Source organism: Cetorhinus maximus, chromosome 11, assembly GCF_964194155.1.
Source record: "Cetorhinus maximus chromosome 11, sCetMax3.hap1.1, whole genome shotgun sequence".
NCBI classification, from domain to species: domain Eukaryota; kingdom Metazoa; phylum Chordata; class Chondrichthyes; order Lamniformes; family Cetorhinidae; genus Cetorhinus; species Cetorhinus maximus.
This window is the reverse complement of record NC_135889.1, coordinates 117,851,689-117,995,867: the sequence shown is the minus strand read 5'-3', so window position 1 is coordinate 117,995,867 and position 144,179 is coordinate 117,851,689. Positions and strand designations below refer to the sequence as shown.

Sequence of the window (144,179 nt, the reverse complement as noted above, 5' to 3'; positions counted from 1 at the left end):
AGGAGAATGGGGACAATATTTAAAACAGTGCGAGAGGAGAGTGGGGACAACATTTAAGACAGTGCGAGAGGAGAGTGGGGTCACTATTTAAGACAGTGCGAGAGGAGAGTGGGGACACCATTTAAAGCACTGCGAGAGGAAGATGGGGACACCATTTAAAACAGTGCGAGAGGAGAGTGGGGACAACATTTAAAACAGTGCGAGAGGAGAGTGGGGACAACATTTCAAACAGTGCGAGAGGAGAGTGGGACAACATTTAAAACAGTGCGAGAGGTGAGTGGGGAATCCATTTAAAACGGTGCGACAGGAGAGTGGGGAATCCATTTAAAACTGCGAGAGGAGAGCGGTGAATCCATTTAAAACGGTGCGAGAGGAGAGTGGGGAATCCATTTAAAACAGTGCGAGAGGAGAGCGGTGAATCCATTTAAAACAGTGCGAGAGGAGAGTGGGGATCACATTTGAACAGTGCGAGAGGAGAGAGGGACAACACTTAAAACAGTGCGAGAGGAGAGTGGGGGCAACGTTTAAAACAGTGCGAGAGGAGAGTGGGGACAACATTAAAAACAGTTCGAGAGCAGATTGGGGAATACATATAAAACAGTGGGAGAGGAGAGTGGGGACAATATTTAAAACATTGCGAGAGGAGAGTGGGGAATCCACATAAAACAGTGCGAGAGGAGAGTGGGGACAACATTTAAAACACTGCGAGAGGAGAGTGGGGACAGCATTTAAAACAGAGCAAGAGGAGAGTGGGGTCACGATTTAAAACAGACCGAGAGGAGAGTGGGGAATCCATTTAAAACAGTGCGAGAGGACAGTGGGGAAACCATTTAAAACAGTGCGAGAGGAGAGTGGGGACAATATTTAAAACAGTGCGAGAGGAGAGTGGAGACAATATTTAAAACAGTGCGAGAGGAGAGTGGGGACAACATTTAAAACAGTGCGAAAGGAGAGAGGGATAACATTTAAAACAGTGCGAGAGGAGAGTGGGGACAACATTTAAGACAGTGCGAGAGGAGAGTGGGGTCACTATTTAAGACAGTGCGAGAGGAGAGTGGGGACACCATTTAAAACATTGTGAGGGGAGAGTGGGACACCATTTAAAACAGTGCGAGAGGAGAGTGGGACACCATTTAAAACAGTGCGAGAGGAGAGTGGAGACATCATTTAAAACAGTGCGAGAGGAGAGTGGGACAACATTTAAAACAGTGCGAGAGGAGAGTGGGGACAAAATTTCAAACAGTGCGAGAGGAGAGTGGGACAACATTTAAAACAGTGCGAGAGGAGAGTGGGGACAACATTTAAAACAGTGCGAGAGGAGAGTGGGGACAACATTTCAAACAGTGCGAGTGGAGAGTGGGACAACATTTAAAACAGTGCGAGAGGAGAGTGGGGACAACATTTAAAACAGTGCGAGAGGTGAGTGGGGAATCCATTTAAAACGGTGCGAGAGGAGAGTGGCGAATCCATTTAAAACAGTGCGAGAGGAGAGCGGTGAATCCATTTAAAACAGTGCGAGAGGAGAGTGGGACAACATTTAAAACAGTGCGAGAGGAGAGTGGGGACCACATTTAAACAGTGCGAGGGGAGAGAGGGACAACATTTAAAACAGTTCGAGAGGAGAGAGGAACAACATTTAAAACAGTGCGAGAGGAAAGTGGGGACCACATTTAAACAGTACGAGGGGAGATAGGGACAACATTTAAAACAGTGCGAGAGGAGAGTGGGGACAATATTTAAAACAGTGCGAGAGGAGAGTGGGGACACCATTTAAAACAGTGCGAGAGGAGAGAGGGGACAATATTTAAAACATGGCGAGAGGAGAGTGGGGAAACCATTTAAAACAGAGCGAGAGGAGAGCGGAGAAACCATTTAAAACAGTGCGAGAGGAGAGTGGGGACAACATTTAAAACATAGCGAGAGGAGAGTGGGGAAACCATTTAAAACAGTGCGAGAGGAGAGCGGTGACACGATTTAAAACATTGCGAGAGGAGATTGGGACAACGTTGAAAACAGTGCGAGAGGAGAGTGGGGACACCATTTAAAACAGTGTGAGAGGAGAGTGCGGACACCATTTAAAACAGTGCGAGAGGAGAGTGGAGACACCATTTAAAACAGTGCGAGAGGTGAGTGGGGACAATATTTAAAACAGTGCGAGAGGAGAGTGGGGACAATATTTAAAACAGTGCGAGAGGTGAGTGGGGACAATATTTAAAACAGTGCGAGAGGAGAGAGGAACAACATTTAAAACAGTGCGAGAGGAAAGTGGGGACCACATTTAAACAGTGCGAGGGGAGATAGGGACAACATTTGAAACAGTGCGAGAGGAGAGTGGGGACAATATTTAAAACAGTGCGAGAGGAGAGAGGGGACAATATTTAAAACATGGCGAGAGGAGAGTGGGGACAAAATTTAAAACAGTGCGAGAGGAGAGTGGGGACAACATTTTAAACAGTGCGAGAGGAGAGTGAGGACAACATTTAAAACAGACCTAGAGGAGAGTAGGGAATCCATTTAAAACAGAGCGAGAGGAGTGCGGGGAAACGATTTAAAACAGTGCGAGAGGAGAGCGGTGACACCATTTAAAACATTGCGAGAGGAGATTGGGACAACGTTGAAAAGAGTGCGAGAGGAGAGTGGGGACACCATTTAAAACAGTGTGAGAGGAGAGTGGGGACACCATTTAAAACAGTGCGAGAGGAGAGTGGAGACACCATTTAAAACAGTGCGAGAGGTGAGTGGGGACAATATTTAAAACAGTGCGAGAGGAGAGTGGGGACAACATTTAAAAGAGTGCGAGAGGTGAGTGGGGAATCCATTTAAAACAGTGCGAGAGGGGAGTGCGACAACATTTAAAACAGTGCGAGAGGAGAGTGGGGACAACATTTAAAAGAGTGCGAGAGGTGAGTGGGGAATCCATTTAACACGGTGCGAGAGGAGAGTGGGGACAACATTTGAAACAGTGCGAGAGGAGAGTGGGGACAACATTTCAAATAGTGCGAGAGGAGGGTGCGACAACATTTAAAACAGTGCGAGAGGAGAGTGGGGACACCATTTGAAACAGTTCGAGAGTAGAGTGGGGAATCCATTTAAAACAGTGCGAGAGAAGAGCGGTGAATCCATATAAACCAGTGCGAGAGGGGAGTGGGGTCACGATTTAAAACAGACCGAGAGGAGAGTGGGGAGAACATTTAAAACAGTGCGAGAGGAGAGTGGGGACAACATTTAAAACAGTGCGAGAGGAGAGTGGGGACAACATTTCAAATAGTGCGAGAGGTGAGTGGGGAATCCATTTAAAAGGGTGCGAGAGGAGAGTGGGGACAACATATAAAACAGTGCGAGAGGAGAGAGGGACAACATTTAAAACAGTGCGAGTGGAGAGTGGGGACAATATTTAAAACAGTGCGAAAGGAGTGGGGACACCATTTTAAACAGTGCGAGAGGAGAGTGGGGAATCAATTTAAAACAGTGCGAGAGGAGAGTGGGGACAACATTTAAAACAGTGCGAGAGGAGAGAGGGGACAACATTTAAACAGTGCGAGAGGAGAGGGGAAAACATTTAAAACAGTGCGAGAGGAGAGTGGGGGCACCATTTAAAACAGATCGAGAGGAGAGTGAGGACAACATTTAAAACAGACCGAGAGGAAAGTGGGGATAACACTTAAAACAGACCGAGAGGAGAGTGGGGACAACATTTAAAACAGTGCAAGAGGAGAGTGAGGACACCATTTAAAAGAGTGCGAGAGGAGAGTGGGACAACATTTAAAACAGTGCGAGAGGAGAGTGGGGACACCATTTAAAACAGTGCAAGAGGAGAGTGGGGACAACATTTAAAACAGTGCGAGAGGAGAGTGGGGACACCATTTAAAACAGTGCGAGAGGAGAGTGGGGACACCATTTAAAACAGTGCGAGAGGAGAGTGGGGACAACATTTAAAAAGTGCGAGAGGAGAGAGGGACAACATTTAAAACAGTGCTAGAGGAGAGTGGGGACAAAATTTAAAAAGTGCGAGAGGAGAGAGGGACAACATTTAAAACAGTGCTAGAGGAGAGTGGGGACAAAATTTAAAACAGTGCGAGAGGAGAGTGGGGACAACATTTAAAACAGTGCGAGAGGAGCGTGGGGACCACATTTAAAACAGTGCGAGAGGAGAGTGGGAACAACATTTAAAACAGTGGAAGAGGAGAGTGGGGACAACATTTAAAACAGTGCGAGAGGAGAGTGGGGACAACATTTAAAATAGTGCGAGAGGAGTGTGGGGATTCCATTTAAATCAGTGCGAGAGGAGAGTGGGGACAACATTTAAAACAGTGGAACAGGAGAGTGGGAACAACATTTAAAACAGTGCGAGGGGAGATAGGGACAACATTTAAAACAGTGCGAGAGGAGAGTGGGGACAATATTTAAAACAGTGCGAGAGGAGAGTGGGGACAATATTTAAAACAGTGCGAGAGGAGAGAGGGGACAATGTTTAAAACATGGCGAGAGGAGAGTGGGGAAACCATTTAAAACAGAACGAGAGGAGAGCGGGGAAACCATTTAAAACAGTGAGAGAGGAGAGTGGGGACAACATTTAAAACATAGCGAGAGGAGAGTGGGGAAACCATTTAAAACAGTGCGAGAGGAGAGCGGTGACACCATTTAAAACATTGCGAGAGGAGTTTGGGACAACGTTGAAAACAGTGCGAGAGGAGAGTGGGGACACCATTTAAAACAGTGTGAGAGGAGAGTGGGGACACCATTTAAAACAGTGCGAGAGGAGAGTGGAGACACCATTTAAAACAGTGCGAGAGGTGAGTGGGGACAACATTTAAAACAGTGCAAAAGGAGAGTGGGGAATCCATTTAAAACGGTGCGAGAGGAGAGTGGGGACAATATTTAAAACAGTGCGAGAGGAGAGTGGGGACAACATTTAAAAGAGTGCGAGAGGTGAGTGGGGAATCCATTTAAAACGGTGCGAGAGGAGAGTGGGGACAACATTTGAAACAGTGCGAGAGGAGAGTGGGGACAACATTTAAAAGAGTGCGAGAGGTGAGTGGGGAATCCATTTAAAACGGTGCGAGAGGAGAGTGGGGACAACATTTGAAACAGTGCGAGAGGAGAGTGGGGACAACATTTCAAACAGTGCTAGAGGAGAGTGCGACAACATTTAAAACAGTGCGAGAGGAGAGTGGGGACATCATTTAAAACTGTTCGAGAGGAGAGTGGGGACAACATTTAAAACAGTGCGAGAGGAGAGAGGGGACAACATTTAAACAGTGCGAGAGGAGAGGGGAAAACATTTAAAACAGTGCGAGAGGAGAGTGGGGGCACCATTTAAAACAGATCGAGAGGAGAGTGAGGACAACATTTAAAACAGACCGAGAGGAAAGTGGGGATAACACTTAAAACAGACCGAGAGGAGAGTGGGGACAACATTTAAAACAGTGCAAGAGGAGAGTGAGGACACCATTTAAAAGAGTGCGAGAGGAGAGTGGGACAACATTTAAAACAGTGCGAGAGGAGAGTGGGGACACCATTTAAAACAGTGCAAGAGGAGAGTGGGGACAACATTTAAAACAGTGCGAGAGGAGAGTGGGGACACCATTTAAAACAGTGCGAGAGGAGAGTGGGGACACCATTTAAAACAGTGCGAGAGGAGAGTGGGGACAACATTTAAAAAGTGCGAGAGGAGAGAGGGACAACATTTAAAACAGTGCTAGAGGAGAGTGGGGACAAAATTTAAAAAGTGCGAGAGGAGAGAGGGACAACATTTAAAACAGTGCTAGAGGAGAGTGGGGACAAAATTTAAAACAGTGCGAGAGGAGAGTGGGGACAACATTTAAAACAGTGCGAGAGGAGCGTGGGGACCACATTTAAAACAGTGCGAGAGGAGAGTGGGAACAACATTTAAAACAGTGGAAGAGGAGAGTGGGGACAACATTTAAAACAGTGCGAGAGGAGAGTGGGGACAACATTTAAAATAGTGCGAGAGGAGTGTGGGGATTCCATTTAAATCAGTGCGAGAGGAGAGTGGGGACAACATTTAAAACAGTGGAACAGGAGAGTGGGAACAACATTTAAAACAGTGCGAGGGGAGATAGGGACAACATTTAAAACAGTGCGAGAGGAGAGTGGGGACAATATTTAAAACAGTGCGAGAGGAGAGTGGGGACAATATTTAAAACAGTGCGAGAGGAGAGAGGGGACAATGTTTAAAACATGGCGAGAGGAGAGTGGGGAAACCATTTAAAACAGAACGAGAGGAGAGCGGGGAAACCATTTAAAACAGTGAGAGAGGAGAGTGGGGACAACATTTAAAACATAGCGAGAGGAGAGTGGGGAAACCATTTAAAACAGTGCGAGAGGAGAGCGGTGACACCATTTAAAACATTGCGAGAGGAGTTTGGGACAACGTTGAAAACAGTGCGAGAGGAGAGTGGGGACACCATTTAAAACAGTGTGAGAGGAGAGTGGGGACACCATTTAAAACAGTGCGAGAGGAGAGTGGAGACACCATTTAAAACAGTGCGAGAGGTGAGTGGGGACAACATTTAAAACAGTGCAAAAGGAGAGTGGGGAATCCATTTAAAACGGTGCGAGAGGAGAGTGGGGACAATATTTAAAACAGTGCGAGAGGAGAGTGGGGACAACATTTAAAAGAGTGCGAGAGGTGAGTGGGGAATCCATTTAAAACGGTGCGAGAGGAGAGTGGGGACAACATTTGAAACAGTGCGAGAGGAGAGTGGGGACAACATTTAAAAGAGTGCGAGAGGTGAGTGGGGAATCCATTTAAAACGGTGCGAGAGGAGAGTGGGGACAACATTTGAAACAGTGCGAGAGGAGAGTGGGGACAACATTTCAAACAGTGCTAGAGGAGAGTGCGACAACATTTAAAACAGTGCGAGAGGAGAGTGGGGACACCATTTGAAACAGTTCGAGAGTAGAGTGGGGAATCCATTTAAAACAGTGCGAGAGGAGAGCGGTGAATCCATATAAACCAGTGCGAGAGGGGAGTGGGGTCACGATTTAAAACAGACCGAGAGGAGAGTGGGGACAACATTTAAAACAGTGCGAGAGGAGAGTGGGGACAACATTTAAAACAGTGCGAGAGGAGAGTGGAGAATCCATTTAAAACGGTGCGAGAGGAGAGAGGGACAACATTTAAAACAGTGCGAGAGGAGAGTGGGGACAACATATAAAACAGTGCGAGAGGAGAGAGGGACAACATTTAAAACAGTGCGAGAGGAGAGTGGGGACAATATTTAAAACAGTGCGAAATGAGAGTGGGGACACCATTTAAAACAGTGCGAGAGGAGCGTGGGGAATCCATTTAAAACAGTGCGAGAGGAGAGTGGGAACGACATTTAAAACATTGCGAGCGGAGAGTGGGGACACCATTTAAAACAGTGCGAGAGGAGAGTGGGGACAACATTTAAAACAGTGCGAGAGGAGAGTGGGAACAACATTTAAAACAGTGCGAGAGGAGAGTGGGAACAACATTTAAAACAGTGCGAGAGGAGTGTGGGGACAACATTTAAAACAGTGCGAGAGGAGTGTGGGAACAACATTTAAAAGAGTGCGAGAGGAGAGTGGGAACAACATTTAAAACAGTGCGAGAGGAGAGTGGGGACAACATTTAAAACAGGGCGAGAGGAATGTGGGGACAACATTTAAAACAGTGCGAGAGGAGAGTGGGGAATCCATTTAAAACAGTGCGAGAGGAGAGTGGGACAACATTTGAAACATTGCGAGAGGAGAGTGGGACAACATTTAAAACATTGCGAGAGAAGAGTGGGGACAAAATTTAAAACAGTGCGAGAGGAGAGTGAGGACAACATTTAAAACAGACCTAGAGGAGAGTGGGGAATCCATTTAAAACAGTGCGAGAGGAAACTGGGGAATCCATTTAAAACAGTGCGAGAGGAGAGTGGGGAATCCATTTAAATCAGTGCGAGAGGAGAGACGGACAACATTTAAAACATTGCGAGAGGAAAGTGGTGACCACATTTAAAACACTGCGAGAGGAGTGTGGGGACAACATTTAAAACAGTGCGAGAGGAGAGTGGGGACACCATTTGAAACAGTGCGAGAGGAGAGTGGGGACAACATTTAAAACAGTGCAAGAGGAGAGTGGGGAATCCACATAAAACAGTGCGAGAGGAGAGAGGGACAACATTTAAAACAGTGCGAGAGGAGAGTGGGGGCAACATTTAAAACAGTGCGAGAGGAGAGAGGGACAACATTTAAAACAGTGCGAGAGGAGAGTGGGGACCACATTTAAACAGTGCGAGAGGAGAAAGGGACAACATTTAAAACAGTGCGAGAGGAAAGTGGGGACCACATTTAAACAGTGCGAGGGGAGAGAGGGACAACATTTAAAACAGTGCGAGAGGAGAGAGGTACAACATTTAAAACAGTGCGAGAGGAAAGTGGGGACCACATTTAAACAGTGCGAGGGGAGATAGGGACAACATTTAAAACAGTGCGAGAGGAGAGTGGGGACAATATTTAAAACAGTGCGAGAGGAGAGTGGGGACAATATTTAAAACAGTGCGAGAGGAGAGAGGGGACAATATTTAAAACATGGCGAGAGGAGAGTGGGGAAACCATTTAAAACAGAGCGAGAGGAGAGCGGGGAAACCATTTAAAACAGTGCGAGAGGAGAGTGGGGACAACATTTAAAACATAGCGAGACGAGAGTGGGGAAACCATTTAAAACAGTGCGAGAGGAGAGCGGTGACACCATTTAAAACGTTGCGAGAGGAGATTGGGACAACGTTGAAAACAGTGCGAGAGGAGAGTGGGGACACCATTTAAAACAGTGTGAGAGGAGAGTGGGGACACCATTTAAAACAGTGCGAGAGGAGAGTGGAGACACCATTTAAAACAGTGCGAGAGGTGAGTGGGGACAACATTTAAAACAGTGCAAAAGGAGAGTGGGGAATCCATTTAAAACGGTGCGAGAGGAGAGTGGGGACAATATTTAAAACAGTGCGAGAGGTGAGTGGGGACAACATTTAAAAGAGTGCGAGAGGTGAGTGGGGAATCCATTTAAAACGGTGCGAGAGGAGAGTGGGGACAACATTTGAAACAGTGCGAGAGGAGAGTGGGGACAACATTTAAAAGAGTGCGAGAGGTGAGTGGGGAATCCATTTAAAACGGTGCGAGAGGAGAGTGGGGACAACATTTGAAACAGTGCGAGAGGAGAGTGGGGACAACATTTCAAACAGTGCGAGAGGAGAGTGCGACAACATTTAAAACAGTGCGAGAGGAGATTGGGGACACCATTTGAAACAGTTCGAGAGTAGAGTGGGGAATCCATTTAAAACAGTGCGAGAGGAGAGCGGTGAATCCATATAAACCAGTGCGAGAGGGGAGTGGGGTCACGATTTAAAACAGACCGAGAGGAGAGTGGGGACAACATATAAAACAGTGCGAGAGGAGAGAGGGACAACATTTAAAACAGTGCGAGAGGAGAGTGGGAACAACATTTAAAACAGTGCGAGAGGAGAGTGGGGACAACATTTAAAAGAGTGCGAGAGGAGAGTGGGAACAACATTTAAAACAGTGCGAGAGGAGAGTGGGGACAACATTTAAAACAGGGCGAGAGGAATGTGGGGACAACATTTAAAACAGTGCGAGAGGAGAGTGGGGAATCCATTTAAAACAGTGCGAGAGGAGAGTGGGACAACATTTGAAACATTGCGAGAGGAGAGTGGGACAACATTTAAAACATTGCGAGAGAAGAGTGGGGACAAAATTTAAAACAGTGCGAGAGGAGAGTGAGGACAACATTTAAAACAGACCTAGAGGAGAGTGGGGAATCCATTTAAAACAGTGCGAGAGGAAACTGGGGAATCCATTTAAAACAGTGCGAGAGGAGAGTGGGGAATCCATTTAAATCAGTGCGAGAGGAGAGACGGACAACATTTAAAACATTGCGAGAGGAAAGTGGTGACCACATTTAAAACACTGCGAGAGGAGTGTGGGGACAACATTTAAAACAGTGCGAGAGGAGAGTGGGGACACCATTTGAAACAGTGCGAGAGGAGAGTGGGGACAACATTTAAAACAGTGCAAGAGGAGAGTGGGGAATCCACATAAAACAGTGCGAGAGGAGAGTGGGGACAACATTTAAAACAGTGCGAGAGGAGAGTGGTCACACCATTTGAAACAGTGCGAGTGGAGAGTGGGGAATCCATATAAAACAGTGCGAGAGGAGAGTGGGGACAACATTTAAAACATTGCGAGAGGAGAGTGGGGAATCCACATAAAACAGTGCGAGAGGAGAGTGGGGACAACATTTAAAACAGTGCGAGAGGAGATTGAGGTATCATATAAAACACTGCGAGAGGATAGTGGGGACACTATTTGAAACAGTGCGAGAGGAGAGTGGGGACAGCATTTAAAACAGTGCGAGAGGAGAGTGGGATCACGATTTAAAACAGAACGAGAGGAGAGTGAGGACAACATTTAAAACAGACCGAGAGGAAAGTGGGGACAACTTTTAAAAGAGACCGAGAGGAGAGTGGGAACAACATTTAAAACAGTGCGAGTGGAGAGAGGGGACAACATTTAAAACAGTGCGAGAGGAGAGTGGGGAATCAATTTAAAACAGTGCGAAAGGAGAGTGGGGACAACATTTAAAACACTGCAAGAGGAGACTGGGGAATCCATTTAAAACAGTGCGAGAGGAGAGAGGGACACCATTTAAAACAGTGCGAGAGGAGAGTGGGGACACCATTTAAAACAGTGTGAGAGGAGAGAGGGACAACATTTAAAACAGTGCGAGAGGAGAGTGGGGACACCATTTAAAACAGTGCGAGAGGAGAATGGGGACAACATTTAAAACAGTGCGAGAGGAGAGTGGGGAATCCATTTAAAACAGTGCGAGAGGAGAGTGTGGAATCCATTTAAAACAGTGCGAGAGGAGAGTGGGGACAACATTTAAAACAGTGCGAGAGGAGAGAGGGACAACATTTAAAACAGTGCGAGAGGAGAGTGGGGAATCAATTTAAAACAGTGCGAGAGGAGAGTGGGGAATCCATTTAATACAGTGCTAGACGAGAGTGGGGAATCCATTTAAAACAGTGCGAGAGGATAGTGGGGAATCCATTTAAAACAGTGCGAGAGGATAGTGGGGAATCCATTTAAAACAGTGGGTTTTAGTAAAATAAAGCAGGATCTGGCTAAGTTAGACTGGGAACAGCTACTTGTGGGGAAATCTACAGAGGAGCAGTGAGGTGGCATATAAAATGGAAATGGGGAGGGTACAGACTCAACATGTTCCCTCTCGGGTGATAAGAAGGAGTAACAAGCCCAGAGAACCATGGATGACCAGAGATATTCAAGATACGATGAGAAGGAAAAGAGAGGCTTTTAGCAGGTACAAGGGGAGCAAATCAGCGGAGGCATTCGTAGAGTACAGAAAGTGCAGGGCGGAGCTTAAGAAAGCAATTAGGAGAGCAAAGAGGGGATATGTGAAAGCTCTGGCTGGTAAAAGTTGAGAAAAACCCAAGGTATTGTCTAAGTATTTCAATGGGAAGAGGATAACTAGGGAAAGATTAGGGCCCATTAGGGACCAAGGGAGCAATCTCTGGGTGGAGCCATGTTTCTCTTGACAGATGCTGCCTGACCTGCTGAACATTTCCAGCATTTTATGTTTTTATTTAAGATTTTCAACAACTGCAGTGATTTGTTCCTTGAAAAACATTCCACCCTTTTCTTCACCAATTCCCTAGCTGATATCTAGCCCCTGTTCTACAGCCTTCTAGGGCTGCACTTGTAATAGCACACTATCTCAAACTTCAAAGCGTTTCATACAATTGATTTTCTTTGAAGTGCAATAACTGGTTGTGTGGGCCAAAAATTTTATCTACTTTAGTTCAAGATCTGCTGATGCCCATTCCTTGTCTCAAACCCTGCAACTGCTGCGTGAAAGGGACAGGAGGGTTCTGTTTGTTTCCACAGCTTCATCTATTCGAGACAAGAGAAGTGTTGTGTGAGATAGTAGAGGCGTTGGTTATAATCTTCCAAAAATCCTTAGATTCTGGAAGGGTCCCAGCAAATTGGAAAATAAAAAATGTAATACTTAAGTTCAAGAATGGAGGGAGACAGAAAGCAGGGAGTTAGTCCATCAACTGTCACCAGAAAATTGCTAGAATCAATTATTAAGGAGGTTATAGCGGGGTACTTAGAAAATCAGAATGGGATCTGGCAGATTCAACATAGTTTTGTGAAAGGGAAATCGTGTTTAACAAATTTATTCAGGTTCTTGAGGAAGTAGGGAGCAATGTGGATAAGGAGAAACCTGTAGATGTGGTGCACTTGGATTTCCAAAAAGCATTTGATAAGGTGCCACATCAAAAATTACTACACAAGATAAGAGCACACGTGCAGGGGGCAACATATTAGCATGGATAAAGGATTGATTAGCTAACAGGAAGCAGAGAATAGGGATAAATGGGTCTTTTTCAGGTTGGCAAGGTGTAACTAGTATAGTGACACAGGGATCAGTGCTGAGGCCTCAACTATTTACAATTTATATCAATGACTTGGATGAACAGACCAAATGTATGGTAGTTAAATTTGCCAGTGACCAAGATAGGTAAAGAGCCTGCAAAGGGATTAGAGATAGGTTAAGTGAGTGGGCTAAACAATTGACAGATGGAGTATAATGTGAGAAACTGTGAACTTGTCCAGTTTGGCAGGAAGAATCAATTCCAGTTGTGAGAAGGCTTTATGGATTGAGCTTAGAAATAGAAAAGGGGCAGTCACACTACTGGGAGTGTACTACAGACCTCCAAATAGTGAAAGGGAGATAGAAGAACAAATAAAAACAGAATTACCTGGAAAAACTCAGCAGGTCTGGCAGCATCGGTGGAGAAGAAAAGAGCTGACGTTTCGGGTCCACATGACCCTTCAACAGAACTGAAGTATAGTTAGGAGAGAGGTGAAATATAAGCTGGTTTAAGGTGGGGGGCGGGGGGGAGAGAGAAGTTGAGGGTGGGGTGGTTGTGGGGACAAGCAAGCAGTGATAGGAGCAGATAATCAAAAGATGTCACAGACAAAAGGATCAAAGAGGTGTTGAAGGTGGTGATATTATCTAAGAAAAGTGCTAATTAAGAATGGATGGCAGGATACTCAAGGTACAGCTCTAGTGGGGGTGGGGTGGAAAGACTAACAAGGTATTAGTTGTAGATTTAAAAATAATGGAAATAGGTGGGAAAAGAAGAATCTATATAAATTATTGAAAAAAAAAGGGAGGGGGAAGAAACGGGGTGGGGATGGGGGGAGGGGGGGTTTAAGATCTAAAGTTGTTGAATTCAATATTCAGTCCGGAAGGCTGTAAAGTGCCTAGTTGGAAGATGAGGTGCTGTTCCTCCAGTTTGCGTTGGGCTTCACTGGAACAATGCAGCAAGCCAAGGACAGACATATGGGCAAGAGAGCAGAGTGGAGTGTTAAAATGGCAAGCGACAGGGAAGTTTGGGTCTTTCTTGCGGACAGACTGCAGGTGTTCTGCAAAGCGGTCGCCCAGTTTGCGTTTGGTCTCTCCAATGTAGAGGAGACCGCATTGGGAGCAACGAATGCAGTAGACTAAGTTAGGGGAAATGCAAGTGAAATGCTGCTTCACTTGAAAGGAGTGTTTGGGCCCTTGGACGGTGAGGAGAGAGGAAGTGAAGGGGCAGGTGTTGCATCTTCTGCGTGGGCATGGGGAGGTGCCATAGGTGGGGGTTGAGGAGTAGGGGGTGATGGAGAAGTGGACCAGGGTGTCCTGGAGGGAACGATCCCTACGGAATGCCACCAGGGGGGGTGAAGGGAAGATGTGTTTGGTGGTGGCATCATGCTGGAGTTGGCGGAAATGGCAGAGGATGATCCTTTGAATGCGGAGGCTGGTGGGGTAATAAGTGAGGACAAGGGGGACCCTATCATGTTTCTGGGAGGGAGGAGAAGGCGTGAGGGCGGATGCGCGGGATATGGGCCGGACACGGTTGAGGGCCCTGTCAACGACCGTGGGTGGAAAACCTCGGTTAAGGAAGAAGGAGGACATGTCAGAGGAGCTGTTTTTGAAGGTAGCGTCATCAGAACAGATGCGACGGAGGCGAAGGAACTGAGAGAATGGGATAGAGTCCTTACAGGAAGCGGGGTGTGAGGAGCTGTAGTCGAGGTAGCTGTGGGAGTTGGTAGGCTTGTAATGGATATTGGTGGACAGTCTATCATCAGAAATTGAGACAGAGAGGTCAAGGAAGGGAGGAGAAGTGTCAGAGATGGACCATGTGAAAATGATGGAGGGGTGGAGATTGGAAGCAAAATTAATACATTTTTCCAGGTCCCGACGAGAGCATGAAGCAGCACCGAAGTAATCATCGATGTACTGGAGAAAGAGTTGTGGGAGGGGGCCGGAGTAGGACTGGAACAAGGAATGTTCCACATACCCCATAAAGAGACAGGCATAGCTGGGGCCCATGCGGGTACCCATAGCCACACCTTTTATTTGGAGGAAGTGAGAGGAGTTAAAGGAGAAATTGTTCAGTGTGAGAACAAGTTCAGCCAGACGGAGGAGAGTAGTGGTGGATGGGGATTGTTCGGGCCTCTGTACCTTGAGTATCCTGCCATCCATTCTTAATTAGCACTTTTCTTAGATAATATCACCACCTTCAACACCTCTTTGATCCTTTTGTCTGTGACATCTTTTGATTATCTGCTCCTATCACTGCTTGCTTGTCCCTACAACCACCCCACCCTCAACTTCTCTCTCCCCCCGCCCCCCACCTTAAACTAGCTTATATTTCACCTCTCTCCTAACTATACTTCAGTTCTGTTGAAGGGTCATGTGGACCCAAAACGTCAGCTCTTTTCTTCTCCACCGATGCTGCCAGACCTGCTGAGTTTTTCCAGGTAATTCTGTTTTTGTTTTGGATTTCCAGCATCCGCAGTAGCTTTTTGTTTTTATAGAAGAACAAATATGTAGGCAAATTTCTGCTTGTAAGAACAAGAGGGCAATAATAGTAGGAGACTTCAACTATCCTAATATCAACTGGGATTCAAACAATATAAGGGGCACTGAGGGAGAAAAATTCATGCAGTGTGCCCAGGGAAATTTTTTAAACCAATTAGTGACAAACCCAATGAGAGGAGATTCAATTCTAGACCTAGTCATGGGGAACGAAGAAGGGCAAGTGGGTGAAGCGACAGTTGGCGACCATATCGGGGACAGTGATCACAATTCAGTTAGATTTAACATTACCATGGAAAAGGACAGAGATAAGGCAGGAGTAAAAGTCTTGAACTGGGGGAAGGCAAATTTTACAGAAATGAGAAGGGACTTGGCTGAGGTGGACTGGACAGTACTGCTGGAGGATAAAACAGTGGAAAACCAGTGGGAAGCACTAAAAAGCGAGATCCTAATTGTACAAAGTAGACGTCCCCTACAAAAATAAGAGTGGTACTGCCAAATCTAGGCCCCCCTGGTTGTCCAGAGGAATACAGGGAAGATCAAACAGAAAAAGAAAGCGTATGATAGGCACAAAGAACTAAGCACTGCAGATAGCCTAGATGAATATAGGAAGTGCAGGGACGAAGTAAAAAGGAAATAAGGAAATCAAAGAGAGGGCATAACAAAAGATTAGCAAGTAAAGTTGAAGATAACTGAAAGATGTTTTACCAATACATTAATGCTAAAAGGTTAGTTAAGGAAAAAGTGGGACCTATCAGAGATGAAGATGGAAACTTGTGTGTAGATGCAGAGGCTGTGGGAAGGGTTTTAAATGAATATTTTGTCTCCGTGTTTACAAAGGAAAGGGAGGATGTAGATATAGTAGGCCAGGAGGAACACTGTGAGATATTGGACAGGATAGTCATAAAGAGAGAGGAAGTACTCGAAAGGTTGAAATTCTTGAAAGTTGATAAGTCACCAGGGCCAGATGGATTGTTTCTGAGGCTGCTGAAGGAAGTCAGGGAGGAGATAGCAGGTGCTCTGAGGATGATTTTCCAATCTTCACTAGATACAGGGGAGGTACCGGAGGACTGGAGAAATGCAAAAGTAATTCCATTGTTTAAAAAGGGATCAAAGGAAATGCCAAACAATTATAGGCCAGTTAGGCTTACATCTGCGGTGAGCAAATTAGTAGAATCAATCCTGAGACATAGGATTAACTGTCATGTGGAAAGGCATGGACTAGTCAGGGATGGTCAGCATGGATTTGTTAAAGGAAGGTCTTGCCTCACAAATTTGATTGAATTCTTTGACGAAGTGACAAGAAGGGTTGATGAAGGTAGTGCAGTGGATGTTGTGTACATGGATTTTAGCAAGGCATTTGACAAGGTCCCACATGGCAGATTGGTCAGGAAAGTAAAAGCCCATGGCAGGGTAATGTGGCAAACTGGATAAAAGGTTGGCTTTGTAACAGGAAACAAAGGGTAATGGTCGATGGATGCCCTTGCGAATGGAAAGTTGTCTCAAGTGGTGTTCCACAGGGCTCGGTGTTGGGACCCTTGCTGTTTGTGTTATATATTAACGATTTGGACGTGAACGTGGAGGGCACAGTTGGAAAGTTTGCAAATGACACAAAGATAGGCTGAGTAGTGGATAGTGTAGAGGATAGCCATAATCTCCAAAACAATATAGATGGGTTGGTGGAGTGGGCGATAAAGTGGCAGATGGATTTTAACATAGAGAAGTGTGAGGGCATACACTTACAGAGGTCAAACAGTTACAGGGATTATACAATAAATGGGAATATACTAAGAGGGGTAGGTGAAGTGAGAGATCTTGGCGTACAAGTACACAAGTCCCTGAAGGCAGCAGTTCAAGTAGACAAGGTTGTAAAGAAGGCATATGGAATGCTCTCCTTCATTGGCAGAGGTATAGAATATAAAAATAAGGATATAATGTTGGAATTGTATAAAACATTGGTGAGGCCACAGCTGGAGTATTGTGTGCAGTTCTGGTCACCACATTACAGGAAGGACGTAATAGCTCTGGAGAGAGTGCAGAGGAGGTTTACAAGAATGTTGCCAGGGTTAGAAAAGTGTAGCTATGAGGAGAGATTGGATAGGTTGGGGTTATTTTCTTTAGAACAAAGAAGGCTGAGAGGTGACTTGATTGAGGTGTACAAAATTATGAGGGGAATAGATAGAGTGGACAGGATAAAATTGTTTCCCTTGGTGAAGAATTCTAGAACCAGGGGACATAGATTCAAGATAAGTGGCAGAAGGTGTAGGGGGGACATGAGGAAGAACTTTTTTACGCAGAGGGTAGTGGGTGTCTGGAATTCGCTGCCCAAGTTGGTGGTAGAGGCAGAAACTCTAAACACTTTTAAAAAGTATCTGCATCTGCACCTTAAGTGCTGTAAGCTGCAGGGCTATGGGCCGGGTGCAGGAAGGTGGGATTAGAAAGGGCACCTGGGTGTCCTCAGGCTGGCATGGACAAGATGGGCCAAATGGCCTCCTTCTGTGCTGTAACTTTTCTATGGTTCTAAGAATAGGAAATTAGTATGTTGTTTAAATGGAGATATTTGCAGAATGCTGTTGTACAGAGGGATCTGGGTGTCATGGTACACAAATCTCAAAAAGTTAGGATGCAGATACAGCAAGTGATTAGGACGGCAAATGGAATGTGGGTGTTTATTGCAAAGGGAATGGAGTATAAAAGCAGAGAAGTTTTATCGCGGCTGTACAGGGCCTTTGTGAGACCACATCTGGAGTACTGTGTACAGTTTTCATCTCCTGTTTTGAAAATGGATATAATTGCATTGGAGGCAGTTCAGAGAAGGTTCACTCGACTTATTCCTGTAATGAAGGGCTTATCTTATGAAGAAAGGTTGAACAGGTTGGGCCTTTAACCAATGAAGTTTAGAAGAATGAAAGGCGATCTTATTGAAACATATAAGCCAGGATTTTACGACCCCGCTATGGCATGTCTACCCCACAGTGGATGTGGCAAGCCATTTAAATCCCCATTCAGTTCCGAGGGACTGTAATATCCCCCCGGGCAGGAGGAGACATAAAATCCTGGCCGTAAGACCCTGAGGGGACTTGATTGGGTACATATCGGGAGGATGTTTCCTCTTGTCGGGACGACTAGAACCAGGGGACACGGTTTAAGAATGAGAGGTCTCCTTTTTAAGACAGAGATGAGGAGAGACTTTTTTTTTCTCTCAGAGGGTCATGAGTCTTTGAAATTTTCTTCTGCAGAAAGCAGTGAAGGCTGGGTTGTTTCAATTTATTCAAGACTTAGGTCGATTTTTGATAGACAGGGGAGTCAGGAGTTATGGGGGCAGACAGGAAAGTGGAGCTGAGTCCACAACCACATCTGCCATTATCTTATCAAATGGCGGATCAGGTTCAAAGGGCCAAATGGCCTCTTTCTATACAATATGATTCATCAACTGTACAATAAAATTCAGTCAGGAACATGCAAACCTTTGATGGACTCGATGTTTGACTCCACTCAACCAGACTAATACCTGGAACGGGCAAGTTGTCTCTTGAGGAAAGGTTGAACAGGCTAGGCTTGTATCCAGTGCAATTTAGAAGAGCAGGAGGTGACTTGATCAAAACGTATAAGATCCTGAAGGGTCTTGACAGGGTGGATACGGGAAGGATGTTTCCTCTTTGCGGTAAAGCGAGGTACCCTGTCCCTTTAAGGGAATGCAAGTATACTGATCATGTGACAGCACTGACAAATCACTGTGGGCAACTGGGAACTGTAAGTTTAGTTCTGCAGGTTTCTGAGTGAGCACGTATGATCTGGTGCTCTGCCCTATGTCTCAATAAACCTTCACTGTTTATTCTTTCATCGGTCTCTCCCCGTTATTTACTAGAAGCCTCAACTGACGAGAATATAGGACGGCGTGCAGTTCGAGTTCGACTGGCCAATGACATTAAAATGGCGATAAGGAAAAAGAACAAATGAAAATAAATTTCAAGACAGGTGAGCAAAGCATTGGAAAGAGCATCTGCACCTATCTTCTAAAATAGGCGACAGCTGGCAGTCGGAGCAGAAAGCAGCGCTGCAAGTCAAAATTTTTTTTTTAAAAACCCCTTAGAATCGCGATCGTGTGGATCCCGCCAAAACTCAAAAAGAGCACGAAGCCTGGCAGAGAAAAGCCAACAGCTGCAGAGACAGAGTTAAAAAAAAAGGTGACTGCTCTTAAAGCAGCAATGCATTTAAAAGGGTAAATACATGAAAAAATGGCTATCGACAGAAAATTATCAGACACCCCAGAGAGAGCTCATCTCTGCGGAAGGCAAAACACAAATCGATCAACGGCAGTCAAGAAAGCCCCGGTAAGTCAGACACCTGAATTTGTCATTAACTGAGAAGGCATCGGAAGCGCAGTTCCCTTGCAGTCGTTCACGATGCTACAGTTCGGGCTCGTCAATCCATTCAATCCCATTTGAGGTGATTGGTCTCAGTATGTTGAACGCCTAGCGTTCTTTTTTACCGCTAATGGCATCATGGGGGAGGAAAAGAAGTGGGCGATTCTTTTGTCCTCATACGGGAGCAAAACATATGGGCTGTTCCGCAGCCTCTTGTCACCTGACACACCCAACTTGAAGACTTTTGATGAGTTGATAAAATTGTACAAAACCACCTGAGACCCCAGACCTCAGTCACTATGCAGCGCCTCAAGTTCAATTCAAGGAACAGGCTTCCAGGGGAGACAATAGCTGACAATGTTGCCGTTTTAAAGGCATTAACTGAGCATTGCGAATTCGGAATGTCCATTAGTGATATGCTGAGAAACTGGCTGACATGCAGGATTGGAGATGATACTATCCAAAGGCGTTTGCTAGCTGAACCTAGTCTAGGCTTCAATAAGGCATTAGAATTAGCTACCGAAATGGAGGGTGCTGTTAGACATTCCAAAGTTAAAAATGATACGCAAAATGGTGCCATCCATCTGGTCGAGTGGGACAATCCGGCAACAAAAGGCGTGAAAACTTCGGACTCCATGGAAAGGCGAGAAACTCTCTAGCTCCAGGCCATTGAAAAATAACGGCACTGCAGTGAAACCTCACAAAATGATTGAGAAATACATCCAGGCCTCCAGTGAGCGAACGACAACTCAAACAAGTTGTTTGCTTTTTCTGCCACCGCTATGGCCACATAAGGCGGCACTTCAGAGAAAGGCTAAAACAACTTTTTAAAGGCAGAAGGAAGCACCGTGAAATATGCCTCATGGAAGAGCCAGAACAAGTAGAATCAGGCATCCATTCGTTGTATAACCTCAGAGTGGGTGGAACCGAGCCAATCCAGTAGCCATAACGATCAACGGACAACCCATTAAGACGGAAGTTGATACGGGAGCATCAATGTCCATCATTGGAGAGCATACATTTAGATATCTGAGTAAAGGAACCCATCCTTTGAAGTTAGAAGTTTCGGACACAAAGCTGAGGACACACACGTGTGAGAAAGTAAGACTGAAGGGTCATGTCAAGTCTCGGCAACGAATGGAAATCAATCTGAAAGGTTTCCCTTGTTAGTGGTAGCTGGAAAGGGCCCCAGCTTAATAGGCCACAACTGGCTCGAAAAGATTAAACTGAAGTGGACCGAAATTTTTCAAATTACAACGAAAGGCTTACAGGAATTGTTCCATTTTCAACGACGAGTTAGGAAGGATACGAGGGCTACAAGACAGGATCCATGTAGACCCAAACGCAACCCACAGATTTATAAGAGCTAGACCAATCCCTTATGCTCTACAGGACAAAGTTGAGACTGGACTGGACAGACCGGAAAAATTCGGCATCCTATAACCAGTGCAATTTACTGAGTGGGCGGCACCCGTCGTACCTGTACTGAAGCCGGATCAAAGGGTGCGTTTATGCGGTGACTATAAGCTAACTGTCGATAAGGTAGCCAAACTTGATAGACACCTGATACCAAAAATTGAGGAATTGTATTCGAAGCTGGCAAGGGGCAGCACATATTTGAAATTAGACATGAGCCATGCCTACCAGCAGGTTGAGTTGGAAAAGGACTCTAGGGAATTTGTCACCATTAATACGTACCGAGGATTGTATCAATACACACATCTACCCTTTGGGGTCTCTTCTGTATGTGCTATTTTCCAAAAAATGATGGAAAACTTGCTCCAAGGATTGCCCCATGTTATCGTTTATTTGAATGACATATTGGTCATGGGACTGACCAACGATGAACACTTAGCAAATCTAGAAGAGGTGCTCAAACGCTTCGCACAAGATGGAGTACATTTAAAATGAGAGATGTGTCTGTTCCAAGCTAAGGAAGTAGTTTACTTGGGCCACAAAGTTGATGCGCAGGGCCTGTGGAAGAAAAAGCCCAAGCCATTCGCAAGAGACTTGCCCCAAAAGATACCACAGAGCTTAAGGCCTTCTTAGGCATGGTAAACTACCACGGCCGATTCCTCCCAAACCTCTCAACTGTGCTGGCCCCATTGTGTGTCCTGCTTAAGAAGAACCAGAAATGGAGTTGGTAAGCCCTGCACCAGGATGCCTTCCTGAAAGTGAAGCGATTGTTAAAATCATCGGCCTTGTTGGTTCACTTTAACTCCAAAAAGGAATTAATTTTAACATGTGATGCGTCCCTTATGGAATAGGGGCTGTCCTTTCACATCAGATGGTGGATGGCTCTGAATGACCCATTGGTTATACATCTCACACACTCAGTGTCACAGAGCAACAATATTCCCAAATTGAAAAAGGGGGCTTCTTTATTGTGTTCGGCATCTGGAAATTTCATCAATATCTCCATGGTCGCCATTTCCGTATTATAACCAACCACAAGCCCCTACTGGGATTATTTGCAGAAGATAAAGCGATACCACCTATCGCATCGGCTCGCATCCAGAGATGGGCACTAACATTAGCCACCTACCAATACACCTTTCTTCATTGTTCGGGAACTCATATCACATATGCTCCATGTGGGAAGCCGGGAACATTTCCAGTGCCCGGGACCAGCATGTGTGCAGGAAGTGTGTACAGGCTGCAGCTCCTGGAAGCTCAAGGGTTTCAGAGCTGGAACGGCGGCTGGGGATACTGTGGAGCATCCGTGAGTCTGAGAGCATCGTGGATAGCACATTTAGAGAGGTGGTCACACCGCAGCAGAAGGGACTTGAAGGAAGGGAATGGGTGACCACCAGGCAGTCCAAGAGAAACAGGCAGGTAGTTCAGGAGTCCCCTGGGGTCCCGTTCGCAAATTGGTATTCCATTTTAGAGGCTAATGAGGGTGCTGGTTCCTCCAGGGAGTGCAGACAGAGCCAAGCTTCTGGCACCACAAGCAGCCTATCTGTACAGGAGGGGAGGAAGAGAGGAAGAGCAATAGTAATAGGGGATTCCATAGTCAGGGGAACAGATAGGCGCTATTCTGGCCATCAACGTGACTCCAGGATAGTGTGTTGCCTCCCTGGTGCCAGGGTCCGGGATGTCACTGAATGGTTCCAGGGCATCCTGAAGGGGGAGGGTGATAAGGCAGAGGTCATGGTACATGTTGGTACCAATGACATAGGTAGAAAGAGGGATGAGGTCTTGCCTCAAGAATTTAGGGAGTTAGGTAGTAGACTAAAAAGCAGGACCTCTCGGGTTGTAATCTCTGGATTACTCCCAGTGCCACGTGCTAGCGAGCACAGAAATAGGAGAATAGCGCAGATGAATACGTGGTTTAAGAGTTGGTGCAGGACGGAGGGTTTTAGATTCCTGGATCACTGAGTCCGTTTCTGGGGAAGGTGGGACCTGTACAAGCGGGACAGTCTACATCTGAACCAGAGCGGCACTAACATCCTTGCGGGTGGGTTTGCTAATGCTGTTGGGAGGAGTTTAAACTAATTCGGCAGGGGGAGGGGACACAGAATGTTAGTAGAATAGGGACACATCATAATACAGTAAAACAATCAAGTCAGAGGGAGTACAGCTGCATTAAGTTTCAAGGGAGTAAGGCAAGGCTGGATGGCCTCTACTTTAATGCCAGGAGTATTACAGGTAAAACGGACGAATTAAGGATGAGGATTGACACGTGGAATTGTGATATTTTAGCCATCTCACAAACGTGGTTGAGGGAGGGGGAGGATTGGCAGCTCAACATTCCGGGATACAGAATCTTCAGGCGAGACGGGGGAGGGGGTAAAAGAGGAGGAGGCATTGCATTATTAGTTAAGGAGTCAGTTACTGCAGTAAGGAGAGGTGATATCTTGGAGGGGACATCGAATGAAGCTTTGTGGGTAGAGCTTAGGAATAAAAAAGGGGCAGCCACATTGCTTATGGTGTTTATTATAGACCCCCCAGATAGTCAGTGGGAAATTGAGGAGCAAATATGTGCACAATTTGCGGAGGTGTGTAAAAACAATAATAGGGTAATTATGTTAGGTGATTTCAACTTTCCCAACATTAATTGGGATAGACATAGTGTTAAGGGCTTGGATGGAGTGGATTTCTTGAAATGTGTACAGGAGAACTTTTTAGGTCAATATGTAGAGGGTCCAAAAAGGGATGGCTCAGTGTTGGACCTAATTCTGGGGAATGAAGCTGGACAGGTGGCTGAGGTGGTGGCGGGGGAGCATTTTAGTGATAGCGATCACAACATGGTACAATTTAAGCTTGTTATGGACAAAGAAATCGACAAGTTGCAAAAAAATGTTTTGGATTGGGGGAGAGCGGATTTTAGTAAAATAAGGCAGGACCTGGCCGTGGTAGACTGGGGACATTGTGGGGAAATATACAGAAGAAGAGCGGGGGGTGTTCAAAAAGGAAATGGGAAAGTACAGGCTCAACATGTTCCCTCTTGGGTGATAGGAAGGAGTAACAAGCCCTGAGAACCATGGATGACCAGAGATATTCAGGATACGATGAGAAGAAAAAGAGAGGCTTTTAGCAGGTACAAGGAGAGCAAATCAGCGGAGGCACTAATGGAGCACAGAAAGTGCAGGGTGGAGCTTAAGAAAGCAATTAGGAGAGCAAAGAGGGGATATGAGAAAGCTCTGGCTGGTAAAAGTAGGGAAAATCCCAAGATATTCTATAAGTATTTCAATGGGAAGAGGATAACCAGGGAAAGAGTAGGGCCCATAAGGGACCAAGGGGGCAATCTATGGGTGGAGCCAGAGGACATCGGTAGAGTGTTGAATGAATACTTCACATCCGTCTTCACCCAAGAGAATGAGGATGAAGGTATCGAACTCGGGGAGAGAGACTGCGAGGATCTTAAGCAAATTGATATAGGGAGTGACAAGATATTGGAGGTGTTGGCAGGCTTAAAAGTGTACAAATCTCCAGGTCCGGATGATTTGTGTCCCAGGCTGCTGAGGGAGGCAAGGGAGGAGATCGCAAGGGCTCTGACCCAAATTTTTAATTCCTCTCTGGCCACGGGGGAGGTGCCAGAGGACTGGAGAACAGCTAATGTGGTTCCGCTATTTAAGAAGGGTTGTAGAGATAAGCCAGGGAACTACAGACCAGTGAGTCTCATGTCAGTGGTAGGGAAACTATTGGTGAAAATTCTGAAGGAGAGAATCTATCTCCACTTGGAGAGGCAAGGTTTGATCAGGGATAGTCAGCATGGCTTTGTCAGAGGGAGGTCATGCCAAACAAATTTGATTGAATTTTTTAAGGAGGTGACCAGGTGTGTAGATGAGGGTAGTGCAGTTGATGTAGTTTATATGGATTTCAGCAAAGCCTTTGACAAGGTCCCACATGAGAGACTTATAAAGAAGGCAAATGCACATGGGATACAGGGTAATTTGATAAGGTGAATTCAAAATTGGCTTAATTGTAGGAGACAGAGGGTGATGACAGAAGGCTGCTTTAGTGACTGGAAGCCAGTGTCTAGTGGCGTACCACAGGGATCTGCGCTGGGTACCCTATTATTCATCATTTATATAGACGACATAGATGACTATGTGGGGGATAGGATTAGTAAGTTTGTAGATGGCACAAAGATTGGCAGGGTGGTTAACAGTGAGGTTGAGTGTCTTGGGCTACAGGAAGATATAGATGGGATGGTCAAATGGGCAGATAAGTGGCAGATGGAATTTAACCCTGAAAAGTGTGAGGTGACACACTTTGGAAGGAGTAATTTGACAAGGAAGTATTTAATGAATGGCATGACACTAGGAAGTTCTGAGGAACAAAGGGACCTTGGCGTGTGTGTCCATAGATCTCTGAAAGCAGAGGGGCATGTTAGTGGGGTGGTGAAAAAGGCACATGGGACACTTGCCTTTATCAATCGAGGCATAGATTACAAAAGTAGGGAGGTCATGTTGGAGCTGAATCGAACCTTGGCGAGGCCACAGCTGGAGTACTGTGTGCAGTTCTGGTCGCCACATTATAGGAAGGATGGGATTGTACTGGAGGGGGTGCAGAAGAGATTCACCAGGATGTTGCCTGGGATGAAACATTTAAGTTATGAAGAGAGGTTGGATAGGCTTGGGTTGTTTTCATTGGAGCAGAGAAGACTGAGGGGCGACCTGATTCAGGTGTATAAGATTATGAGGGGCATGGACAGGGTGGATAGGGAGCAGCTGTTCCCCTTAGTTGAAGAGTCAAGTAACGAGGGGACATAATTTCAAGATGAGGGGCAGGAGGTTTAGGGGGGATGTAAGGAAAAACCTTTTTACCCAGAGGGTGGTAACGGTCTGGAATGCGCTACCTGGGAGGGTGGTGGAGGCAGGTTGCCTCACTTCCTTTAAAAAGTACCTTGATGATGTTAGGGGAAGAAAGTAAATGAGAATTTATGGTAAGGGAGATTTCATTATAAGGGAATGAATTACTTAAATTAGAATCTCGAGACAGGCCAAAGGAAATCAGTAAATCAACAATTAAACAGTTAAACCAGATGAACCTTATACACTCTCAAACTTTGTACACCCTCAGGGTTTGCAATCACCAGCAAGGTCCTGGGAGTTAGACTGGAGTCAGAGGATGGCAATAACATAGATTAAGTGTGCTCTTCAACAGATAGGGGAAGGACAGATGGTCTCAGCTTAGATAGGAAGGCAGATCTCTGCCTGGGTGAAAATAGTGACATACGATGCATGTACCTGTTACCAGAGATGTCTGTTTAATGTAAACCTATATGTTGACGAGATCGGAATCTGGGAACTGTTCTTGTACGTGACTAATAATGTATAAATATGTTGAACACTTGTAATTTAGCAGAGTGCTGTCTCAAGCTGTATTGAGAAGGTGCTCTCTTTGCAATTGCTCGAATAAACGATCGTAACTTGTACCTGAGTCTCCTGTGGTCTGTTCATCAAAGATACCACATCAATGAGCACTTGGTACATCATAACATTCAAGGCTATGGGCCAAGTGCTGGTAAATGGGATTAGGTAGGTAGTTCAGGTGTTTCTCACGTGTCGGTGCAGACTCAATGGGCCGAAGGGCCTCTTCTGCACTGTGTGATTCTGTGATTCTATGCCAATGCACTAAGCTGCTTTCCCTTGCCAGCTAATAATAGGGAGGCTCCGATTCCCCAGGAACTGGTCTTAGTGCTAAATTTTCTGGATTCCCCCCCTGTTCAGACGAGACAAATCCGTGAATGGATAAGTCGGGAACCACTATTGTCTAACGTCTGGGAGCAGGTCTTGAATGGTTGGTCAGGTGGATCTATATCCAAGGAGATGAAGCCCTATTCTGATCACAAATATGAATTCTCCTGCCAGGATGGCATATTACTCTGGGGAGCAAGGGCTATCATGCCCCCGAGGAGGGAAAAGGCTGTTATTAGCCAAGCTACATAGCACTCACCCGGGCCTTAGCCGAATGAAGATGCTTGCACACAGCTATTTGTGGTGGTCAGGCATAGACTTGGATCTAGAAACCCTGGTCAAAAGCTGTCCTCAATGCCAGCAGGTGCAAAAGCTCCCCCCGCCCCCTTGGCTCCATGTACCATGATCAGTTCACTTGCATTCTCTTAAAGGGACAGGTTGTTGAACTGAGACACTCAACATGTCCGAGAATTGTCCCGGTTCTTGTTTGCATAGCAGACCATGCCACACATGACGACCCCTGCAGAACTACTAATGAAGAGACGTCTCCACACCCCCCTGACCCTTATCTGGCCAAATTTAGAGGGGAGGGTGGAGAAAAGCCAAGAGGCGCAGAAGACCAGGCACGATGGCCGTGGTCACAAAAGAGCTTTCAAGGTAGGAGATGCGGTCCTTGTGAAGAACTTTGGAGATGTGTCCAATTGGCTGTTAGGCGAGGTGAGTGCAGTAACTGGATCCCTCTCCTATAATGTATCGGTAAATGGCCGAATAATTAGATGACACGTGGATCATCTCCACAAAAGAACGCCAGTCCCACAAGAAGAAATGCAGTCTTCATCCCTGCCTGAGTTTATGCCACACATAAAGAACAGGTCACACGATTTGGAAGCACTGGTGGGGCCCATGAAAGGGAAGAGAGAAAAGCAAAGGCTCCTATACCGCTCTGCCAAATGCCAGAGATTTTATTTCTGATGAAGCTGATGACAAATACGTTCTTGAAATTCAAGTATCTCACGCAACAACATTCAGAATTTCTCCACTGAAATTGTAGAACAACATATTTGAAATCTCACGGCCTGATCACAGCAAATGTAATTGCGATAAATACAAGTTCCTTCCTATCTAGAACAAAAACAACAATACCTGGAAGAACTCAGCCGGTCTGACAGCATCTGCAGAGAGGGAAACAGTTGACGTTTCGAGTCCGTATGACTCTTCAACAGAACTAAGGCATATAGAAATGAGATTAAATATAAGCTGGTAGAAGGGGGTGGACAGGAGAGCTCCATAGGGGGTCAGTGGAGGCCAAGAAGAGACTGCCAAAGATGTCATAGACAAAAGGACAAAGGGGTGTTGATGGTGGTGATGTTATCTAAAGGATGTGCTAATGGGGACATTAAGGGAAGCAAGCTAGTGGCAGATGGCCCTAGTGCGGGTTGGGTGGGGGGAAGGGATCGAAATGGGCTAAAAGGTGGAGTTAAAACAATAGATCGAAATAAATTTAAAAATAGGAGGGAAAAGAAAAAGATATAGTTGTAAAAAAATTATAAATTATTGGAAAAAGGGGGATCAGAAAGGGGGTGGGGATGGTGGAGAGAGTTCATGATCTAAAATTGTTGAACTCAATATTAAGTCCGGAAGACTGTAAAGTGCCTAGTCGGAAGATGAGGTGCTGTTCCTCCAGTTTGCGTTGAGCTTCACTGGAACATTGCAGCAGGCCAAGGACGGACATGTGGGCATGAGAGCAGGGTGGTGTGTTGAAATGGCAACCGACAGGGAGGTCTGGGTCATGCTTGCAGACAGACCGAAGGTGTTCTGCAAAGCGGTCACCCAGTCTGCGTTTGGTCTCTCCAATGTAGGAGAGACCGCAATGGGAGCAGCGAATGCAATAGACTAAATTGAGGGAAGTGCAAGTGAAGCGCTGCTTCACTTGAAAGGAGTGCTTGGGCCCTTAGACGGTGAGGAGGGAGGATGTAAAGGGGCAGGTGTTGCACCTTCTGTGGTTGCATGGGAAGGTGCCGTGGGAGGGGGTTGAGGTGTAGGGGGTGATGGAGGAGTGGACCAGGGTGTCCCGGAGGGGGAACGATCCCTGCGGAAAGCCGCCGGGGGGGGTGAAGGGAAGATGTGTTTGGTGGTGGCATCATGCTGGAGTTGGCAGCAATAGCGAGGATGAACCTTTGTACGCAGAGATTGGTGGGGTGATAATTGAGGACAAGGGGGACCCTATCATGGTTCTGGGAGAGAGAGGAAGTTGTGAGGGCGGATGCTTTTATTTTCCTTCCTATCTAGATTGATCAGATACTGATCCTCAGCTGTAAGAGCACTCTTTGTTGATTTAGTTAAGACATCAAGTATTGCTCAAGACATCATTAAGGCAGAGAACAGTTAAATTCATTTCAACTTACAAGACTCACTCACCATCATTTATGCTAATTACTTCAAAATTCTTGCAGTAGCCATTTTCTTGCTACAAAAGGTTTATTAAAGCATATGTATCAGAATGTACAAACACAGACAGGCTGACAGACACACACACATGCAGACCCACACACACACACATGCGCGCAGACACACACACACACACACACACGCATTACACACGCACAGACACACAGACGGACATACGCGCGCGCGCACACACACACACACAATGGTCATTTTCTTCCTGTTCCTTCCTCTTGGCATAATTTCCATTAAAAAAAGGTTTATAGTATAGTCAAGCTCTGTCTCTACAGTCACATATCGAAGGCTTTTTTTTAATGGGGAACAAAGAAATGGCTGACCAACTAAATACGTACTTTGGTTCAGTATTCACAAAGGAGGATACAAATAACATACCAGAAATGTTGGGGAACACACAGGGTTTAGTGAGAGGGAGGAACTGAATGAAATCAGTATTAGTAGGGAAATGGTGTTGGGGAAATTGATGGGATTGAAGGCCGATAAATCCCCAGGGCCTGATAATCTACATCCCTGAGTGCTTAAGGAAGTGGCCCTAGAAATAATGGATGCATTTTTGGTCATCTTCCGAGATTCTATAGACTCTGGAACAGTTCCTACAGATTGGAGGGCAGCTAATGTAACCCCACTATTTAAAAAGGGAGGTAGAGAGAAAACAGAATTAAAGACCAGTCAGCCTGATATCGGTAGTGGGGAAAATTCTTGAGTCCATTATAAGAGATTTAATAGCTGAGCACTTGGAAAACAGTGGCAGAATCGGACAGAGTCAGCATGGACTTATGAATGGGAAATCATGCTTGACAAATCTACTGGAAGTTTCGAGGATGTAATTAGTAGAGTTGATGAGGCGGAGCCAGTGGATGTGGTTTATTTGGACTTTCAGAAGGCTTTCGACAAAGTCCCACATAAGAGATTAGCATGCATAATTAAAGCGCATGGGATTGGGGGTAGTGTAGTGAGATGGATAGAAAACTGGTTGGCAGACAGGAAACAAAGAGTAGGGATAAACGGGTCTTTTTCCAAATGGCAGGCAGTGACTAGTGGGGTACCGCAGGGATCGGTTCTGGAACCCCAGCTATTCACAATATACATTAATGATTTAGATGAGGGAACTAAGTGTAATCTCTCCAAATTTGCAGATGACACAAAGCTGGGTGGGAGGGTGAGCTGTGAGGAGGATGCAGAGATGCTTCAGTGTGATTTGGACAAGCTCAGTGAGTGGGCAAGTGCATGGCAGATGCAGTATAATGTGGATAAATATGAGGTTATCCACTTTGGTAGCAAAAATTTGAGGTTTCCCATTTTGGTAGCAAAAACAGGAAGGCAAATTATTATCTGAATGGCTATAAATTGAGTGAGAGGAATGTGCAACGAGACCTGGATGTCCTCGTACACCAGTCGCTGAAGGTAAGCATGCAGGTGCAGCAGGCGGTAAAGAGGGCAAATGGTATGTTGGCCTTCATAGCGAGAGGATTCGAGTACAGGAGCAGGGATGTCTTGCTGCAATTATACAGGACCTTGGTGAGACCACACCTGGAATATTGTGTGCATTTTTGGTCTCCTTATCTGAGGAAAGATCTTCTTGCTATAGAGGGAGTGCAGCAAAGGTTTACCAGACTGATTCCTGGGATGGTGGGACTGACATATGAGGAGAGATTGAGTCGGTTAGGATTATATTCGCTGGAGTTCAGAAGAATGAGGGGGGATCTCATAGAATCCTATAAAATTCTAACAGGACTAGACAGGGTAGATGCAGGAAGGGTGTTCCTGATGGTGGGGGAGTCCAGAACCAGGGGTCACAGTCTGAGGATATGGGGTTGAGGTGAGGAGAAATTTCTTCACCCAGAGAGTGGTGAGCATGTGGAATTCGTTACCGCAAAAAGTAGTTGAGGCCAAAACATTGTATGTTTTCAAGAAGGAGTTAGATATAGCTCTTGGGGCGAAAGGGACCAAAGGATATGGGGAAAAAGCGGGAGCAGGTTATTGAGTTGGATGATCAGCCATGATCATGATGAATGGCGGAGCAGGCTCGAAGGGCCGATGGTCTACTCCTGCTCCTATTTTCTATGTTTCTATGCTTCTTTACTCATTGTTGTCACTTCCAGAGTCACTTAGCTGCAAATCGCTCCCTAAAAATTTAATTAATGAAAGCATTTTATCCACATAGTGTAAGAAATTTGTGGTAAAGTGGAGTGCTATGTACCTTTATGAAAATGTAATTGGTTGACCATGTGACTGCATTGACCAATCGCTACACAGCACGGGCCTCTTGGGTAACTCTAAGTCTAGAGCTGGAGGTGATTGAAGAAGCACACATGGTGTTAGTGCTCTATTCTTAGTTCCAATAAACTACCAGTGTTTGCGCAGTTAGTCAGTCTCTCTGCCTGTAATGTGTTAATATCAAGGGTGCCGCTAGTGTTCGCCAGACAAAGCGAACCTGATAACCAAAAACATAAAACTGGCAACGCGGATAAACCAGATCAATGGACGGCAATCAAGAAAGCCGCGGTAAGCCAGCTACGTTATTTTGCCACTACCTTGAAAGCTGTTTTAAAGCGGAGTCTCCTTAGTCAGCGAGCGTGCCGCAGTTTGGGCATCTTGAACCATTTGATCCCGTTTCCAATAACTGGTCTCATTACGTCGAATGCCTAGCGTTCTTCTTTACTGCTAACGACATCGCAGAGGAGGACAAGAAGAGGGCGATTCTTTTATCCACATGCGGGCCCAAAACATATGGGCTTGTCCACAGCCTCACGTCACCTAACACCCCCGATACAGAGGCTTTCAACAAGTTAGTAAACATTGTGAAAAGCCACTTGAAGCCAAAGCCCTCAGTCACTGTGCAACGTTTTAAATTCAATTTGAGGAATAGGCTTCCAGGAGAGACAATCACCTGCCATGTAGCTGCTTTAAAGGAATTAATGGAATATTGAGAGTTTGGAACTTCAATTAATGACATGTTGAGAGGCCAATTGATGTGTGGAATCAGGGACGATGCTATTCAAAAGCGATTGCTATCTGAAACTAATCCAGACTTCAGTAAGGAAATAGAATTGGCAACAGCCATGAAGAGTGATGTTAGAGACTTGGAGGCAATAAAAGACACACAACATGGCGCCGTCCATCTTGTAGGGCGAGAGGGGCCAATAACAAAAAGCGCGAAAACGTTGGACTCTGCAGAAAGACGGGGAACGGCCACTATGTACAGACCATTGAAAAACAACAGCACTACAGTGAAAACCCACGACATTAATGAGAGAAATGCATCCAGGCAGCCTGCAGGCGATCGACAGAACAGAAATATCGAATGCTTTTTCTGGCACCACATGATTACATGATGCGGCACTGTCAAGATGGGCTGAGACAGCATTTTAAAACGTAGAAATTGCAAAATCTGTCTTGTTGAAGAACCAAAGGAAGCAGAATCTGACATCTAAGAAAGTGGGTAGAACTGAGCCAATCCAGGTAATCATTAGAGTCAATGAACAACCCATCAAGATGGAGGTCGATGCTGGGGCATCAATGTCTGTCGTAGGAGTACATATGTTCAGACATTTGAACAAAGGAGTCCATCCTTTAAGTTTGGAACAATCGAAAACTAAATTAAAAACATATACGGGCAAAGAGGGCGCTGGTGAGAAGTGACTGAAGCATTCTGGGAGAAGTCATCGCAAACAATGCGACTCAGGAGGGAATCGAGGAGAAGGACTCTTGCACTCAACAGGAGGAAGAGCATCCAACAGAGGGCGCTGGTGAGAAGTGACTGAAGCATTCTGGGAGAAGTCACCGCTGGTGAGAAAGGCCCTCTCCGTCAGATCCTTCCAACACGCCCGGAGTCTCACCCCGTCTGCATGTTGCCCTCGAGGTGGCTGTGGTGGGGACGAGGCCATTGTTCACCTCCTTGTGGATTGTGCCTTTGCAAAGAAGGTCTGGAGAGAGATGTAGTGGTTTCTGTCGAGGTTCACCCCGAGCAGTTCTGTGACACAGAACTCTGTGTTCTACGGGCTGTTCCCAGGGACACCCACCGAGACAAACATCAACTGCAGCTGGAGGATCATCAACTCGGTGAAAGACGCTCTTTGGTCTGCCCAAAACTTGTTGGTCTTCCAGCGCAAAGAGTTGTCCCCGACCGAGTGTTGCAGACTGGAACATTCCAAAGTCCAGGACTACGTGCTGAGGGTCGCACTAAAGCTTGGGGCAGCCAAGCTTTAGTGCGTCCAATTATCCAATTAGCTGGGAATTGGGAAGGCGGTGGTGTAGTGGTGTTGTCACTGGACTGGTATTCCAGAGATCCAGGGCAATACTCTGGGAACCTGGGTTCAAATCCCACCATGGCAGATGGTGGAATTTGAATTGAATACAAGTCTGGAATGAAAAGTCTAATGATGACCATGAAATCATTGTTGATTGACATAAAAGCCCATCAGGTTTACTAATGCCCTTTAGGGAAGGAAATTTGCCAGCCTTACTTGGTCTTACGTGTAATTCCAGATCCACAGCAATGTGGTTGACTCTTAAATGCACCCTGAACACAGGCAATTAGAGATGGGCAATCAATGCTGGCCTAGCCAGCAATGCCCACACCCCATGAATGAATACAAAACAAAATTTTAGCCAGCCGCAGTTTTCTACTGTGGGCAGGTTATTTTAATTTTGGGGTTATTTTTATTTTACTTTATTTTTTGTGTTATTTTAATTGATCGTAGAAGTATCTGCATCAGAGACATTAGTGGGTTCAATGAAACATAAAAATCTTGGTTCAGCCAAACACCGTGTCTGTGTAATTTTGTTCTTTATAAATCCTAAAGTCCAAGAACCGTTTAAAGGGGGCAACGGGAACCCCAACAACCTATTCTTATCACCTCAACACTAAGGGTGAATAATAAGGAGCAAAATTGGATAGTTAGCCATGGGAGATTTGCTTGTATTGCCTTTTGTAGGGGATTAACTGGATGAGGAAGAGTTCCTCGTGGGATTAAATGGATGGTGTTGAGTTAGTGATAAGAGTTAATTATACACGGCTTTTGGAGGGGACTGCTTTGATGAGCCAAATTGCTTTTTCTTATTTCACAATTCATATGCTCACTCTACCATGGTCTGGGATATAAATCACCAACAATGTCACACATGTAACTGCAGAAAGAATGTATCCTCCAGTGGGACAGTATTGTCCTGCTACGTCTCCTCTCTTGTACCCTCTAACCTCCCTATTCCACCTTCAATTAAATTAGATGGGTTTGGATATTATTCAGTGTGGGCCACGACTTCTGGCTGCTTGCCCTCCCCCAACCGCCCAGCTGCTCTGTGACATCCTTGACCCTGGCACCAGGGAGGCAACATACCATCCTGAAGTCACGTCTACGGCTGCAGAAACACCTGTCTGCTCCTCTACCTATGGAATTCCCTACCACTATAGCACTTCCACTCTTCCTCTTCTCCTCCTGTGCAGCTAAGCCACAGTGGTGTCACGAACTTGGCTCTTGCTACAGTCCTCTGAGGAACCACCTTGTTCACCAGTATCCGAAATGGAAAAGTGTTTAGAGAGCAAGATAGCCTCGGGGGGATTCCTGCACTGTCTGCCTGTTTCTCTTAGATACTCTGGTGGTCACCCATTCCCTCTCTGCCTGTGTACTTTTAGCTGTGGTGTGATCACCTCTCTAAACGTGCTATCCACGTAATCCTCAGCTTTGCAGATACACCACAATGACTCCAGCCGCCGCTCAAGTTCCGCAGCCCGGAGCTCAAGTATCGGCAGCTGGTGACACTTCCTGCAGATGTAGTCACCGAGGGCACTTTGTGCCTGCACGACTTCCCACATCCTGCAGGGTGATTCTGAGGATGAGACACACAAACATGCTGTACCACCTTCAGTGCCTTCCTCCCATCCAGTTTCAATGTCATTAATACTGCCTTCACTACCTCAGCATCACACATCAACAGCGGATGCTGTTAGCCACAGGCCCATGGGATAAAAGAGGAGACTTGCATGTGGAGGCAGGAGAAGTAGTGGAGGTATTAAAAGAATACTTTACATCTGTCTTTACAAAGGAAGAGGATGCTACCCAGGCCAAGGTGAAAGAGAAGGTAACTGGTACACTCCAGGAATTTACAATTGAGAAGCAGGAGGTATTAGAAAGGCCACTTTTACTTAAAATAGATAAGGTACCAGGACATGATGAGATGCATCCAAAGATACTGAGGGAGGTGAGAGTGGAAATTTCAGAGGCACTAGTGATAATCTTCCAGTCTTCCTCAGACACAGGGGTGGTGCCAAAGGACTGGAGAACTGCGAACATTACACCCTTGTTCAAAAAGGGGTGCAATGAGAATACCAGTCAGACCAGTGAGCTTTACTTCAGTGGTAGGGAAACTACTGGAAACTATAGTTTGGGACAAAATCAATAGTCACTTAGGCAGGTGCGGGATAATTAAGGAAAGCCAGCATGGATTCATCAAGGGAAAATCATGTTTAACTAATTTGCTGGAGTTTTTTTTGAAGAGGTAACAGAGAAGGTTGATAAGGGCAATGCTGTTGATGTGGTGTATATGGATTTTCAAAAGGCATTTGATACAGTGCCACACAATAGACTTGTGAGCAAAATTCTAGCTCATGGAATAAAAGGGAAAGTGGACACTTAGATAAGAAATTGGCTTGAGCGACAGGAAACAGAAAGTAGTGATAAATGGTGTTTTTCAGGTCGGAGGAAGGTCTGTAGTGGAGTTCCTCAGGGGTCAGTGTTGGGACCGTTGCTCTCCTTGATACTTATTAATGACCTAGACTGTGGTGTGCAGGGCATGGTTTCAAAATTTGCAGATGATACAAAGGTTGGAAGCATTGTCAACTGTAATGAGGATAGTCTTGAACTTCAAAATGACATAGATATGTTGGCACATTGAGAAGACAAATGGCAGGTGGAGTTCAATGCAGAAAAGTGTGAGGTGTTTCATTTTGGTGGGAAGAATGTGGAGAGACAGTATAATCTAAAGGGACAAACTCTAAAGGAGGTGCAAGAAAAATGGGATCTCAGTGTATATGTACATAAGTCATTGAAGGTGGCAGGGCATGTTGAGAGAGCAGTTAATAAAGCATATGGTAATAAGGGCATTGAGTACAAGAGTAAGGAGGTCATGTTAAACTTGTATAAGACACTAGTTAGGCCTCATCTGGAGTACTGCATCCAGTTCTGGGCACCATACTTGAGGACAGGTGTGAATGCACTGGAGAGAGTACAGAGGAGATTCACAAGAATGATTCAAGGGATAAACAACTGTATCTATGAAGATAGATTGGAGAGGTTGGGTCTGTTTTCCTTGGAGAAAATAAGACTGAAAGGAGACTTGATAGAGGTATTCAAGATCCTGGGGGGTATGGAAAGGGTAAATAGTGAGAAACTGTTCTCACTCAAGAACATCAAGAACCAGAGGGTACAGATTCAAAATAATGGGCAAAAGGAGTAGAAGTGATGTGAGGAAAACTTTTTTCACCCAGAGAGTGGTTAGAATCTGGAACGAACTTTCTGCGAGGGTGCTGGAGGCAGGAGATCGAAGTATTCAAAAGGGAATTGGATTGATATCTGAAAAGAAAGAATGTGCAAGCTTACGGGAATAAGGCGGGAGAGTGGGATTAGCTAGAATGCTCATTCAGTGAGCCAGTGCTTCCTTCTGCACTGTAAAGATTCTGTGATTCTCAGAGTCACTGGGGCAATCGCTGTTTCAGGTAGAGAGTAAAGTGACCTTGGAGTCAGACAAACTGTCCGATGTACTCATCTGGTCCATGGTGCCAACCTCTGCCATCAGCTCTATAAAACAAGTACAAAGTATTTGAATGCTGGTAAGGCCAGCATTTTTTTTTGCCCATCCCTAATTATCCTTGAGATGATGGTGGTGAGCTGCCTTGTTGAACCGGTGCAGTCCATGTGATGTAGGTAAACCTTCAGTGCTGTTAGGAATGGTATATGGATGCAATGAGGATGCAAATGTCTTTTTGGATGAGTTGCTAAGCTGACTGTTCAGATGGACGTAAAAAAGAAACCCCATGGTGCTTTCAGAAAGAGCAAAGACTTCTCATAGCATCCTGGTCTAAATTCCTCCTTAAATGCAACTGCCAAGAACACATTTAGTCACAGGTCTCACTGGCAATTGCTGTGTGCAAATTGACTTCTGCATATACATATAATTTAGCTCAGCCATGATGCCTCCATGGTGGATGAGCATTATGTTCAACTGTGATGCTGCCCCTGGTTCAGCAGCTGACACTGGCTCAGTGTCCAGGCTTCAACAGGAATGGACATTCTAGCAAAACACTATAGAGCTGCAGGTGCCCACTGAAACACACAGACTAGCAAGAGTCAACATAGCACCTACAATAGAGGGTGAGAGAAAATAGAGGGAAGAGAATGAGAATTAATGTTGATTAAGGAAAAGTCCAAAAGAGACTTCAAATATTATATGCAAAGGACAGACTCCAATGCTTTAGCATAGAATGGTTACATCATAGGAGGTCGTCATTTGGTCCATTGTGTCTCTGCTGGCTCCCTACAAATGCAACTCACCTGGTCCCATTCCCCGGCCTTTCCCCGTAGCCCTGTAATTCCTTTTCTTCAGATAATTATCCAATTCCCTTTCAAAAGTCACAATTGAATCGGCCTCCCCCACACTCTCAGGCAGTGCCCTTCAGACGCTAACCACTTGTTGCATAAAGTTTTTCTTCATGTCTCCGTTACTGCTTTTGTCAATCACCTTAAATCAGTGTCCTCTTTTTCTCAATCCTTCCGTCAATGGTAACAGTTTCTCCCTATCTACTCTGTCCAGATACCTCATTGTTTTGAATACCTCTATCAAATCTCTTCTTAATCTTCCCTTCTCCAAAAGAAGCCTCAGCTTCTCCAATCCACATAACTGAAGTTTCTTGTGAAACCTTTTTGCGCCCTCTCTAATGTCTTCATGTCCATCCTAAATTGTGGCGTTCAGAACGGGACAGAATATTCCATAGGAACACAGGGGCAGGAGTAGGCCATTCAGGCCCTCGAGCCTGCTGCACCATTCAACTAGATTATGGCTGGTCTTCGACCTCAACGCCATTTTCCTGCACTATCCCCATATCCCTTAATGCCTTTATCTAGAAATCCATTGATCTCTGTCTTGAACATATTCAATGACTGAGCCTCTGGGGTAGAGAATTCCAAAGATTTAGCACCCTCCTAGTGAAAAAAATTCCTTCTCATCTCAGTCCTAAATGGCCTACTCCTTATTCTGAAACTGTGTCCCCCAGTTCTAGAACCTTCCCCGCACCCCCAGCCAGGGGAAACATTCTTACCGCATCTACCTTGTCAAGCCCTGTAACAATTTTGTACATTTCAATGAGATCATCTCTCATTCTTCTAAACTCTAGAGAATACTGGCCCAGTCTCCTCAATCTTTCCTCAGAGGACAATCCCGTCATCCCAGGAATCAGTCTGGTGAACCTTTGTTGCGCCCCCTCTAAGGCAAGTATATCCTTCCTTGGGTAAGGAGACCAAAACTATACACAATACTCCAGCTGCAGTCTCACCAAGGCTCCATACAATTGCAGCAAAACATCTTCACTCCTGTACTCAATCCCCTTGCAATAAAGGCTAACATACCATTTGCCATCATAATTGCTTGCTGCACCTGCGTGCTAGCTTTCAGTGACTCATGAACACAAACACCCAGGTACCTTTGAACATCAACATTTCCCAATCTCTCAACATTTAAAAAATAGTCTGCATTTCTTTATTTCCTACCAAAGTGGATAACTTCACATTTTCTCACATTATGTTCCATTTGCCATGTTCTTGCCCACTCACTTAGCCTGTCTAAATCCCCTTGAAGCCTTTTTGCATCCTCCTCACAACTCACGTTCCTACTTAGCTTTGTGGCATCAACACACTTGGAAATATTACATTTTTCACCACATCCAAATCATCTGGTTAAGGCAGAACCAGTGTTTTATACAAGTTTATCAATTTTAATCATTCCTTGCCTTTTGGAGGTCACAAGAGTTCAATTTTGTTCGAGGGTTAAAGTTTCATATTGCAGGGGCGCTGGAATTCACAGTAGATCTTCATTGCAATACATACTTTTACAGCATTTCCCAACTACATTTCTCCATCAGATGTGCTCTTTCTGAACTTTTCACTTACATTAGGAAAAGGTATTGCAGAGAACTACAAAAATGTTGATTGTCAGTAAACTGTCATCAGGTTAAGGCACTTGCAATCATTCGCAATCTGTTCTTTATAACAATGCAGAACTGAGAGACAATGACAGGTCTCAAACAATGTAAAAGTGAGGAAAGATGAAGAGAGGAACTGGAGGTGAATCTTCCTTGATCAGAACAATTTTACAGTCAAGTGGAAAAGTATTCTTTAAAACTCCCAATTTGTAACAATATTTAGGAGTAGGTATTCAGTTCATTGAACTTCAATTACATCTGCACCTCAACTCCATTATTCCACCTTTGCCCCAAATCCCTTAATATTTCTACTTAATAAACTCTATCAGACACAACTTAGAAAGTTTCAATTGACTCCCAGCATCCAGAGCCTTCTGGGGGAACATAGTTCCAAATTTCTAATGCTCGTTGTATAAAAGAGTACTTTCTGATTTCCTCCAAAGGTCTAGCTCTAAATTTAAGATCCTTGTTCGTCATCTTTCAATATTATTCAATATTCTTATAAGTCTCAGTTCTGCTTTTCAACAGTTCAAGGTTAGGTTAGTTGACAGGATAGGTTAACAAAGCAATTAATAAAGCACATAGAATCGGCTTTATAAATAGAGGCAACTAGTACAAAAGCCAGGAAATTACCATTACTATCAAGTTCGGGGATCAAACTTGGTTCAATGAGAGTGTAGGATGTCAGGACGAATGCCAACATGCCTGAAAATAGAGATGCCGATCTGGTGAAGCCACAACGCAGGAGTACAAAGTATGCTTAACAGCAGATGCAGCATGTGATACATAGAGATAAAAACAAAAAGCTAAAAGCTACTGCGGATGCTAGAAATCCAAAACAAAAACAGAATTACCTGGAAATACTCAGCAGGTCTGGCAGCATCGGTGGAGAAGAAAACAGTTGACGTTTCGAGTCCTCATGACCCTTCGGCAGAACTGAAGTATAGTTAGGAGAGAGGTGAAATATAAGCTGGTCTAAGGTGGGGGAATTTCAGTTGAAATCCACGTGGGGTGAGTCGGAGACGGAGACAGTCACTGAGAAAGGAAATATGGCTGTGAAAGAGGGTTTTAGTAAACACCTTGTCAAACACCAGGAGAGAAATGGAAAGTAATGAAGGTGAACAGGGCAGAAGAGACAGGCGGAAATCCTGTCGGAGAACAGAGCAGTACTTCTTCAGGAAGGGCATTTCTTGAAGAGAGGTGGCAGTCAATTAAACACAGAGATAAAAACAAAAAGCTAAAAGCTACTACTGAAATTCCATCCCTCTTGTTTCGAACCCACCCAGGACTAGGCACTTTACAGCCTTCCGGGCTGAATATTGAATTCAACAACTTTAGATCTTAAACTCCCCCTCCCCCCATCCCCACTCCGTTTCTCCCCCTCCCCCTTTTTTTTTCAATAATTTATATAGATTCTTCTTTTCCCACCTATTTCCATTATTTTTAAATCTACAACTAATACTTTGTTAGTCTTTCCACCCCACCCCCACTAGAGCTGTACCTTGAGCATCCTGCCATCCATTCTTAATTAGCACTTTTCTTAGATAATATCACCACCTTCAACACCTCTTTGATCCTTTTGTCTGTGACATCTTTTGATTAACTGCTCCTATCACTGCTTGCTTATCCCTACAACCACCCCACCCTCAACTTCTCTCTCCCCCCGCCCCCCACCTTAGACCAGCTTATATTTCACCTCTCTCCTAACTATACTTCAGTTCTGCCGAAGGGTCATGAGGACTCGAAACGTCAACTGTTTTCTTCTCCACCGATGCTGCCAGACCTGCTGAGTTTTTCCAGGTAATTCTGTTTTTGTTATGTGATACATAGAGCTAAGTAATCCCCCAAACAACAGATCAGATCAAGTCTCTGGGGTCTTCCACATCCAGTCATGAATGGTGGTGTACAATTAAACTAATTGCCAATGTTTTATTAATTACATTGTCAAGGTTTAATGGCAATTATATTGTTAAGGTTTAATGGCAATTACATTGTTAAACAGGTGAAGGGTATTTCTACACCTATAAATGGGGATAGCTGGAACACTGGTAGGTGGGAGTAGTGTTGAATGTGAACTAAGTCAATAAATTCTCTCCAGCTAAGAAAGCAGCTTTGTCTTAGTTTTACCTTCACCAACCCCCAACCGGCATGGATCCAATTAACACTAACCAGAGAGGGAAGTTCCACGAACTTCAGCATGTCAGTGTAGATGACAAGGTTCAAACATCTGCAACCATCTTCAGCCAGAAACGCCGAGGGGATGATCCATCTCTGCCTCCTCCTGTGGTCCCTAGCATCAAAGATGCTAATCTTCTGTCAATTTGATTCACTTCATTTGATATCAACAAACAGCAAAAGGCACTGGATACAGGAAAGGCTATAGATCCAGGAAAGGCTATAGATCCTGACAACATCTCAGCAGTAATACTGAAGACTTGTGCTCTGGAACTGGCTTCCCCTCCTAGCCAAGCTCTTCCAGTCCAGCAACAACACTGGCATCCACCCGACAATACGGAAAATTGCCCAGTTATGGCCGCTCCACAAAAAGCAGGATAAACCCAATCCAGCCAATTACCACCCATCAGTCTACTCTCAATCACCAGCAAAGTGATGGAAGGTACAACAGTGCTATCAAGTGACACTTACTCAGCAACAACCTGCTCACTGACACTCAGTATGGATTCCGCCAGGGCCATTCTGCCAAACGCAGACAAAAGAGTTGAGCTCCAGAGGGAATTCCATCAAGGCAACATTTGACTAAGTGTGGCATCAAGGGACCCCAACAAAATTGAAGTCAATGGGAATCTGGAGGAAAACTGTCCTCTGGATGGAGTCATACAAGCACAAAGGACCTGGACAATATTCAGACTTGGACTGATAAGTGGAAAGTAATATTCACATCACACAAGTGCCAGGAAATGACCATCTCCAACAACAGAGAATCTAACCATCACCTCTTGACATTCATGGCAATATCATCACTGAATCTCCCTTCATCAACACCCTGCGATTGCCATTGACCAGAAACTGAACTGGACCAACCACGTAAATACTGTGGCTACAACGGTGATATATATCCCAAGTCAGGCTGGTGAATGACTCGGAGGAGAACTTCCAGGTGGTGGTGTTCCCATGTGTCTGCTGACTTTGTCCTTCTAGATGGTAGTGGTCATGGGTTTGGAAGGTGTTGCCTAAGGAGCCTTGGTGAATTCCTGCAGTGCATCTTGTAGATGGTACACACTGCTGCTACTGTGCGTCAGTGGTGGAGGGAGTGAATATTTGTGGATGTGGTGCCAATCAAGCGGGCTGTTTTGTCCTGGTCAGTGTCAAGCTTCTTGAGTGTTGTGGGAGTTGCACTCATCCAGACAAGTGAGAAGTATTCCATCACACTCCTGACTTGTGCCTTGTAGATGGTGAACAGGCTTTGGGGAGTCAAGAGGTGAGTTACTCGTCACATTATTCCTAGCCTCTGACCTGGTTTGTAGCAACAGCATTTATATGGCTAGTCCAGCTCAGTTTCTGGTCAATGGTCATCCCCAGGATGTTGATAGTGAGGGATTCAGTGATGGTAATGCCATTGAATGTCAAAGGGTGATGGTTAGATTCTCTCTTCTTGGAGATGGTCATTACCTGACACTTGTGTGGCACAAATGTTACTTGCCACTTGTCAGCCCAAGTCTGGATATTGTCCAGGTCTTGCTGCATTTGGACATGGATTGCTTCAGTATCTGAGGAGTAGCGAATGGTGCTGAACATTGTGCAATCATCAGCAAACATCCCCACTTCTGGCCTTCTGATAGAAGGAAGGTCATTGATGAAGCAGCTGAAGATTTATGGGTTGAGGTCACTACCCTGAGGAACTCCTACAGTCATGTCCTGAGATGACTGACCTCCAATAACAACAACCATCTTTCTTTGTGCTAGGTAGGACTCCAACCAGTGGAGAGTTTTCCCCCTGATTCCCATTGACTCCAGTTTTGCTAGGGCTCCTTGATGCCACCTCGTTCAAATGCAGCCTTGATGTCAAGGGCAGTCACTCTTACCTTACCTCTGGAGTTCAGCTCTTTTGTCTATGTTTGAACCAAGGCTATAATGAAATCAGGAGCTGAGTGGCCCTGCTACAACCCAAACTGGGTGTCAGTGAGCAGGTCATTGCTAAGCAGGTGCCGCTTCACAGCACTGTTGATGATCCCTTCCATTACTCGACTGATGACGGAGAGTAGACTGATGGGGCGGTAATTGGCCAGATTGGATTTGTCCTGCTTTTTGTGCACAGGACATACCTAGGCAATTTTCCACATAGCTGGGTAGATGCCAGCGTTGTAGCTGTAATGGAACAGGTTGGCTAGGGGTGTGGCAAGTTCTGGAGAACAAGTCTAGGTTGCAGATGTAAAAGGACAAGTGGGCTAATAATTTCTGACCATGTGGTAAAACATCATTGATGTGCACAGAAACAAAGTAATTCACTTCAAGAAAAAATCCTTCAAACTCGAGTCTCCACCTGACCATCGAGGGACAGGCAATAGAGAAGGTTAAAGAGAGATTTCATGGATTAGCTCAGCTCTGGGGTAATTGGAAGAAGTGGAGTGTTATGTGATAGAAAAATATCACTGAAACCGAAAGGCAGAATCTCCAGGACAGTCGTGAGACCGGCCTTGTTATATAGTGCAGAAACTTGGGCAACATTAAGGAACAACGACTGGATACTAATGAGATGTGGATGCTGAGATGGATGTATGGAGCGAAGAGAAAGGACAAAATCAGGAACCAGCACACCAGGGGGGTCAGTGAAGATTGTGGGAGCATCGAAGGAAGTAGCCGAGAAGAGATTGAAATGATATGGTCAGCTGTTGCGGAGAAGGGGAGGAAGTGTGGTGAGGCAAGTGATGGAGATGGGACTGCCAAGGAGGAGGAGTGGAGGAAGGCCCAAGACCAGATGGAACGATGCGATAATGAGAAACTTAAATGCAGCGGGATTGGGAGAGGAATCTGTGACTGGCACAGGGTGATAGAGAAGGGTTATCAACCAGCATTTGGCCCCAAATAAAATGGGACAGACCTCAAGAGGAAATTAAAGGGAGACTTATTAGAGTAAATAGGGAGAAACTGGTTCAGGATTGGTAACCAGAGAACGTAGATTCAAGGTGATTGATAAAAGAACCAGAGGGAAAGTGTGAATTTTTTTTACCTAGCAAGTTTTTATGATCTGGAACGCAATGGTGAAAAGAGATTCAATCTTTACGCTCAAAAAGAGTTTGCATAAAGAGTGGTGGTGGGGCGAGGGGGGGGTATCGCGGCTGCGGGACTATTTGGATAACTCTTTCAAAGATAGGTCAAATGACATGAGCACATTGGAGAGAAGAGAAGAGAAACAACAAATCACCACCACACACCTCGCTCAATGTCATCCATTTGAGAAGCTGGTGACATTTTTTCCTTTGGAAAAGGAGGCTCTGGCGTTGAGGCGCATTTGTTGCCCCAGGCGATTGGTCTGCTGATCGAGGCGAGATTGGATTTTGCTACTTCCTTCCGCCCTGAATAGAATCATGGAATTTTTACAACATAGAAAAAGCTGACTGGCTTCGTTAAGTATACACCTTGCCCTGTGTTTCCCTCCCACATCAGCCACGCAGTTTAATCCAACCTACTAATCATAAACACTTAACACGCCTATTCACAATCCACCTGTGTCCTCTGAGTGAGATTGTCAAATAATGATGAATTAGGGACAGATCTACACTATAGGTCCAAGCCCCCATTAGAGTGATACAGCATAGAAGGCGGCCATTAGGCCCATCATGTCTGTGCTGGCTCTTTGAAAGGGCTACGCAATTAGTCCAGCTTGTTTGCTCTTTCCCCGTGGCCACATAACTCTTTTCCTTTAAGCTGATATCCGATTTCCTTTTGAAAGTTATTATTGAATCTGTTCCACCACCCCTTCAGGTAATGAATTCCAGGTCATAAGAACCCACTACATAAAAATTTCTTCCCAACTCCCCCTGCTTCTTTTGCCAATTATCTTAAATCTCGTTTGACAGCATCAATGGATAGAGAAATAAAGTTAATGTTTTGAGTCGAATGTGACTCTTCTTCACTGAAGTCGAGTCATATTCGACACAAAACATTGGGCAGAAGTTTCCGCTGCCTCCAGTGGCAGGAATCGTGGCAGGCAGGAACGCAAAATTGGGCATCAGGCCAATAGTTGGATATCCACCTACAGGAAAATAAATTGGAATTTTCCCCTCAGAACTTTCATGACAGCTGACTGGCGGGTCAACTTTCCCACTGATCCATGTCGGGAACCCAATTTGCATACATTAGCATGTCATGAATACTCCTTAAGATTACAACTCGCTGGAATCACATTCTCCATCTTAATTTAGTGTTATGCCAGCGAGTAATTAGACTGGTCTGATTTACAACTGGATATCGAGTGGCGTGAACCTGCCCACCTTCACTTCACTCGTGACTTCAAGGTGCATACAACACTGTAAGCCTACCTGCAACGACACTGTTGCCATCTCTTGCCGCTGTTCCAACTTCTGAGTGCTGGCAAAGTTGCTCCCTCAGGCGAGGCCAAGGTGGGGGTGGGCTGGCATTGGGAACCCTAACTCATGGTGTGCTTTGACGTGATAACACACTTGGGCTTGGGGTCGCATTTGAGATGGTCTCATTGAGCTTTATGCCGTCAGAGGAATGTGAGGAGGGAAGATGGATCACACTGTGAAAGGAGTACAGCGGCAGGACATGTGCCATGTGCAAGATGCTCCATGAGACCCTGCACATTTTTGCATTGTGGAATTGACATGGCTTACAGGGCACAAGGCTTCCAAACAATCAAAATGTGCAAAGCAGGGGTGCATTAAAATCCAAATGAGGCAGCCTGACAGTGCCTTGAATGAGTCTGAAATCACATGGCTGTGCTCGACCCTCTCCAACCCCATTTGTAATTGTGCTGTCAAGTTGCTGGGGGGACTATTCGGCATCAATGATCCTTTAGTTGATGTCTGAGCTGCAAGACTGGAACTGGGAATGGCACATGTCTAATGAGCGCAGCCCAAGGGCTTCACACTGGATTTCTGCCTTAGAGTGGGAGGTTGATCATTGCAGGCTAAGCTGCATTCATGTGTTTGCTCTATCTGTCCCCAGGAAGAAGGAGGAATGCAGACAATGCTGCCTTCATGATGGCTGTGTTCAGAATAAGGAGAAGAAGAAGGGTCCATCACTGTCTGACAGGGCTTAGTGAAGAGCCTCGGCTTGAGGGGCATGGTCTTGGGGGGTGGGGGGGGGGGCAGTCCCAGGAAGGCCCAGAAAGGCCCAGAGGCTGAGGAGGTGAGACCCATCCCAAGGAGGCGACTGGCACGACCAAGAGTCTACCTAAGGCACCTCTCATATTTGGAGATGAACGAGAGACAGTGCCACAGATGCCTTTGTTTGTCAAGCGATCTGGTGGCTCATATCTGGCACATTCTTATGGAGGATCTGACACTGCATGGACTGTAAGACCATCCCTTGCCAGTGGTGACACTGCACTCAATGTTTTTGCAAGCAGCTGGTTCCAGGGATCCACTGAGGACCCATGCAGCATCTCTCATCCTCTGCATAAATGTTTGAGGGAAGTTACGGACGACCTTTCCAGTAAGGCACATCATTACATACAGTTCACAATGGATGAAACCAGCCAGGCCGCTAGGTTTTCTGGGAATTGCAGCGATCTCCAGCTTCCCAGGAGTGCAGGCTGCCATAGATTGCATACATGTCACTTAAAGAGCTCTATGTCAGTAGCCACTGATCTTCATCACAGGAAAGGGTTCCATTCTCTCAATGTGCAGCAGGTCTGCAACAATCAGAAGATCATGCTTGTCTGTGCCATGTTCCCTGGGAGTTCTCATGACTCCTACATCCTGAGTCATTCCCAGGTGCCACAGATTTTCAAGGGCCCATGGGGCTTACAGGGTTGGCTGCTGGGTGATAAGGGGTACCCACTGAAGACTTGGGTGATGACACCCGTGAATCATCCTCAAAGTGCCTCGGAGGAGAGATACAATGCAGCGCACTCCGTGGCAAGGTCCATCATAGTGCAAATTTTAGCCATTGAGGGTTTGATAACATCACTGTACCAGTCTGTGAGATCAGCTAATTTTTTTCTGCATGATCCAGGCATCGAACTTTGGTATACCTCTTGGTCAGCGTAGCTTCATTTCACACCAGGTAGTCAGTGCCTCATTTATTGGACAAAGGGGTTTGCAGTCTGCCAGGATCCTTCATCATTGTGAAATTATGCCTCCTTATTCATTCCAGATGATTTCAAACCAGCATCCGTCGACACAGCATGTGAAGGAGATCTCGAAGTTGGGAAAGGGGATAAATCACAATCACCTTTCCAAACATAGAGGTATGCATGTAAACTGATCCTGATGTTGGCCTCTTGCATGTTCGTAAGCCAGTAAGGTGAAAAGGCTACGGGCCCTGACAATATTCCGTCAATAGTACTGAATGTGGGATTAATGTAGGACTGGAAAACAGTACCATCTGTGATATGATGAACGCAATTTTACAGCCCTTCCTACCAGCGGGATTTTCCTGTCCCCCTGAAGTGAATGGATTTTTGAACGGCTCGCCGCATCTTCCAGCCCTGCCCCCACCATGATGGGGCTCTAAAGCTCCACCCGATGTAGAAAGTCACACAACAGTAGACGGTGTAGTCGAGTCTGGAGGAAGCCAGCATGGAGGCAAACCCATGCAAGGCTGGGATATGTACATAGTCATGGGTTAACAATGAATGGTTTATGTTTAAACATACAAGTCTCCAAACCTCTTAGCGAGATACCAAACAAACCTTTAGAACACACACTGAACTGATCAGCATTTTACTTTTTCAGATAAATTGCGCACAAAATTGACAGGCAAGGAAAGGACCAACCAGTCCATCGAGCCTGCCTGACACCACGACGCCAGAATACTGTGATTAAACACTTCCTCCTCCCCAACTCACTCACACAGCCATGTGACCTATGGGGAGAGGCAAAACACGGAAAAAAAAACCGGGCCAATAAGGGAAAATAACACTCTGGAAAATTCCTCTCCAATCTCCTCAGGGAATCAAAACCAGTCCAGAAGATCACATGAGCCTATAAAACGTTTGTCTTCTATATGACATGACCTCTGCCAGGAACCAGTCCAGCTCTCTCTTGAAGGAATAGACAGTCAGCACCCACTGCATCTGCTGGCTTCACATTCCAGGTGATTAGGCTGGATTTCACTGACCTGACAAATTCCCATCATCAAAACAACCATTTTCCAGCAAACAAAATAGAAAGAAAGAAATTGAGGACTCCCTTTGCTAATTTTACTCTCCTTCCAAAGGTACCATATCCTTGCTGGAATACGATTCTGTAGGCACCACTCTCAATCCGGTATCACCAAATGAATGGAAACATGAGATAAAGGGGCTGTTTCCACTGCAGCATTGAAGGTGATCCAATTGAGGTCACCCCCAACTAGTATGACCCAAGAACCAGAACACTAGAACCCTCTGCTTTGTGTACTGCATACCAGGCAGGCAAAACTGGCACATCAAATTAATCCACGATTCCCCTTAGGTTCCTCAAGAGTTCAAGGAGAGAACAAACGAGCTCATGCTCAGGGGATGGTGGGTCAGTACCTCATGGAGGAGAAACTTGGAGCAGAAGTCGGAGCAGCGGCAGGAGGCAATGCTCGCCCAGATCAAACAGGACATTGAGCTGCTGTTGAGTAAGTCAGCTGATGAGCTACCTGTTAACCCTTTAAGCGTGAGTGTCCTTTCACACATTGGACACATTTACCTCCTGAGCACCACCTCACTATTGGACTCGGGAGAGGCTGAGGGTCATTTCAGGGGAGGCAGTGGCATAGTGGAATTGTCACTGGACTAGTACTCCAGGTACCCAGGGTAATGCTCTGGGGGCCTGGGTTCAAATTCTATCACGGCTGATGGTAGAATTTAAATTCAATTAAAAATCTGGAATTAAGAGTCTAACGATTACCATGAATCAATTGTCGTATAAACCCATCTGGTTCACTAACGTCCTTTAGGGAAGAAAATCTCTGATCTTACCTGGTCTGACCTACATGTGATTCCAGGCCCACAGCAATGTGGTTGACTCTTAAATGGCCTCTGAAATAGCCTAGCAAGCACTCAGTTCTCAAGGGCAATTAGGAATGGGCAATAAATGCTGGCCTAGCCAGCAACGCCCACATTCCATGAATGAATTTAAAAAACAAGTTCTTCTGAGTGTTCTCTCAAACCAGACAACATTCAGTCGCTTGGTAGTACAGACCTTGAGCATTGCTGGAATAAAGAGACCTCCTGTTGGAGCTTTTCATCTTGCACTCATTTGGACAGATGCAAAAATGCCAAATTTCAAAGGGAGCAGCGATTTATACTGCATGAGAAAACGTTGATTGGTTAGCAAGCTGAATCTGATTGGTTGAGGTGTTGCCATGGAAAATGCACAAAGGAACTTTGTCCCCCATGCTTTTTTCGACTTGCCAACCAATCAGCACTATTTTCTCATTGAGTATAAATTGTTACTCCCTTTGAAATTTACCATTCTTGTATCTGACCTGATGCTTGCAAGATGAAAAACTTTGACAGCATGTCTCTTTTTTCAGCTTTACATGAGCATTGGAACCTTGCATTGTGTGTCAGTTTTCCAATAAATTCAATTTCTCGCAAGACTATCTTGTTTCGTAGAATTTTTGTGTTTCATGAAAAGTGCTTATGGGGTCATTAGTCTGCTTACCTGCACAGGATGCTGTTATGACACGGCAGATGATGTGTGCCAGGTGGATCAAATCCACAAGGGAAACTTTCGAGATGCATGCCCTGAACTCAGTAGTAATAAGTCCACCAAGGCTTCGGGATTTTTTACAAAACAAAAATTAAACATTTACTAACAAAAGAAAAGATTTCAAGCACATACATAGGTCTACAAATTACTACTATAATAATTCCTAAATCTCCTAATTAATCTGGTTTCCAGTTACAGCTCCGTTATGGCAACAGTAAAACAAATAGATTTAAACAGACCCAGGCAAAGCCATACAATACCTGGGGCAGTCGAATTCAAAGTGCGTTTTCTCAGCTTCGGTTCCTGTAGACAGCAATTTGATGCACAGAGACTGGAGGCTTTTCACACTTGTGTTAGATCTTAGAATACCTTCCCCTCTGATACATAGCCTCATCTCCTTTATACATGTTTCTCCCTTTTTAATGTAAATTCCATTGTTCCCATACATTTTTGCAATTTTACTTTTCTCATGATATAAATCTTTCACCGTACTAATTTTATCAGTAACCTTTTGGGAAAAATAAACACACTGCTTGGCTTAGCTTCTTCTAGATAGGTGTAACATCTTACCATCCCTTTGAAATTCAATCTACTCTGGTTTATCTAAAAATGTAAATTTTCCTTACACCTCACATTCTAAAACTACAGCCAAGTTTACGTATTTAGCATTTCAAACCTAGCTTCTTGTTGATAACTCAAAACCTCCAGACTAGCTGTCTCCAATTCAATTAAATCCCCCCCACACACACACACACACAGAGAAACTAATCCAAACCCTACCATTAACCCATTTTTACAATAAATCACAATACTATTATGAGAATTGTTATATTTTCATGATAATTCTGTACACGCGGTGTGAAGCAAGCGACTGGAGAGCAGGCAGTGGTCATCGGAAAAACATTGGAAAAGGTTGGAGTTCTGCCCAACGTCAGAAAAGTCTCACTCCTGTCTGTATAAAATTCCATAACTTTTCAAAGACTTGTGGCCTTTTTTTTAAGAAATCTCCAGGCCTGGAAAAGTCATTTACAAATTCCATGACTTTTTCACATTTTCCATGATCAGGGGAACCATGTTCTAGTGTGAACTGAAGGATGTACGGGTATTAATATCCACTGCTTATTTTTCTGGGGATTTACATTCAATGAAGCAGGTGATCAACTGATAGTATGGGAAGGAGCCATGTACAAAACAATCAGACTTTTGGGAGACCAGGTCACAGCTCTGGTGAAGTATACTCACTGGATGAAGTTTGACACACGCATCTACTGTTTGGCTTTGAAATGCAATCATTACTAAGTTTACCACCTGACTTGTCACAGTCATGTGACCTCTGCTACATGGGAATGTCCGGGGGCAGCCATGATACAAAAAGTTCAATCAAGCCTATCACAGAGACAGACACTGAAGGGGCACTGCAGTCCTTAAACACAAAACATCTTCTTTACCACACAGTTCTAGTCTCTAGTTTGAGGCCCTTTGGTCCCTGCCAGAGCATGAGGCATGATCTCAGGTTTCAATGCTTATTCAAGAACTTCAAGAGCTGCAACCAGAAAAACATTTCATGAAACTCTTCTGAAATTCTAGCTCTCCACTAATAGGTGTTAGGGACTAGACATAGATTTAAGTAATTTATATTTGCATTTGTCAATCTAAAGAATAAGGTATAGCTTTAAGTTCACTTTATTTTATTTTATTTTGTGTGTTAAAAAGATGAAACCCGGGTCCAGTTTCATTTAGAGTTTTTCTCTGTGAGATGGAACTGGAAAATCTGAGATCCTGTTTGTATACCTGCATTTTTAATGAGGTTTTACAACTCTTGAAGTAAAGAGCTGGGTTACCAAGCAGGTTTAGTAGCTTAAGGAAGTTAAAACAAACACAAGGTAGAAAGAAACGGTGCTGTTTCCTAGCAACAGGGGTCCAAAGAGAGAGACCTACAGAGAGAAAGGGAGAGACAGAAAACAGTTTTAGTTCAGTTGGTATGTGGATGCCACAGGGTGAAGACATAAAGATCTCAGAAGAAAGGTCCCAAAACCAGGGAGTGGGACAGAAACAGGGTCCCAAGAACAACTTCTGGTCAAAGGAAAAGAACAGGAATCTGAAAAAGGTCCTGTTAAGTAAAATTAAGAGTGAGGAGCAGAGGAAAATGTTCCAAGTTAAAAGACAGAGCTGCAGGGAGCAGACTTTGAATAAAGTGGCATGAAGTGGCAAGAAGCCAGAAAATCTGAAGAGACAGCCAAAGGTTGGTGACTCCTTACTACAGGCCTTTGGAGCAGTGGTGTTCTGTTGGCATGCCTGAGTATCTGAGAGAGTGCGTGGAAGGCCAAACTTGAATGCACATGGCGATCCAGGGTAGAGGAACATCGGAAGGAGAGATCACAACTTGGGAGGTGGATCTTTGTTGAAGACGTGCGAGCAAAAGTGTAGTTTGGGAGAAGATTCCAAGGCAAGTTCTTCGAGGGTGGAAATTGGATACCCCCACGTGAAAGACAGAGTTTCCGTGAGACCAGTTGACTCACAGTATGATGAGCGACTGGGGTAGTTGATGAGGGATCCAAAACATCTGCTTTGGGTGGCATTTGTCACTTGATCTTGGAGTATGGTGTGTCTGGCCACAGGTCGCATATTGGTTTATATGGACTGTATATTTACTGTGAACATTAGAGTATAAGATAGATTTGGTAACTTGTGTTATCCTTACAAACCTGTATTTATCTGTAAAGGTATATAGTTGTGGGTGAAGGAGTATTGTGATTTGGTTCATCTTTTCTTGTTTAACAAATGTTTTATTCTTTTGTTAAAAGTTCATCAGCAGTGACTCTGTTCAGTAGCCGCTCTCCATGTTTCTAAACAAAAAATAAAAGTTAGGATCTATCAAGCCAGGTTCCACCCTGGGCTCTGACTTGTCCAGTGGTAACATCAGCTGGATTCATAACATAAGATTAATACCCCTTTTCTCTCTCAATAACAATTTAAGATAAATGTTAAATTCCCAGACATGAAATGTGTTTCCAATTGAACAGAATTCCTCAATCAAGTACAACATTCCTTTACGGTCACAAGATACGATTCCCAACCCAAGTTGAGCAACATTTATGAAACATCCCTCCAATTTGTTTTTAGGATACAAAATCTGAACCACCCAGTAGCCTTTTCTCAACGTAAACATATTATACATTCAATCAATCTGCTCATCTAAATAGTCATTTCATCATTTTAAAGTAAATAATTTTTCAGGGTGTACACTTGCCAATGTTTTAAACATTTCAGATTAAGATGGCATCTTTGTTACCCCCATTCCTTGATCTCTCCAGATTTCTCCAGTGCAGATCCTGGAGGCAAAATGGTGCATAGCAAGTCACCCTAAAATGCTGATCCAACATTACAATTCTGTATTTTTTCTCCTCCCCACCAAAGTTTTACATTTCAACACATCAGGAAAGCACTCACAGCTCTCTGGATAGTAACATCTGCCCTGAATTCCTTAAGGGCCTGCTTTTGTTTGTTGAAGGCCTTTCTCTGCCTGTGTCCGAACCAGACCTTCTGGATCAGTAGTGCTGACTGCGCTCTCTCTTCCTGTAGGTATTTGTCCATCTCGCCTGCAGAGGATGACAAGTATTACACTGTGCACCAGAGGAATAAACAGAATTGGGGGCGGCAAAAGGACACTGGTACAAGGCATTCTGAATAGTTTTATGATGCACCTTCAAACATCACATAGAAGATCAAAGCAATGGTCAGATCAAAACGCTACTGAACAATAAACTGGCAGGGAACACAATGTATGACATTGGCCTGCAAAATGACGTGAAATAATTCTGATGTCACTGCAGGTTTGGGTTAAACTGTTTATTAACTAAAATACACTAAATATGTTAAATGAATACCATACAGTGCACACGCAGCTTTGTGGTGGTGAGTGAGCTTTACTAAGTATCCAGGTTCATTAATGACCAAGGGAACTAGAGCTTGCTGTTGCATTGGTCCCTGGTGCGTTATGGTTTTGTCACTGGGGTCTGACAGTAAGGCAGCTTGTTTTTTTTTCTCCCCCACAATAGCTGGGCGTGGAACATGCTCTAGGTGGTTGATATGTGACCATGAATTGGAACTGCAGTTGATTTGTCTGCCAGTTGCTGGCAATGGGTCAGGAACAGTTAGTGGAATGTTGAAGAATTTGCCACAGTTTAAATCAAGTGGCACCATGCTGTTCTCAAATCTCACCTGATACACATTTTCTAAATATAAAGAATGTGCCAGGAATTTGATTTCCACTATAGAAATGCTAAAAACGTCAAAGAATCCCTAAAGTACACAGCATTCATATATACTCTGTTCTGAGACTTGTGAAAAAGTTGCAATAACATTACGATGAAAGTAAAATACTGTGAATGCTGGAAATCTGAAATAAAAACAAAAAATGCTAGAAAAGCTCAGCAGATCTGGCAGCATTTGTGGAGAGAGAAAAACAGAGCTCTGAAGAAGAGTCAAACGGACTCGAAACGTTAACTCTGTTTTTCTCTCTCCACACATGCTGCCGGGCCTGCTGAGTTTTTCCAACATGTTAAATTTCATTGCAATATTATATAGGCCTCTCTGCTGGGGAATAACCCAACTTCATCAATGCTCAATGTTTAGTAGTAATGAAGAGCCCTGGATAGAGTAAGATCCCCAATGTAGGTATTTGAAATGCCCTACGCTGTTTCATAACCCTAGGAAGTTGTAAATTTTTCTGAATTCAGAGTTAGTTGAACCTATTTTTATGGCTCAGTTCAACTGCCTGGCTTTGCAGCTTGTCACGCAAATATATGACCTATTAACCCAAAAAATTCTGCCTGATGTACTTTGGAAATCTGTGTGTTACTTCTTGTTCTCCCAGCTGAAGGGAGTTCTAAAGAGTCATACTCCTCATTGAACCTCCCAAAGGGCAACAATTTGCCATTACATAATGCTGCTCATGCAGAACAATAGCTCAGAGTACACTACAATAATAACAACTTGCATTTATTTATACAGAGCCTCCAGTAAAATGTCCCAAGGTGCTTCTCAGGAGATTTATCAGACAAAGTCTGACAGAAAGCCAAAAAGAAGATATTAGGACGGGTGGTCAAAAGTTTGGTCAAAGGGGTGGGCGTAGTAATAGGGTCTGATACATACAGAGTTAATGTGGGACTGAGTACAGTACTGCCCACACAGTGTTGTAAGAAGACACATGAGTCAGGGTCAGTCTAGAAATGGACAGAGATGTGTAAAGACCTAGGATGGAGTCAGCTCCATACCTGTATATCTGTATATCATAATGAGTTGTTAATAAAGACTTGCTGTTGATATACTCAAAACTACGAAATCTGCTTCATGGTGTCCGAAGCAGGATTCTTCAAGGTGGCAGCATCCAGATCGAAACCTTTATCCTCACAAGAATGCAGAGAAACTAAGAAAAAGGGCATCTTCAACAAATTCTGAACTGAAACAAGCTCCCAATTGAAGCTACAGACGTGGAGAAAATTCATCAGAAAGGAAAAGCTCCAAAGGGAAAAGGGCCTGGAATTTAAAAGGCAGAAGTTTTACCCCAACATAAGACTCCAGTGAACTTCCCTTGGAAGTCCAGCTTCAGCAAGCAGAGCTCACAGCCAGCAAGGTTGAGATAACATTATTTAAATTCTAGGCCAGCCAGTCCTGAGAAACCACTTTTCATTCATCCAGTCAGAACTGCCTTTTGAAAGAAACCGGTTGCTAATCCCGACTCCCCCCAAAACTCTGAGTCTCAATACCGTGGCTCTCGAGTTTGGCAAAGAAAAATGAGTAATTAATTTTGTCCGCTTCAGGCACCTTGCGAGCGTCTGATTTCCTAAACAGAACGACTGTGGTTCTTTCCTACATGTCCTGACCCCCACGCTACACAGCCAATTAATTTAAGTCAGCTGTCAGCTGACCCACGCAGCCTTTGCAGACCCTTCTTCAGGCAGAAGCACACTGTTGCCAGTTTGGAAGCCCACCAAAAACCAGCAAATGTGGGAAGATTCATTGTTTGGTGATGCCATCTTGGAAACATATAATCTCTTAAAGCTGTACCTACACTCTTAAAAATCTTCAAAATGGATCAAAGTTCCACACTTCCAATTCCACTGGGATTCACCCATGTCCCAGACCAGTCACAGAATAAAGACAGAATTTTCCCCTCGCCGGGTGGGGGGGATGTTTAGAAGCGGGCGCGTGGAGGTGCGCCTCTGAGCGCGTGGGCAGGCCAATTAAGGCTCATCCAGAGTGACATCCGCAAGGAAGTGCTATACGCTCCCTGTGCAGGCAGGGGGGGGATTCCCTGAGCCGAGAGTGCGCTTTTTCGCGCATGCGCGTGAAAGAGCGCACTCATCTCCCTGAGGCTAAGTGCTGCCTCAGGGAGATTGGCTCCTGTCTGAAAAAAATTTTAAAAACAAAAGAAATAAATTTCTCTGACATGTCCCCTCATGTGACACTGTAACATGAGTTGGGACATGTCCATCACTTTCATTGACAATTTTATTAAAAATTTAAAAACCTACATGAAACCTCATCCCGCCCACGGATGAGGTTTCATGCTTTTTCTTAAGCCCACCAGGGCTCCCGGCCTGCCCATCAACCTTCAGGCTGGACAGGCAGGTCCATTAATTACTTTAACTACTTTGTCAATGGCCTCAATTAGTCATTGACAGGTCGGCGGGCGCACAGTTGATTCTGCTGAGCCCCCGCCGACCTGAAAATTGAAATGAAGCGGGGTGACGTCGGGAGTTCCGCCCGACGTCATCCCGCGTCATTTTACACGTCAGCGAGCGGGCCCCACCCCCCGATCGCTGACGGGGAAATCCTGGCCTAAGAGTCTTTGTAGGAAAAGATTTTGAAGATACAGCATTGCTGTAGGCCGAAATAAAAATTCAGAAGCAGAACAAGTCAATACACTTGTTTACTCAATTGGGCCAATTGCAGACAACATCATTGCACGACAAGCTATCAATAAGTCATCTGCCAAATTTGATGTTATTTTAAAATCCTTCAACGTTTATTTCAACCTGAGATCCAATAAAATATCGGAGAGAGCCAAATTTAATAAGAGAGTCCAACTGCCTGGGGAACCTGTCAATTCCTTCATAAACAATGTCTACAGGCTGGCAGAGGGATGTGAATATGGCAATTTAAAGTCTGAGCTCATCCGAGACAAAATCGTGGTAGGTGTTGCAGACGATTCACGCTCTGGCCTCCTACAAGCTAAAGATGATCTTACTCTTTCCAGCATTGCGATGCTAAGCACCCTCACAGGAAAGATCAGTGTACTGTGAGTACCTCCCAATGCTTCCAATGCAACTAACAGGGACACTTTGGTAAACTGTGCAAGTCAAAGCCCCAGCACCACACAGAGAGCCCAAAGGTAACCCACGAGGTCGAGACCAAAAACCCTGAAGACACACGGCCGTTCTTCTTGGGAGATATCAGAGAATGCGGTTCTTCATTTTGGAATGCTGACATCCTGGTAAATGGTCATCTAATAAATTTTAAATTAAATTCAGGTGCCAGTGTGACATGGCAAATCATGGCTCCAAGGCCTTTGGATTTGACTAATGGACACTTCACATAATGGGAGCCCGACTCCCGGTCATCGGCATAATCTTAGAACCACTGAGGTATGACAACAAACAGATCTTTGAGCTAATGTATGTTGTCCGGAATCAGCCTGCGTCTCTTCTGAGCAGAGATGCCTGCGTAGCCCTCGATCTCCTCTAGATGGCAGAAAATGTCAAGTCTACTACTGTTGTTGAAGAAAAGAGTTGACGTTTCGAGTCCTCATGACCCTTCAACAGAACTGTTCTGTTGAAGGGTCATGAGGACTCGAAACGTCAACTCTTATCTTCTCCGCCGATGCTGCCAGACCTGCTGAGTTTTTCCAGGTAATTCTGTTTTTGTTTTGGATTTCCAGCATCCGCAGTAGTTTTTTGTTTTTACTACTACTGTTGTCAGCCAGCCAGAATAGCATGGTCCTGAGTCCTCAAACACTAAAGAGCATTCAGACTCTGAATTCACCTGAAATCTCTCTTCTCTTTTTGCAGAGCAGGTTTGTCCATCATCATTCCAGGTCCGGAAAAGTGCCCATTGGTCAGACCAACCTACCGCTCGCAAGGTTACCATAGCACCTCCGGTGGAAGTGGTACCAGGGAAGAAGCAACAGTCTGAGGAGCCACTACTTCCAACTACGATGTTGGTAAAGTTGGTACCACTGTGCACACATGGCAACTTCCAGCCAGCATGCCAGAAGCACAAGGGATGCTGAAACCTCATAGTAATCTCGCACCATCAACAAGAAAAAAGAGACATGAGCATGCTACTCAATCTTCGTCTTGTCACAGGAATGCCCTTCCTCAGCCTCAGAGAGCTTCCTGGCAGCCCAAACAGGAAAAGGAGAAGAAAAGGCACCACCAAGCAGATGAATACCATTTTCATCCACCCCACATGAAACAATGAAAAGTAACAACAACCATGTACCATCAAACCAGCCAGATTGACCAGACATGGTTTAACAGCAAGCAGTGGTAGAAACAGAGGCAACCATACCCCAATGCCAGTTCAACCTCCAAGCCAACAACAGGAACCAGAACCACCAGAGTCTACCACTCTCTCGACAGAACGGTGAACAAGATGTGGAAGGGTTATAAGACCTCCAGACCACTTGAATCTCTCGCTTCAAGGACTTGAAGGGGAGAGATGGAGTAACAAGAATGTTGTTAATGTTAATACTGTAATAACAACAATGTTAGAATAGCATAAAGGTTGTAACAATGAAGTAAATGCACAAGACTTATAACAATGTAAGACTTGAAGTAAACTAAAGTAACTCTATATCCATAGGATAAAGACTTGGGGAGAGGTGCAGTATAAGGGTCTGGTACATACAGGGTTAATGTGGCACTGAGTACAGTACACCCCACACAGTGATGTAAGAAGGCACATGACCCAGAACCAGAGTCAGTCTAAAAATGTACAGAGGTGGAGTCAGCTCCATACCTATACATATGTATATAGTAATGAGTTGTTAATAAAGACTTGTTATTAATATACTCAAGACCACGAGGCCTACTTCATGGTGTCCAAAGCAGGATTCTTCAGTAGGATTTAAGAGCATCTTAAAGGAGAAGAGAGAGCTAGAGAAACAAAAAGGCCTAGACACCTGAAGGCATGGCTACCGAAGGTGGAATGATGGAAATTGGGGATGTGCGAGAGGCCAGAGTTGGAGAAGTATAGAGATATGAGAGGGTTGTGAAGCTGGAGGAGATTCCAGAGATAGGGAGAGCCGAGGCCATGGAGGAATTTGAAAGGAAGGATGAAAATTTTAACACTGAGGTGATGCTGGACCGGGAGACCATGCTGGTCAGCAAGCAGAGGGAAGGTGACGAGCAGGTGACCGAAAAGTTTCAAGGAAAGAAACAGCTTTTGTTAAAGAGGGTTTTGAAGGAAGAAGTTGCAAACTTAAGCAGTTTGGTCCCCAGTAGAATGAGGACAAGTGCACCAAATTTTTGAAAACTCACTTACTTGCAGGGACTATTTCCAGTAAGCTCAGTTGCCGCTGTCGGAACTCTCGTAGAGCTCGATGTCGCCGTAGCTGTAGCTGGCATTTAAGCTCCTCCTCCTCTCTCATCTTCTCCAGCCGTTGCATTTCCTTTTCACGTTTTGCCCTAAATGGCATTGCATGTGATCACCATCAATTCTCATCAAACGTAGCCACACTGTTTCCATACAGTCCCATACAGTTACTAAACATGTTACAGAATACAGATTCAAGAGAGATAGGAACAGGAGAAGGTTATCAATTCCTCAAGCTGTTCTGCCAGTCTATTAGATCATATTATCTCAATTTCATTTGCCTGCCATTTTTTTCATATCTCTCGATACCCTTACCTAACAGAAATTTACTGATCTCAGTCTTAAAAAGTTCCACTGGCCCAGCATCAACAGCCTGTAGGGAATAGAGTACCAGGTGTTGACTAGCCCTTTTGTGAAAAACGCTTCCCAATTTCCTTCCTCACTTTATTAAAATTTGTTTTGTCATGAAAATATAATAACTTTCATAATATTTTTCTGGTTTATTGTAAAGTAGATTTATGGGGGTAAGTAGTTGGGTCTGTCTGTGTGTGATTTAATTACATTTGGGGTCAAGTAGACTGCAAGCTTTGACTTGTCAAAAGGAGCTAGGTGCTTGACATGCTAATGAGTAAACATGGATGCTGGTTTAGCATGTAAGGTGTGAAGGCAATTTGCAGTTTTAGATAGATGAAGGGAGATTTAGATTTCAAAGGGATCTCAGTCTGTTTACAAATAGCCAGCTAAGCAAGGCTAAGGAATGTGTTTATTTTTCCCAAAGGTCACTGACAATAAATTGTAGCAACATGAAAGTTTTATACTGTGAGAAAGAAAAGGTTTCAAAGACATATGAAACAATAGAATTTACATTTTAAGAAGAGAGAAACATATATAAAGGAGAATGAGGCTATGTACTGAGGGAGGCATTGCGAGATCTAACCGAAGGATGTGAAATAGCCTTAATGAAACCTCCAGTATTTGTGCATATAAGTCTGCTGCCTACCGAAACTGAAGCTGGAGAAAAGTCATTTGGAAATACGCTGTCCAGGGTATTGGGTTAATTTACTGGCGCTGTTTAAAATCTAAAATCTATTTTTGGACCATTGCCTTACAAGGGGTGTAACTGAAAGTCAGGTTAATTAGGAATTTTAGGAGTTATTATAATAGTGAGTAGATGGTAATCTTATGTATGTGTTTGAACTCTTATTTTGGTTAATAAATTTTCTACTTTAATTTTTTTTAAATCTCTAGAAGTCTGGGGGGACTTATTACTTCCAAATTCAGTGCATGCATCTGGTAATAAATACAAGGAGCAAAACCGCTGTGACAGCATGATCAAGTTTCCCTCGTGGGTTTGGTCCGCTTGCCACACATCGTCTGCCGCGACATAACAGCTTTTTAAAAAATTACTTTAGCACCTATGTGAATATTGGCTTTTATTTCAAATATAAAATATAGGGCAGGATTTTCCGCTTAGCGTGTGGGTGCACGCCCCAGCATGAAATAGTGTGAAATGACATCGGGCGAGCGTCGTGTGATATTTCAGTCGGTAGGCGCACGAGAGAGTCGGCTGCGCGCCCGCCGACAAGTAAGAGGCCTATTAAGGCCATTAATCAATTAATTAATCTGTATTTTTCGGTGCCCGTCAACGTTATCGGCCAGGCGGCCTTCGGATTTTTGAGGAAACCTCATCCACGGGCGGGGTAAGGTTTCTGTAGTTAAGTAAAGAAAAATTAAAAATTTGGGGCAGGATTTTTCAAATGTACACATTAAGGTGAGTGAGTCTGCTGTGTGAACATTTTTTCTGGAATTTAAAAGACTTTATTCATTGGTTTAAATTACTTCAGCTCCCTGAGGCAGCTCTCCGTCTTCAGGGAGCTTTCAGTGCGCGCTCCCTCGCGCCTGCGTAGACTTTGGCGCCGCCCTCCTCCCGCCCCCCACCCCAGCAGCGCTGAGCTGCTCAGCATGTACTGGGGGACACTGGCTGGTCATTAATTGGCCCAGCCAGCGTGAAATCGCGGTCGGGGGTCTGATCGCAGGCGGCGGACCGTTTCCCAGGCACGCCCACTGCCCCCACCCAACCACCCGAAAATCCCACCCGTAGAATATCCTACATTACAACAGCAACGCTTCAAAAGTATTTCTTTGGCATTGGGAAATCCTGAGGCCATGGAAGGTGCTAAAGAAATGCAAGTCTCTCTTTTTAGAATTTCCTGTTCTTACTACTCCACCAGCAGAATTAATATTCAGCAAAGGAATGTAAGCTTGATGCTCAGTGCTTATTTGCTGCAGTGACTACTTACTCCCTCTGCTTTATCTTCCATGTCTCTCTTCCCTCCTTCCCTTTTATCTGTCTGTTTCTCTAATGGTCCCTTGTCTCAGCCATCTCTTGGTCGTATCTCTGTCCCCAAAGACAGTCCTCAATCATGTATTTTTTTCTCTTCTGCTTTTTGCTGCTTTTACCCAGCCACCAAAATCCTTTACGAGCTAACTTGATACACAACAGTGTGCGTGTCCAAAATCTCAGTGACCTCTTTATTCTGTTTCTTTCCACAGGAAGTAATAAACATACGAAACAATTCCAGGGATAGACCTTCTGGGTTCATCTGGCCTATCCCACATCAGGGAAATTCCTCTCTGACTCATTTAGGCGGTCAAAACTAGTCAAGGGGGTCACTTTGGTCCTGATGTTTTTATGTTGTACTTACCTCAGCGTCTATTGCCTATATTGTCTATTGCCCGCTGCAGTGTTTTACTATACCTATACAAATTTTACTGGCAAAAATACATTGAAAAGTTGATCTGCACCTGATTTATATGCATCAGCCTACAGGTGGGGATGTCACTGGGATACTAGTAAGTGAGCGATAACTCCTCAGAGGAAATTCTGTGGTGCACAGCACAAGGTTAAAGGGTAAAGCACACACTGCTGCGCTGCTACTTTGCTCATTATCAGCTTCCTCACAAAACAATTCAAATATTAGTGGATTTCAGGTGGCGTTTCTCACAGCAATTAAGACACTATGCTTTTTTTTTAAGGTGAAATGCGCAGTATTATATTATATTGCTGCTAATGATGGAACTGTTTTTATAAATGCCACAAAATCTGATTGTTGTTAAGTGGATAGATTCAGGTCAAATGTAATTTAATTGCTGCTTGATGAGAATAAATTAGAAAATGCTTGTAAATTTCAGACTTTGGGTCAAGGATTGGCTTTTTGTTTTTTACAAAGTTAATTTTACATCTGTAATGACCTGGGGATCTGGTGTCTGTTAGTGGAAGAAATTTAGAGTGAATAATTGGGCATGGTGTGGCAATCCGATGCTGATTGCCACTTCGAGGAAGTTATGGCCCATTATTTTTCAGACATTGCCTGATAACTACTTTCACAAAAATTAATTTTAAAAGTGACAAACAGAATGCTGGGAATTACAACTTATCTGTTATATGACCTATATAAACCCAAGGTCTTTCTTTTCCTTCACTGCATTGAAATAATAATGTTCCATAATGCACAGTTTTATCATTAACTCAAGGTCATGTTGGTCCTGAATATGACAGTACAAGACCCTGTGGAACATGATTAAATCCAAATTTAAGACAACAAACAGCAATAGGACCTTAGGGAAAAATTCAAGATCAATTATTTTATCAAATTTGAATTTTCAGATTTCATCACTAGCAAGGCTAGAATGTATTGCTCATCACTAATTGCCACTTGAGAAGGTGGTGATGGTGAATTGCTTTCTTGCACTGCAACAGTCCTTGTGTTCCCACAGTGCTGTTAGATAGGGAGTTCCTAGTCACAATCCAAGCGAACAACCCAAGTCACTTTGAAACAAAGATGTTCATGACACAGGCAAATAGTTACAGTCAGCAGTGTTTATGGAAGTAACTCCACAGACCGACATACAAAGTATACTGATGGGCAAATGTACTTGGGCCATTGTTGTCTAATCTCCAATTGTTGTTGATTGACTTTTTGGATGGATGCCTTATATCTATCCCCTTCCTGTCAGCAACACCCACCACCCCCTTCTTTGGTGGAAGATTAGTAGTTCAGGCCCTGTTATTTGGAAACCAATTCCTAAAACCCTCTACTTGCTGCTCTTCCTTTAAAAATCTTTGCAAAACTCATCCTTTACCTAAGATCCTGATCTAAGCTTGTAAGTTCTCTCCTTTGGCTTGATGCTCCATTCCTCATTAGTACCCTGTAAAGTACCTTTGGGGGTATTTTGCATGTTAAATGCAAGGTGTGGGTGGTAGGCATGTGCACATTAGCACTGGTGCTGCAGCTCAGATTCTGGCAAATTACGAGAAGAATGCTTGTAATCCTAGCTCACTGAAACCTGGAAAGGTGGACATGAGACAAGCTCATTCCTACCAATAGATAGTATACTCTGAAGAGTCATAGGGATTTGAAACATTAACTCTGTTTCTCTCTCCACAGATGCTGTCAGACCTGCTGAGTTTTTCCAGCATTTTCTGCTTTTATTTCAGATTTCCAGCATCCACAGTATTTTGCTTTTAACGGAGAGGTGTACCATTTGCACCATCAGAATCATTTGACTAGTTCCGAAAACATTACTCAGCAAAAGACAAAGAAATATTTGCATTTTTATAGTGCTTTTCGCGACCGCTGGTTGTCTCAAAGCACTTTACAATGAAGTATTTTTCGAAGTGTAGTCACTGCTGTAACGTAGGAAATGTGCCAGTTAATTAGTGCTCAGCAAACTCCAACGAAGAGCAACCTGATAATGACCAGATAATCTGCTTTTTGTGATGCTGATTGAGGGATTAATATTGGCCAGGGCCCTGGGGATAACTCCCCTGCTTTTCTTCGAAATAGTGCCATGGGATCTTTTACATCCAGCCGTACAGGCAGATTGGGGCCTAGGTTTACGACTCATCGGAAAGAGGGCACCTGACAGTGCAGCACTCCCTCAGTATTGCACCAGAGTGTCAGCCTTTATTTTTTTGCTCAAGCCATGGAGTGGAACTTAGCGATTCAGAGGCAAATGTACTAACAAATGAACGATGGCTGACACATCATGGAAAGCTTAGTGAAAGTTCGCTCCTTCTTACTATGAGGCACAACACCAACCCATAACCAGTTCTGCAACAAGGACAATGTCAACAGCATTTAGTTGGAAATATAATATATTGAAACAAAGAGGATATTGAAATTAATTAATTGTAATTTATTATAAAATTGAATGCTAAATTTTGCCGATGGCCTAGTGAGTAAATGCACCATTACTGAGCTATACAGGCCACAAAGGTCCCATGCCCTACCTATGTGTGATTAGCTGAGCTCAGCTGGGATAGCAGGTGATATAATTTGCTTCAGCACCACTGATCATCATCCAGTGACTCCCTGCTAGACTGCGGGTGAGATTATGATTGGCTTGGCTGTGAGTGCACCCCATCTCTGGCAACTCATTGCCAAAAGTGAGACCTCGACTGAGGTACTGAGGGAGTCAGTGCCTTCACTACAGCGGGATTAAAAGGGGGGGGAATCGATTAAAAAGCACGTTACTGATCCTCTTCAATAAGAGGGCGCAGAAAAGATTTGACAATGTGATAAAATACTGTGTAATTAGGACTGCTGCAAACTTTAGCTATTGACTAGTATGTGGAAGGGTGGAGGAAGAAACAAACAGAAATGTAGCTCTCATTATGATAGCATAATGAAACTGCATTAAGTGGCCTCACAAACATATATATTTTTTAAATCTGTGTACACTTGTGCATGCGTAGAATGAGATTAGAGGTAAGAAAGAAGTTAAGCCATGTTCAAAATCCTGGGCGATTGTTCAGAAATGAGAGATAGTTGATTAGTCTGCATTTCCAAACCTTCCAGCCTGCCTTTGTGGTTAAGATGTAACAGTGGCTGAAGTGTATGCAAATTTATGCAAATTTCACACATTTATTGTTTTATGGTTGTACATGTAAAACAAAAATATAGATATATGAGATTATTTTTAAACACCGATCACTATTAAGTAGGGTAATTAACAATTGTTTGTATCTTTTCTGAAATTTTGAGCTTTTACCTCTGTGTGAACTTCGTTCCCTTGGGAAAGAAGTGTTGTGGGCTGCAATGACACATAGCCCTGTATGAGGTGGTACACAAATCCTGCTGGGTGGAGATGGGGTGAGTGTACATGGGTATGATAGGGCTGGGTATGGGCGTGTGCTGTAAGTTTAACCCTTCACAGTTTCAGAAGTGTGAAACATAATGCTGCCAAAAATATACTTGTGATCAATGTTACATCTACAATACTGAAGCAGTACCACTCCTGCTACAAATTCACTGGCGAGTTGACCGGATTGAGTCAGAAAGTTACTGCCAAATCCAGACTGTGCCAATGGTGCTTCTTCTGGATTTTTCAGGATTCCAATTCCTTGGAGCAAGAATGATTCCATTAAATTCTAATGTTAATCTGTGTGACTGATGGTCCTTTGTCAAGAAGCTTGACATCAAAGAGGACAAAGCAGCCCGCTTGATTGGCACCCCTTCCACTAACATTCACTCCCTCGACCACAGGCAAACAGTGGCAGCAGTGTGTACCATCTACAAGATGCACTGCAGAAATTCACCAACGCTCCCAAGTCAGCCCCTTCCAAACCCATGACCATTATCTTCTAGAAGGACAAGGGCATCAGATACAAGGGAACATCACCACGTAGAAGTTGCCCTCCATGCCACTCATCATTCTGACTTGGAAATATATCGCCGTCCCTTCATTGTTGCTGGGTCAAAATCCTGGAACTCCCTCCCTAACAGCACTGTGGGTGTCCCTACACCACAGAGACTGCAGCAATTCAAGAAGGCAGCTCACCACCACCTCCTCAAGGTCAATTAGGGATGGGCAATAAATGCTGGCCTAGTCAGCGATGCCCACGTCCTGTAACTGAATAAAAAATCCAACCTTGACATGTTAAACGAGCATACTCAGGTCTTCACATGGCTGCACTAATGTTACATTGCTTCCTTTTACAGTCAAGATGGTGTTGAAACTGTGCAAATCAGAACAACTGAGTCAAAAAGGTTATATCAAAAAATGATGACCAAATGGTTGGATAGAATATCCAGAAAATGAGCAATAATAAGAGGAGATATGAAAACTGATAAAAAGGACAGAAAATCATCCTTTAATGAGCAAAATTTACAGATATCTCAAAAATTAAAACCCAGTAGGCTGGGTTGGGAACACAAAATTCCAAATGTCTCTGCAGAATTATGAATATTTAGCATGTTTTACTCCAAAGCCTGCAACAGATCCATTCAAATAGATTCAACAAAGTGAAGTACTGCCCCCTCCATCAATTCATAGCCATCTCTGTATCCTATTTAGCTTCTGTGGCTACACACTTCTACAATCCCAGCTGAGATTACCCCTGGACAAGCCTGATCCCAGGGTGGAACCCAGCTTGATAGGTCCTAAATTTTATTTGTTTGTTTAGATACGTGGAGAGTAGCTACTGAACAAAGTCACAGGAGTTAGCTGATGAACTTTTAACAAAAGAATAAAACATTTATTCAACAAGAAAAGATGAACTCCTTCATCCACGGCTATACCTTTACAGGTGTATACAGGTGTGTAAGGATAACACAAGGTACAAATGCTATCTTATGCTTTAATGTTCACAATAAATACAGTCCATGTAAACCAATAGGCACCCTGTGGTCAGACACACCACATTCTGAAACCAAGTGACAGGTGCCACCTCAACCAGATGCTATGGATCTCTCCTCACTCCCCCCAGACGTTTGTCGCACTGTAAGCCAATCAGTCTCACTGAACTCCATATTTCACACAAAGGTTTCCAATTTCCACTCTCCAAAGACTCACTTTGGAATCTTTTCCCAAACCAACACTTTCTCTCGGGTGCCTTCTGCAAGGGTTCACACCTCCAGGGTTTCGAACTCTCCTTCTGATGTTCCTCTTCTCTGGGTCACCACATGTATTAAAGCTGTCTTCCACGCAATCTCTCTCACTGACTCAACCGTCAACAGTGTCACTGATTCACATGTCCATAGCAAAGAGTTACAGACCGTCAGTTGTCTCTTTGGACCTTCGTACTTCTTGGAAGCTGTTCTCGCTTTAAATCTGCTTTGTGGAGCTTTTGTCTCTTTAAATCTGAATTTTGGAGCCTTTCTCTCTGCCCCTCACTCTTAACTTCACTTAACAGGATCTTTTCCAGGTTCCTGTCCTTCCTTTGACTAGAAGGTCTTCTTGGGACTTTCTCTTGTATCACTCCCAGAGTCTGGGAAGAGTGTCCTGCAGTCAGCATCGCAGTGAAGCAGTGTGGGAAGAGTGTCCTGCAGTCAGCATCACAGTCTGCACTGGAGTGCTGCTTTGGAAGTTTGGTGAGGAAGGAACAAGGTGATCCTTTGAGTACAGTTGGGTAAGTATTTACTACTTTTATCGCTTATAGTTTTTAAGGTCTTATTTTGTGGTTCATCATTTGTAAGGGCTATATTCTATAAAAACAAGGAGCAGGGAAGAAAGGGCCTAGAGTAATTGATATTAAGTATATACCAAAAGGTTTAATTTAATTTAAACAGGTAAGTCATTGCAGAAGAGCTCAAAGCCGTGGTGTGCTTCTGCTGCTCTATGTGGGAAGCCGGGAACATTTCCAGTGCCCGGGGCCAGCATATGTGCAGGAAGCATCTCCGGCTGCAGTTCCCGGAAGCCCGGGTTTCAGAGCTGGAGTGGCGGCTGGGGACACTTTGGAGCATCCGCAAGGTGGAGAGTATCGTGGATAGCATGTATAGAGAGGTGGTCACACTGCAGGCTAAGAGTCCACAGGCAGGAAGGGAATGGGTGACCACTAGGCAGAGCAAGAGGACTAGGCAGGAAATGTAGGAATCTCCTGTGACTATTCCCCTGCAAAACAGATATACCGCTTTGGATACTGTTGAGGGGAATGGCCTCTCAGGGGAAAGCAGCAACAGCCAAATTTGTTGCACCATGGTTGGCTCTGCTGCACAGGGGACGAGTAAAAAGTGTGGAAATGCAATCGTTATAGGGGTTTCAATTGTAAGGGGAATAGATAGGTGTTTCTGTGGCCGCAAACGAGACTCCAGGATGGTATGTTGCCTCCCTGGTGCTAGGGTCAAGGTTGTCTCAGAGCGGCTACGGGACATTCTGAAGGGGGAGGGTGAACAGCCAGTGGTCGTGGTACACATTAGTACAAACGACATAGCTAAAAAAAGGGATGAGGTCCTAAAAGCAGAATATAGGGAGTTAGGAAGTAAGTTGAAAAGTAGGACCTCAAAGGTAGTGATCTCAGGATTACTACCAGTGCCACGTGCTAGTCAGAGTAGAAATAGCAGGATATAGCGGATGAATACATGGCTCAAAAGATGGTGTGAGGGGAGGGTTTCAGATTCCTGAGACATTGGGACCGGTTCTGGGGGAGGTGGGACGAGTACAAACTGGATGGGTTACACCTGGGCAGGACCAGGACTGATGTCCTAGGGGGAATATTTGCTAGAGTGGTTGGGGAGGGTTTAAACTAAAATGGCAGGGGGATGGGAACCTATTCAAGGAGTCAGAAGAGGGGGGCATCAAGGACAAGAACAAAAGATAGAAAGGGGAATAAGGAAAGTGATAGGCAGAGAAATCAAGGGCAAGAATCAAACAGGGCCTCAGTGAAAAATAGTGGGAACGGGACAAGTAATGTTAAAAAGAAAAGCCTTAAGGCTTTGTACCTTAACACGAGGAGCATTTGCAATAAAGTGGATGAATTAACCGCGCAAATAGATGTAAACAGGTATGATATAGTCGGGATAACGGAGACATGGCTGCAGGGTGACCAGGGATGGGAACTGAACATCCAGGGGTATTCAGTATTTAGGAAGGACAGACAAAAAGGAAAAGGCGGGGAGTTGCATTGCTGGTTAAAGAGGAAATTAACGCAATAGTGAGGAAAGGAGTTAGCTCGGAAGATGTGGAACCTGTATGGGTAGAGCTGAGGAACACTAAGGGGCAAAATACATTAGTGGGGGTTGTATATAGACGCCCAAACTGTACTGGTGATGTTGGGAATGGCATTAAACAGGGAATTAGAGACGCATGTAATAAAGGAACATCTGTAATTATGGGTGACTTTAATCTGCATATAGATTGGGCAAATCAAATTAGGAACAATACCATAGAGGAGGAATTCCTGGAGTATATACGGGACTGTTTTCTGGACCAATACATGGTCGAACCAACTAGAGAACAGGCCAATATAAAAGCAAAATATTGCGGATGCTGGAAATCTAGAACAAAAACAAAAATACCTGGAAAAACTCAGCAGGTCTGACAGCATCTGCGGAGAGGGTTACAGTTGACAATTTGAGTCTGTATGACCCTTCATCAGAACTAAGACATATAGAAATGAGATGAAATATAAGCTGGTAGAAAGGGGTGGGACAGGAGAGCTTGATAGGGAGCCAGTGATAGGTGGAGGCCAAGAAGAGACTGCCAAAGATGTCATAGACAAAAGGACAAAGGGGTGTTGACAATGGTGATATTATCTAAAGGATGTGCTAATGGAGACATTAAGGGTAGCAAGGAGGACAAGCTAGTGGCAGATGGCCCTAGTGGGGGTGGGGTGGGGGGAAGGGATCGAAATGGGCTAAAAGGTGTGTGGAACATTCCTTGTTCCAGTCCTACTCCGGCCCCCTCCCACAACTCTTTCTCCGGTACATCGATGACGGCTTCGGTGTTGCTTCATGCTCTCGTCAGGACCTGGAAAAATTTATTAACTTTGCTTCCAATTTCCACCCCTCCATCATTTTCACGTGGTCCATCACTGACACTTCCCTTCCCTTCCTTGATCTCTCTGTCTCAATTTCTGGCGATAGACTGTCAACCAATATCCATTACAAGCCTACCGACTCCCACAGATACCTTGACTACCGGTCCTCACACCCCGCTTCCTGTAAGGACTCCATCCTCCATCGCATGTCTTCTGATGATGCCACTTTCCAAAACAGTTCCTCTGACATGTCTTCCTTCTTCCTTAACCGAGGTTTTCCACCCACGGTGGTTGACAGGGCCCTCAACCGTGTCCGGCCCATCTCCCGCGCATCCGCCCTCACACCTTCCTCTCCCTCCCAGAACCATGATAGGGTCCCCCTTGTCCTCACTTATCACCCCACCAGCCTCCGTGTTCAAAGGATCATCCTCCGCCATTTCCGCCAACTCCAGCATGATGTCACCACCAAACACATCTTCCCTTCACCCACCCCTGGCGGCTTTCCGCAGGGATCCTTCCCTCTGGGACACCCTGGTCCACTCCTCCATCACCCCCTACACCTCAACCCTCTCCCAAGGCACCTTCCCATGCAACCGCAGAAGGTGCAACACCTGCCCCTTTACTTCCCCCCTCCTCACCGTCCAAGGGCTCAAACACTCCTTTCAAGTGAAGCAGCGCTTCACTTGCACTTCCCTCAATTTAGTCTACTGCATTCGCTGCTCCCAATGCGGTCTCCTCTACATTGGAAAGACCAAACGCAGACTGGGTGACCGCTTTGCGGAAGACCTTCAGTCTGTCCGCAAGCATGACCCAGATCTCCCTGTCGCTTGCCATTTCAACACACCACCCTGCTCTCATGCGCACATGTCCAACCTTTTTGCTGCAATGTTCCAGTGAAGCTCAACGCAAACTGGAGGAACAGCACCTCATCTTCCGACTAGGCAATTTACAGTCTTCCGGACTTAATATTGAATTCAACAATTTCAGATCATGAACTCTTTCCTCCATCCCCACCTCCTTTCCGATCCCCCTTTTTCCAATAATTTATAATTCTTTTACAACTATATTTATTTTCTTTTCCCTCCTATTTTTAAATTTATTTCGATCTATTGTTTCATTTCCATCTTTTAGCCCATTTCGATCCCTTCCCCCCACCTGCACTAGGGCCATCTGCCACTAGCTTGCTTCCCTTAATGTCCCCATTAGCACATCCTTTAGATAATATCACAACCGTCAACACCCCTTTGTCCTTTTGTCTATGACATCTTTGGCAGTCTCTTCTTGGCCTCCACCTATCACTGGCCCCCTATCAAGCTCTCCTGTCCCACCCCCTTCTACCAGCTTATATTTAATCTCATTTCTAAATGTCTTAGTTCTGATCAAGGGTCATACGGACTCGAAACATCAACTGTATCCCTCTCCGCAGATGCTGTCAGACCTGCTGAGTTTTTCCAGGTATCTTTGTTTTTGTTCTAGAGAACAGGCCATCCTGGACTGGGTGCTGTGTAATGAGAAAGGAATAATTGGCAATTTAGTTGTGCAAGGCCCCTTGGGGATGAGCGACCATAATATGATAGAATTCTTCATCAAGATGGAGAGTGACGTAGTTGATTCTGAGACTGGGCCCTGAATCTTAATAAAGGAAACTACGATGGTATGAACGCGAGTTGGCTATGAAGGATTGGGAAACGTTACTTAAAGGGATGACGGTGGATAGGCAATGGCAAACATTCAAAGAGCGCATGGGTGAACTGCAACAATTGTTTATCCCTGTCTGACGCAAAAGTAAAACAGGAAAGGTGGCCAAACCGTGGCTTACATGGGAAATTAGAGATAGTATTAGATCCAGGGAAGAGGCATACAAATTGGCTAAAAAACACAACAGTTCTGAGGATTCGGAGCAGTTTAAAAATCAGCAAAGGAGGACCAAGGAATTGATTAAGAAGGGAAAAATAGAGTACAAGAGTAAGCTTGCGGGGAACATAAATACTGACTGTAAATGTTTCTTTAGGTACATGAAGAGAAAAAGATTGGTGAAGACAAATGTAGGTCCCTTACAGTCAGAAACAGGGGAATTTATAATGGGGAACAAATAAATGGCTGACCAACTAAATACATACTTTGGTTCTGTCTTCACAAAGGAGGAAACAAATAACATACCAGAAATGTTGGGGAACACAGGGTTTAGTGAGAGGGAGGAACTGAAAGAAATCAGTATTAGTAGGGAAATGGTGTTGGGGAAATTGATGAGATTGAGGGCCGATAAATCCCCAGGGCCTGATAATCTACATCCCAGAGTACTTAAGGAAGTGGCCCTAGAAATAGTGAATGCATTGGTGGTCATCTTCTGAAATTCTATAGAATCTGGAACAGTTCCTACAGATTGGAGGGCAGCTAATGTAACCCCACTATTTAAAAAGAGAGATAGAGAGAAAACAGAGAATTATAGACCAGTCAGCCTAACGTCAGTAGTGGGGAAAATTTTAGAGTCCATTATAAAAGATTTAATAGCTGAGCATTTGGAAAACAATGGCAGAATCGAACAGAGTCAGCATGGATTTATGAAAGGGAAATCATACTTGACAAATCTACTGGGATTTTCCAAGGATGTAACTATTAGAGTTGATGAGGGGGAGCCAGTGGATGTGGTTTATTTGGACTTTCAGAAGGCTTTCGACAAAGTCCCACATAAGAGATTAGCGTGTAAAATTAAAGCGCATGGGATTGGGAGTAGTGTAGTGAGATGGATAGAAAACTGGTTGGCAGACAGGAAACAAAGAGTAGGGATAAACGGGTCTTTTTCCAAATAGCAGGCAGTGACTAGTGGGGTACCGCAGGGATCGGTGCTGGGACCCCAGTTTTCACAATATATATTAATGATTTAGATGAGGGAACTAAATGTAATATCTCCAAATTTGCAGATGACACAAAGCTGGGTGAGAGGGTGAGCTGTGAGGAGGATGCAGAGATGCTTCAGTGTGATTTGGACAAGCTGAGTCATGGCAAAGGCATGGCAGATGCAGTATAATGTGGATAAATATGAGGTTATCCACTTTGGTAGCAAAAATTTGAGGTTATCCACTTTGGTAGCAAAAACAGGAAGGCAAATTATTATCTGAATGGCTATAAATTGAGTGAGAGGAATGTGCAACAAGACCTGGGTGTCCTCGTACACCAGTCACTGAAGGTAAGCATGCAGGTGCAGCAGGTGATAAAGAAAGCAAATGGTATGTTGGCCTTCATAGCGAGAGGATTTGAGTACAGGAGCAGGGATGTCTTGCTGCAATTATACAGGACCTTGGTGTGACCACACCTGGAATATTGTGTACAGTTTTGGTCTCGTTATCTGATGAAGAATATTCTTGCTATAGAGGGAGTGCAGCAAAGGTTTACCAGACTGATTCCTGGGATGGTGGGACTGACACATGAGGAAAGATTGAGTCGGTTAGGATTATATTCGCTGGAGTTCAGAAGAATGAGGGGGGATCTCATAGAAACCTATAAAATTCTAACAGGACTAGACAGGGTAGATGCAGGAAGGATGTTCCCAATGGTGGGGGAGTCCAGAACCAGGGGTCACAGTCTGAGGATATGGGGTAAACCATTTCGGACTGAGATGAGGAGAAATGTCTTCACCCAGAGAGTGGTGACTCTGTGGAATTCGCTACCACAGAAAGTAGTTGAGGCCAAAACATTGTATGTTTTCAAGAAGGAGTTAGATATAGCCCTTGGGGTGAAAAAGATCAAAGGATATGGGGAGAAAGCGGGAGCAGGCTATTGAGTTGGATGATCAGCCATGATCATGATGAATGGCGGAGCAGGCTCAAGGGGCCAAATGGCCTACTCTTGCTCCTATTTTCTATATTTCCCCTGGATTTTTGGGTCTTTTCCTTTAGCTTCAGACTGGCTATCTGTCCCCTTCTAGGCTGCTTCTCTGGCAGCTATCTTCCAAAACCAACAGCTTCTAAAACAAACTGCTATTTCTTTAGTTTTTGTGTGTGTGTCTGTGGTAGGGTCCTGCCTCTCTGAATTGCTGTGGCTAGGCAACAGCCCAATTCTTCCACTCTTGTTTGTTTACCTTAGCTGAAAAAGTTCTAAAAGCTTCATTAGAAATGCAAGCACCTTTTAAAAGTGAAACTAAAACTCAATCTGACCTTTTCTTAACACATGGTTACAGAATTAAAAATCAAACTTAAACTTTAAAGCTAAAACTCATTCCTAACACATTCAAATATAACTTACTTAAACAATCTCTATTTCCTAATAACACTGAGACTAATATTAGTGACACTTTAAGATACAGAGCCCCTGATCAGGTTGTAATATCTCATAGTGCTTTACACAATAAACTATTTTTGTATTGCAATACTGGTCGTTATGCAAGAAAGTTGGACTGCTGTTTTGGAGACAAAGAGGCAAAGAATGATATTCTTCCAAGTTGACATAAAGAGCTGATTTTCATGCAGCTTATCGTGGTAAGAAAAATGGCGGCCCAGCCCACTTAATCGTATCTCTCTCCTGGCAGCAGAAAAGCGTCCCCAGATCAAATCGGAGGGTGGAAGGGGCTAATGCTGGATTCCTGACCACCACCAGTGGGATGTGAATTAGGCACATTACCCAGCCAATTGACATCCATTATCCCTGAGCCCACCGCAATTGGTGGTGGCTCAGGGCTTAAATGTAGGCTGCGTGGCTTTCCCTGGCCGCTTGAAGGCTGCTCAGAAAACCCCGCCAGGTTTTCCAGTGGGTGGGGGAGGCTCGTGGGGGGGGGGGGTCCCTCATCGTCAGGCACTCAGTCACTTATCGAGGGACTAGGCATCGGGAAGTGGGGGGAGCCACTGAAAGCCACCGTCCTACCCTTACCTCTGACACCGCTGCCTCCCCAAGGCGACCCCAACCCCACAATCCACATCCTGCTTTCACTCAACCTTGGGCCAGGGACCCACAATCATCCTGGACATTCTGTGGATGCATTGCCAGCAGCTGCTACTGCTCTTGCCATCGGGGACCTCAGTTGAGGGGAAGGCCAGACAGTTAGCACTGAACCTGCCTCCACCATTCTTTCAGACAATGCACTCCAGATCATAACAACTCACCGAATTAAAAAATTCTCTTCATTTCCCCTCCGGTTCTTTCACCGATTACTTTAAATCCATGTCCTCTCTGCCAGATATAGGACACAGAGAGGGGGAAACGAAAGAGAGAAAGAAAATAAAGGATCCTGCAACAACCTTTCCTTTCTCCTTCAGACGCAAACTGTTCATGTCTTTTTTATTGTTTTTTCTCCATCAAACATCACATTAGCAGTGACAAAGGGCTGGGTTTTCTGGCCCCGCCAACCACCAGGATCGTCCATTCCCACCGAAAGTCAATGGACTTTTGTCTGGGCCGCCGAATCTCCCATGGCGGACCAGAAAACCTCGGCCAAAGTTTTGACCATGAATGAACTGACCACCTAAATGTATTTGAATTGGCACAGTGATGTTATACTGAGGTGGAGCTCGCTAATCCCAGCACCAAAAAGTGAATCAAAAATCCCTCACATTTATCTTGGCAAATGGAACCATTCTACAGAGTGAGTGACTCTTGCCTCCTTTGTCACTATTAAGAATGGACGATATCCTTGACCCAGCCAACCCAGAAGGGTGGGATACTCCAAGTTAGATAGCTGCAAGCTGAAGTAATAACATATGCCTTTCACCTTTAAACGCCTCCAGTCACTGAAACCTCTCCTTGTGCTTTGCTGTGGTCATGTTATCTTCGGAATGTAGTAGAAATGAGTTTGTGGCCCTCAGCAGGGACAGGGTTTTTTCACAGGCTTCAGGACCCAGCCATCAGGCTAAAATGGGGGTCAGAAGCCCGCACTGTGTGGGAAACAGTCACCCGGCAATGATTTTTCCCAAATTAGCAAATTTGTGGCCAGGGGGTGGGTTCCCCACCCTTTTAGGGCTCTCAAAGCTGGAAGACCAATAGGAGGCCCTCAAGTGCTTAAGAAGCAGATGCTGGCCTTTCAAGGTAATTGAGAGAGAGGGCACCCCAAGATGGGGGCACCCTCTCTCCAACTTTTTAAAATTTCAAATAAAATAAGCCCTTAGGAACCCAACCACAAGGCTGTACGTGTAGCTGGGCAGACCCCTGCCTGCCTGGAGTGTTGGCCCCCTTGTCTTATGCCAGCAGCCACCTCCAGCAGCTACACTCTTCCCTGATATCTCAAGGAACCTGAAGGCCGACTGGAAAATTCCAGTCAATGGGCCTTAATCAGCCATTAACAAGGTTAATCTAGTAAGTCACCCCGCCACCCCGACCCCATCTGGGTAAATGGTCCTCGGCCGGGATGGAGCCAGAACAACCATCATGCTGGGCGGCAGGTTCAAAGCTCTGCATCCGCCTGCCTAAATGTACACCCCCATGGGAGTGAGAAATTCAGCTCCAGGTTCCTCACTGCAAAGATATTACACAACATACCATGTGTTTTGGAAGTCAGTCAGAAGAGCCATCCAAATCTGGTCAGGAAAGTACAGAGGGACCTGAAAAGTCATCGTGACATGTCAAAAAAGAAAATCTGTTCCAACAAAATTCCCTGGAAGATCGGTTCCCCAGCAGGAAAGCGGTACTGATTTTAAGCAGGTCACAGTGCTCTTTCTAATACATTAGTGAAATGTTTCAATAAATCTGAATGAAGCTTTTAGGAAGGTAGAGAAACAGATTATGAAACAAATTTCTTCTCATGCTATTGGATGTTCAGGTAAACTATTAAAAGAAAGAGCTTGATTTACAAAGCAGGGCACCACAGCCCAAGTTAAATGCAGACACTGAATGTAGGAAAACATTTTTAAAATGTTGTGAGATAGTTTTGTTCAGGAATGCTGCTTTCTGTCCTCCAAGGTTAAATTACAGCAATATAATAAAAGCAAAATACTGCAGATGCTGGAAATCGGAAATAAAAACAGAAAGTGCTGGAAATACTCAGCAGGTCTGGCAGCATCTGTCGAGAAAATGAACAGAGTTAACGTTTCGAGTCGATTAAGATTGTTGTATAGAACGCTTTGAAGAATGTCCTGAGGAAGAGTCACTGTGTCGAAACACTGGGCAGAATTTTCCTGTCGGTGATTTGGGGGTGGGGCCCACTCGACGATGGGAAAATGATGCAGGATGACGTCGGGAAGAACGCCCGATGTCATCCCGGTCTATTTAAATATTGAGGAAGGCGGGCGGACAGCGAAATCAGCTGTCCGCCCGCCGACCTGTCAATGGCCAATTAGGGCCATTGACAGGATAATTAAGCTCATTAAATGCCCTGCCCGTCCAACCTTAGGGCTGGCGGGCAGGCCAGGAGCCCCAGCGGGCTTCTGATAATACATGAAACCTCATCCACTGGCGGGATGAGGTTTCATGTCTGTTTTTAAAAACTTCAATAAAGTTTATGTGCTTCTTATTAACATGTCCCATCCCGTGTGACATTGTCACATGAGGAGGTCATGTTAATAGTTTTAATATTTTTCTATTTTTAAAGGTTCTTATACTGTTAGTAATCTCCCTGAGACAGCACTTAGTCTCAGAGAGCAGTGCACTTAGCGCATTTTGACAGATGGGGAATCCCTCCACCCCCCCCGCACAGGAAGTGCATAGCGCTTCCTGTCGGGCAGGCCGCTGGGCGGGCCTTAATTAGCTCGCCCACTCAAAATGGCGGCGGGCCCTGTTTCGGCAGCGGAGTTCGGCTGCCCGCCCACCCGCCCATCAAGGTAAAAATTCTGGCCATTTAACTCTGTTCCTCTCTCCACAGATGCTGCCAGACCTGCTGAGTATTTCCAGCACTTTCTGCTTTTAAATTATAGTAAGACAGGCTTGAGGCTTATGAGCACAACTTGAGATAAAAAGAATAAAAATACAAAAGCTGAAAATCTGAACAATGCACAGCAAATTCAGGAAAAACACAGGCAGACAGTCAATATCTGCAATGAAATGTTGAACTGTTTCTTTCCTCTTTGCATAGGCTGACAGAATGGCTGTGTTTTCCAGACCTGCTGGATTTAAAGACAGGCTGCCTGTCTGGTGGGAAATTAATGTTTCTTCCGAGAGATAGAGCCAGGCTTCAATTAAATGTTGTTGCTCACTTCTTAGGTGGAACAAGTGGGAATAAAAAAAAACCATGCATTTATATAGCCTCTTTCACAACCATAGAACATCCCAAAGAGCTTTGCAGCTAAAGAAATACTTTTGGCAGGTAATTCACTGAAGGACGGCGCAGAGCGACACAACAGGGAATGATTAGGTGGGAATTCGATTAGGTTGGATTAGGGGGAATGGGACTGACTGGATTGCTCCATGGAGAGATGACATGGACTCGATTTACTGAATGGCCTCCTTCTGTGTCATAAATGATTCTATGACTCTTGGTTAGCTGCAGGTTTTCAGGTTAACCATGAGTAGGGGTGTTGTGGGAGGGATGGGGATGGAGTGAGGCTGCCCAGTGGAGCTTGAAGGAGCACTAGCCCTTCAGAGGAAATGTTTTAACAATCCCGGATGGTCCCTCCATCCTTTCCACCAGTTGCCAACCTGCTTCAGTCTGGTGGGAAAGCTGCGGCAGCTTCCCTGCTCCAGCTAAATTGTTATTGGTGGTCCTACTGATGCAACAGGGCCTTGATTCACATCAATTCCTGAGGCTTCTGCCAGCTTAGGCGGGTACATCATCTGCCTGCAGCTTAACACTGGAGATGGCCGGTGAGGGGGAGGCAGGAATGGAGAAAAGAGTCGGATTCTGAACCCGCAAGTAACTCATGGTTCAATTTTTCTGCAGGTAATGGTAATTTCTAGCGGCAGTCTTATTTGTTTAGTCTTTCAATTTGAAATTTGCTGCTCTGAAGCTCAGTTGATAGTGGCACAAAGGGTGAAGCACGGAAAGGTCCCAGGTTTGTTCACGGTCTCTGCTGAGATAGTTACCTCAGATTGGGAGGTGGCACGAATGCTACAAATGGCCTTTTGTTTCCCTGGGTTAGGGGAGGGGGAAAAAGAATGGCAAGGCTTTCTGCTCCTGATCATTATCCAGTGATGTCGGCTGTAAAGTGTGAAAGTCAAGTGAGGACATCAGCTTGACTGGGGTGCTCTCCACAGTGGAATAGTCTCTCACTGCTCGTTGCATAAGTGTTCACCGTGGCTCATTTGGTAGCACTCTCAGCACTCTGAGTCACAAGTTTTCAGCTCTTGGACTTCAGCAATAATAATCAAGCCCAACTCCTGCGCAGTACTGGGGGATTGCTGCACTGTCAAAGGTGAGACATGAAACCCTCTCAGGTGGATGTAAAAAAATCCATGGCACTATTTCAAAGAAGAACTGGGAGTTTCCTGCTCAATAATTATCCCTCAATCAAAAACCAATTATCTAGTCATTATCACATTGCTGTTTGTGGGAGTTTGCTGTGCACAAATTGGCTGCCATGTTTCCTACATTACAACAGTCACTAAACTTCAAAAGTATTTCACTGGCTGTGAAGCATTTTGAGACACTTGGCGGTAAAAAAAGTCGTTATATAAATGCAAGTTGGATTAAGTGCTGCTATACTGGTACCACCACAGCTTACCAGCCTGCAACCAGCATAGTCATAGCCTGATGAACATGGAATTCTTAATCCACTTACCTCTGATACACTTGCCCATCCCTTTTAAAAGATATAGCATCCCCTGAGGTGACATTATTCCCAACAATCTATTCCACACATGTACCATCTTTGACATGAAAAGGAGAAGTTTTTTTTAATTGATTAAAGCAAATCAGCAGAGGCATTAGTGGAGTACAGACAGTGCAGGGTGGAGCTTAAGAAAGCAATTAGGAGAGCAAAGAGGGGATATGAGAAAGCTCTGGCTGATAAAAGTAGGGAAAATCCCAAGATATTCTATAAGTATTTCAATGGGAAGAGGATAACCAGGGAAAGGGTAGGGCCCATAAGGGACCAAGGGGGCAATCTATGGGTGGAGCCAGACGACATCGCTAGAGTGTTGAATGAATACTTCACTTCCGTCTTCACCCAAGAGAATGAGGATGAAGGTATCGAACTCGGGGAGAGAGACTGCGAGGATCTAAAGCAAATTGATATAGGGAGTGACAAGATATTGGAGGTGTTGGTAGGCTTAAAAGTGGACAAATCTCCAGGTCCGGATGATTTGTGTCCCAGACTGCTGAGGGAGGCAAGGGAGGAGATCGCAAGGGCTCTGACCCAAATTTTTAATTCCTCTCTGGCCACGGGGGAGGTGCCAGAGGACTGGAGAACAGCTAATGTGGTTCCGCTATTTAAGAAGGGTTGTAGAGATAAGCCAGAGAACTAGAGGCCAGTGAGTCTCACGTCAGTGGTAGGGAAACTATTGGAGAAAGTTCTGAAGGAAATTATCTATCTCCACTTGGAGAGGCAAGGACTGATCAGGGATTGTCAGCATGGCTTTGTCAGAGGGAGGTCATGCCTAACAAATTTGATTGAATTTTTTGAGGAGGTGACCAGGTGTGTAGATGAGGGTAGTGCAGTTGATGTAGTTTATATGGATTTCAGCAAAGCCTTTGACAAGGTCCCACATGGGAGACTTATAAAGAAGGCAAATGCACATGGGATACAGGGTAATTTGGTAAGGTGGATTCAAAATTGGCTTAGTTGTAGGAGACAGAGGGTGATGACAGAAAGATGCTTTAGTGACTGTAAGCCAGTGTCCAGTGGCGTACCACAGGGATCTGTGCTTGGTCCCCTATTATTTGTCATTTATATAAACAACATAGATGACTATGTGGGGGGTAGGATTGGAGGATTAGTAAGTTTGCAGATGACACAAAGATTGGCCGGGTGGTTAACAGTGAGGTTGAGTGTCTTGGGCTACAGGAAGATATAGACGGGATGGTCAAATCGGCAGATAAGTGGCAGATGGAATTTAACCCTGAAAAATGTGAGGTGATACACTTTGGAAGGAGTAATTTGACAAGGAAGTATTCAATGAACGGCATGGCACTAGGAAGTTCTGAGGAACAAAGGGACCTTGGCGTGTGTGTCCACAGATCTCTGAAGGCAGAGGGGCACGTTAGTGGGGTTGTGAAAAAGGCATATGGGACATTTACCTTTATCAATCGAAGCATAGATTACAAAAGTAGGGAGGTCATATTGGAGTTGAATAGAACACTGGTGAGGCCACAGCTGGAGTACTGTGTGCAGTTCTGGTCGCCACATTATAGGAAGGATAGGATTGCACTGGAGGGGGTGCAGAGAAGATTCACCAGGATGTTGCCTGGGATGAAACATTTAAGTTATGAAGAGAGATTGGATAGACTTGGGTTGTTTTCGTTGGAGCAGAGAAGACTGAGGGGCGACCTGATCGAGGTGTACAAGATTATGAGGGGCATGGACAGGGTGGATAGGGAGCAGCTGTTCCCCTTAGTTGAAGGGTCAGTCACAAGGGGGCATAAGTTCAAGGTGAGGGGCAGGAGGTTTAGGGGGGATGTGAGGAAAAACATTTTTATCCAGAGGGTGGTGACGGTCTGGAATGCACTGCCTGGGAGGGTGGTGGAGGTGGGTTGCCTCACATCCTTTAAAAAGTACCTGGATGAGCACTTGGCACGTCATAACATTCAAGGCTATGGGCCAAGTGCTGGTAAATGGGATTAGGTAGGTAGGTCAGGTGTTTCTCACGTGTCGGTGCAGACTCGATGGGCCGAAGGGCCTCTTCTGCACTGTGATTGTGATTCTGTGATTCATGGGATGTGAGTGTCGCTGGCTGGGCCAGCATTTATTGCCCATTGCTAATTGCCCTTAAGAAGGCGGTGGTGAGCTGCTTTCTTGAACTGCTCCACTCGATGTGATGTAGGTACACACAGAGTGGAGTTCCAGGATTTTGACCCAGTGACGGTGAAGGAATGGCAACATGGTTCCAAGTCAGGATAGTTAGTGGTTTGGAGGGGAACTTCCAGGTGCTGGTGTTCCCATGTGTCTGCTGTCCATGTCCTTCTAGATTGTGGTGGGTTTGGCAGGTGCTGGCTAAGGAGGCTTGTTGAATTCCTGCATTGCATCTTGTAGATGGTACACACTGCTGCCACTCTGCGTCAGAGGGAGGATGTTTGTGGTTGTGGTGCCAATCAAGAAGGCTCTTTGTCCTGGTTGGTGTCAAGCTTGTTGAGCAGTGTTGGAGCTGCACTCATCGAGGCAAATGGAGAGTATTTCATCACACTCCTGAATTGTGCCTTATAAATGTTGGGCAGGCTATGGGGAGTCAGGAGGTGAGTTACTCATCACAGGATTCCTAGCCTTTGACCTGCTCTTGTAGCCACAGTATTTATATGGCTAGTCCAGTTCAGTTTCTGGAAACCCTCAAGGTGTTCATAGTGGGGGATTCAGCAATGGTAATGCCATTGAATGTCAAGAGGTGATGGTTAGATTCTCTCTTGTTGGAGATGGTCATTGCCTGGCACTTGTGTGGCGCAAATGTTACTTGCCATTTGTCAGTTCAATCCTGGATATTGTCTAGGTTTTGCTGCATTTGAACATGAAGTGCTTCAGTCTCTGAGCAATCATGAATGGTGCTAAACATTGTGCAATCATCAGCAAACATCCCCACTTCTGATCTTATGATGGAAGGAAGGTCACTGACAAAGCATCTGAAAATGGTTGGGCCTTGGACACTACCCTGAGGAATTCCTGCAGTGATGCCCTGGAACAGAAATGATTGACCTCCAACAACCACAACCATCTTCCTCTGTGCTGGGTATGACTCCAGCCAGCGGAGAGTTTTCCCCCGATTTCCACTGACTCCAGTTTTGCTTGGGCTCCTTGATGCCACACTTGGTCAGATGCTGCCTTGATGTCAAGGGCAGTTATTCTCAACTCACCTCTGGAGTTCAGCTCTTTGGTCCATGTATGAACCAAAGCTGTAATAAGGTCAGGAGCTGAGTGGTCCTGGCAGAACCCAAACTGAGTGTCAGTGAGCAGGTTATTGCTAGGCAAGTGTCACTTGACAGCACTGTTGATGACTCCTTCCTTCACTTGACTGACAATGGAAAGTAGAATGATGGGGCGGTTCGGCTGGGTTGCATTTGCCCTGCCTTTTGCTTACAGGGCATACTTGGCCAATTTTCCACATTGTCAGATAGATGCCAGTGTTGTAGCTGTACTGGAACAGCTTAGCTAGGGGCACGGCAAATTCTGGAGCACAAGGTCAATGCAGTAGCAAAAGCAGATTCCTGCCCAATTCCTCGCTTGGAACACTGTAGAGTTAGGAGTGCTATGTTTCTTACCGAAATAGATCTGTTAAAGGGATATTGGCAGGTTCTTTTAGCACCCCGAGCTAAAGAAATATCAGCTTTTGTCAGGCTAGACAGTCTTTTCCAATGCTGAGTGATTCCATTCAGGCTAAAAATGCCCAAGCAACTTTTTAGAGGCTAATGAACCAAGTGGTGGCGGTGATCCTAACTGCATGGTTTACCTTAATAATGTGCTGACACTTGGAAACACCACCTGAAACAGATAGAAACCCTGCTTAAAAAACTAGAGTCAACTGATTTGGTAATAAACCTTGCCAAAAGTGAATTTGCGAAAGCATGAGTAACTTATCTTGGGCATTTTGTAGGTCAAGGAAAAGTGTTGCCAAGAACAGCAAAAGTACAGGCATTGGTGGAGTTCCCTGCCCCTAAAACTAAGCGAGAGTTCATGAATTTTGGGATGTGTGGGTTTTAATGCAAATTTGTTCCAAATTTCAGTACTATAACTCCTCCACAAGAAAACCATGGTAGTGTGGATGGGAGAGTGTGGAGCATCTTTTGAAAGGTTGAAAACAATTATGATCAATAAACCAGTGTTGACTGCTCCAATTTTTTTTTAGGAATTGGATACAGATTTAAGTTTAATTTACATTTTTTATTTGTGTGTTAAAAAAGGTGAAATCTGGGTCCAGACTCATTTAGCTTTTTTCTCTGAGATGGAACCAGCAAGTCTGAGGCCCTGTTTGTATACCTGCATTTTTAATGCAGTTTTATGACTCTTGAAGTGAAGAGCTGGGTTACCAAGGGGGGTTAGTAGCTTAGGGAAATTAAAACAAACACAGGGTAGAAAAACTGTGCTGTTGCCTAGCAACAGGGATCCAGACAGAGAGAGACCCGCAAAGACACAGGGAGAAACAGAAAGCAGTTTTAGTTCAGTTGGTATGTGGATACCACAGGGTGAAGACAAAAAATCTCAGGACAAAGAAGAAAGGTCCCAAAACCAGGGAGTGGGACAGTAGGGGATCACAAGAAGACCTTCTAGTCAAAAAGAACAGGAATCTGAAAAAGGTCTTGTTAAGTGAATTTAAGAGTGAGGAGCAGAGGAAAAGGCTCAGAATTAAAGAGACAGAGCTGTAGGGAGCAGACTTGGAATGAAGTGGGCTTGCGAGAAGCCAGAAGATCCGAGGAGACAACCAAGGGTTGGTGACCCCTTACTATGGGCTTGTGAAGCAATGGTGTTCTGTTGGCACAGCAAAAAATCTGTGTGTGGAATGCATGAAGAGATCCAGGGAAAGGAACATTGGAAGGAGAGCTTGGAACCCTGGAGGTGGATCCTGGTTGAAGACATCCAAGAGAAAATGTTACTTGGGAGAGAATTCCAAAGCAAGATCTTCAAGTGTGGACATGGGAAACCCTCATGAGAAATACAGAGTTCGGTGAGACTGGTTGGCTCACGGTGTAATGAACGTCTGAGGGAGGTAGGGAGGTTGGTAAGAGATCCATAGAATCTGCTTTGGGTGGCATCGGTAACTTGATTTTGGGAGTGTTGGGGTGTCCAACCACAGTTCGCCTATTGGTTTACATGGACTGTATACTTACTGTGAACATTAGGATAAGGTAGATTTTGTAACTTGTGTTATCCTTACAAGTCTGTGTATATCTGTAAAGGTATGTGGGTGAAGGAGTAGTGTAATATAGTTCTTCTTTCTTGTTTAATAAATGTTTTATTTTTTTTAATAATTCATCAGCCTGTGACTGTTCAGTAGCTGCCCTCCATGTTTCTAAACAGAAAATAAAAGCTAGAATCCATCAAGCCAGGTTCCACCCTGAGATCTGATTATCCAGTAGTAACATCAGCTGGGATCATAAAAACTTCATCAAACCCTTCAAAGTAGCAATTGATGTCAGTGACCTGGTTTGGGTGGCCGGGGGTGGGGGGGGGTGGGGTGGCAGGGTAGATGCAGTCCTGTTACCAGACGACGAATTGGGCATAGATAAGCCAGTGGGGTACTTGTTAAAAATGCTGAATCGACACCAAAAAATGCTACGCTGCAGTGGAAAAAGAAACCCTGGGTTTGCAATTATCTCTTAAACACACTGATGTGCATGTCTGCCATGCATACTGGGAGACACTGGTATTTTTGATTGCAATCCCTTAGCCTTTGTGGACAAATTTAAACACCAGAATACCAAACTATTTCAATGAACTTCATTATTACAGCCTTACCACTTAAAAGATTGTCCAGTTGCGGGGAAAATAATGTAATTGCTGATGCTTTGTCTAGAGCTTAACTTTGCTTCAAATTTGCTGAAGGCCAGGGTGATACAGAGAATAATTGTATTAGATTTGTGTAAAAGGTGATGAATGAGTGTGTGGGTGTGTTTTAGCATCTTTGTTTATTTTACTACACTTTGAAATGAAACGCATATAAATATGGCGTTTCATTTCTCTAAGGCGGAAAGTGTGATGAACACTTTAATCACAGAAAATGGTTCATCTTCAAGGACTAAGAACATTCTGGAAGAATTTGTGTTTTAACAGACACTGTTCTTTAAAGGATTAATGCAAGAACTCCGATTGTTTTTCTTGGAAGAGACATCCAGGTACAAGAAAAGGTAATTAAGCAGTTTTAAAGAGCCTGGAAACCTATTGACCCTGGTTGACTGCGCACAAAGGGGATCACATGGTAGCTTATGGCTCTGAAAAAAAAATGTCTGGAAAACTATGCTCAAAAGTTGGTTTTGGTTTTGCTTTGAGAAGGAGGACCAACTGCTTGTGAAAAGAAGACAGCAGCCTTTTTTGCAGTACAGAGCCAGTTCACAGCTGGAAGTGAATATAAGCTGTTCCTAAATTGCTCTACACGCTGGAAAAGAGTACCTGCAAGTGTTCCTCAGGCCGCCTGAAAAGCAGTGCAAGAGCAATTGATTGTTTTGCAGATCAGCGCTGAGAGATGAACTTTATAATCTGGGCACCATTTCAAGGACTCCAACATGTGTGTGCGTGTGTAATTAGTGTACTTTCATATTTCATACTGTATGTTAATAAGCTTTGCCTTTCCATTTTGATAAGGCTGGTTTTATAATAAACTAGTAAGCCCCATCTGCTTGTTCAGGTGGCCATAAGAGAGGTCAATGCACTCTTTCAACAAGCAGAGAGTTCTCCTCGTGTCCCAGCCAATATGTGTCCCTCAAACAACTTTACTGAAACAGCAGATTATCTTGTCATTAACCTCATTGCTGTTTGTGGGGCCTTGCTGTGTGAAAACTGACGTCCAATTTTCCTACATAACAACAACAACAACCAGAGTTAAAAATTAATTTGTTGACGTTTCAAGTCCTCATGACCCTTCAACAGAACTGAGTAATATTAGGAGAGGGGTGAAATATAAGCAGGTTTAAGGTGGGGAGGTGGGGAGGGGGGGGGGAGTGAAGTTGGGGTTGGGGGGGGGGTGGTTGTAGGGGCAAGCAAGCAGTGATAGGAGCAGATAATCAAAAGATGTCACAGACAAAGGAACAAAGAGGTGTTGAAGGTGGTGATATTATCTGAACGAATGTGCTAATTAAGAATGGATGGCAGGACACTCAAGGTACAGCTTTAGTGTAAGTACAACTCCCCATCCACCACTACTCTCCTCCGTCTGGCTGAACTTGTTCTCACACTGAACAATTTCTCCTTTAACTCCTCTCACTTCCTCCAAATAAAAGGTCTGGCTATGGGTACCCGCATGGGCCCCAGCTATGCCTGTCTCTTTATGGGGTATGTGGAACATTCCTTGTTCCAGTCCTACTCCGGCCCCCTCCCACAACTCTTTCTCCGGTACATCGACGATTACTTCGGTGCTGCTTCATGCTCTCGTCGGGACCTGGAAAAATTTATTAATTTTGCTTCCAATCTCCACCTCTCCATCATTTTCACATGGTCCATCTCTGACACTTCCCTTCCCTTCCTTGACCTCTGTCTCAATTTCTGGTGATAGACTGTCCACCAATATCCATTACAAGCCTACTGACTCCCACGGCTACCTCGACTACAGCTCCTCACACCCCGCTTCCTGTAAGGGCACGATCCCATTCTATCAGTTCCTTCACCTCCGTCGCATCTGTTCTGATGACACTACCTTCAAAAACAGTTCCTCTGACATGTCCTCCTTCTTCCTTAACCGAAGTTTTCCACCCACGGTCATTGACAGGGCCCTCAACCGTGTCCGGCCCATATCCCACGCATCCGCCCTCATGCCTTCTCCTCCCTCCCAGAAACATGATAGGGTCCCCCTTGTCCTCACTTATCACCCCACCAGCCTCCGCATTTAAAGGATCATCCTCCGCCATTTCCGCCAACTCCAGCATGATGCCACCACCAAACACATCTTCCCTTCACCCCCCCGGCGGCATTCCGTAGGGATCGTTCCCTCCGGGACACCCTGGTCCACTCCTCCATCACTCGCTACTCCTCAACCCCCACCTATGGTACCTCCCCATGCCCACGCAAAAGATGCAACACCTGCTCCTTCACTTCCTCTCTCCTCACCGTCCAAGGGCCCAAACACTCCTTTCAAGTGAAGCAGCATTTCACTTGCATTTCCCCTAACTTAGTCTACTGCATTCGTTGCTCCCAATGCGGTCTCCTCTACATTGGAGAGACCAAACACAAACTGGGCGACCGCTTTGCAGAACACCTGCGGTCTGTCTGCAAGAAAGACCCAAACCTCCCTGTCGCTTGCCATTTTAACACTCCACCCTGCTCTCTTGCCCACATGTCTGTCCTTGGCTTGCTGCATTGTTCCAGTGAAGCCCAACGTAAACTGGAGGAACAGCACCTCATCTTCCGACTAGGCACTTTACAGCCTTCCGGACTGAATATTGAATTCAACAACTTTAGATCTTGATCCCTCCTCCATCCCCACGCGCTTTCCGTTTCTTCCCCCTCCCTTTTGTTTTTTCCAATAATTTATATAGATTTTTCTTTTCCCACCTATTTCTATTATTTTTAAATCTATACCTTTAATGCCCTGTTAGTCTTTCCACCCCACCCCCACTAGAGCTGTACCTTGAGTGTCCTGCCATCCATTCTTAATTAGCACATTCGTTTAGATAATATCACCACCTTCAACACCTCTTTGTTCCTTTGTCTGTGACATCTTTTGATTATCTGCTCCTATCACTGCTTGCTTGTCCCTACAACCACCCCCCCCACCCCCAACTTCTCTCCCCCCACACCTTAAACCAGCTTATATTTCACCCCTCTCCTAATATTACTCAGTTCTGTTGAAGGGTCATGAGGACTCGAAACGTCAACTCTTTTCTTCTCCGCCGATGCTGCCAGACCTGCAGAGTTTTTCCAGGTAATTCTGTTTTTGTTTTGGATTTCCAGCATCTGCAGTTTTTTGTTTTTAAAAATTAATTTATTGCTTGTGAACCAATTGGAGATAACCCAAAAACATGAAAGGCTCTTCATAAATATACCTGATGGGATGAATGGCTTGCTTTTGTGCCATAAATAACTTTATGACTTTATAAATTCCTTGTACAGAAAACTTTGTTATTCCACACTCTACCAACCGGAATTCTCCACTAACTGGAATTTCTCATGTTCCCGTAATACAAATCATCATTTTACCAACTGGAAACAATTACAATGTCATCGAGAACCCATTGTTTCATACTTTAATTTATGCTGTAATGTACTGTTAAGATTTAGAAGTAAAAAGAATACTGATCTTTACTTCCTGAATACTTGCATATTAGTTCATGCTGCAAATATCGCACTCTATTCCATTGGGAAATGGAACTTACTGTTAACCGGCATTTTTGATTAATGGCCGCCACCCATTCCCACCACATGCTGGATCATAAAGATTTTACTGTGTTCTTTCTGACAGTCAAGCTTTTTATTAACTTAAAAGGAATAAGGTCATCTGGGTAGGTGGAAATGTAAGCCGGCATTTTAAAAATGTATTTTTGATTTATACAAACTCTGCTGCTTCTCTGAACATCAGTTAAGATAATAAATGATTTGGGGTTGGGAATCTCCTTCTGTTATGCTGTCTAGTAACACTAATGTGCTAAAAACAAAAAACTACTGCGGATGCTGGAAATCCAAAACAAAAACAGAATTACCTGGAAAAACTCAGCAGGTCTGGCAGCATTGGTGGAGAAGAAAAGAGTCGACGTTTCAAGTCCACATGACCCTTCTGTAGGGTCATGTGGACTCAAAACGTCGACTCTTTTCTTCTCCACCGATGCTGCCAGACCTGTTGAACACTAATGTGCTGTTTGGTTGTTTATTGCAGACTAAACACAGGCCCTTTCTTCTTCATTCTTTCCAGTTTCCTAAGCAAATATTCAGAGACTCAAAGGTCTGTGGCCATTCTGTTGCGATGTAAAATGCTTGACCCACTGCATTTACCGGGTCAAGCCTACTTATGGGTTTACATTTAGCTCTTGGCATGAATATGCTCAACGTTGAGAGCTCGTTGTTTATCAGTGTGGCATCTGATATTGCTGCAAGAATTTAAAGATCCTTAACACTTGTTTAAAGGGGAGACCATTTTTGGAGGACAAAATTTCAGAGCAATTAGCAACATGCAGCAGAGACCTAACAGACTATGTTATACTGATGTCTTCAAAACTGCAGGACTAATTGTGGCTGAGGAGGGTGAACGTCTATCACCCCCAACATCCTTCTATTTAAATCCTTCTGCATGTACATGTAATCACACCTGTGACCATCTGAAGGCTGGCTAAATGGGACTCAGGAACAGGGGTAGGCAATTCTGCTCCTCCGGCCTGATCCACCATCATGGTTGAAGTGCACTCAAACTCCATATATTTGCCTTTGCTCCATATCCATTAATGCCTTTACCCCAATAAAAATTTATTAATTTCAAGTTTCAGAATTCACAGATTTTTAGGGAAGAGTTCAAGGTTTCTATTACCATTTATGTGATTTAACTCCTAAATAGCTTAGCTCCCATTTTAAAATTATGCTCTCCTGTTTTCCCCATTCAGGGAATAGCCTAGATTTTCACTGAGATGGGATGACTTGGGAGCCCTATAAAAATGGTGGCCAGGAGCTGATACTGGATTCCCGATTCCATTCCCAGGGTTTCCAATTTACAACAGGGCTTTAAAGGTTTGCAGTCTGGTTCGGGTCAAAAGCCCGCACCCTGCACACTCAACATGGCCAGCTCCATTTTGGGGATAGGAGCATCCCAGTACTCTGCAATTTTCATGGAGTCAGGACATGTTTTCAATGAGTCATGGTTCGCAACACCGCAGGGATCATGAACCATAGTCTGCCTGAGGGAAGCTTTTCAAACATAAGTTCAAAAGGTCCTCTTTATGCCCCACCATGCTAAGGTATGTCCCTCACCCATCCCCTCTAGCCCCTCATTCCCTCCATGCCCCTATGGCACTTCCATGCCCATACACCCACTATACACTGCATAGAAGCAATGAACCCTATCATGACAGTATGTGTAAAAACAGTTTTAAAAAGACAGTTACTAATTGATAACTTACCATTTACAAAAAACTCTTTTACTACAGGGCAATAAAAATCTCAATCATCTAGATACTTTTATGTTTTAATGGCTGAAACTGCAAACACTTGAAACCTCTTAATCTTGTTTAAATAAATATTGTGAAATTGACAACAGAAATCAGAGAGCCAGAGCCGTCAGAGTATTTCTCTCTCCACAGATATTGCCAGGCCTGCTGAGTATTTCCAATATTTTCTGTTTTTATCATCAACTTCCAACTTCCACCCCTCCATCACCTTCACATGATCCATCTCCAACACTTCCCTTCCGTTCCTTGACCTCTCTGGCTCAATTTATGGTGATAGACCATCCACCAATATTCATTACAAGCCCACCGACTCACGCAGCTACCTCGACTACAGCTTCTCACACCCTGCTTCCTGTAAAGACTCCATCCCATTCTCTCAGTACCTTCCCCTCCGTCGCATCTGTTCCGATGATGCCACTTTCCCAAACGGCATTTCTGACATGCCTTCCTTCTTCCTTAACCGAGGTTTCCCAACCACTGTGGTTGACAGGGCCCTCAACTGTGACGGACCCATCTTTGCACCTCTGTCCTCACACCTTCCTCTCCCTCTTAGAACCATGATAGGGTCCCCCTTGTCCTCACTTTTCACTCCTCCAACCTCCACATTCAAAGGATCATCCTCCGCCATTTCTGCCAACTCCAGAATGATGCCACCACCAAACACATCTTCCCTTCAACCCCCCCCTGTAGGGACCATTCCCTCCAGGACACCCTGGTCCACTCCTCCATCCGCAACACCTCATCCCCCTCCCACAGCACCTTCCCATGCAATCACAGAAGGTGCAACACCTGCCCCTTTACCTCCTCCCGCCTCACCATCCAAGGGCCCAAACATTCCTTTCAGGTGAAGCAGCACTTCACTTGTACCTCTTTCAATCTGGCCAACTGCATTCACTGCTCCCAATGTGGTCTCTTCTACATTGGAGACACCAAACGCAGACTGGGTGACTGCTTTGCGGAACACCTTGGGTCTGTCGCAAGCATGACCCAGACCTTCCTGTTGTTTGCCATTTCAATACACCATCCTGCTCTCATGCCCACACATCCATCCTTGGCCTGCTGCAATGTTCCAGTGAAGTCCAACGCAAACTGGAGGAACAGCACCTCATCTTCCAATTAGGCACTTCACAGCCTTCTGGACATAACATTGAGTTCAACAACTTCAGACCATGAACTCTACCCTCCGTCATCACCCTTTTTTCATCCCCTTTTTTTCAATATTCATTTTTACTTTTTTATTTTTATTTTTTAAAACACTTATTTCTATTTTTATTTTCATTTTTATTAATTGTTTCATCCCCACCTTTTATCCTATTTTCAAAGTTTTTTCCCACCACCATCCCCTCTCACCACCCCACCCTCCTATTGGGCCATCTGTCACTTGTTCATGTTCTTTCCAGAGTGCTTACCCTTGTCCTGCTATAATCACATTCTGCTTTCTTACTTTAATGCCACCATCAGCACCTCCTTTAGCCAGTACCACTACCATTAACACCCATTTGCCCTTTTGTTCATGACATTTTTGTCAATCTCTCCTTTGCCTCCACCTATCACTGACCTTCTGCCCAGCTTCACCTGCTCCATCCCCATTAAACAATATAAATTTCATCACATTTTTACGTCTCTTTAGCTCTGAAGATGTCTTACGGACTCGAAACATTAACTCTGTCTTTCTCTCCACAAGTGCTGTTGGACCTGATGAGTTTTTCCAACATGTTCTGTTTTTGTTAGCTACAACACAGGACTACTTGCGTGCCAAACAGCATAAGCTGCAAGTGATAGACAGAGCTAAGCCATCCCACAGCCAATGGATCAGATATAAACTCTGCAATCCTGCCACATCCAGTCGTGCATCCAACAGAGGGCGCTGGTGAGAAGTGACTGAAGCATTCTGGCAGAAGTCATCGCAGTCACCACGACTCAGGAGGGAATCGAGGAGAAGGACTCTTGCACTCAACAGGAGGAAGGGCATCCAACAGAGGGCGCTGGCGAGAAGTGACTGAAGCATTCTGGGAGAAGTCATCGCAGTCACCATGACTTAGGAAGGAATCGAGGAGGACCCATTGTCAAAAAACGGAATAAATTATAAACGGAATAGAGTATAAATCTAGCTTACCTCGGGGATTCGCGGCCTTGTCTCTAGGGAGCAGACTCGGAGGGAGGAGCACTGGAGCGGTGACCTTGGGGCACATAGTAACTGAAACCAAAACTGAAAAAGTGACGTCACAAGAAAGCTGTGACCTGATTGGTTGGCACGAAATCTGCACCAAATTTAAAAAAGAAACACTGCAAAGCTAATTAATAGATTAATTATCTAAGTAGAGATGGCTAGGCAGGTGATGTGCTGTAGCTGTATGATGTGGGAGCTGGCAGATCCCATTGTGAGCCGCAGTAACCACATCTGCAGCAAGTGTTGGTTGCTGGAGGAACTCCAGCTCAGAATTGATGAGCTGGAGTCCGAGCTCCGGATGCTGTGGTATATCCGGGAGGGGGAGAGTTACCTGGACGCTTTGTATCAGGAGGCGGTCATACCCGGTAGATTAAGTACCTCAAGTCCGGTCAGTGGTCAGGGACAGCAGGGTGTGACTGCAAGTGAGGCAGGTAGAGGGATCCTGTGTTCAGGAACAGAGGAGCCTCAGCTCTTGACCTTGTCCAACAGGTACGAGGTACTTGCTCCCTGTGTGGATGAGGAAGAGGTCTGTAGGGAGGATGAGCCAGCTGACCATGGCACCGTGGCACAGGAGGCCATTCAAGAGGGGGGAGCAAAAAGACAAGTGGTAGTTGTAGGGGATTCTGTAATTAGGGGAATTGATAGCTTCCTTTGTAAGCAGGATCGAGAGTCCCACATGGTATGTTGCCTGCCCAGTGCCAGGGTGAGGGACATCTCTGACCGGCTTGAAAGGATATTGGAGAGGGAGGGGGAGGATCCAGTTGTTGTGGTCCACGTCGGGACAAATAACATAGGTAAGACTAGGAAAGAGGGCCTGTTTGGGGATTATCAGGAGCTAGGAACTAAATTAAAGAACAGGTCCTCAAGGGTTATAATCTCCGGATTACTACCCGAGCCACATGCAAATTGGCATAGGGACGCGAGAATAAGGGAAGTAAACACGTGGCTAAAGGAGTGGTGCGGGAAAGAGGGGTTCCATTTCGTGGGGCACTGGCATCAGTATTGGAACAGGAGGAATCTGTACCGCTGGGACGGTCTCCACCTGAACCGATCTGGGACCAATGTTCTAGCGAAAAGGGTAAATAGGGTGGTCAACAGGACTTTAAACTGGAAAGTAGGGGGGGAGGGAAGGGTAAAACTCCAAGAAGTATGACTAATGGGAAACAAAGCAGCAGGTTAGCGTGTGGGCGGGGGGGGGGGGGGGGGGGGGGGGGGGGGTGGGATGGATACAACTTCATGGAAAATTATGAAAAAACTGAAAAGAAAGGAGAGCCCAGAAGAGGCTATTAAAGTCTCCAGAACACAAAATAGGACAGAGTGTTTGGAAAGGGCTAGGAATCTAACTTCAAGCACATCAGATAAAGGGACGACAATGAGAAAGGGGACGGGAAATACAGGACTGAAGGTGTTGTATCTGAATGCACGCAGTATACGAAATAAGGTAAATGAGCTTGTGGCGCAGATTGAAATTGGCAGGTATGATGTGGTGGGCATTACGGAGACATGGCTGCAAGGGGATCAGCACTGGGAGCTAAATATCCAAGGATATACATCCTATCGAAAAGGTAGGCAGGTTGGCAGAGGGGGTGGGGTTACTTTGTTAGTAAGAAATGAAATTAAATCGATAGCAAGAAATGATGTAGGGTCAGATGATGTAGAATCTGTGTGGGTAGAGTTGAGGAACCGCAAAGTTAAAAAAAACCAGAATGGGAGTTATGTGCAGGCCTCCGAACGGTAGTCAGGATGTGGAGCACAAGATACACCTGGAGATAGAAAAGGTGTGTAAGAAAGGCAAGGTTACAGTGATCATGGGGGATTTCAATATGAAGGTAGACTGGGAAAATCAGGTTGGTAGTGGATCCCAAGAAAAGGAATTTGTGGAATGTCTACGAGATGGCTTTTTGGAGCAGCTTGTGGTGGAGCCCACTAGGGAACAGGCAATTCTAGATTTAGTGATGTGTAATGAGGCAGATTTGATAAGGGAGCTTAAGGTGAAGGAACCCTTATGAGCAAGTGACCATAATATGATAGAATTTACCCTGCAATTTGAGAGGAAAAAGCTGGAATCAGATGTAATGGTATTACAGTTGAATAATGGCAACTACAGAGGCATGAGGGAGGAGCTGGCCAGAATTGACTGGGAGATGAGCCTGGCAGGAAAGACAGTGGAACAGCAAAATGGCAGGAGTTTCTGGGAGTAATTTGGGAGACACAGCAAAAATTCATCCCTAGGAAGAAGAAGCATACTAAAGGGAGGACGAGGCAACCATGGCTGACAAGGGAAGTCAGGGACAGCATAAAAGCTAAAGAGAAAGCATACAATGCGGCGAAGAGCAGTGGGAAACCAGGGGATTGGGAAGCCTACAAAGACCAACAGAGGACAACTAAAAAAGAAATAAGGAGGGAGAAGATTAAATATGAGGATAAACTAACCAGTAATATAAAAGAAGATTGCAAGAGTTTTTTTAGATATATAAAGAGTAAGAGAGAGGCAAAAGTGGACATTGTGCCGCTGGAAAATGACGCTAGAGAAGTAGCAGTGGGGAACAAAGAAATGGCGGAGGAACTGAATAAGTACTTTGCGTCAGTCTTCACTGTGGAAGACACGAGTAACATCCCCAAAGTTCAAGATAGTCGGGGGGCAGAGGTGAGTATGGTGGCCATTACCAAGGAGAAGGTGCTAGGAAAACTGAAAGTTCTGAGGGTGGATAAATCACCTGGACCAGATGGATTACACCCCAGAGTTCTGAAGGAGATAGCTGAAGAGATAGTGGTGGCGTTAGTGGTGATCTTTCAGGAATCACTCGAGTCAGGGAGGGTCCCAGAGGACTGGAAAATTGTTAATGTAACCCCCCCTGTTTAAGAAGGGAGTGAGGCAAAAGATGGGAAATTACAGGCCGATTAGCCTGACCTCGGTCGTTGGTAAGAGTCCATTATTAAGGATGAGATTTCAGAATACTTGGAAGTGCATGGTAAAATCGGGCAAAGTCAGCATGGTTTCATCAAGGAGAGGTCATGCCTGACAAATCTGTTAGAATTCTTTGAGGAGGTAATGAGTAGGTTAGACAAAGGAGAGCCAATGGATGTTATCTACTTGGACTTCCAGAAGGCCTTTGACAAGGTGCCACACAGGAGGCTGCTCAGTAAGATAAGAGCCCATGGTGTTAGAGGCAGGGTACTAGCATGGATAGAAGATTGGCTGTCTGGCAGGAGGCAGAGAGTGGGGATAAGGATGGCGGCTGGTGACTAGTGGAGTTCCACAGGGATTAGTGTTGGGACCACAACTTTTCACTTTATACATTAATGATCTAGATGAAGGAACTGAGGGCATCCTGGCTAAGTTTGCAGATGATACAAAGATAGGTGGAGGGACAGGTAGTACTGAGGAGGCGGGGAGGCTGCAGAAGGATTTGGACAGGTTAGGAGAATGGGCAAAGAAGTGGCAGGTGGAATACAACGTGGGGAACTGTTGAGGTCATGCACTTTGGTAGGAAGAATAGAGGCATAGACTATTTTCTAAATGGGGAGAGAATTCAGAAATCTGGAGTGCAAAGGGACTTGGGAGTCCTAGTCCAGGATTCTCTTAAGGTTAACTTGCAGGTTGAGTCGGTAGTTAGGAAGGCAAATGCAATGTTGGCATTTATTTTGAGAGGACTAGAATATAAAAGCAGGGATGTGCTGCTGAGGCTTTATAAGGCTCTGGTCAGACCACATTTAGAATATTGTGAGCAATTTTGGGCCCCATACCTCAGGAAGGATGTTCTGGCCCTGGAGAGGGTCCAGAGGAGGTTCACGAGAATGATCCCAGGAATGAAAGGCTTAACATATGAGGAACGTTTGAAGACTCTGGGTCTATACTCAATGGAGTTTAGAAGGATGAGGGGGGATCTGATTGAAACTTACAGAACACTGAAAGGCCTGGATAGAGTGGACGTGGGGAAGATGTTTCCATTAGTAGGAGAGACTAGGAGCCAAGGGCACAGCCTCAGAGTAAAGGGAAGACCTTTTAGAACAGAGATGAGGAGAAACTTCTTTAGCCAGAGAGTGGTGAATCTATGGAATTCATTGCCACAGAAGGCTGTGGAGGCCAGGTCATTGAGTATATTTAAGACCGAGATACATACGTTCTTGATTGGTAAGGGGATCAAAGGTTACGGGAAGAAGGCGGGAGAATGGGGTTGAGAAACTTATCAGCCATGATTGAATGGCGGAGCAGACTCGATGGGCTGAATGGCCTAATTTCTGCTCCTATGTCTTATGGTATTATGGTGAATGGTGCTGGACAATTAAACAACTCACTGGAGGAGGCGGCTCCACAAATACCCACATCCTCAATGATGGGGGAGCCCCAGCACATCAGTGCAAAAGATAAGGCTGAAGCATTTGCTACAATCTTCAACCAGAAGTGCTCAGTGGATGATCCATCTAGGGCTCCTCCAGAGGTCCCCAGCATCACAGATGCCAGTCTTCAGCCAATTCGATTCACTCCACGTGATATCAAGAAACGGCTGAAGGCACTGGATTATTCAAAGGCTATGGGGCCTGACAATATTCTGGAAATAGTACTGAAGATTCGTGCTCAAGAACTTGCCACAGCCATAGCCAAGCTTTAAAAGTACAGCTACAACACTGGCATCTACCTGGCTATGTGGAAAATTGCCCAGGTGTGTCCTGTACACAAAAAGCGGGACAAATCCAACCCAGCCAGTTACTGCCCCATCAATCTACTCTCCATCATCAGTAAAGTAATGGAAGGGGTCATCAACAGTGCTATCAAGCGGCACATGCTTAGCAATAACCTGCTCACTGATGCCAAGTTTGGGTTCTGCCAAAGCCACCCAGCTCCTGACCTCATTACAACCTTGGTTCAAACATGGACAAAAGAGCTGAACTCCCGAGGTGAGGTGAGAGTGACTGCCCTTGACGTCAAGGCCGCAGTTGACTGAGTGTGGCATCAAAGAGCCCTAGCAAAACTGGAGTCAATGGAAATCAGGGGGAAAATTCTCCGCTGGTTGGAGTCATACCTAGCACAAAGGAAGATCGTCATGGTTGTTGGAGGTCAGTCATCTCAGCTCCAGGACAATACTGCAGGAGTTCCACAGGGTAGTGTCATCAGTCCAACCATCTTCAGCTGCTTCATCAATGACGTTCCTTCTGTCATAAGGTCAGAAGTGGGGATGTTCACTGATGAATGCACAATGTTCAGCACCATTCGTGACTCCTCAGATACTGAAGCAACCCATGTCCAAATGCAGTAAGACTTGGACAATATCCAGGCTTGGGCTGACAAATGGCAAGTAACATTTGTGCCTCAAACGTGCCAGTCAATGATCATCTCCAACAAGAGAGAATCTAACCATTACCCCTTGACATTCAGTGGCATTACCATTGCTGAATCCTCCACTGTCAACATCCTGGAGGTTTTCATTGACCAGAAACTGAACTGGACTAGCCATATAAATACTGTGGCCACAAGAGCAGGTCAGAGGTTAGGAATCCTGCAATGAGCAATTCACCTCCCAACTCCCCAAAGCCTGAGCACCATCTACATGGCACAAGTCAGGAGTGTGATGGAATATTCCCCACTTGTCTGGATGAGTGTAGCTCCCACAACACTCAAGAAGCTTGACACCATCCAGGACAAAGCAACCCACTTGATTGGCATCACATCCATAAACATTTACTCCCTCCACCATCGACGCACAATGGCAGCAGTGTGTACCATCTACAATATACACTGCAGGAATTCACCAAAGCTCCTTCAACAGCGCCTTCCAAACCCAAGACCACTACCATTTAGCAGGACAAGGGCAGCAGATAGATGGGAACACCACCAGCTGGAAGTTCCCCTCCAAGTCACTCACCATCCTGACTTGGAAATATATCACGCTCCCTTCACTGTCATTGGGTCAAAATCCTGGAACTCCCTCCCTAACAGCACTGTGGGTGTACCTACACCACATGGACTACAGCAGTTCAAGGCAGCAGATCACCACCGCCTTCTCAATGGCAATCAGGGATGGGCAATAAATGCTGGCCCAGCCAGCGAAGCCCACATCCCATGAATGAATAAAAAAAGGAGACCATTCAGCCCATGTCCATTCCAGCTCCCCGCAGGGCAATGCAGTCAGTCCCCCTCTCCCCCCACAAACCCATAGCCCTGCAAGTGTATTTACTTCAAGTACTTTCCTTTTGAAATCCTTGTTTCCACTTCCAGCGCCCATATGGGATATGTAAAAAAAAGTTCTTCCTCACATTCCCCCTTCATCTCTTGCCCAAAATCTTAAATCTGTGTCCCCTAGTCCTTGTGCCATCAGTTGATGGGAACAGCTTTTCGTTGACTACCTTATCTAAACCTGTCATAATCTTGTGCACCTCTATCAAATCTCCTCTCAATGTCCTTTGCTCCAAGGAAGCAACTCCCCAGCTTCCCCCACCTAACCTTGTAACTAAAACTCCCCACCCCTGGAATCCTTTATCTACAATATGTTACCATTCTTTCTCCCTATCTATGCTAATTTCTCAAATCTATTCATGCAAGTTGTGCAGAAATAGCTCAAGTCTGATGGTGTTCAAATGTGTGGCAAAGTAAAGCTTGCTGCTGGCAAATTAGTTTGTGTTGTGAAGTGGCATCTACAACATCACTGGAAGCCTGCAGTTCCATTCAATCGTATTCATTCCTGACTGTGCTTCTTCAGAACTGTCAAACTATTGCAGCAATTAGCACTGAGCACAGTCACAAAACACTCATGCAGACTTTTATTTTGGGCAATCTCTCGTGTCAGAGCCTATTCGAGAGGTCTAGGATTGCTCCCTGCTGCCCTCAGCAATACTAAGTGCTGAATATGTATTTTATACTCCTATGCAGAGGCAATTAGGAACCAGGAAAATGGAAGTGTAGGACATGCGTTAGCCCTAGATTCCAAAGGTAGCAAATTGCTGTGCAAGAGATAAGCAATGTTCTATTCGGAGCGTCTGGTTAGGAATCATAACCTTGGGGATATTGCTTTGCAATCTACTGAATGATCTAAAAAGCAGCAGTTAAAAGTAGGCAACCACAAGATGTATTTAATACCAATTTTTCAAACACACCTGTTTCTGTATATTACATACAGTAAAACTATAAACTCAACAGTCTGCATATGAAGCCCTATACTTGTAATCTTACTAATTTTGCTTCAATACTGCTCCTCCAAAACCGCAATGGAAAAACAGAAAGAAATTTGTTTGGAATCTACCTTCTCTGACTAATCTTCATACTTGAAGAAACTTTTAAATTAAATATGGCCTATTAGTCTATTAGAATTATCTGGGAAACCCCCCTACTGCTGTTTTTAAATACGTGTTAACCATCTATGCTATTTTCGCAGATTTCTGTTCATACAAATTGTGCAAGAATAGCTCAAGTGCAGATGTTCAAAAGTATGGTGAAGCAAAGCTCTTTGGTATCAGAAACAACTGAATCATTACAATATTGGTCCTGGACATCTGCTGAAAGCAAGCATGAGGCAATACAAATGATTAAAGCCTGAAATGTAGAGAGGGGAGGCGACAGGTAGAGAACTGATGCTGTAGTGGGGTATAGATATTGTTTTTCAAATCACGCTCTGACCCATTGTCTACAGGTCATTAAGGTCTTGCCTCGGTAGTTTCAGACAAAATCTGGTCAGCACGCACACTCAAATCTGCTAATTTGGCATAAATGAAAGCAAAAAATGTTGGAAATACTCAGAAGGTTAGGCACTACGGAGAGAGAAACAGAGCCGATATTTTAGATCAATGACCTTTCATCAACTTGTAACATTAGCTCTGTTTCTCGCTCCAAAGATGCTATCTGACCTGAATATTTTCAGCATTTTCTGTCTTTATTTCAGATTTCCAGCATCAGTCATATTTTCCTTTTGCATTATCTGCTGAGTTGGCAATCTCACTCAGGTATCAGAATGACTGATTTTTAGAAACGGGGAAGTTTCACACTTGTGCGAAAGCTGATACTGAGAACCAGCTGGAAAGCTGTTTTCAGTTTGTTTTAAAAAAGCAGCTTCACCTTTGCATTTAGAAACCTAGAAAGATTTATGACAGAGAAGGAGGCCACTCAGTCCATTGTATTCCTGCTGGCCAGAAAGAGTTTATCCACTCTAATCTCACCTTCCAGTTCTTGGTCTGTAGCTCTGTAGGTTCTGTATTCCTGGAGGTTACGGCACCACAAGTGCACATCCAAGTGTTTTTTAAATGAGATGGGCACTTCTGCCTTTACCATCCTTTCAGGCAATGAGTTCCAGACCCCAGCCACTTTCTGGGTGAAAACATTTTTCCTCAACCCTCCTATTATCCTTCGGCTAATTCCTTTAAATTTATGTCCCCAGTTATCCACCTCTCTGCAACAGAAATAGGTCTTCCTAGACCCCTCAACTTTATACACCTCAATTAAAGGGTGCAATTTTATGATTCCCCCGCTCATGGGTTTGAAGATGGGGGGGCTGGGGGTCTTGCAAAATACCACCCCCCCCCCCCGCCCCCCCAAAAATCTGTCTCCCATTTTACGGGAGAGGTGGTGTCGGGCAGCCCTTGGACCTATTGAGGTCCTTAAATGGCCCATCTGCCCCTACCATTATTTTACCTGCGGCAGGGGGATGCCCACACCCCCTGCATTCCTGGCAACATCCTCATAAGTTTCTTATAAGAACAAAAGAAATAGGAATAGGCCCCTCAAGGCTGCTTTGTTATTCAATAAGATCATTTCAAATCTGATATTTTTTGACTTGTCTATAGTTCATACTTCTGTAACCTCTCTCGTGTGATCACACCCTTCCTGTAATGGGGTTATCAGAACTATATGCAGTACTTTAGCTGTGGTCTAACTAGTCTTTTATACAACTTAAGCATAACATTCTTGATCAATAGATTTCTATATATTAAAAATATCAAGGGATACGGGGATAGTGAGGGTGTTGAAGTTGGTGTTGAAGTAGAAGATCAGTCATAATCTCATTGAATGGCAGAGAGGGCTCGAAGAGTTGAATGGCCACTCCTGCTCATATTTCTTATGTTTTTCCTGATCTCATACTTTAGGCCTCAGCCAAGTAAAGTGAAATATCTCATATACCTTCTTGAAGACCTAATCTACCTCTCCTGCTACCTTCAAGGATGTGTAGATATGCACTCCTTAGTCTCTGTTCCTCTACATCTTTCAGAATCCTATAATCGATTGTGCATTCCCTTGCCTTCTTCATTAACTCACACATCTCCAGATCGAATTGACAATTCTGCTCAGTTCATTGATATTTTCTTGAAGTCTAGTTTCCTTCTTCACTATCAACCGTATCGCCAATTTTCATATCACCTGCAAACTTATTAATCATATGCCTACATTTAAGTCCAAATTGTTAACACATAATTTCCCACAAAAGACAAAGGGGCGCAGTGCTGCACCCCATTCTGACAGTATGATGGAGACAGATTCAGTCCAAAAGAGAACTGGATTATTATCTGAAGAGTAAACATTTGCTGGGCTACTGGGGAAAATGCAGGGGGTGTGGCACTGAATGCACTGCTCTTGGAGAGATTTGGCACAGACACAACAGGCTGAATGACCTCTTTCTGTGCTTTAACCATTCTATGAAAACACAACACTATAAACCAAATTAGTAAACCAAGCGTAACAGCAGTGAACTGTAGTAAGGGAGACAGCCAGGGCATATGTTTTGCCTCAGGTGTCAGAGGTGGAGCAGAGCAGATTGGCCTTTGAGTACCGAGCGACTTTTGAAACTTGCACATTTGTTGAGTGCTAAAAATTATTTTTCTTCTTAATATCTCCTTTATTGTCTCTTTGTCCATTTTGTCCAATTAAGCCTCTGTGATATTCATTGGGACATTTTTCTACATTAAGAGTACCATACAAATGCAAGTTTTATTTGTTAGTAACAATTTCCAAAGTCAGTTAAAGCAAAACCTCTGGTTGACTTACCATGTTGAATAAGCTGAATGTGGCCGCTGAGAAGCCAGCAAAGGGAGTTAGTCACATTGTGGAAATAGTGCAGAAAATCTTGTTTGCTGTCATTTTTTTTATTCATTCATGCATGGGATGCGGGCGTCACTGGCCGGGCCAGCATTTATTGCCCATCCCTAATTTCCCTTGAGAAGGCAGCTGCCTTCTTGAACCGTTGCTGTCCCTGTGATGTAGGTACACCAACAGTGCTGTTAGGAAGGGCGTTCCAGGATGATAGTGAAGGAATAGCAATATATTTCCAAGTCAGGTTGGTGAGTGGCTTGGAGGGGAACTTCCAGGTGGTGGTGTTCCCATGTGCCTGCTGCCTTTGTCCTTCTAGATGGTAGTGGTTATGGGTTTGGAATTTGCTGTCTAAGGCGGCTTGGTGAGTTCCTGCAGTGCATTTTGTAGGTGGTACACACAGCTGCCACTGTGTGTCAGTGGTGGAGGGGGTGAATGTTTGTGGATGGGGTGCCAATCAAATGGGCTTCTTTGTCCTGGATGGTGTCAAGCTTCTTGAGTTGTCGGAGCTTCACTCATCCAGGCAAGTGGAGAGTATTCCATCATACTCCTGACTTGTGCCTTGTGAATAGCAGACAGGTTTTAGGAAGTCAGGAGGTGAGTTACGCACCGCAGGATTCCTAGCCTATGACCTGCTCTTGTAGCCACAGTATTTATATTGCTAGTCGAGTTCAGTTTCTGGTCAATGGTAACCCCCAGGATGTTGACACTGGGCGGTTCAGTGATGGTAATGCCATTGAATGTCAAGGGGCGATGGTTAGATTCTCTCTTCTTTGAGATGATCATTGCCTGACACTTGTTACTCGCCACTTGTCTGCCCAAGCCTGGATACTGTCCAGGCCTTGTTGTATGTGGACATGGACTGCTTCAGTATCTGAGGAGTTGTGAATGGTGTTGAACATTGTGCAATCGTCAGCAAATATCCCCACTTCTGACCTTATGATGGAAGGAAGGTCATTGATGAAGCAGCTGAAGATGTTTGGGTCTAGGACACTACCTTAAGGAATGCCTGCACTGATGTCCTGAAACTGAGGTGATTGACCTCCAAAAACCACAACCCATCTTTCTTTGTGCTGTGTATGACTCCAACCAGCAGAGAGTTTTCCCCCTGATTCCCATTGGCTCCAGTTTTGCTAGGGCTCCTTGATGCCACACTTAAATGCAACCTTGAAGTCAAGGGCAGTCACTCTCACCTCACCTCTGAAGTTCAGCTCTTTTCTCCGTGTTTGAACCAAGGCTGTGATGAGGTCAGGAGTTGAGTGACCCTGCCGGAACCCAAACTAAGTATCAGTAAGCAGGTTATTGCTAGGCAAGTACTGCTTGATAGCACTGTTGATGACCCCTTCCATCACTTTACTGATGATTAGGAGTAGACTGGTGGGATGGTAATTAGCTGGGTTGGATTTGTTCTGCTTTGTGTGTACAGGCCGGTGTTGTAGCTGTACTGGAACTGGAACAGCTTGTCTAGGGGTCCTTGAATTAAGAACAATTTTTCAATCTTTTCAAGGCACTGAAAGAAGCATTCAACTTCTCAAATACACTTTCTTTCCATGTGATATCTATAACGTTGTTTCTGAGCATACGTTGCAGTTAAGTATCACCAAGTAATAAGATGCTCACATGGATTACACAGCTCAGAAATAGGTCATTCAGCCAAACAAGTCCATGCTGGCGTTTATGCTGCGCTTGAGACCACTCCCAACCCTCCTTATCTATCTCTATCAGCATAAATTTGATTGAGATGTGCAAAATTGTCAGGGGCCAGGACAGAGTGGCTGGGAATTAAGGGCCTATTTGCTTTAGCAGAGAGGTCAGTGACTAAGAAGCATAGGTTTAAAATGATTGGTAGAGGGAGATGAGGAAATTTCCTTTTCGCCCAGAGGGTTCTAGGGGTCTGGAACTCTCTGCCTGAAAGGGTAGTAGAGGCAGAAACCCTCAACTCACTTGACAGGTGCCTGGATATGCACGTCAAGTACTGTAACCTGCAGAACCAAATGCTGGAAAGTAGGATTAGGTCAGAATTTTCGGCCAGCGCAGACACGATGGGCAGAGTGGCCTCTTTCTGGCTATAAACTTTCTATGATTCTATAAACCTCAATTCACTGCTCCCTCACATGCTTATTTAGTTTCCCCTTAGAAGCAACAATACTATTTGCCTTAATTATTCTCCATGGTAGTGAGTTCCACATTCTCTGGGTAAAGAAGATTCCTCTGAATTCCATATTTGATTGGTGATCAGTGACCATCTTATATTGATAGTCCCTAGTTTGACACTTCCCACAAGTGGAAATTTTCTCTCTCTAATCTAATCTATCCAACCATTTCATAAGGGCACCCCTCAGCCTTCTCTTCTGTAGGAAGGTTGGAGGAACACCAACCACTGAAAAGATGTTGTAAAATATTTCTTAAGAGGTGTGATTCTGTTTGAGAATGTGAATTTTCTGACAGATGTGTGTGTGTGTGTGTTTGCTGTTGAGCTTCTTCAGTGGTTGTTTTTAAGCGAATACAAAATTTCAGCCAATCTACATGCTCTACGTCTTATCAGAAGCAAAACCTTTAGCTTGTACACTAGTGGGGAATGTTTATAAATAGAGTTCATGCAAATATGGCAGACAGAGAGAATCTATATGCATAAATTACCTCAACAGCCTTGAGGAAACGAGCCTGCAGACGTCGTGCCAGCAGCATCAGATTGTCTGCAGCTGATGGCAGCACTTTGTCATAAAACTCTTCAGCATCTTCCTTTGGATCCAGATCCACACAGGCGGTGCTGAAAGGGAGCAAGTCAATTTACTGTTAGCTCTAAACTACAAAATATTCCAATAGATGCTCTTAACACTGCATCGTGTCCATCCAGCAAAACCTAGATATCCAACTAGATATTTATGCCAAATAAGAATCTTTAGCTCTGGCAATCAGATAGGTTGACCAGTTGGATAGTTAACAATGACGAAAACAACACAATCTATCAGGTCTCAGGTCTTTTGCATGGAATAATGTAGACCCAGAACCGAAGGGTTCAGATGGTTCACAGTGATTATCTACAAGTGTTAAAAGCTAGACAAATCTAGGAGTTGAACTGATGAATCTATCAGTGCGTTCAAGCAACATTATAAATCAAAAGAATATAAGTTAAAGCTCTTTCCAACCATTGGCTGACGTAACTTGACAAGTAGCAAGAAGACTACCTGTACTCCCACGTCGAGGGGATTAAGCAAAAGTTGAGTGATTTTTTTTTACTAAACACCTCTGGGCAAGTGTGACCCTGAGCTTCCAGTTTCTTGCCTTTTTAGTTCACTGCCCCACTCCCACTCTGGCCTTCTACATTGTTCCTGTGAAGGTTAACGGAAACTTGAGGGACAGCAGCTCATCTTTCGATTACTCACTTTTGGACTCAACATCAAGCTCATCAATTTCACTGCTCCATTTTATCAAGCGTTGGTAATCATTCTGTCAATGCCATTCAGACCTCCTCCAGATTCATTATCTTTCATTGTTTGTTCCATTACTATCTCCTTTTGCCTTGTACCATCATCTTTTTATCCATTTATTAACTCCTGCTTTTCATTCTATCACAGTCCTTCCCCTTTATTTTCTTCTCCCCACATCTTGTACTTGAAAAATAGTACATCCCTCAAAGTTCCTAGTTCTGATGAAAGGTCATTGATCTGAAACATTAACTCTGATTCTTTCTCCCTAGATGCTGCTGAGTATTTCGAGCGTTTTCTGTTCTCATATCACTGCTCTGGTCAGATGAGTGCTTTTGGCCAATTAACATACAAACTGGGAGCAGGAGTAGACCATTTGGCCCCTTGAGCCTGCTCCACCATTTGAAAAGATCATGGCTGATCCAATATTTGCCTCAACTCTACTTTCCTAACTAATCTCAATAACGCTTCGATTCCCTTGTCAATCAAGAATCTAACTCAGCCATAAAATATTAAATGAACGGAATGTTATAATTTATTGTGAGGGGATTGAATATAAAGGTAGGGAGGTTAGCTTCAGTTGTACAGAACACTGGCGAGACCATATCCGAAGTACTGTGTACAATATTGGTCTCCTTATTTAAGGAAGGATGTAAATACATTAGAAGCAATTCTGAGAAGGTTTACTAAACTAATATCAGGAATGGGCAGGTTGTCTTATGAGGAAAGATTGGACATGCTAGGCTCATATCTGCTGGAGTTTAGAAGAGTAAGAGGTAACTTGATCGAAACATGTAAGATCGTGAGGGGTCTTGACAGGGTGGATGTGGAGAGGATGTTTCCCGTTGTGGGAGAATCTAGAACTAGGGGGTCACTGTTTCAAAATAAAAGGTCACCCATTTAATACCGAGATGAAAAGAATTTTTTTCTCTCAGAGGGTAGTGAGTCTTTAGAACTCTCTTCCTCAAAAGGCCGTGGAAGCTGAGTCTTTGAATGTTTTCAAGGCAGAGATAGATAGATTCTTGATAAACAAGAGGGTGAACGGTTATTGGGGGTAAGCAGGAGGTTGCAGTCAGATCAACCATGATCTTATTGAATGGCAGACCAGGCTTCAAGTGCCGAGTGGCTATTCCTGCTCTTAATTCGTATGTACGTAACCTGCCTCCATTGCTCTCTGGGAAGAGAAGTCCACAGACTAACAGCCCTCCGAGAGAAAAAAATTCTCTATGGTGAGTCTATGGTGGACCACTACCACCTGCAAGTTGCCCTCCATCCACACACCACCCTAACTGGGAACTATATCGTCGCTCCTTCACTGTCATGGCGTCAAAATCCTGGAACTCCCTTCTCAGCAGCACTATGGGTGTACCTGCACCACATGGACGGAAGCGGTTCAAGAAGGTGACTCACCACCACCTTCACCACCTTCTCAATGGTGGTTAGGGATGGGCAATAAATGCCGGCCTTGCCATTGCCGCCCACAACCTACGATAGAATTTTAAAAAAGACACCCACTGCCAAGCATCCAAGACTTCCCGACAAAGGGTGAGAGGTGTTCAACGATTACTGAATCCAAAAAAATCACGTAGTTTTCGGTTCTGAAGAAGACTCATACGGGCTCAAAACGTTAACTCTGTTTCTCTCTCCACAGATGCTGCCAGACCTGCTGAGTTTTTCCAGCATTTTCTGTTTTTATTACAGTTTTGAGTCTTTGACAAGGTATTAACTTTTACGTCCTTCGCATTTGAACGATCTTATGTTTCAGTGATTTAGTATTGAAAAAAAGCATTTAAGTTTAAACATTTATCTGAAACTCTTTTCCAAATCCTTTCTGTGGAAATGTGTTGGAACAGAATTACTTTCTCATGAACCAGAACTATAAAAGCAATGTTGAGCGGAATATCGATTGTGGACTCCTGATCTACTTTACCTGACTATCTCCGCCAACCACACAGCTGCAGACCAGCTTACTGGGATGTTGTAGTGGCCTGCCTAAGTACCAGTATGCAATATTGAATTAGGTCATAATAACAAATATCCTCTTTTAACTTCTGTAATTCTTTGCTTCCTAAGGGAGGTCCTTTCAGGGTTTCTGTAAAAGGCACACGGCAAATTTGAAAGGAGAATGAGTTAATGTTACACCGGAAACAAAATCTCAACACGTGTGAGAGAATATGGAAACATAATAGTGCAGCCCTCTGGATACCATTTACAATTCTGAGAGAATTTTTAAAAAATCTTAACTACTTTTGATCTTAACAGATTCAGAACACTATTAAAGAGAAGATTGTGGCCCTAAGCACTATTGCAGCTTTCATAGTAAAACCTTGAAGTCTATAATTCATTTGTATTCAGCTCCCTCACATTGATCAAGCTTAACCCAGCTCCTCTTCTGACATCGTAGGTCTCTGCCATTCAATTTAAAAAAAACTGTTTGCTGTGCCCACCAATGCGTGCCATCCGCAGGTCATGACAGCCATCAACCTTACCTGACATAATGACTCATTAGCAGGGCCATCTCACCACCCCCTCCAGGTCTTTGTGACATCTAGAATCCAAGACCAAAGTTGCCTCAACCTTCCTGACATGCATTGCTCCCTGTCCAAGAATAGCCACGCAAGGAAACCTGAGGCTGAATCTTATGGGGCGCAGTACTCCCCGTACCCCACTCCCCCCCAACTAAAAAATTGATTGGGAGCCCGCCCACCCAAAAACCAGCCGCCCCGCAGACATTTTACACTCAGTGAGACGTTAATTGGCTTGGTGTGAGACTTCCACCCCCATCTATGGAGGAATCCCATCCTTAGAGAGCTGCCAGCCAATCCAATCAGCCGGCACCAGATTCAAGTGGCAGCCACTGTGGAGACTACAGCAGTCCCCTAAGAAGGGGAGGTCATGGAGGCCAGACCTCAGGGAAGTTTGGGGTATCTGTGGGCCCTGGCTGACAGGCCTCATCGATTGGGGTGGAGAGTCATGTTTATGAGGCAGGGGCGGAGTTAAAGCTCGGGGAGGGGTGGTTATGATCTTTGGCAGGCAGTGCATCCGATGAGCACAGGGAGCCCCCAAAGGAGATTCCCCTAAGAACTCCACCCCCCCCCACCCCCCCAACCTTGCCAGATACCAGCTCACCTACTAAAAGCTGCCAGGCTTCCCAGGTGGCCTGGGCCACTCCTGCTGAGGGTAAAATAGTGGCGGGGGCGGGATGAGGCATTTGAGTGGCCATTAAATTGGCCACTTAAAGGCCTCAATGGGCCCCAAGGGTGGGCTCCTACAACTCCACCACTTCCCATAAAAAGACAGAAAAGTCGGGGGAGGGCAGGAAGGTGGTGGGAAGAACCTGCTGCATTTTATGAGCCCCTCCCCGCCTTCAAACATGCCAGCTGGGGGCCGGAAAATCCAGCCCCTGAATGCATTGAAGTCCAAAGGTATAATGACTGCATAAGATATTCTGGGAATGCACATTTCCAGTAAATACCTGAATGTACGCCAGAAAAGACAATTGACTCATTATGTACAACAAATGCACAGTTAGGCATACAATGGCTTCATAAAATATGCATATACATGTGCTAAGTGGCATTTCAAATATACATCAATAACTTGCATTTATATAGCACCTTTAATATAGTAAAACATCACAGGAATGAAATAAAACATATTTGACTCCAAGCCACATAAGATGTTAGGAGAGGTGACCAAAAGCTTTTGGTCAAAGAGACAGATTGAAAGGAGGTGTCTTAAAGGAGTATAGTGAGATTGAGGGAGTTTCAGAGCTTGGGACCTCAGCAGCTGGTTGCACAGCCAACAATGATGGACGGATGAAAATTTGGGATGTACAAGAGGCCACAATTGAAGCAGCTTAGAGATCTCGGAGGGATGTAGGGCTGGAGAAGTCTACAAAGAAATGGAAAGGGTAAGGTGATGGAGGGATGTTAAAACAAGGAGAATTTTTAAAACTGCCAGACAGGGAGCAAATATGCCAACAAGCACAACAGGTGATAGATGAACAGGACTTGGTCTGTATTAGGACATGGGTATCAGATTGAATAAGCCTAAACTGATCAAGGGTGCTAGGTGAGAGACAGGTGTGGGAGAGGCTGTGGTTGGAAAAGTAGCGAACACCAGCAGAGTATGTTGGGGGGGGATAGGGGTTGTGGGGGGTGTCGGTTGGGGGGTGGAGGGGGTGGGTGGGGGGGGTGTGGTGAAGGAAGGACTGTGGAGGTCGCTGAGGCGCTGGCTGCAAGGCCCAGCAGAGAGATGCTGCGGAGCCTGGGGTTGGGGTTGGGGAAATGGCTGGCTGGTGTGTGAGAATGAATGTGCGAGAGAGAGATTCAGTGTGTGTGAGAGTGAGAGAGTGAACGTGTATGTGAGAGAGAGAGAGAGTGTGTGTGAGAGAGAGAATGTCTGTGAGACAGAGAGTGTGTGAGGGAGAGCGTGAGAGTAAGCGTAAGACAGTGAGCGTGAGAGTGACCGGTGTGTGTGTGTGTGTGTGTGTGTGAGTGAGAGAGAGAGAGAGAGAGAGAGAGAGAGGAAGAGAGAGAGAGAGAGAGAGAGGCATACATACGAATTAGGAGCAGGAGTAGGCCACTCGGTTCCCCGAGCCTGCTCCGCCAATTCAATAAGATCATGGCTGCTCTGATTGTAACCTCAACCCCACATTCCTGCCTATCCTTGATTATCTTTTCCCTTGTTAATCAAGAATCTATCTACCTCTGCCTTAAAAATATTCAAAGATTCTGCTTCCACTGCCTTTTGAGGATGAGAGTTCCAAAGACTCACTACAGAATCACAGTGCAGAAGAGGCCCTTCGGCCCATCGAGTCTGCACCGACATGTGAGAAACACCTGACCTACCTACCTAATCCCATTTACCAGCACTTGGCCCATAGCCTTGAATGTTATGATGTGCCAAGTGCTCATCCAGGTAATTTTTAAAAGATGTGAGGCCTCCACCACCCTCCCAGGCAGCGCATTCCAGACCGTCACCACCCTCTGGGTAAAAAAGTTTTTCCTCACATCTCCCCTAAACCTCCTGCTCCTCACTTTGAACTTATGTCCCCTTGTGACTGACCCTTCAACTAAGGGGAACAGCAGCTCCCTATCCACCCTGTCCATGCCCCTCATAATCTTGTACACCTCGATCAGGTCGCCCCTCAGTCTTCTCTGCTCCAACGAAAACAACCCAAGTCTATCCAACCTCTCTTCATAACTTAAATGTTTCATCCCAGGCAACATCCTGGTGAATCTCCTCTGCACCCCCTCCAGTGCAATCACATCCTTCCTATAATGTGGTGACCAGAACTGCACACAGTACTCCAGCTGTGGCCTCACCAAGGTTCTATACAACTCCAACATGATCTCCCTACTTTTGTTATCTGTGCCTCGATTGATAAAGGCAAGTGTCCCATATGCCTTTTTCACCACCTCACTAACATGCCCCTCCGCTTTCAGAGATCTATGGACACACACGCCAAAGTCCCTTTGTTCCTCAGAACTTCCTAGTGTCATGCCATTCATTGAATACTTCCTTGTCAAATTACTCCTTCCAAAGTGTATCACCTCACACTTTTCAGGGTTAAATTCCATCTGCCACTTATCTGCCCATTTGACCATCCCATCTATATCGTCCTGTAGCCCAAGACACTCAACCTCACTGTTAACCACCCGGCCAATCCTTGTGTCATCCGCAAACTTACTAGTCCTACCCACCACATAGTCATCTATGTTGTTTATATAAATGACGAATAATAGGGGACCCAGCACAGATCCCTGTGGTACGCCACTGGACACTGGCTTACAGTCACTAAAGCAGCCTTCTGTCATCACCCTCTGTCTCCTATAACTAAGCCAATTTTGAATCCACCTTATCAAATTACCCTGTATCCCATGTGTATTTGCCTTCTTTATAAATCTCCCATGTGGGACCTTGTCAAAAGCTTTTCACTGCCCTTTTGAGAGAAATAAAATTCTCCTCATCCCTGTCTTAAAAGAACGACCCCTTATTTTTAAACAGTGACCCCTAGTTCTAGATTCTCCCACAAGAGGAAACATTCTCTCCACATCCACCCTGTCAAGACGGCTCAGGATCTTAAAGGTTTCAATCAAGTTGCCACCTACTCTTCTAAACTCCAGTGGATACAAACCTAACCTGTCCAACCTTTCCTTATAAGACAGAATGTGTGTGTGTGCGCACGAGAGAGAGAGAAAGTGAGTGTGTTTGTGAGAATGGGAGAGGGAGAGCGTGTGCATGTGTATGAGAGAGACAGAGAGAGTGTGTGTGTATGGCATTAGCCTAGTAAACCTTCTTGGAACTGCTTCTAATGCATTTACATCTTTCCTTAAATTAGACCAGTACTGTACACAATATTCTAGATGCAGTCTCACCAATGTCCTGTACAACTGAACGATACCTCCATACTTTTGTAATCAATTCCCCTCACAATAAATGATAACGTTCTATTAGCTTTCATAATTACTTGCTGTACCTGCATACTAGCCTTTTGAGATTCATGCACTAGGACACCCAGATCCCTCTGAATCTCAGAGCTCTGCAATCTCTCACCATTTATATAAGCTTTTTTATTCTTCCTGCCAAAATAAACCATTTTACATTTGCCCACAATACACCCCATTTGCCAGATCTTTGACCACTCACTTAACCTATCCGTCACTTTGTAACCTCATTACATCCTCTTCACAAACTACTTTCCAACCTATCTTTGTGATGTCAGCAAATTTAGCAACCTTCAGTCACTTCATTCAAGTCATTTATATAAATCGTAAAAAGTTGAGGCCCCAGCACTCATCCCATCCTGCCAACAGAAAAAGACCCATTTATGCCTACTCTCTCTTTCCTATTAAATAGCCAATCTTCCAACCATTGGGGTAAGGCGGTGGCATAGTGGTATTGTCACTGGACTGGTATTCCAGAGACCCAGGAACTGAATAGGTACTTTGTGTCAGTCTTCACGGTGGAAGACACGAGTAACATCCCCAAAGTTCAAGAGAGTCGAGGGGCAGAGGTGAGTATGGTGGCCATTACCAAGGAGAAGGTGCTAGGAAAACTGAAAGGTCTAAAGGTGGATAAATCACCTGGACCAGATGGATTACACCCCAGAGTTCTGAAGGAGATAGCTGAAGAGATAGTGGAGGCGTTAGTGGTGATCTTTCAGGAATCACTCGAGTCAGGGAGGGTCCCAGAGGACTGGAAAATTGCTAATGTAACCCCCCTGTTTAAGAAGGGAGTGAGGCAAAAGATGGGAAATTACAGGCTGATCAGCCTGACCTCGGTCGTTAGTAAGATTTTAGAGTCCATTAGTAAGGATGAGATTTCAGAATACTTGGAAGTGCATGGTAAAATCGGGCAAAGTCAGCATGGTTTCATCAAGGGGAGGTCATGCCTGACAAATCTGTTAGAATTCTTTGAGGGGGTAACGAATAGGTTAGACAAAGGAGAGCCAATGGATGTTTTCTACTTGGACTTCCAGAAGGCCTTTGACAAGGTGCCGTACAGGAGGCTGCTCAGTAAAATAAGAGCCCATGGTGTTAGAGGGAAGGTACTAGCATGGATAGAAGATTGGCTGTCTGGCAGGAGGCAGAGAGTGGGGATAAGGGGGTCCTTCTCAGAATGGCAGCCGGTGGCTAGTGAAGTTCCGCAGGGGTCAGTGTTGGGACCACAACTTTTCACTTTATACATTAATGATTTAGATGAAGGAACTGAGGGCATCCTGGCTAAGTTTGCAGATGATACAAAGATAGGTGGAGGGACAGGTAGTATTGAGGAGGCGGGGAGGCTGAAGAAGGATTTGGACAGGTTAGGAGAATGGGCAAAGAAGTGGCAGGTGGAATACAACGTGGGGAAGTGTGAGGTCATGCACTTTGGTAGGAAGAATAGAGGCATAGACTATTTTCTAAATGGGGAGAGAATTCAGAAATCTGGAGTGCAAAGGGACTTGGGAGTCCTAGTCCAGGATTCTCTTAAGGTTAACTTGCAGGTTGAGTCGGTAGTTAGGAAGGCAAATGCAATGTGGCATATATTTCGAGAGGACTAGAATATAAAAGCAGGGATGTGCTGCTGAGGCTTTATAAGGCACTGGTCAAACCACATTTAGAATATTGTGAGCAATTTTGGGCCCCGTATCTCAGGGAGGATGTTCTGGCCCTGGAGAGGGTCCAGAGGAGGTTCACGAGAATGATCCCAGGAATGAAAGGCTTAACATATGAGGAACATTTGAGGACTCTGGGTCTATGCTGGATGGAGTTTAGAAGGATGAGGGGGGATCTGATTGAAACTTACAGAATACTGAAAGGCCTGGATAGCGTGGACGTGGGGAAGATGTTTCCATTAGTAGGAGAGACTAGGAGCCGAGGGCACAGCCTCAGAGTAAAGGGAAGACCTTTTAGAACAGAGATGAGGAGAAACTTCTTTAGCCAGAGAGTGGTGAATCTATGGAATTCATTGCCACAGAAGACTGTGGAGGCCAGGTCATTGAGTGTATTTAAGACCGAGGTAGATAGGTTCTTGATTGGTAAGGGGATCAAAGGTTACGGGGAGAAGGTGGGAGAATGGGGTTGAGAAACTTATCAGCCATGATTGAATGACGGAGCAGACTCGATGGGCCAAATGTCCTAATTTCTACTCCTATGTCTTATGGTCTTATATCCTGGGGACCTGGATTTGAATCCCACCATGGCAGATGGTGAAATTTGAATTGAATAAAAATCTAGAATTAAAGGTCTGATGATGACCATGAAACCATTATCGATTGTTGTAAATGCCCTTTAGGGAAAGAAATCTGCTGTCCTTACCTGGTCTGGCCTACATGTGACTCCAGAGTCACAGCAATGTGGCTGACTCTTTAAATGCCTTCTGGATAAGGGCAATTAGGGATGGGCCTAGCCAATGGTGCCCATATCCCATGAACGAATAATAATATACTATGAGCTTTTATTTTTCACAATAACCTTTGATGTGGCACTTTGTCAAATGCCTTCTGGAAATGTAAGTACAGGACATCCACCAGTTCCCCTTTATCCACAGCACATGTGACTCCTTCAAAGAACTGACTTGGTGTGTGTGTGTGCATGCAAGAGAGAGAGAGAGAAAGTGAGTGTGTTTGTGAGAATAGGAGGGAGAGTATGTGCATGTGTATGAGAGAGAGAGAGACAGAGACAGTGTGTGTGTGAGAGAGAGAGAGCCCCATTCCCAAAATTTGAGCACAAAATCTAGATTGACACTCCTGTGCAGTACTGAGGGAGTGCTGCATGGTCAGAAGAGTCATCTTTCAGATGAAACATTAAACTGAGGCACTGCCTGTCCTCTCGCAAAAGATCCTTACACTATTTCAAAGAAGCTAGTGTCCTGGCCAATATTTATCCCTCATTCAACACAACAAAAGGTAGATTATCTGGCCATTATCACCATTATGTGATAATGGGAGCTCTCTGTGCACATATTGGCTGACGTTTTCCTACATTACAACAGTAACTACACTTCAAAAAGTACATAGAGTCATAGAGGTCTACAGCACAGAAAAAGACCCTTCCGCCCATCGAGCCTGCACCAGTCAAACAAGTTACTAACTATTCTAATCCCATTTTCTAAAACTAGGCCCATAGCCTTGTATACCATGGCATCACAAGTGCACATCCAAATACTTGTTAAATGTTATGAGGGTTTCTGCCTCTACCACCCTTTCAGTTAGTGAGTTCCAGATTCCCACCACCCTCTGGGTGAAAAAATTCATCCTCACATCCCCTCTAAACCTCCTGCCCCTTACCTTAAGTCTATGCCCCCTGGTTATTGATCCCTCCACCAAGGGAAAAAGTTCCTTCCTGACTACCCTATCTATGCCCCTCATAATTTTGTGTACCTCAGTTATGTTCACCCGCCCACCCTCCCTCTCAATCTCCTCTGCTCCAGGGGAAAATAACCCCAATCTATCCAATCTCTCCTCATAACTAAAACTCTCCAGCCCAGGCAACATCCTGGTAAATCTCCTCTGCACTCTCTCTAGTGCAATCACATCCTTCCTATAATGCAGATACCAGAACTGCACACAATACTCTAGCTGTGGCCTAACCAGTGTTTTATTCAGTTCCAGCATAACCTCCCTGCTCTTATATAATTGGCTGTGTAAAGCTCCTTGGGACATCCTGTGGTCATATTAATGCAAGTCTTCCTTTGCAGATTCCACACTGAGATCATGGATGGAAGTTGGCTGGATGTTTTGGGGCATTCTGAGGATGTGCTATATACAATAACAGAGAGGTCCAACAGGCCATTTGGCCCATCGAGCCCATGGCAGCTCGACGCCAAGACCAAATTAGCTGGTCGCACTCTTCCTTTGGAGCCTGCCAAATTCTTCTCTATTCAGGAAGGAGTTTATCCAATTTTTTGAAAGCCCAGATCGAATCTGCATCCACCTTCAACGTAAGTGCAAAGTACTTAATATTCTGGGGCGTGGATTTGCAAAGGAAAAAGATGGATTTGTTTCTATCCATGAAGGAGGAGGAGGAGGAGGTGGTCCCGGCTGACACAGGCGCCCGAAATTCGCTGTGAAAACTTGGCCAGGAGGTTCAGAGGCGGGGATACAAATCATCCCACGGCGGAAAGCGAGCCTGGGAGACCCTCTCCCTTGCCTTACCCGGGGGGTCCAGGCCGGGGACTGACCGAACGACCCCGCTGCAGCCCCAGGTCCCTCGGGCCACAGCCGGTTTCCCAGGGCAACGCCAAACTATCGGCTTCGCATCAGCACATTCGACACATCCTCCCCCCCACCCTCCTCCCCCCCTCCCCCCTCCCCCTTCCCCTCTCCCCCCTCTCCCCTCTCTCCCCCCTCCCCCGCCTCTCCCGCCGACAATCAAAACATAGACACACCCTCCGAAGTGACACTTTATTTTTAAATTAGGCTAATTGATTATTGATCATCAAAAGGGAAGCTGAGCATTTAACGAATCAGTGGAGCGAATTTTGAAAGCCCTGTTGTTCAAGTCAATTTGCTCTCCCAAGGGTTGGCAATAAGGAGGCTATGTGGTCCCATATTGTAAAGATCAGATTTAAAGACATTGGCTAAGTTATAGCATTGGAATTAAATTTCATAGAATCTTAGAATGATACTGCACAGAAGGAAGCCATTCAGCCCATCTTGTCTTTGAAAAGGATGTCCCATTGGTTCCCCTTGCTCCTTCCCCGGGCCTCTGCAAGAATTCATACAATTCCCAATTTTCCATTTGTAATTAAATTAACCGCATATACAAGATTAGCCCCAATACTTTTATTTATTATTTTATGCAACTTTTTAAAATGTGAAATTTAAGTGTTGGGAGAATTGACAATGAAAGGATGGGCAATTAGTGTCAGCTATGACACAGTGTACTCGATGCTCCATTCAGCAGACTTGAAAATATTGCCCAGGCTGATACTCCTAATGCAGTACTGAGGGAATGCTGAATTGTAAGAGGTCACTTTAGGAAGGCTGTGAGCAGGCTTCAGCAGCAAAGATTTATGAAAAATGTGGCTTTCAAAAGGGAACTCTATATGCATCATAAGAGATTCTTAAAAATTACAGCAAGGGGGTTTCAGGGGAGTGGGACTAGCTAATTAACTAGTGCAGATAACCAGCAGGGACACAACGGGCTGAACGGCCTCATTCTGTGATCCTATAGGTGACATCTTTTGGTGGAGACACGGGGCCCTTGCTTGCCTCCTCAGGAGGACATAAAATAAAACCCCACAGCACAGTTTCAAAAAAGTCAGCGAAGTTATCTTGGGCGTTCTGGCCAATACTTATCCCTCAATCAGCATCGCAAAAAGAGACTATCTGGCCATTATCACCTTGGGGATCAACTCTCAGGGAAACATTTTGCGGGACACTTCGATGTGAGGGATTGTACAACCGGGATGGGGGGGTCGACGGTGCTGGCGAGCCTTTGAGAGCAGTGGAGGGAGTTGGTTGTTGACGAGACTGTGAGGACGGTCCATTGGGACGAGACGCAGTGGGTACCACACTAGTACAAAAACTGAATATGAAAAGTATGAGACCAAAAAGCATTCCAGCAGCAAACAACCTAGGACATGGGACAACTGTCTCAAATACGGGATGGTCCCATAAAACCTGGGACATTTGGTATTATATATTGTTGTATTATCTGTAAATACCTGAAAACAGCTAAGAACAAATTAGCTAGGAACTAATTGTTATGTGTAAGTGCTACGGGGGCCATATTTCACAGCTGAATTGGAGACTCATCTTTGTGACATAAACGGTTCAAACAGGCCCTTCATTTATAGAAGGCAGCGTGTCAAATATTAAACATTAAGAGCTCTCATCTTTCCAATTTTACCAACATCAGGAATCCAAAAGCCAACAAGAGCATATACAAACAAAAAATGCTGGAAAAACTCAGCAGGTCTGGTAGCATCCGTGGAGAGAGAAACAGAGTTAATGTTTTGAGTCTGTATAACTCTTCTTTAGAGCAGTTGGTCACCCTGATTATCACATTGTTGCTTGTTGGATCTTGCTGTGCGCAAGTTGGCTGCCGTGTTTCCTACATCACAACAGTGACCACGCTTCAAAAAGGACCGAGAACGAGAGATTTAAAGCAATTGGCGAAAGGAGCAAAAGCAATATGAGAAAGAACTTTTTCACACGAGGGGTTTGGATCTGGAATGCTCTGTCAGAGAGTATGGTGGAGGCGGGTTCAATGGAGGCATTCAAGGAGGAATTGGATTATTATCTTTAAAGGGAGAATGTGCAGCGTTAAGGGGAGAAGACGAGGGAATAGCATCGAGGGAATTGCTAATTCAGAGGGCTACAATGGGCCAAATGGCCTCCTTCTGTTCTGTAAAGATTTTGTGTAAAGCGCTTGGGCAGGTCCTGTGCTTGTGAAGGGTGCTATGTCAATGCAAGTCTTTAATTTCACACATTGTCATTGAGGCCAATTACCATCTGGTGGGAACGGCCCCCTACGCTGGTCACGTGAGGGCGGTTCCGCCCACACCAGCCGGGCATGACTTCAACGCGTACGTGCTACGTCAGAGAGGCGTGCCCAAATATGGAGCGAGGACTTGACAATCGTGAACTGACGGACAGCAGATCGGACCAATCAGAAACGGAAAAGGCCCCAGCGTCCCGCGTCAATCAGAGGCTCCAACCAATCAAGGGCAGGCTGAGGGGCAGGGCTTGTGCCTTTGTCCCGCCCCTCCCTGAGCCGTAAAGTTTGGTGGAGCGGCGCCCGCGGCCAGAGAGGCAGCAGCCGAGGTGAAGCGGGGTTTGAGGATGAATGGGGGAGCCCTCTCTCACTTTGACAATAAGGAGCACGTCTTAAAGCTGGGGGCCAGTTTTGACAGGCAACCCAAATGCGGCTTTCACACCATCAGATGTAAGTGGGGGTCGTTTGCCACCGGGCGGTTTGAGGAGAGCGATGGGAATGTGCCCCCGGGTGCGGGAGGAGGGAGAGATTCCAGAGACAGAGGAGGGGGATTGAGGGAGATTCCAGAGACAGAGGAGGGGGATTGAGGGAGATTCCAGAGACAGAGGAGGGGGATTGAGGGAGATTCCAGAGACAGAGGAGGGGGATTGAGGGAGATTCCAGAGACAGAGGAGGGGGATTGAGGGAGATTCCAGAGACAGAGGAGGGGGATTGAGGGAGATTCCAGAGACAGAGGAGGGGGATTGAGGGAGATTCCAGAGACAGAGGAGGGGGATTGAGGGAGATTCCAGAGACAGAGGAGGGGGATTGAGGGAGATTCTAGAGACAGAGGAGGAGGATTGAGGGAGATTCTAGAGACAGAGGAGGGGGATTGAGGGAGATTCTAGAGACAGAGGAGGGGGATTGAGGGAGATTCTAGAGACAGAGGAGGGGGATTGAGGGAGATTCTAGAGACAGAGGAGGGGGATTGATGGAGATTCTAGAGACAGAGGAGGGGGATTGATGGAGATTCCAGAGACAGAGGAGGGGGATTGAGGGAGATTCCAGAGACAGAGGAGGGGGATTGAGGAAGATTCCAGGGACAGAGGAGGGGGATTGAGGGAGATTCTAGAGACAGAGGAGGGGGATTGAGGGAGATTCTAGGGACAGAGGAGGGGGATTGAGGGAGATTCTAGGGACAGAGGAGGGGGATTGAGGGAGATTCTAGGGACAGAGGAGGAGGATTGAGGGAGATTCTAGAGACAGAGGAGGGGGATTGATGGAGATTCTAGAGACAGAGGAGGGGGATTGAGGGAGATTCTAGAGACAGAGGAGGGGGATTGAGGGAGATTCTAGAGACAGAGGAGGGGGATTGAGGGAGATTCTAGAGACAGGAGGGGGATTGAGGGAGATTCTAGAGACAGGAGGGGGATTGAGGGAGATTCTAGAGACAGGAGGGGGATTGCGGGAGATTCTAGAGACAGAGGAGGGGGATTGCGGGAGATTCTAGAGACAGAGGAGGGGGATTGCGGGAGATTCTAGAGACAGAGGAGGGGGATTGATGGAGATTCTAGAGACAGAGGAGGGGGATTGATGGAGATTCTAGAGACAGAGGAGGGGGATTGAGGGAGATTCTAGAGACAGAGGAGGAGGATTGAGGGAGATTCTAGAGACAGAGGAGGGGGATTGAGGGAGATTCTAGAGACAGAGGAGGGGGATTGAGGGAGATTCTAGAGACAGAGGAGGGGGATTGAGGGAGATTCTAGAGACAGAGGAGGGGGATTGATGGAGATTCTAGAGACAGAGGAGGGGGATTGATGGAGATTCCAGAGACAGAGGAGGGGGATTGAGGGAGATTCCAGAGACAGAGGAGGGGGATTGAGGAAGATTCCAGGGACAGAGGAGGGGGATTGAGGGAGATTCTAGAGACAGAGGAGGGGGATTGAGGGAGATTCTAGGGACAGAGGAGGGGGATTGAGGGAGATTCTAGGGACAGAGGAGGGGGATTGAGGGAGATTCTAGGGACAGAGGAGGAGGATTGAGGGAGATTCTAGAGACAGAGGAGGGGGATTGATGGAGATTCTAGAGACAGAGGAGGGGGATTGAGGGAGATTCTAGAGACAGAGGAGGGGGATTGAGGGAGATTCTAGAGACAGAGGAGGGGGATTGAGGGAGATTCTAGAGACAGGAGGGGGATTGAGGGAGATTCTAGAGACAGGAGGGGGATTGAGGGAGATTCTAGAGACAGGAGGGGGATTGCGGGAGATTCTAGAGACAGAGGAGGAGGATTGCGGGAGATTCTAGAGACAGAGGAGGGGGATTGCGGGAGATTCTAGAGACAGAGGAGGGGGATTGATGGAGATTCTAGAGACAGAGGAGGGGGATTGATGGAGATTCTAGAGACAGAGGAGGGGGATTGAGGGAGATTCTAGAGACAGAGGAGGGGGATTGAGGGAGATTCTAGAGACAGAGGAGGGGGATTGAGGGAGATTCCAGAGACAGAGGAGGGGGATTGAGGGAGATTCCAGAGACAGAGGAGGGGGATTGAGGGAGATTCTAGAGACAGAGGAGGGGGATTGAGGGAGATTCTAGAGACAGAGGAGGGGGATTGAGGGAGATTCTAGAGACAGAGGAGGGGGATTGCGGGAGATTCTAGAGACAGAGGAGGGGGATTGAGGGAGATTCTAGAGACAGAGGAGGGGGATTGAGGGAGATTCTAGAGACAGAGGAGGGGGATTGAGGGAGATTCTAGAGACAGAGGAGGGGGATTGAGGGAGATTCTAGAGACAGAGGAGGGGGATTGAGGGAGATTCTAGAGACAGAGGAGGGGGATTGAGGGAGATTCTGGAGACAGAAGGGGAGCTGAGGAAGGCAGGGATGGAGGAGGGGGGCTGAGGAAGGCAGGGATAGAGGAGGGGGGCTGAGGGAGACTGCAGGGATAGAGGAGGGGGGCTGAGGGAGACTGCAGGGATAGAGGAGGGGAGCTGAGGGAGACTGCAGGGATAGAGGAGGGGAGCTGAGGGAGTGGGACATTTACAGATATAGAGGGGGGAGTGGGTTGTGTAAATGGATTTTAACAGGGATGGAGGGGTTGGGAAGATGGACTTCATAAGGCATGTAGGGTTTGGGGAAGAGTAACTTGGCTGGGGGGGTGGTCGGAAGGAGGAACTAACCTCCGCGAGAAGCACTAGGATAAAGAATGATAAAGGAATAATAGGAAAAGGCATTTAGAAGGGGAATATGGAAAGAGTTTGGAAAAATTTAGAGAGGGTGTGGAAAATATTTATGGGAATTGCTCCAAGGATGGGGAATTTCAGTTACATGGATAGATTAGAGAAGCTGGGACTGTTCTCCTTAGTCTGGAGAAGATTGAAGAGGTGATGGAGGTGTTCAAAATGATGAAGGGTCCAGACAGCGTAGATAGAGAGAAACTCTTCCTATTGGCAGAAGAGCCGTGAATCAGAGTACACCGATTTAAGATGAATTGCAGAAGAACAAAAGGCGACAAGACGAAATCCCTCCTACGCAGCAAGTAGTTCGGATTTGCCTGAGTGTGTGGTGGTGGCAGATTCTATCGGCGGTTTTAACAAGGAAATTGGATAAGCATCTGAAGAAAAATTTGCAGAGCTACGGGGAAAAGACAAGGGAGTCGGGTTAGCTGAGTTGCTCTTGCAGAGCCGGCACGGAGACAATGAACCAAATGGCCGCCTCCTGTGCTGTAACCATTCTATGATTCTACGATTGTGGATTAATCAAGGAGAAATGGCGAAGGAATCATTGAAAAAAACATTGGGACGACGAGGAGGAATGGAGAAGGCGAAGAGAAATGGTGTTTAGGGGAAGCACTTGGAGGAGGAATAGAGGAGCGAAGGAATAAAAAGGAACAAATTGGATGATGAGAAGGTAGGAAAAAGCAAGGGGGAAAGACTGGGAAATAAGGAAAGTAGGAGGGGGGCTTTGAAGGGAGGGGGAATGGAGAACAGAGAAAAAAGACTTGGATCAAGAGGATGAATGAAGACTGAGAAGGACTTGGAAGGATCAAAACAGGAGGAGGACTGGAGAAGGGAAGGAGGAAGGTGGAAGAGTTGGAGAAAATGGGGGATAATGAAGGAAAGAGAGACAGAAGGTAGGGAAAAGGGGAGGCACTGTGATTTCTGAGGAAATCCTAGTTTCAACTCTCTATCTTAGGAAATGATTCATACACCCAAGGCAATTTGTTAAACTTGCATTGCGTATTAGTTGTGTAATTAAAGTGTACGTGTGCTACATGATTGCTCGGTAGATAAATGTAATGGGACTGACTTATATACAGGCCAGCACATTTTCCAAGAGTTATCTTGATCTTGGCTGGAGCAGCTGTGAGGATATTGTAGTTGTGCTTAGTGCCCAGGATTAGGGAGAGGTGGTCCAGCTCCTGATGGTTCGCTATTCAATGCAGACTTTCAGAAAATGCTTGTGGCTGGGCATTCGGCAGTTACAGGATTGACCCTAATGTCATCTTGTTGCCTCGGGTAGTTGCTGCCTTGTAATTCAATAAGATGTATCCCTTGCGATTGAAATGATGCACAAAATTAATCCTGCTACCACCCTGGCGTCTCCTCCACACCACCCCCGCATACCTGCCTGAAGAGTGTGCTGAAGGTCAGTGTCAAGGCTGACAGCAGATAATGGTCATTTGAATATGGAACCATATGGCACAGAAAGAGGCCATTTGTCTCTTTGTCAGGAAAATCCAAAACTAACGCCACAGCCCGGCTCGCTCCACATAGTCCTGCATCTTTCCTTGCTGAAATATAGATTTCTGTTAAAAGATGTAGTGGTTATAATTGCTCCTCAATCGCTTACTAACCTTTTCTTAAATTCATACAATCGTTTACTGCATTTGAGAAATGGTGATGAGCCAACTTCTTGTATTCCTTATGTGTAGGTACACCCACAGTGATGTTATTGTGGGAGTACTAGGATTTTGACCAGGCAACAGTGAAAAGACTGCAATATATTTCCAAGTCAGGCTGGTGTGTGATTTGGTGGGGAACTTGCAGGTGGTGGTGTTTCCATGTGTCTGCTGCCCTTGTCCTTCTCGGTGGTAGAGGTCACAGGTTTGGAAGTTGCTGTTGAAGGAACCTTGGCAAGTTGCTCCAGTGCATCTTGTAGATTTTTTTTTGGTGCACACTGTAGCCACGGCCGATATTAAATTAATGACACCCAGTCTCTTGTCACTGACTCCTCAACCAGAGGAAACAGGCACCCCCTGCACTTCCCCCAGTCACTCTATCAAAATTATGAACAACTTTAAAAACGCTTATTAAATCTTCTCTTGTTCAGAAAGAAACTGGAGTAGACCATTCGCCCTCGGGTACGTTACAACATTCAATTAGATCGTGGCTGTTCTGTATCTTAACTCCATCTCCCTGCCTTGGATCTGTAACCCTCAATCCTCTTTCCCAACAGAAATCAATCTATCTCCATTTTCACTAGACTCCCCCACCCTCCCCACAAGTGCTGCCCCTTCAATGGCCTCTAATTTTCTAATTCTATGCTCTCTTGTTCTGGAGCACCCCCCCTCCCCAACAGAGGAAATAAATTCTGTCAAATTCTTCTAGTCATCTTTAAAGACCTCAATTGGATCATCTTCAATGCTGAAGTGGAAACAGCCTCTTTATTTGGGGTTTCCATTTGTCTGGTGATAGTGGGTTGAGAGCGGTGCCTGTGGAATCGTATTCCAGCAAGGATACGGTACCTTCTGGAAGAGAATAAAATGAGCAAAGGGAGTGCTCAATTTCTTCCTTTTTTTGCTTCTTGGAAAATAGTTGTTTTGATGATGGGAATTTGCCAGGTCAGTGAAATCCAGCCTGATCCCCTGGAATGTGAAGCCAGCAGGTGCAGTGGGTGCTGACTCTCTCTCCATCCCTTCAAGAGGGAGTTCCAGGCAGAGATCACATCATGTAGAAGACAAACATTTTATAGGCCCCTGTGATCTCCTAGACTGGTTTTGATCGCATGAGAGGAGGGGAAGTTCCCAGAGTATTATTTTCCTTTATTGGCCGTGGCTTTTTTCTTTCTGTGTTTTGCCTCTCCCCATAGATCACATGGTTGTGTGAGTGAGTTGGGGAGGAGGAAGTGTTTAATCACAATATTCCAGCCTCATGGTGTCAGGTGAGCTCGCTGGACCAGCAGGTCCTTTCCTTGCCTGTCAATTTGGTATGCAATTTATCTGAAACAAAAACAAAAATGTATATCGGTTCAGGCTTCCTCCCCCCAACGTGGATTCTCCACTTCCACCTCCCCGTTCTGTTTTTTTTCTAAATATCCCTTCCCCAAAGCACCTCTTGACCCAGGTGACCATCCTTCACGTGAGCCCAGTCAGCAAAGTGTCAGCAGCTACTCGACTTGGGAAGATGGGATGTAACAGATTCTGATCCTATTCTTGCCTGACTCCCACAAGTGCGCGGGTGTCTTGGGTTCCCTGGCCATTCTTACTCTTTTTTTTAGCCTCTGAGGGTTTGACAATGTTGTTATATCAGCCTGTGAGGTCAGCTAAATTTTTTACTGCATTACCCAGGCATCAAACTTTGGTATACCTCTTGGTCTGCGTAGCTTCATTTAATGCCAGGCAGTCATTGCCTCATTTGTTGGACAAAAGGGTTTGCAGTCTGCCAGGATCCTTCATCATTGTGAAATTATGCCTCCTTATTCATTCCAGATGATTTCAAACCAGCATCCATCGACACAGCATGTGAAGGAGATCTCGAAGTTGGGAAAGGGGAACAAATCACAATCACTTTTCCAAACATAGAGGTATGCATGTAAACTGATCCTGATGTTGACATCTTGTGTGTTCACATGCCAGCAAGGTGTATTAAATGTGAATTGTTAGGGGAGTGAGTAGGGACAGGAGATATCACTTTTTTCACTGCTGGAGCCCAGGTTCAAATCCATTCCAGATTAACGATAAGTCCGAGTTAGACCACACCTGGAGAACTGGTGTCACGCTTTAGGAATGATATCATTGCTTTAAAAGTAGTGCCGAGCAGGTTCATTTGACTCTTTCCTGGGATGAAGGGCTTATCTTATGAAGAAAGGTTGAACAGGTTGGGCCTATACCCATTGGTGTTTAGAAGAATGAGATCCTGAGGGGACTTGATAGGGTGGATACCCGGAGGATGTTTCCTCTTGTGGGGGAGACTAAAACTAGCGGACGTAGTTTAAAAATAAGAGGTCTACTGTTTAAGACAGAGGCAAAAGGTTGTTGGTGTCTGGTATTCTCTTCCCCAGAAAGCAGTGGAGGCTAGGTCTTTAAATTTATTCAAGGCAGAGTTAGACAGATTTTTATTAGGCAAGGGAGTCAAGGGTTATATGGCAGGCAGACAAGAAAGTGGCGCAGAGACCACGACCAGATCAGCCATGGTCTTATTGAATGGTGGAGCAGGCTCGAAGGGCCAAATAGCCTACACCTGCTCCTATATCCTTCATAGGAACATATTTGCCTTGGAGAGAGTACAGTGTGGATTTACTCAAATGGTACCAGGGCTCCAAGGGTTAATTTTAGAGGAGGGATTGCACAAACTACAGTTGTATTCCCTAGAATTTAGATCAAGGATTAAAGATATTAAGGGAAACTATGGGGTAGATAGAAAGGTAAGGGAGTATAGGACTAGGGGACATAATCTAAAAATTAGAATCAGACATTTTGGGTGTAAAGTTAGAAAATATTTTGACGCACAAAGTGGGATAGAAGTTTGGAAATCTTCCACAAATGACAATTGATGATAGATCAATTGTTCATTTTAAATTTGAGGTTGATAGACTTCTGATAAACAGGTATTAATGGATGTGGATGTGGGGCAAAGGCGAGTATACAGAGTTAAGTCATAGATTAGCCACGATCTCACTGAATAACGGAACAGTGTCGGGGTGAAATGAGCTACTCATCTTCCTGTAAAAGTTTCCTCTTTCTCATGACTCTGAGTTCCATATGGTGTCTCTCGAGTGACACATTTTAGACAGTTTTCTGTGTCTTGAGATGGTACTGTAAAACTGAGCCTCACGTGGAACTGAATTAACGTGGGACTCGGAGACCGGAGCAGCAGCTTGTGTGGAGAATAGAAATGTGCCCTGTTGTGCCAAAGTGGGTAGATTTCCTTCAGTCCCTTTAAGCTAGCGGCCTTGTTATAAAGTTAAACTTTAAAAATTCTCATTCGTGTGTCCAAATCCTTTCATGGTCTCATAACTTCCTCAAGCCCTACAATCCTCCGAAACCTCTCCGCTCCTCCAATGTTGGCCTCTTGTGCATCCCCAATTTTAATCATCCCTCCATTGGAGTCGCTTCTTCAGTTGCCTGGACCCTAAATTTGGGAATTCAATTCTTAAGATGGCCACTGACATACCTCGAGAATACTGGACACCACTCCAATCCCAAAGTGTCCAAGTATATGCACTCTTTTTTTAAATTAATAATCATAATAAATATTAAATTGAACCTTTTGCTCAAATAGGTGTGAATACCTTATATAATGAACCAAGTGACTTAGAGCAAGCTAAATGTGGGGAATTGTACATTTCCAGCCCATTGTGAACCTTGGAGGAGCTAGAGCAGGTTTAAAATAAGATTCTAAATATAACTTTAATCAGGAATTGTGCGTACAAGTGTTGATACTGCCTAATAACCTGATCTATTTTATGGATAGCAATATCCCGGTTGAGAGGACACAGACTGACATGGAGATTTTTTACCAGGCTGCTGTTGTGCCTCTTCCCATGGAGACTACACAAGAGCAGTGCGCTTCAGTGTGGCTTTACACCTACTTATATCGTGGTGCAAGTGATATAGCGTGAGGATGGCATGAGGCCCAATAAGGTCAATGTGGGGCTGCCAGGGTGGACCTGGGTCAAACTTTCACAGGCACAGACAAGACCAATAATTTCGACTTTAAACACTCCCTTAGAGGCTGGCAACCTCAAAATAAAAATATCGGACAATGTGGCACCCTTTTCAAATCGGGTACTGGGTGGGGGCTGACCACCTGAAAACTGGACTGCTCAGTACAAAAGCAGATGAATGGCTACCCATCTACCTCTCCTCCTCTTTACCTCTTCTCCTTTAAGATACCCTTTAAAACCTACTTGTTTGACTCAGCTTTTGATCATCTATCCTAATTGCTCCTTCTGTGGTTTTGTGTCACATGCTGTTTGATGCTAATGTGAAGCAGCCTGGGACATTTTATTAAATATAAATATTTACATATAAATATTCAATTATATCTTGATGCACAGGATGTTGATATTGTATGTTGTGAACTGGTCTAATTCAGAATATAACAGTAACTGCACTTTATTCATTCATTCATTCATGGGATGTGGGTGTCGCTGGTAAAGCCACATATCTTGTCCATCCCTGGGTGACTTGCGAGGCCATTTCAGAGGGTAGTTATTGCTGTGGATCTGGAGTCATATGTAGGCCAGACCATAAAGAATGGCAGATTTCCTTCCCTAAAGGCCATTAGTGAACCAAATGGGTTTTTACAACAATCGGGTGATAATAGTTTCACAGTGACCAGACTAGATTTCAATTCCCCATTTACTAATTGAGTTTAAGTTCTACCAGCTGCCATTGTGGGATTTGAAACCATATCCCCAGAGCATGAACCTGGGCTTCTGGATTACAAGTCCATTGACGTGACCACTACACCACCGTCTCCCCAGAAGTAGCTCTCTTCAGAAGTAGCTAGCTGCGCTCCACTCAAGCCCCATCCCATCTTTCTTCATCTAATTCTATCAGCGTATGCTTCTATTCCTTTCCCACATGTAATTATCTAGCTTCTATATATCCAAGCTGTACACCACCACCACTTTGTCATAGTCTGCTCAACATTCTTGCCACTCGCTCTTCAGAAAAGGCTTCTCTTGTTGTCCAGTTATGTCTGATAACACTCCTGTGTGAAGCGCTTTAGGGCATGGCATCAAATTAAAGGTGTTATATAATTGCAAATTGTTGTTATCTGAAACATCAACCTATTTTCACCATTTACAGGGCCCCTTTCTTGTGCCATTTACCCTTGGCATGACCTCATTGGAAGCTGCCACCCTTTGTTTTATTACAGAATCACAGAATTGTTATGGCGCAGAAGAAGGCCATTCGGCCCATCGTGTCTGCACCGGCTATATATATATATATGTATATATGGACTATATGGAATTTCTTTTTAAGATTAGATCTCCACTATGATCGTTGTTGCTCTGAACTGCCCTCCCCTGAGTTGCAGGGATGATGTTCCACAGAAATGAACATTCATTGCACTGTCTGTTACTCTAATGCCTTCTTTTCCCTGAACAGGAAATCTATAGAAATGTTTTCCACACTCGCTGTGCCCCTTACTCTGACACCCTACAGGCTTTTCAAACCCAAACTGAGATTGCCCAGCTTCATGCTAACTTTCTCTTCTCTCTTTTTTTTTTCAGTTTTGGCACTCAGCTCCACCAGTCTTGACCCCTTGCCTGGGTTTTTCGGTTGGGATGAGAATAGGGGGAATTGCTTTAGCGGAGAAGCCACAACGCCTATCTAAGATGGGAGATTGAACCCTGGTCTTTTGCCTCGATCTTCATATTCTAACTCGGTGTGTCAACCAGTCACCAAGTTTTTCAATTCACTTCACAAATCATAAAGCAGTGAAAAATGCTGTCCGGTCAGTAAATGCCTGTGCCGGCTCTTTGGTAGTTCTATCAACTCAATCCCACTCCCCTGCTCTTTTCCCTGCAGACTTGTAATATTTTCCCGCTTCAAGAATTTATTCAGTTCTCGTTTGAAAGTTATTTTTTGAAATTTTTCCCGCCACCCTTTCAGGCAGCGCATTCCAGAGCATCTTAACTCACGGTGCAATATTTTTCCCAGATGTTGTCTCTGGTTCTTTTGCCATTTACCTTTAAATCTATGTCCTCTTACCAACCATTCTGTCAGTAGAAACAGTCTCTCCACACTTACTCCTGTCTCTCCTTGCAACTCCTAGAATTATAGAGCGATAGTACAAAAGGAAGCCATTTGGCCCATCCTGCCTGTGCTGGCTCTTTGACATTAGCCTCACCGTCCTGCTCTTTCCACAAATCCCTGCAAAGTTTTCCTATTCAATCGTTGGTCCAATTCCCGTTTGAAAGTTACTATTGAATCCGCTTTCACCGCACTTTTAGGTCTTGCACCCCAAATCACAACATCGTTTACTTAATGCTGGTCCCAGTGTGACTGACTTGCTTTCCCTTCCGAACTGAAACAATTAACTTTGCTTAAACAGGGTTCAACGCCACCTGTGTCGGTGTTTAAAGGCTCAAAGAGACCTTACCTGAAGGAGTGCATTCTCATTGTAAATCACGACACTGGGGAATATCGACTGGAGAAACTTAGCAGCAACATCACGGTGAAGAAAACCAGGTGGGTGATACATGCCGTATGTGTTAATGCAACACCTGGAGTCCAGTGTGCCCTCGCACTCTGTGGCATGGTACTTCTGTACATCAATGACCAAGGACTACCTTTAAAAGAAATGCATTGCAATAAATGTGAACCATTGAAAGGAATTGAATGTAAAATGAGTGTGGGCATTCTTAATCCAGTTCATTGAGGGTAGAGGGTGCAGAGATGTATTCAAATCTTAGGGATGAGGGATTTCAGTTATGTGGAGAGACCAGAGAAGGTGGGATGGTTCTTCTGGGAGGTGAAGGAGGGATTTAATACCAATGTTCAAAATTATGAAACATTTTGACAGAGCAAGTAAAGAGAAACTGTTTGCTCTGGCCAGTGTATCAGTCAGCAGGTTAAGCAAAATGCTGGAAATCTGAAATAAAAGCAGAAGTGCTGAAAAGACTTAGCAGGTCCGGCAGCAGTGGGGAGAGAAATAGAGCTAATATTTTGTGTCAAATATGACTCTTACTTCCGAACTGAAGAAGAATCCTATCCGACTCAAAACATTAACTTTATTTCTCTATCCACAGATGCTGTCAGACCAGATTTAAGATAATTGGCAAAAGAACCAGGGGGAGTTGGGAAGAAATTTTTACATAGTGAGTTTTTATGACCTGGAATTCATTACCTGAAGGGGTGGTGGAACAGATTTAATAATAACTTTCAAAAGGAAATCGGATATCAGCTTAAAGGAAAAGAATTACATGGCCATGGGGAAAGATCGAACAATTGGGACTAATTGCATAGCCCTTTCAAAGAGCCAGCAGAGACATGATGGGCTTAATGGCCCCCTTCTATGCTGTATCGCTCTAATGGGGGCTTGGACCTATAGTGTAGATCTGTCCCTAATTCTTCATTATTTGACAATCTCACTCAGAGGACACAGGTGGATTGTGTTAAGCGTTTATGATTAGTAAGTCGGATTAAACTGCGTGGCTGATGTGGGAGGGAAACACAGGGCAAGGTGTATACTTAACGAAGCCAGTCAGCTTTTTCTATGTTGTAAAAATTCTATGATACTATTCAGGGCGGAAGGAAGTAGCAAAATCCAATCTCGCCTCGATCAGCAGACCAATCGCCTGGGGCAACAAATGCGCCTCAACGCCAGAGCCTCCTTTCCGCCAAAGAGTTCTCCTCCAAAGGAAAAAATGTCACCAGCTTCTCAAATGGATGACATTGAGCGAGGTGTGTGGTGGTAATTTTTTGTCTCTCTTCTCTTCTCTCTAACGTGCTCATGTCATTTGACCTATCTTTGAAAGAGTTATCCAAATAGTCCCGCAGCCGCGATACCCCCCCCCGCCGTCGCCCCACCACCACTCTTTCGTTGTAACCTAGTGAATGTTTCCTTTTTCAAGTATTTACCTAAACCCTTATTGAGAGTAAAGATTGAATCTGTTTTCGCCATTGCGTTCCAGATCACAAAAAAAAGTTCTCATCATGCCTCTGGTTCTTTTATCAATCACCTTGAATCTATGTTCTTTGGTTACCAATCCTGAAACAGTTTCTCCCTATTTACTCTAATAAATCTCCCTTTAATTTCCTCTTGTGGTCTGTCCCATTTTATTTGGGGCCAAATGCTGGTTGATAACCCTTCTTTATCACCTCCTGCCAGTCACAGATTCCTCTTCCAATCCCGCTGCATTTAAATCTCTCACCATCGCACCTTTCCATCTGGTCTTGGGCCTTCCTCCTCTCTTTCTTCCTGGCGGTCCTATCTCCATCACTTGCCTCCCCACACTTCCTCCCCCTCACCGCAACAGCTGACCATACCATTTCAATCTCTTCTCGGCTACTTCCTTCGATGCTCCCACAATCTTCACTGAGCCCCCCTGGTGTGCTGGTTCCTGATTTTGTCCTTTTTCTTCATTCATACATCCATCTCAGCATCCACATCTCATTAGTATCCAGTCGTTGTTTCTGTCTTGATGTTGCCCAAGTTTCTGCACTGTATAACAAGGCCGGTCTCGCAAGCGTCCTTTCAGTTTCAGTGATATTTTTCTAACACATAACACTCCACTTCTTCGAATTATTCCAGAGCTGAGCTAATCTGTTGCTAATCCATGACATCTCTCTTTAACCTTCTCAATTTCCTGTCCCTCAATGATCAAGTGGAGACTCGAGTTTGAAGAATTTTTTCTTTTAAGTGAATTACCTTGTTTCTGTGCACATCAATGGGGTTTTGCTACATTGTCAGAAATTATTAGCCCGCTTGTCCTTTTACATTTGCAACCTAGACTTGTGCTCCAGAACTTGCCGCATGCCTAGCCAGTACAGCTGTTCCAGTACAACGCTGGCATCGACGCGGCTATGTGAAAATTGCCCAGGTATGTCCTGTACACGAGAAGCAGGACAAGTCCAACCCGGCCAATTACCTCCCCATCAGTCTACTCTCGATCATCAATAAAGTAATGGAAGGGGTCATCAACAGTGCTATCAAGCAGCACTTGCTTAGCAATAACCTGCTCACTGACACCCAGTTTGGGTTCCGCCAGGGCCACTCAGCTCCTAACCTCGCTACACCAGGTGCTGAAGGTAAGCATGCAGGTGCAGCAGGCGGCAAAGAAGGCAAATGGTTTGTTGGCCTTCATAGCGAGAGGATTCGAGTACAGGAGCAGGGATTTCTTGCTGCAATTATACAGGGCTTTGGTGAGACCACACCAGGAATATTGTGTACAGTTTTGGCCTCCTTATCTGAGGAAGGATGTTCTTGCTATAGAGGGAGTGCGGCAAAGGTTTACCAGACTGATTCCTGGGATGGCAGGACCGACATATGAGGAGAGATTGGGTTGGTTAGGATTATATTCACTAGAGTTCAGAAGAATGAGGGGGGGATCTCATAGAAACCTATAAAATTCTAACAGGACTAGACAGGGTAGATGCAGGAAGGAGTCCAAAACCAGGGGTCACAGTCTGAGAATATGGGGTAGACCATTTAGGACTGAGATGAGGAGAAATTTCTTCACCCAGACAGTGGTAAGCCTGTGGAATTCGCTACCACAGAAAGTAGTTGAGGCCAAAACATTGTATGTTTTCAAGAAGGATTTAGATATAGCTCTTGGGGCAAAAGGGATCAAAGGATGTGGGGAGAAAGCGGGAGCAGACTATTGAGTTGGATGATCAACCGTGATCATAATGAATGGCGTAGCAGGCTCGAAGGGCTGAATGGCTTACTCCTCCTAGTTTCCATGTTTCTATTACAGCCTTGGTTCAAACATGGATAAAAGAGCTGAACTCCCGAGGTGAGGTGAAAGTGACTGCCCTTGCCATCGAGGCCGCATTTGACCAAATGTGGCATCAAGGAGGCCTAGCAAAACTGGAGTCAATGGGTATCAGGGGGAAAACTCTCCACTGGTTTGTCCTGGACAGTGTCAAGCTTCTTGAGTATTGGTTAGAGTCATACGTAGCACAAAGGAAGATGGTTGTGGTTGTTGGAGGTCAGCCATCTTCGCTCCATTTGCGACTCCTCAGACACTGAAGCAATCCATGTCTGAATGCAGCAAGACCTGGACAATATCCAGGCTTGGGCTGACCCAGTGCAAGTAATATTTGTGCCATTTGTTCTCACTCCTTTTCCAACATGGCTGCAACCTCCTGACACGGAAAAAATGAGGAAGGGGCAGGGAAATGAGATTGGAAATAAGCAGCCGAATAACCTTCCTGCTGTGCTGCAAGTTCTGTAAATGGCCAGTAGGGTGAGCTAAAAGTGAGGACAGCTCACACTGTAGAAGTGTAGAGATTTACAGGACAGGACGTATTCAACCCATCGTGTATAGTATGTGCCAGCTTTTTGATGTGTTTTAATCCATTCACAGAATGTGGACATCACTAAGTTCAGCATTTATTGCCCATCTCTAATTTCCCTTGAAGAGGTGCATATAAGTGGTGAGCTGCCTTCTTGAATCAAACGGAGTGGTTTGCTTGGCCATTTCGGATGGTAGTTAAGATTCGCTATGGGCCTGGAGTCACATATAGTCTGAACTGGGTAAGGACAGCAGACTAGTTTAACAGCTTGTCCAGAAGATGGCACCCCCAACATTCCAGCACTGCCCAAGTCCTCCACTGAAACAACAGATTCCCTTCCCTAAAGGACATTACTGAGCCAGATGGGTTTTAACAACAAACCAGTAGTTTCACGGTCACCATTACTGATAATAGCTTTTTATTCCAGATTTTCCTTCATTAATTGAGTTTAAATTGTCCAGCTGCCATGGGGTGAGATTTGAATTTGTGTGTCCAGAGCATTAGCCTATGGATTACTAGTCCAGTAACACATCTCAGTCCGTATAAAAGCCAAATACTACGGATGCTGGAAATCTGAAATAAAAACGTAAGATGCTGGAAATATGCAGCAGGTGAGGGAGGGAAACAGAGTTAACGTTTCAGTTTGAACTTTCATCAGAATTGGTGAAATCAAAATTGACACTACTCAACGGTATTGCTGGAGTACCTACGGTGCTGTTGACTGGTAGTTGGTATTTGGGCTGTTTAAACTGATCTAGCATTGCCTCGGCCATTCTACACTCTGTAGGATGACACAATATTCCTAACTAATTGCCGATTATTGTAAAAACCCATCTGGTTCACTAATGCGCTTAGGGAAGGAAATTGCCGTCCTTACCTGGTCTGGCCTATATGTGACTCCAGACCTACAGCAACATGGTTGACTCTTAAATGCTCCCTGAACAAAGGCAATTGAGGGTGGGCAATAAATGATGGCCTAGCCAGCGCGCCCACATCCCATGAATGGATGAATTTTTCAAAATTTGTTGTCATTGATGAGAAACCTATTTCCCAAGCAAGTTTTTTTCTTCTGGGTTAACCAGTCAATGGGAAGCTGGAGGAAAACTGCTCTGGATGGATACCAGCACAAAGGTCCGGGGCAACATTCAGGCTTGGACTGACAAGTGACAGGTAACATTCGCACCACACAGATGCTAGGCAATGACCATCTCCAATAACAGAGAATCTAACCATCACCCCTTGACATTCAGTGCCAATATCATAGCAGAATTTCCCTCCATCATTAGCGCCTGGAGTGCACTGCCTGAGAGTGTGGGGGAGGCCGATTCAATTGTGGCTTTTGAAAGGGAATTGGATAATTATCTGAAGAAAAAGAATTACAGGGCTACGGGGAAAGGCCGGGGAATGGGACCAGGTGAGTTGCATTTGCAGGGAGCCAGCAGAGACACAATGGACCAAATGACGATCTCCTGTGATGTAACCATTCTATGCTAAAGCACTGGAGTCTGTTCTTTGCATGTAATATTTGAAGTCTCTTTTGGACTTTTTCTTAATCAACATTAATACACATTCTCTTCCTCCTATTCTCTGTCTCCCTCTATTGTAGGTGCTATGTTGCTTCTTGCTAGTCTGTGTTTTCAATGGGCAGCTGCAGCTCTATAGTGGTTTGCTAGAATGTCCATTCTTGTTGAAGCCTAGACACTGAGCCAGTGTCAATTGCTCAACCAGGAGTAGCATCACAGGTGAACATAATGGTCATCCACCATGGAGGCATCACAGCTAAGCTAAATTATATGTATATGCAGAAGTCAGTTTGCACACAGCAATTGCCAGTGGTGACCCGTGACTAAATATGTTCTTGGCAATTGCATTTAAGGAGGAATTTAGACCAGGATGCTATGAGAAGTCCTTGCTCTTTCTGAAAGCACTATGGGATCTCTTATTTAAGTCCACCTGAACAGTCAGCTCAGCATCTCATCCAAAAAGACATTTGCATCCCCATTCATATTTGACTTGCATTCAACTATTCTGTACTTGTTTTATAGAGCTGATGGCAGAGGTTGGCACCATGGACCAGATGAGTACATCGGACAGTTCATCCGACTCCAAGGGCTCTTCATCCTCTTCCTCAAGCAGTGATAGCTCCAGTGATTCTGAGGATGAGACACACAAACCTGCTGTACCACCATCAGTGCCTTCCTCTCATCCAGTTTCAATGCCATTAATACTGCCTTCACTACCTCAGCATCACACATCAACAGCAGATGCTGTTAGCAACAGGCCTGAGGAGACTCTGAATACATTGCGTAAGTTATTTTTTTAACAGAATAAAATTCTGAGATTTCAGGGGTTGGACATCTTGGCTACCTGTAGATGTTGAGTAATATTAAAAACCATGTAATTTAATGGAAGATGGAATAGGGAGGTTAGAGGGTACAAGAGAGGAGACGTAGCAGGACAATACTGTCCCACTGGAGGATACATTCTGTCTGTATTTACATGTGTGACATTATTGTTGATTTATATCCCAGACTATGGTAGAGTGAGCATATGAAGTGTGAAATAAGAAAAAGTAATTTAGCTCATCAAAGCAGTCCCCTCCAAAAGCCGTGTATAATCAACTCTTATCACTAACTCAACATTATTCATTTAATCCCATGAGGAACTCTTCTTCATCCAGTTAATATCCTACAAAAGGTAATTCAAGCAAAACTTCCATGGCTAACTATCCAATTTTGGTCTATTATTTAGCCTTCATGCTGAGGTGATACGAGTAGGTATAGACTGTAGATGAACAGGCATACTGCAGCATGCAATAATTGAATGGTTGTCTCTGTGGGACAGCGACCCAGGCCCAAATTTTGAGACCTGTTCCGAACCTAATCATTGATGCACGCACTTACTTAGATCCACAAGTAAATTATCAGTGGCATTGCCTAGAGTTAACAAGGTGAGAGGGAGAGAAAGAGAGAGACTTCAGAAACTGGCTTCAGATAGCCAGCCTGTGGCTAGAGCCTGTAACTGCAGGCAGCAAAATGGAATGACCAATAACAGTTTACAAGAGGGTGACCAAAAAACAGCAAGTATGTTTTTGTGAACAGCAAGTGTATGGCCTCTGCGGCCTTTGTTTAATAGTATAACAGTCAATTTGTGGTCGTACACAGATAAGCAAGAGATGGTGGGTTAGAGAAGGTAGGGAAAGGGACATGAGGAGAAGGAAGTTGGGAAAGAGATGGAAGGGGTTAGGACAGTGCAGAGGGTTGAGAGAGGAGTTCTGAGACTGCAAAGTGAGGATGAGGAGGAGTAGGGAAAGCAGAGGGGTGTAGGAAATGCGTTGAGTAAGAAATGGAGAGGAGGGAGGAAACTCTGCTCTAGGCACCACTTTTATTGGGTGGGAGGTGTGGGGATTGATTTCTTGTTCACTGATCTTCCCTATTCCACAAGAGATTTGAGATTCGATCCTGATTTATTTATGCAGCGTGGGTTTGTGGTTCAATATCTGTGCTTGTTTGGGAATGGGACAGGGCTTGGTCCAAACCAGTGTAAGATTTAAGGTTGAGTTTGGGAGTCTCCGATTATCCAGAAAAGGCAGTCAAGAACTCATAAGTGATTTCAAGTTAGTTTATTGGGAAGCAATAGTTAAATATGATGCATAAGCTAAATAGACAGGAGGAGCATACAACCACGACAGTTAAGAGCGGTTAACTGATCCCAGAGAACACATAAGCAAATGTAACTGGAAGTGACAGCCTCTTCTCTGTTTGATAGCAGCAGTCTTCTTCTCTCTTTGTTCTTTGCATCCTTGAGTTAGGCGCGTTGTTATGACGTCTTCCATTAGACAAGGACTGTCCTCTACTTCTCCGAGCATCCATTAATATACTTTATTTCTGGGGGTCTTTATATCAGTTACTTTATTCAATTGTCCATTAGCCAGGGACAGGTATTCAAGGTAATCCCTTCTATTTCTGTCAGAAGCCCGCAAAGTCATCTTGTGGCTCATTGCTTGCTAGGACGTCCTGTTTAACCTTCAGACAGTTGGTTTATATATGGGCCATGAGTTCACCTGCCCCTTATCAGGATACACAATGTCTGGTTTCAGTGCCTATGCCAGAGACATCTGCTTGGTGAGATAACAGCCTTCATTGTCCTGTTTTTGTTGGCTCAGGAAGCTGTTATGGGGCTTTCTTCATGAGAGAGAGGAGAGATCTATTTCTATAATCAATAAATTTCTTGGGCTTTTATAAAGTTATTGTACCGGAATTTCTTACACTTTTTATTAAATTTTCAGGAAGTGATCTGCAGCTAAGTGACTCTGGAAGTGACAGCGATGAGTAAAGAAGCCTTCGATATGTGACTGCAGAGTCCGAGCTTGACTATGCTATAAACTTTTTTTTAATGGAAACTATGCCAAGAGGAAGGAACAAGAAGACAATGGCCATTGTGTGTGTGTGTGTGTGTGTGTGTGTGCGTGTGTGTCTGTATTTGTACATTCTGATAAATATACTTTTAATAAACTTTTTGTAGCAGAAAACGGCTACTGCAAGAACTTGGAAGTATTTAGTATAAATGATGGTGAGTGAGTGAGTCTTGTAAGTTGAAATGAATTTAACTGTACTCTGCCTTAATGATGTCTTGAGCAATACTTGATGTCTTAACTAAATCAACTGAGGGTGCTCTTACCGCAGAGGATCAGTATCTGATCAATCTAGTTAGGAAGGAGCTTGTATTTATCACAGTTACATTTGCTGTAATCAGGCTGTGAGGTTTTCAAACATTTTGTTGTACAATCTCAATGGAGGAGTTCCATTGTGTGTGTGTGTGTGTGTGTGTATGTGTACACAAATGTGCATATAAATATCTATATTATACATACACAGATATTTCTTTTAATGGAAAGCACTTTAAGAAAAAAACAAAAATAGAGATTTTCTTTAGCTGTTTGCACTGTGATCAGTTAATTTAAGATGAAAATAACCATGGCAGTTTGATTACAGGTGTACTTTTCGTCTTTCCTTGATCCAAGCGATGTCGCTAGTAAAGTTTTTTTTTTCTCTCTCTCTCTCTCTCTCTGCAGTGTATGTTTGTACCAGATATGATAGACCTTTATTACAAATGCATTTAGTAAAATATTTAGCAAAGAGGGCAGCATTACTTTCAGTTCAATGTTTCATGCACTTGGGGCTAATTTTCTTTGCCACTGAAAGTGCGTCTTGGAAATTGGGCTCATACCACCTTGGACTTTTTCTGCCATTTCATTTGAGGTTGGTGGGGGGGGGGGATAGAAATGTCCGCAAATTTCTGGCCAGAGGTGTGAAATCATTAAATGAGCCTCCTGGTCCCCCAGCATTCAATGAAATGTCAAGACACTGCCTCAGCATTTAGCAGCTCCACACGCTTTCTCTGCTTTAGCTAAGGAACAATGTTGATGTGGTCTCTCCAGTATTCATACCCATCTTGTGATTGTTAGAAAAGGAAAACCACCTTGCTTTTTGAAGAAGGGTGAACTCTGTTTTTCTCCACAGATGCTGCCTGACCTGCTGAACATTTCCAGCATTTTCTGTTTTTATTTAAGATTTCCTGCATCTCCTCCAGTGATCTGTTCTTGAGAAATATTCCACCCATTTCTTCACCAATTCCCCAGCTGATATCTAGCCAATGTTCTACAGTCTTCTAGGGCTGCACTTGTAATAGCACACTATGTCAAACCTCAAAGCATTTCATACAATTAATTTTTTTTGAAGTGCAATGACTGGTTGTGTGGGCCAAAAATTTCATCTACTTTAGTTCAAGATCTGCTTATGTCCATTCCTTGTCTCAAACCCTGCAACTGATGTGCGAAAGGGACAGGAGGGATCTGTTTCATTCGAGACAAGAAAAGTGTTGCGTGAGATACTTGAATATCAGAATGTAATTGTACGATTAATCAGAAATAAAATCTCTGGCATTTGGCTTAGTAGTATGGGAGCTTTTACTTTTCTCTCTTCCTTTTCAGGCTGAGTGCTTTGAATGTAAACATTGAGCAATCAAAGGTTTGCACACTCATAACTGACTTTTATTGCACAGTTGATGAATTGTGCTGAACAGAAAGAGGCTATTCAGTCCATTGTGCCTGTGCTGGCTCATTGAAATTAGTCCAGCTCACTGCTGCTCTTATCCCCAGTAGCCTGACAAATTTTTCCCTCTTCAATTATGTTTTGGACATTGTCACTGAATCTGTTTCCATCGCCCATTTGAGGCAGTGAATTCCAGATCGCATCAACTAGTTGTGTAATGGGTGTTTTTATTTTTGAAATTTCTTGCTGTGCCTGATCATATTGGAAGTGTTGAAGGGTGTGGAAAAGGATGAAGCCAGGTTATCTGCACACACAAAAGTATTTATTAAGAAGGCTGACGAAATTGGCCATATTCTGTGGTGGGCATCCTTTAGGCCTGAAGAGAGTAGGTCGCACTCTCCCATCTTGAGTCAGAAGGCTGATACTCCCACTGCAGTACTGAGGGAGTGCTGCACTGTTGGAGGTGTGTGCTGTCTTTCAGATGAGATGCTAAAGCAAGGCCTCACCTGCCCTCGGGTGGATGTAAAAAAATCCCATGGCATGATTTCAAAGAAGGGCAGGGAAGTTGTCCCCATTGTCCTGACTAATATTTATCTCTCAATCAGCATTACTTTCAAGAAAATGAACTGGTCATTATCACTCTGTGAGAGCTTTCTGTGTGCAAATTGGCTGCCATGGACAATGACATCCAACTGTTAATGTGGAGAATTGCCCAGAAAAGCAAAATAGCTCCCAACACAGCCATGAATGGCCTGCCTAGTCAACCTCCTTTCCTCCTCAGTTGAGCTATAGGACATGAAATGCTGAAAACATTCAGCAAGTCAGGTAGCATACGTGGGTAGAGAACCGAATTAATATTTCAGGACAATGACCTTAATCAGAAACATTAACTCTGTTTTGCTTTCCATAAAAGCTGCCCAATTTGCTGATTAATTTATGTTGGATTCATAACATTGGCAGAATTTTGCTTTTGAATCTGCAGAATAATGGTAGAAATCAGCAATAGTTCCATAGGGTGATACCTGAACTCTGGTGAGCTTTTCACCAATGCTAAATTTCAGTTTGATTAGATGTCTCGGCTTTGAGGTTTAACGCAACCTTGATCCAAACATAGATTATGCTATTGGAGATCTAGGGAGTAAATTTCAGTTCCTGAAGACATACCATTCATATTTTTTACTGAGTTTACAAACTCTGATGGTCAAAAACCAGACTTCTTGGGGCTCCCATTGGCATTGCCACATTAGCAGGCACACCATCCTGGAGACCAATGATGTTTGATATCTGTCTGCTCTGAAAAGGAGATAAGTTTGAACATATATGTGTGGAGCACAGCGGTTGCATGAAGTAGCTGGGCAGACAGGCAATCTGTCACACCAGGTTCCATTCCACGGCCGAAATCTGTGCCAGTCATCGACAATTTGGAGTCGCATGGGGCATAGCATCAGAACAATTTGTAAAAAGTGCTCCCATGTAAAACCAGTCTGTTGGGGGTGTGAGGCCTCCACATAGAGCAGATTCCCAACTTGCTTAGATGCTGAAAACTCTCCACACCAAACCAACTGGCAATTGACTTGTGGGCCCCCTCAAGTATGTGACTCTATGATCAGACAATGCAATACTCTGTGGGATGATGTAGCTGCCTTTCTGAAATTAACATTGACTGTTTTGAATTATTTGAGCTGTCAGGTTGGTTTAGTCAAGTGCAGTTCATTCAATGAGAACAGGTGAGAGGGACATCATCGCAAGCGGAGCCGTAGCTTAGAAACATGAACTGAGTGATGTAATTGTGTTTCTTAGCTCATAGACGTTTACAGCACAGAAGGAAGCCATTTAGCCCATCATGTCCGCATTGGTCAACAAAGATCTGATGCCCTGGAGGCTATGGCAACGCAAGTGAATATCCAAATATTTCTACCGTTACGTGAGTTTCTAACTCAACCACCCTTTCAGATTGTGAGTTCCAGACTCCCACCACCCTCTGGGTCCTCAACTTCCTTTTTAGCGTTCCACTCCTTACCTTAAATCTATGCCCCCTGGTTAATGGAAAAAGTGCTTTCCTATCCATGCCCCTCATAATCTTACACACCTCTATCAGGTCCCCTCTCAACCTTCGTTGCTCCAAGGAAAACAACCTCAGCCGTTCCAATCTTTCCTCATAGCCCAGGCAGCCTCCTGGTAAATCTCTGCACCCTCTCCAGTGCAATCACAGCCTTCCTGTAATGTGACCAGAACTGCATGCAGTGCTCCAGTTGTAGCCTAACCAGTGTTTTATGCAGTTCCATCATAACCTCCCTGCGCTTGTATTCTATGCCTTGGCTAATAAAGGCAAGTATCCCATATGCCTTCTTAACTACCTTATCTACCTCCCCTGCTACCTCAGGGATCTGTGGATATGCACACCAAGGTCCCTTTGATCTTCCAGGGTCCTACCATTCATAGTGTAATCCCTTGCCTTGTTAGCCCTCCCCAAGTGCATTAACACACACTTTTCTAGGTTGAATTTCATTTGTCACTGCTCTGCCCACCTGACCAGTCCATTGATATCTTCTTGCAGTTTACGGCTATCCTCCTCACTATTTACTGCTCCACCAATTTTCGTGGCATCCACGAACTTCTTGATCGTGCCCCCTACATTTAAGTCCAAATCATTTATGTACACCACAAACAGCGATGGCCCCAGCACCAAGCCCTCTGGAACCCCACTGGAAACAGACTTCCTGTCACAGAATCACCCTCTGCTTCCTGCCTCTCAGCCAATTTTGGATCCACTTGTCATGCTCACTGATATCATTGGGTGTCCTGGGTCATGGTCAATGACATCTTCAGGTGCCCTGGTCATGCTCTGTGACATCATCAGATGTTCTGGATCATGCCCAGTGGTGTCATTGGGTATCCCAGGTCATGTTCGATGACATCATTGGGTGCTCTGTGTCATGTTTGATGGTATCCGGGGGTAACTGGTAGGGGAGATGAGGAAGAACACTATTTCCAGTCCAGAAGAGGGGGGTGAATGTGAGTTGTCTCCCTGTCTGGACCATGTTCTCCCAATCATCCCCACGTCTATGTGCTCTCCTCCGAGCCCGAGCTGGGATCTGCTACATCATCTGAGCACTCATGCCACAGCTTGCGGTGGGCTGGGCGTGATGCGCAATGAAATTTGAAAAGAGATGTGTTGTACGCTTGCAGATCAAGGTAAGCCTCAACATAACTCGGAAATAGACAAATGTTCCTGCAGCAGCACTCTTGATTCCAGGATGGTTTGTTGCCTTGCTGGTGCCAGGTTCCAGGATATCACTGGGTAGCTGCAGAATATTCTGAAAGGGAGCGT

The 144,179-nt window shown here is 44.8% G+C and overlaps 1 protein-coding gene and 1 long non-coding RNA gene across 2 annotated transcripts; one reads left to right on the top strand and one right to left on the bottom strand.

The window, feature by feature from the left end:
- Window positions 1-53,439: 53,439 nt before the first annotated feature.
- On the bottom strand, window positions 53,440-106,034 carry LOC144686859 (uncharacterized). The gene is made up of 3 exons (XR_013578013.1): window positions 105,907-106,034; window positions 59,487-59,629; window positions 53,440-53,536 (listed from the first exon to the last, which is right to left on the bottom strand). It is a non-coding gene; the product is annotated as an uncharacterized LOC144686859 (long non-coding RNA).
- Window positions 106,035-119,904: 13,870 nt separating this feature from the next.
- On the top strand, window positions 119,905-140,751 carry eaf2 (ELL associated factor 2). Its single transcript, XM_078552641.1, has 6 exons — window positions 119,905-120,076; window positions 126,309-126,403; window positions 130,888-131,024; window positions 132,082-132,239; window positions 136,841-137,101; window positions 139,084-140,751. The coding sequence occupies exons 1-6, from the start codon at window positions 119,974-119,976 to the stop codon at window positions 139,128-139,130; spliced, it is 801 nt and encodes a 266-aa protein (XP_078408767.1). The 5' UTR covers window positions 119,905-119,973; the 3' UTR covers window positions 139,131-140,751.
- The last annotated feature ends 3,428 nt before the right edge of the window (window positions 140,752-144,179 follow it).

Coding starts and splice junctions, on each gene's coding strand:
- eaf2 (XM_078552641.1), top strand. CDS start 119,974: ATGAATGGGGGAGCCCTCTCTCACTTTGACAATAAGGAGCACGTCTTA. Junction 131,025..132,081: donor ATCACGGTGAAGAAAACCAG/GTGGGTGATACA, acceptor GATACTATTCAG/GGCGGAAGGAAGTAGCAAAA. Junction 132,240..136,840: donor AATGGATGACATTGAGCGAG/GTGTGTGGTGGT, acceptor CTTGTTTTATAG/AGCTGATGGCAGAGGTTGGC.